The following is a 144,179-nucleotide window of genomic DNA, read 5'->3' as shown; positions in this document are numbered from 1 at the left end:
ATGCTCAGATGCACAAAGCTGTAGACCTTCTCTTGGTACAGCCCAGATTCTTCTTTAAAGATCTCTGTACACAATGCTGAGTACTCTGATGCCTCTGTGACATCAAGGCCACACTCTCTCAGGTCCTCCTCATAGAAGATCAGGTTGCCCTTCTGCAGTTGTTGGAAAGCCAGCTTTGCCAGTTTCAGGATCATCTCTTTGTCTGACTGAGACAGTTCCTTTGAGTTTGTCTCTGTGGCTTTGTTGTACTTCCTGTTCTTCACAATGATTTGGATGAGTATGAAGTGTGAGTACATCTGGGTCAGAGTTTTGGGGACTTCATCCTTCTCTGCCTCTTTCAGGATCATCTCAAGGACAGTGGCTGATATCCAACAGAAGACTGGCATGTGGCACATGATGTGGAGGCTCCTTGATGTCTTCATGTGTTTGATGATTTCATTGGCCATATTCTGATCTGTGATTTTCTTCCTGAAGTACTCCTCCTTCTGTGGATCATTGAACCCTCGTACCTCTGTCACCTGGTCAACACACTCAGGAGGGATCTGATTGGCTGCTGCAGGCTGTGAGGTTATCCAGAGGAGAGCAGAGGGAAGCAGATTCCCCTCGATGAGGTTTGTCAGCAGCACGTCCACTGAGGTTGGCTTCGTGACATCACAGCACTTCTCATTGTTTTTGAAGTCTAGAGGAAGTCGAGACTCATCTAGACCATCAAAAATGAAAACAGTTTTGGTTTCACCATCTTCAATGCTGTCAATCTCTTTCAGCTCTGGGAAGTAGTGGGAAAGAAGTTGCATCGGACTGTATTGGTCCTTTTTCAGGTTCAGTTCACGGAAAGGAAGAGGAAACATGAAATGAACGTCCTGATTTGCTTTTCCCTCTGCCCAGTCAAGGATGACCTTCTGCACAGAGACTGTTTTTCCAATGCCAGCGATTCCTTTTGTCAGCACAGTTCTGATAGGTTTGTCTTGTCCAGGTAAAGGCTTGAAGCTGTCATTGCATTTGATTGATGTCTCTTGTGTGGTTTGTTTCTTGGATGCCATCTCTATCTGTCTAACCTCATGTTCATTATTGAGCCCTCCACTTCCACCCTCTGTGATGTAGAGCTCTGTGTAGATGTCCTTGAACAGACTTTTGTTTCCATGGTGTCCAATTCCTTCAGATATGTGTTGATACTTGTGTTTCAGTTTAGCCTTAATGTCTTGTTGGACTGTCAGCAGAGTTTGACCTGTAGGAAAACAATGAGAGTTGGGACTCATAAGTTTGTTTGTGTGTTTTATAAGGTCCTTTGTACCGTTCTTTGTAATATTGAATGAAACACAGTCTTACTTCTTCTGTCCAGAAGGTTGTGTGTGATCTTTAATGCATCCTCACTGCCCAAACTCTCCACTTCCTTATTGTCATCTGGTAATGGTTCCTGGCTGAAAGCAGGTGGCTGATCACTCTTCATTGATAGCAGGCTGGTTGTAGGTAACTCTGCTCTGGGCTTCTGGACACTGAACAAAACAGGGAGACAAATCACCTCATCAATATCACATCAATACCTCATCTACTTCATTTTAACAAATGTATAGTGGAACTTCTAGAAATCCTGATGTTGCTTTATAAAGCTACAGTCTGCAATTGGTAAATTCATTTTTGGCCTTTTAAATGAATGATATAGACCTACAGTTTAGGTAATGTGGGAACACTTTTCTCTTTAGTTTATATCTTTAAGATAACTGTATATTTTACATTTAATCTCTTACCTCTTAGAACTGGTGTCTTGAGTCATTTTAGAGGCAGTGGGCTCCTCTCTCTCCCCAGAGAGACTAATTTTAGAGGCAGTGGTCCCCTACTCTCTCTCCCCAGAGAGACTCATTTTAGAGGCAGTGGTCCCCTCCTCTCTCTCCCCAGAGAGAATCGTTTTAGAGGCAGTGGTCTCCTCCTCTCTCTCCCCAGAGAGACTCATTTTAGATGTAAGTCATAGCTCACTCAGCTACAATAAGAAGAAACAGAACAGTCAATATTTCTGAACATTGTTGAAGAACCATAAACAATGACAACACATTTACTATCTTTGGTCAAAGAGTACAATCAGCGACTTCATATTCTATTCAAACATACACAGTCCAATATGTTATTAAACATAAACAGTCCAATATGTTATTAAACATAAACAGTCCAATATGTTATTAAACATACACAATCCAATATGTTATTCATTAATTTGACTTGGATCCCCACTAGCTGACTCCATAACAACAGCTAGTCTACCTGGTTGGATCCCCTGACTCCATAACAACAGCTAGTCTACCTGGTTGGATCCCCTGACTCCATAACAACAGCTAGTCTACCTGGTTGGATCCCCTGACTCCATAACAACAGCTAGTCTACCTGGTTGGATCCCCTGACTCCATAACAACAGCTAGTCTACCTGGTTGGATCCCCTGACTCCATAACAACAGCTAGTCTACCTGGTTGGATCCCCTGACTCCATAACAACAGCTAGTCTACCTGGTTGGATCCCCTGACTCCATATCAACAGCTAGTCTACCTGGTTGGATCCCCTCACTCCATAATAACAGCTAGTCTACCTGGTTGTATCCCCTCACTCCATAACAACAGCTAGTCTACCTGGTTGGATCCCCTGACTCCATAACAACAACTAGTCTACCTGGATGGATCCCCTGACTCCATAACAACAGCTAGTCTACCTGGTTGGATCCCCTGACTCCATAACAACAGCTACTCTACCTGGTTGGATCCCCTGACTCCATAACAACAGCTACTCTACCTGGTTGGATCCCCTGACTCCATAACAACTGCTAGTCCACCTGGTTGGATCCCCTGACTCCATAACAACAGCTAGTCTACCTGGTTGGATCCCCTGACTCCATAACAACAGCTAGTCTACATGGGCTCCACACACAACTAAAATACATTATAGACATCTACTTTACATTGAAAGACGGTAGTAGACATTATAATGTGCAATCAATCGCCTATAACAACAACTCTATACCTCATAGCCTATAACATGACATATTAATTAGGATAATCAATATAAATCAACATAAAATCCTAAAATGAATATTCTTGAAAGTTGAAATCAGTATTGTAATAACTTCACAATTCTGCGGATGTTTTACCCCCTAAATCACCTCTCTGTACAATAGTCTAAGTTCTCAAACACTTTTCTTTATTAAATTGTAAAAAGCTACAAACCTCATAACATGTTTCTTCGACCGTTATTTCTCTACTTCCTTATAAAATGTTGACTACTTCCCATTTCAACACAGTGGGCGGGTTCAACACGTATAGGTTTATATTATATGTTCATATTTATGTAACATTAAGTCCCTAACCCGGACGACGCTGGGCCAAATTGTGCGCCGCCCTATGGGTCTCCAGATCACGGACGGTTACAGCCCGCGATCGAACCCGGGTTTGTAGTGATGCAGTGTTTTAGACCGCTGCGCCACTCGGGAGCTTAAGTTAAAATAGCTGACAGATATTTCTTCCTAACCCTTTAAGAGAATACAGCCGACACACCATCGTTTCTTGTTCTGGTTTAATAGTTGCCTACAAGGTGATACGCATTGCTTTGTTATGCAAGAAAATGTCAAAAATTTCGAAACATTGGTTTGTCTGGCAAGTATGTTTGATTGTTGAGCTGGGGTGTACTACTTAGAGCACACCGTACCAAACCGTTGCAAAACGTTTTGGAACGACAACGAGTTTCAAATTCAGGTAATTCCGAGCCGGACCGACTTTTGGGAACCCTGATTTAGTCAACATTTACATCGTTTATGTGCCAATTTGTTGCATGTCACTTTTACTTGACCGGCTTGACGAGACGGACTAGTTTCTTTAGCGACAGATTTACACATTTCCGATGCACGTCTTCTTTCGGGAATTGAAACAACGCAAAGTGTCGACTGTTGGGGCTCACGCGGATAGCAAATCACGATAATGTGCTATCAATCGCCTATAACAACCACTCTATACCTCATAGCCTATAACATCACATCATATTAATTAGGATAATCAATATGAATCAACATATAAACCTACAATTATTATTCTTGAAAGTTGAAATCAGTATTGTAATAACTTCACATTTCTGCGGATATTTTACCCCCCAAATCACCTCTCAGTACAATAGTCTAAGTTCTCAAACACTTTTCTATATTAAATTGTAAAAAGCTACAAACCTCATAACATGTTTCTTCGACCGTTATTTCTCTACTTCCTTATAAAATGTTGGCTACTTCCCATTTCAACACAGTCGACGCGTTCAACACGTATAGGTTTATATTACATGTTCATATTTATGTCATATAAAGTCTCGATACACTTCATGCAGGTGTTCAGCCCATAAATTCATATTCTATCTGGTAAAAGTGTATTTTGTATTATTTTATTTCAGGATTTGATTGAGTGATGTTTTGCAGTGCTACCAGCAGAGGGCAGTGTGACAACAACCAGGTTCGGCAGAAGGACGCTAGACGGTCATATCTGTGTTGTTATGGTAGGGCTAGGGTCACATGACAGGATGGGTAACCAATGATAGACAATGAATCTTCAGAACCCAAAACAGACTGATTACAATGTATAGTAGATGACGTTACATTGAACTAATCACATTTATTAAAGACCACAGAGACACATAAATACATTTAATTCCTTTTCATTTTATTTATTGAAAATGTATTTGACAGAGATTCTGCACATCAATCAACATGTCTGTAAATGTGACAGATTTAGCCAGCGAGCTAGTTTTCAACTGTAGTCCCTGGGCAGGTAGATAAACATTTGAATAAAAACGAAATAAATGTTTTTGTCCTAACACAACTGATTCTACTAATCAAAGGCTTGATGATAATGAGTTAATTAGTTTAAGGTGTTCGTTCTCGGGTAAAAACTAAAACATGCAGCCCATTGGGGGTCCCAGAGGAGAGGTTTGGAATAAACTGACCTAGAATAATGTGATACAAATCAACTAATTATTTATTCAATATCTCACCAATTCACACACACAGAAATAGACACAGACACACAGAGAGATTAAAACACTACAGGATAACACAGTATTTAACTTTTACTAAAAATATCATTTAGGTCTATATTTTCATAGTGACTATGTACATGATGGGGGTCACTTCCATTTTAATTCCAGTCAATTCAGAAAGTAAACCAAATTCCAGAATTGGAATTAGAATTTCAGTCTACTTCCTGAATTGACTGGAATTTAAATGGAATTGACCCCAACCCTGACTATGTATTGGTTTACCAACCTTTCTCAATATATTTTTCAATTATGAATTCTCACACCCAGGGGCCATTTATTAAATCAAATGTTATTGGTCACATACACATATTTAACAGACGTTATTGTGGCTGTAGCGAAATTATTGTGTCCCTAGCTCCAACAGTGCAGTAGTATCTAACAATACACAATAATACACAATAATACACAATAATACACAATAATACACAATAATACACAATAATACACAACAATACACAATAATATACAACAATACACAACAATACACAATAATACACCATAGTACACAATAATAGACAATAATACACACATCTAAAGTAGAAGAATATAGAAATATGTGAAGACACACACACACACAAAGCACACGCGCAGACAGACAAAGACTCACACACACTCTCCTTCCCGCTAACTTTAGACCAGGCGTATGCACCGTTTCTAGTGGTTGAAGTATTGCATTTCAAGCAGGCAGGTAGATTAGTATTTAGTGTAAATGTGGGATATGATGGACACGCTTATTCATAACAATAACAAGGTTGATAACAAGATGCAATCATTTACCGTTAGTGAGAATAGAGAACATCCGTTCAGTTTATCTTTGCATTTATCTTTGCTATTATTTATTTCGTTTCCATGATCGTTGCATAATAAATCCCTCACCTTTTCTGTGATGGTTTCATTCTCACGAGGTAGCATACAGGCCTACAACGAGGTTACCATTCGTCCCATCTCTCGTTTAATTGGACCCACTTCACAGCAGTAAATAGATCAGCTATTTCAAGTATTTTGTTCTATGTAACAAACAAAATGTGCCACAAAACATGCATGTGCCAGTTTTCACGCAAATGTAGTCATTTATAAAAAAGTGAATTTGACATGAGAATGTGCTAATCCTCCCGCTAACTTTAGACCAGGCGTCCTTACACTTTCTAGTGGTGGCAGTCTTGCATTGCAAGAAGACAAAATTAGACTAGTAGTAGCCTGGTGCAGATGGGGAATATATGACGAGACTGTTATGTGACATTTCTTGCTTAGACAATATTTAATTTATAAACATAATACATCATAATAAATTCCTCACCTTTTCTGGCCATGACGAGTCCCACTCAGCACGTGACGTCCACGTACAGCAAATTTTCGGCTGTATCAGGTCTATATCAGGACTATATCAGGACTATAGCAGGTCTATATCAGGACTATATCAGGTCTATATCAGGACTATATAAGGACTATATAAGGACTATATCAGGACTATATCAGGTCTATATCAGGACTATATCAGGTCCGTTAGTCATGGACTTTATTTCCCACAAAATTGTCTTCCCGAAAACTGGGCTGTATTTAGTTCGTCTATATCAGGACTATATCAGGTCCGTTGGTCATGGACTTTATTTCCCACTAAATTGTCTTCCCGAAAACTGGGCTGTATTTAGTCCGTCCGTTTTGGTCCAAATATAGCCGAAGGTCAGGCTGATCAGCTTGTACTCATTGAAATGCATGAGATACACCAATACAATTATACAATATTGAATATAGCATAAGTTTGATTTTTATTTTGATATTCACAATATAATAAAATATATTGATTTAAAAATTTAAAAAATCGAATAGCTTGTTAGATGTTCTGATATAGACAGAATGACTGAAAATTACCTGTAATTTCAAATCATTAGTTTACAATTTCACAACGGAATTTATTACAATTTATAACCTTCGTGCCTCAAAACTGGGAGGCAGAACGACGCGGTGTTGCCAACTTAGCGACGTAGTCGCTATATTTAGCGAGTATTCAGACCCCTCTAGCGACACATTTTCAAAAAAGCGACTAGCGACAAATCTAGCGACTTTTTCTGGTGTTATTTGAGACTTTTGGAGACTCTGACGTGAAGGCACATATCGTTCTTACTCTTCTCAACGAGCAGCGGGTGCTGCCGTGGGCCCCACCCCCGTCCCAAAGCACTCACAGGCGGCCCAGTCGTCGCGCTGCAGTCAGAGCAGGAGATGTTCACCCCTCCGCGTCCAGACTGCAAATGAATCGCGTATGCAGGAAGTCGCCGCTGGCTGATCCCGCCCTGATTTACTTTTAAAAAACTATTAACCTGAAGTAGGGCCAGACTAGTTACCATTATTTTCTCACTTTGCCATTGACAGTTTATTCTATTGTCTCTTTTCGGTCCATTTAGATTGTTTTTGTATACAATGTAAAAAATGTAATGATTAAAAACGTTCATGTTTTACTGTGACTTGTTATAGGCTCCTAAGTGGACCATAAGGTTAAAAACCAAACCAAATTAAGAAAAACGAAAAAAAACTAAGTAGCTCGGCCACAGCGTCTCTTTAAGGTCCCAAGCCCGGATAAAAGAGGAGGGTTGGAATTGAGACATTAAAAAAAACAAGAATCGACAGAAGAAAGTTCATTTGTAGTTCTAAACATGTTTAGGGTGTTTTTACTCACTATTTGTCTCTCCACCTTGGCAGTGCCCTTAATTACCACAGCTATAAAGGCCACAAAGTCCACCTTCTCTCCACCTTGGCAGTGCCCTTAATTACCACAGCTATAAAGGCCACAAAGTCCACCTTCTCTCCACCTTGGCAGTGCCCTTAATTACCACAGCTATAAAGGCCACAAAGTCCACCTTCTCTCCACCTTGGCAGTGCCCTTAATTACCACAGCTATAAAGGCCACAAAGTCCACCTTCTCTCCACCTTGGCAGTGCCCTTAATTACCACAGCTATAAAGGCCACAAAGTCCACCTTCTCTCCACCTTGGCAGTGCCCTTAATTACCACAGCTATAAAGGCCACAAAGTCCACCTTCTCTCCACCTTGGCAGTGCCCTTAATTACCACAGCTATAAAGGCCACAAAGTCCACCTTCTCTCCACCTTGGCAGTGCCCTTAATTACCACAGCTATAAAGGCCACAAAGTCCACCTTCTCTCCACCTTGGCAGTGCCCTTAATTACCACAGCTATAAAGGCCACAAAGTCCACCTTCTCTCCACCTTGGCAGTGCCCTTAATTACCACAGCTATAAAGGCCACAAAGTCCACCTTCTCTCCACCTTGGCAGTGCCCTTAATTACCACAGCTATAAAGGCCACAAAGTCCACCTTCTCTCCACCTTGGCAGTGCCCTTAATTACCACAGCTATAAAGGCCACAAAGTCCACCTTCTCTCCACCTTGGCAGTGCCCTTAATTACCACAGCTATAAAGGCCACAAAGTCCACCTTCTCTCCACCTTGGCAGTGCCCTTAATTACCACAGCTATAAAGGCCACAAAGTCCACCTTCTCTCCACCTTGGCAGTGCCCTTAATTACCACAGCTATAAAGGCCACAAAGTCCACCTTCTCTCCACCTTGGCAGTGCCCTTAATTACCACAGCTATAAAGGCCACAAAGTCCACCTTCTCTCCACCTTGGCAGTGCCCTTAATTACCACAGCTATAAAGGCCACAAAGTCCACCTTCTCTCCACCTTGGCAGTGCCAGTAATTATCACAGCTATAAAGGCTACAAAGTCCACCTTCTCTCCACCTTGGCAGTGCCCTTAATTACCACAGCTATAAAGGCCACAAAGTCCACCTTCTCTCCACCTTGGCAGTGCCCTTAATTACCACAGCTATAAAGGCCACAAAGTCCACCTTCTCTCCACCTTTGCAGTGCCCTTAATTACCACAAATATATTGGCCACAAAGTCCACCTTCTCTCCACCTTGGCAGTGCCCTTAATTACCACAGCTATAAAGGCCACAAAGTCCACCCTCTTGACCTTTAAAATGTCAGGATCCTGCTGGTGAAAGGAAACCCCTGCATCCTGCAGTGTAGGCCAATCCACCACCATGGACTCTTCTGATGCACCATTCAAACCCTCAACCCTTTTCACAGCTGCTAAACTAAATACTTGTGTTCCTAGCTCCAACAGTGCAGTAGTATCTAACAATACACAACAATACCGACAAATCTAAAATAATTAAGAAATATAGATATATGTGAAGACAAACAGACAGACAGACAGACAGACAGACAGACAGACAGACAGACAGACAGACAGACAGACAGACAGACACACACTTTCCTGCCAACTTTAGACCATTTTCACTACACCCACAATAACATCTGTTAAATATGGACCAATAACATCTGTTAAATATGTGTATGGACCAATAACGTCTGTTAAATATGTGTATGGACCAATAACATCTGTTAAATATGTGTATGGACCAATAACATCTGTTAAATATGGACCAATAACATCTGTTAAATATGTGTATGGACCAATAACATCTGTTAAATATGTGTATGGACCAATAACATCTGTTAAATATGTGTATGGACCAATAACATCTGTTAAATATGTGTATGGACCAATAACATCTGTTAAATATGGACCAATAACATCTGTTAAATATGTGTATGGACCAATAACATCTGTTAAATATGTGTATGGACCAATAACATCTGTTAAATATGTGTATGGACCAATAACATCTGTTAAATATGTGTATGGACCAATAACATCTGTTAAATATGGACCAATAACATCTGTTAAATATGTGTATGGACCAATAACATCTGTTAAATATGTGTATGGACCATTAACATCTGTTAAATATGTGTATGGACCAATAACGTCTGTTAAAAATGTGTATGGACCAATAACGTCTGTTAAATATGTGTATGGACCAATAACATCTGTTGAATATGTGTATGGACCAATAACATCTGTTAAATATGTGTATGGACCAATAACATCTGTTAAATATGTGTATGGACCAATAACATCTGTTAAATATGTGTATGGACCAATAACATCTGTTAAATATGTGTATGGACCAATAACATTTGATTTAAATGGCCCCTGGGTATGAGAATTCATCGGTGAAAAATATATTGAGAAATGTTGGTTAACCAATACATTGTCATGGTTGGGGTCAATTCCATTTAAATTCCAGTCAATTCAGGAAGTAGACTGAAATTCTAATTCCAATTCTCCTCAATGCTTTTCAATTAAGACAATTTGGATTATAATTTTGTTTATTTTCGGGAATTGACTGGAATTAAAATGGAAGTGACACCAAACATGTACATAGTCACTACGAACATTTTGACCTCAATGATATCTCCCTTTCTCTCTCCCTGTGTGTCTGTGTGTAACCGATGTGAAATGGCTAGCTAGTTAGCGGTGGTGCGCGCTAATAGCGTTTCAATCGGTGACGTCACTTGCTCTGAGACCTTGAAGTAGTGGTTCCCCTTGCTCCGCAAGGGCCGTGGCTTTTGTGGAGTGATGGGTAACAATGCTTCGTGGGTGACTGTTGTCTGTGTGCAGAGGGTCCCTGGTTCGCGCCCGGGTCGGGGCGAGGGGACGGACTAAAGCTATACTGTTACATGTGTACCTCCCTCTCCCTCTCTCTCTCTCCCTGTGTGTGTCTGTGTACCTCTCTCTCTCTCTCTCTCCCTGTGTGTGTCTGTGTACCTCTCTCTCTCTCTCTCCCTGTGTGTGTCTGTGTACCCCTCTCTCTCTCTCTCTCTCTCTCTCTCTCTCCCTGTGTGTGTCTGTGTACCTCTCTCTCTCTCTCTCTCTCCCTGTGTGTGTCTGTGTACCTCTCTCTCTCTCTCTCTCTCTCTCTCTCTCTCCCTGTGTGTGTCTGTGTTCCCCCCTCTCTCTCTCTCTCTCCCTGTGTGTGTCTGTGTACCTCTCTCTCTCTCTCTCTCTCCCTGTGTGTGTCTGTGTACCTCTCTCTCTCTCTCTCTCTCTCTCTCTCCCTGTGTGTGTCTGTGTTCCCCCCTCTCTCTCTCTCTCTCCCTGTGTGTGTCTGTGTACCCCTCTCTCTCTCTCCCTGTGTGTCTGTGTACCTCCCTCTCTCTCTCTCTCTCTCCCTGTGTGTGTCTGTGTTCCCCCCCTCTCTCTCTCTCTCCCCCTGTGTGTGTCTGTGTACCTCTCTCTCTCTCTCTCTCTCTCTCTCTCTCTCTCTCTCTCTCTCTCTCTCTCTCTCTCTCTCTCCCTGTGTGTGTAGAACTCTGTCCAGACACCACTGGACCACTGCCAAGCTAGGAATAATGATACAGGGACCTGTTGGTCTTCATGGAGATACAGCATCTTGACTTTAAACACATTTTGATTCGTTACAGCCTTATTAAAAAAAACTACTTTTTATTCCCCTCAACAATACTCCATAATGACAAAGCAAAAACAGTTCTGTTTTTGTTTTTTAAAAATATTTTACTTTTAAAGAACCCAGAAATATCACATTTACATGTGTATTCAGACACTTTACTCAGTACTTTGTTGAAGAACCTTTGGCAGCGATTACAGCCTTGGGTGTTCTTGGATATGAAGCTACAAGCTTGGCACACCTATATTTGGGGAGTTTCTCCAATTCTTCTCTGCGTATCCTGACAAGTTGGATGAGGACTGTTGCCGCGCAGCTATTTTCAGGTCACGTCAGAGATGGTTGATATGGTTCAAGTCCTGGCTAGTTGGGTAACTGAGAATGTGTCTGTGGAAACTGGCTCTGAGAATGGTTGTGTTGATATTCAGTCTCTCTCATGAACCTCTATCAGTGCCTTCGGAAAGTATTCAGACCCCTTGACTTTTTCCAAATTTTGTTCCATTACAGCTTTATTCAGCATATCTTTACTGTAATATATTCTAAATATATACCACAGCATATCTTTACTGTAATATATTCTAAATATATACCACAGCATATCTTTACTGTAATATATTCTAAATATATACCACAGCATATCTTTACTGTAATATATTCTAAATATATACCACAGCATATCTTTACTGTAATATATTCTAAATATATACCACAGCATATCATTACTGTAACATATCTAGGGTAGTCAGTCTGTTAAGGTGAGGTGTGTGTGTTAGTGAGACAGATCCTATGTCAATAATCTATAAGGTCCTATGTTACTCCACAGTGTATAGAGTGCGTACCCTTAAATGACACCCTTTTCCCTTTATAGTGCACTACTTTTACAGTATATCACTGATACCTCTCTACCTTCCTCTCTCCTCCATTCCCCTCCCCCTCTCTCCCTCCCTCCTTCCCTCTCTCCTCCCTCCACCTCTCCATGTCTTCTCCCTCCCCCTCTCTCCTCCTTCCACTTCTCTCCTCCCCTCCCCCTCTCTCCCTCACTCTTTCCTCCCTCCACCTCATGTCCCAACACAGGTAGTCCATGTTTAAGGACCAAGAGGAAGAAATGGACTTTACGGGTAGAAGACTAAAACAGCAGAGGTTTGTAGCGTCTTTTATAATTTAATGTAGAAAAGTATTGTGGAGAAGTTAGGCTTTCATAGAGAGACAGATTATTTGAAGGAAATACGTCTGAATAATTGTTAGATTAGTACAATACTGATTTCAACTTTACAAAATGATAAGTCACATCTTATTTACATTGGTGTTGATTAGTGTTGATTAGCCTAATCAATATGATCCAATGTGATGTTATAGACTACAGGGCTATGAGGTATGGTATTATTGTTATAGACTACAGGGCTATGAGTTATGGTATTATTATTATAGACTACAGGGCTATGAGGTATGGTATTATTGTTATAGACTACAGGGCTATGAGGTATGGTATTATTGTTATAGGTGTTATATATTGTATATTGTTATAAAATGATAAGTCACATCTTATTTACATTGGTGTTGATTCGTATTGATTAGCCTAATCAATATGATCCAATGTGATGTTATGGGCTACAGGGATATGAGGTATGGTATTATTATTATAGACTACAGGGATATGAGGTAGGGTATTATTGGTAAAGGCGACGGACAGCGCCTTATCGTGATTATTATCCGCATGATGAAACCACGTTAGAAGACGTGAATCGGAATTATGTAAAGCTGTCACTAAAGAAAACACTCTGTTTCGACAAGTCAGTCAAGTAAAAGTGACGTGCAACAATGGGCATAGAAACTATGTGAATGTAGGGCTAAATCAACGTTGAAAATGCTTTCTGGCGACACGGATCAGGAAAGGGGTGGTCCGTTTTGCTCACTGCTGTGCGCTCGATATAACTTGGCCGGTGCACCGTTGCACAATGTTACTCACTGGTTCAGTCGTTGTTGGCACACCTTTCTTCTGAATACAAGCCCCGGTACAACGGGCGAGGTAAACTGATCGCACCTCATGTGATCTCAAGCAGTGCTGAATGTATTTACAGCTGTCGTGTAGTTTCTTTTAATCTTTTGTTGTTGTATTGATAGAATTGTTGTCCTCAAGACACCATTACAAATGAGACACTGGTCTCAACTGGGCTCCCCTGATTCATTTCAATTAAATATAGAAATAAACAATAAACCATATTTAATTAATTTACATAATTGACATATGAAGCAGCAGCCGCGGAGATGAACAGCGCATGTGTGCTGAAAGTAGGCTAATTCGAGGCTTAATTCACATAAACAGCGTTTATTTTAATTTGACTTTAGGTTACTAACAACAAGAGGGATTTGTGTTGCATATAGAATATCATTGGTTTGTCTCTATGACATTCAGAGACTGTGCTGCAACCTTCTATAGCCGAGGAAACAAAAACATGGACTTTGCTGAGAAATAATGTCGGATTCTGTCACTATCAATTGACTTTCGTCATTTCAACTGTCTACTAAACAACATACTAACTGTGAATCAGTCAGGAACAACGACTTTCATCATTTCAACTGGCTACTAAACAACATACTAACTCTGAACCAGTCAGGAACAACGACTTTCATCATTTCAACTGTCTACTAAACAACATACTAACTCTGAATCAGTCAGGAACAATGACTTTCATCATTTCAACTGGTTACTAAACAACATACTAACTCTGAATCAGTCAGGAACAACAACTTTCATCATTTCAACTGTCTACTAAACAACATACTAACTCTGAATCAGTCAGGAACAACGACTTTCATCATTTCAACTGGCTACTAAACAACATACTAACTCTGAATCAGTCAGGAACAAGACGTTTAGCCTATATTGTTATTGTTATTATTATTATTATTTATTTTATTATTATTTTAAGGCCAGATCAGAAATAAATTGTGAAGTATGTGTGACATGCTAGAGGCTGGCAGGAGCGCTCAGCATTTCAACAACTCATCAACAACAGCACTTCAACATCATGCCAATACATTTCGCCTTTAGGCTGAATAAAAGAAATATATTACTTCAATGCATTATTAGGATATACAGTCATTCTACACCGCCTTTGAATTCACTTTTACAAACACATTATTGTGAGTGTTTATCCAGGCATATTTAGGTCTCAAGCTGACAGTATTTTCTGTTTGTTCTGTCGTTAAAGGAGCAGGCTATCCCGATACAGACGTTCAGACACAGACATCACCTTTTTTTCTATAAATGATTGTTTTATGTTTATTAGTTGACTGTCTCCTGCATTCTCTCTCCTCATGAATGAAGTTAAAATGTCACTTGTGCATTATTTAGGTAGAGTTACTTCCTTCTTGGGACATTGCATTTGGGAGTTTTTGCATCTCGGGTCTGAGATTATTATTATACATTTTTTATTTAAAGAATATTCATAATTAATTCATAAGTAATTAATCAGCCTAGAAAACATGAATCAATGTTATATTATAGTCTACAGGGCTATGAGGTAGGGTATGGGAGATTGACTGCACATGACCGTGATTATTTTCTTTGCGCTCTTTCACTTCCCGGAGAAAGACGTGTATCACCTAAACTAGTTTCTTTGAAAAATAAAAGTCCTTCGCTTCAATTCGGCCAAGTAAAAGTGACGTGCAGCAAATGGGCATTGAAACTAAATGAAGGTCTAATGTGGAAAGTTTATGCCGCGTTCACAACAACTGGGAACTCGGAAGAATACGGTGTCAACGCTCGAGAAAGAGGACCGTTCAAATCGATGTTTCCCAGTCGGATTTAGTTTTTACCGAGTTCCCTGTTGTTTTGAACGCGACATTAGGTTGAGAAACTCAGGAAGGTGGTGATCTGTTTTGCTCACTAGTTACCACAGCCACAAAGTCAGAAGGTCCGCCTACCCGACCAATCAGATGAGGGAGTGTGATGACGCATTAGCTTACCCGACCAGTCATATGGTTGCGGGAAACGCTGCGTTCTCCAAATGGTAAATCTCGAGTTCAAGTTTTGAGGACCAAAAAACGAAATACATTCGTGGAACAAGAATTGGCAACGTCACTAAAATCCATAACATTAGCAAAATACAAAAGTTTTGGCCAAAAAATTAATTTGGCGTTTTTCTTTTTTTCGATAACTAGTATTTCAATTATTAGATCACCTGTTGTTTTTTACTCACTACAAAGCCTTGACAAGAATGACGCGCTCTCCCCACTAGGTATTGTTTCTGCAGTAAGGATTCACCCTCTTTAGAGAATTATTATTGTGTAACTTATCTGCAGGTAATCGTTGTTTTGAGCTAAAAAAAAAAAGCGCCTCGTAGCTGTATGGAAACCAGGGAGCTAAATGAACGGCTCTTTCACCGATGCAATTCGGTTACCGACGTTCACCAAAAAGATCGTTCAAAAACAACCGTTATCGTTATCGAACGACCCATCACTAGTTGAAACAGGAAATACTAGTATAAGGAAGTAGAGGAATTAACGGGCGTTATCGTCGAGGAAACACGTTTCAGAGGTTTGTAGCGTTCTTTTACAATGTCATGTAGAAAAGTACTTTTGAGAAGTTAGATTATCATAAAGAGAGAGATGATTTAGGGGGTAAAACATCCGCCAAGCTAATACAATATTGATTTAAACTTTCTAGAATGATTATTTTAGGTTTATTTACATTGTTGTTGATTCATAGTGATTAGCCTAATCAATAAGATGTGATGTGATATAGGCTACAGGGCTATGGGGTATGGTATTATTGTTATAGGCTACAGGGCTATGAGGTAGGGTATTATTGTTATAGGAGATTGACAGCACATGAAGGTGATTATTATCTGTGGAAACTGGCTCACTTTCACTTCCTGAAAGAAGACGTGCATCGCAATTTATAGCTTTCATTAAATAAAATAGTCTGTCTCGTCAAGTAAATGTGACGTTAAACAATGTGCATAGAAACTATTTAAATGTAGGGCTAAATCACATTTTAAGTTTAAAACTTTCTGGTGACAGATCAGGAAGGCGGTGGTCCGTTTGGCTCACTGCAGTTGCGCTCGATATAACTTCACCGGCTCGTCTATGCGCGTTGTGAACCACGGGTTGAATCGTCAGCACGCCTTTTCTCAGAATGAAAACCCCGGGGCGCCGGGCGAGATAAACGGATCGCACCTCAAGTGAACTCAAGCAGTGCATGGGGTCTATTCACTAAACCAGGGATGGGCAACTGGCGTTCTGGGACCAATAATAAAAACATTGTTTTGGGACTCAGTCTGGATCTCAACTTCCTGTTGACCGTTAGAATAATAGAAAACACATGGTGCAGTGTGTAAATGTGGTTGAGCATCAGCAGTCAGTCTATTGGCCCATGTTAGCTACATGTTTTTAGATTGGTCAATTAGTCTAGCGGTTATACTTGTAGTAAGCATGGTTGAATTACCAACCAGGGTGGGTCCCGTTGATCATCAGTTATCATATTAAAAATTGTTAACATTTACCTCCACCCCATGGCAACATGTCCCCATGGCAACATGAGTAGAATTATCCCCGACCCATGGGGGTGTATGGATGTGTGTACGCAGACCCATGAGACACTGCGGTCCCTCATGATGTGTTGCGTTTTTTTTGTGGCCCCCACCCCATCAATGTTCTCCATTCTCCATAAACACGGAACAACAGATAGTCATTACTGCTATTAGCCAATAGAAACACATTGAATAACAGATTCACTACATGGAACAACAGATAGTCCTTACTGCTATTAGCCAATAGAAACACATTGAATAACAGATTGTCATTACTGCTATTAGCCAATAGAAACACACTGAATAACAGATTCACTACATGGAACAACAGATAGTCCTTACTGCTATTAGCCAATAGAAACACATTGAATAACAGATTGTCATTACTGCTATTAGCCAATAGAAACACACTGAATAACAGATAGTCATTACTGCTATTAGCCAATAGAAACACATTGAACAACAGATTGTCATTACGGCTATTAGCCAATAGAAACACATTGAATAACAGATAGTCAGTACTGCTTATTTTAGTGCCTAAACTATCTCCATATATACTTCCATTCATTTTTTAAACTGGTACCGGAGACCTTCAGATGAGTCTTGAGGCTTGATGGCGTCCTAGAGGAAAACAGAGAACACCATCATGTTCTCCCAGAGACTCCCATCTTTCAATAGAGTGGTCATAATAGTTTGTAGGACAAACCGTTCAGACGCTACATAAGATTTTGCGAGAAGACCGATTTTCGGGATGTCTCATGGTCTGACCAACACCGCTCTAACTCTGCCACCTTTCACCGCAGATGCGGAAGGGCTATTTCGGCAGATGCAGCGATTGAGACGCAGCCCATGCAACAACAACAAAAAAACCATTTTTTTTGATGGGGATTGTTTTATGTTAATTTGATTTCCGCGGGGGCGCGACCATTGTAGGGTTTTTAAATTCATAGACGGAGCTATGGATTCAAGGACTGACCATACATGATATCAACATTAAATTACAGGTTTAACCATGTTTTAATGCTATGGTGTTTGTTTCCAAACATTGGAGTAAAACAAGCTTATATTTTGGGTTCTGATGGAGTACGACAGTTGAACTGAACTCATGAGACATTTATAAGTTATATTCTTCAAGAATGAATCAGTATACAGTATATCATTCATTCATAAGTCCAAAAATGGATGTAGCAACTAAGGATTCTAGTTTTAAAGACCCAATGCAGGCATGTTTATATCAATATCAAATCATTAACAATTAATGAAGTATTTTGCTGTAATAGATTTCCCCCAAAAAATGGGTTGTTATTATGGAGTCAGGGGATCCAACCACGTAGACTAGCTGTTGTTGTGGAGTCAGGGGATCCAACCAGGTAGACTAGCTGTTGTTATGGAGTCAGGGGATCCAATCAGGTAGACTAGCTGTTGTTATGGAGTCAGGGGATCCAATCAGGTAGACTAGCTGTTGTTATGGAGTCAGGGGATCCAACCAGGTAGACTAGCTGTTGTTATGGAGTCAGGGGATCCAACCAGGTAGACTAGCTGTTGTTATGGAGTCAGGGGATCCAACCAGGTAGACTAGCTGTTGTTATGGAGTCAGGGGATCCAACCAGGTAGACTAGCTGTTGTTATGGAGTCAGGGGATCCAACCAGGTAGACTAGCTGTTGTTATGGAGTCAGCTAATTGGGATCCAAGTCAAATCAAAAGAATAACAATATGAAGTCGCTGATTGAACTCTTTAACACAGATAGAAAAAGTGTTGTCATTGTTATTAATGGTTCTTCAACAATGTTCAGAAATATTGACTGTTCTGTTATCTCTTATTGTAGCTGAGTGAGCTGTGACTTACATCTAATATGAGTCTCTCTGGGGAGAGAGAGGAGGAGACCACTGACTCTAAAATGTGTCTCTCTGGGGAGAGAGAGGAGGGGACCAGTGCCTCTAAAATGAGTGTCTCTGGGGAGAGAGAGGAGGGGACTACTGCTTCTAAAAGGAGTCTCTCTGGGGAGAGAGAGGAGGGGACCACCGCCTCTAAAATTAGCCTCTCTGGGGAGAGAGGGGAGGAGACCACTGCCTCTAAAATGAGTCTCTCTGGGGAGAGAGAGGAGGGGACCACTGCCTCTAAAATGACTCAAGACACCAGTTCTAAGAGGTAAGAGATTAAATGTAAAATATACAGTTCTCATAAAGATATGAAGGAAAATGTTCCCAAATTACATCAAATGTAGGTCTACAGTCGTGTCCAAAAGTTTTGAGAATGACACAAATATTAGTTTTCACAAAGTCTGCTGCCTCAGTGTCTTTAGATATTTTTGTCAGATGTTACTATGGAACACTGAAGTATAATTACAAGCATTTCATAAGTGTCAAAGGCTTTTATTGACAATTATATGAAGTTGATGCAAAGTGTCAATTTTTGAAGTGTTGACTCTTCTTTTTCAAGACCTCTGCAATCCGCCCTGGCATGCTGTCAATTAACTTCTGGGCCACATCCTGACTGATGGCAGCCCATTCTTGCATAATCAATGCTTGGAGTTTGTCAGAATTTGTGGGGTTTTTGTTTGTCCACCCACCTCTTGAGGATTGACCAGAAGTTCTCAATGGGATTAAGGTCTGGGGAGTTTCCTGGCCATGGACCCAAAATATAGATCTTTTTTTCTTCCCCGAGCCACTTAGTTATCACTTTTGCCTTATGGCAAGGTGCTCCATCATGCTGGAAAAGGCATTGTTCGTCACCAAACTGTTTCTGGATGGTTGGTAGAAGTTGCTCTCAGATAATGTGTTGGTACCATTATTTATTCATGGCTGTGTTCTTAGGCAAAATCGTGAGTGAGCCCACACCCTTGGCTGAGAAGCAACCCCACACATGAATGGTCTCAGGATGCTTTACTGTTGGCATGACAGGACTGATGGTAGCGTTCACCTTGTCTTCTCCGGACAAGCTTTTTTCTGGATGCCCCAAACAATCGGAAAGGGGATTCATCAGAGAAAATGACTTTACCCCAGTCCTCAGCAGTCCAATCCCTGTACCTTTTGCAGAATATCAGTCTGTCCCTGACTTTTTTCCTGGATAGAAGTGGCTTCTTTGCTGCCCTTCTTGACACCAGGCCATCCTCCAAAATTCTTCACCTCACTGTGCGTGCAGATGCACTCACACCTGCCTGCTGCCATTCCTGAGCAAGCTCTGTACTGGTGGTGCCCCGATCCCGCAGCTGAATCAACTTTAGGAGATGGTCCTGGCGCTTGCTGGACTTTGGGAGCCCTGAAGCCTTCATTCACAACAATTGAACCGCTCTCTTTGAAGCTCTTGATGATCCGATAAATGGCTGATTTAGGTGCGATCTTACTGGCAGCAATATCCTTGCCAATGAATCCCTTTTTGTGCAAAGCAATGATGACGGCACGTGTTTCGTTGCAGGTAACCATGGTTGACAGAGGAAGAACAATGATTCCAAGCACAACCCTCCTTTTGAAGCTTCCAGTCTGTTATTTTAACTCAATCAGCATGACAGAGTGACAGCCTTATCCTCATTAACACTCACACCTGTGTTAACAAGAGAATCACTGACATGATGTTAGCTGGTCCTTTTGTGGCAGGGTTGAAATGCAGTGGAAATGTTTTTTGGGGATTCAGTTCATTTGCATGGCAGAGAGGGGCTTTGCAATTCATCTGATCACCCTTCATAACATTCTGGAGTATATGCAAATTGCCAACATACAAACTGAGGCAGTAGACTTTCTGAAAATTAATATTTGTGTCATTCTCAAAACTTTTGGCCATGACTGTACTTTTTTTTTTTTTTATTATTTTTTTAAAGTCATTTAGCTTATCCAGAGCGACTTACAATTACATACATTCATACTTTTTTTGTACTGGCCCCCCGTGGGAATCGAACCCACAACCCTGGCGTTGCAAGCGCCATGCTCTACCAACTGAGCTACACGGGGCCATCATTCATTTAAAGGGCCAAAAATGGATTTACCAATTGCAGACTGTAGCTTTAAAAGAAACAGCAGGACTTCTAGAAGTTCAACTATACAGTTGTTAAAATGAAGTAGATGAGGTATTGATGTGATATTGATGAGGTGATCTGTCTCCCTGCTTTGTTCAGTGTCCAGAAGCCCAGAGCAGAGTCACCTACAACCAGCCTGCTATCAATGAAGAGTGATCAGCCACCTGATTTCAGCCAGGAACCATTACCAGATGACAATAAGGAAGTGGACAGTTTGGACAGTGAGGATGCATTAAAGATCACACACAACCTTCTGGACAGAATAAGTAAGACTGTGTTTCATACAATATTACAAAGAACGGTACAAAGGCCCTTATAAAACACACACACAAACTTATGAGTCCCAACTCTCATTGTTTTCCTACAGGTCAAACTCTGCTGACAGTCCAACAAGACATTAAGGCTAAACTGAAACACAAGTATCAACACATATCTGAAGGAATTGGACACAATGGAAACCAAAGTCTGTTCAAGGACATCTACACAGAGCTCTACATCACAGAGGGTGGAAGTGGAGGGCTCAATAATGAACATGAGGTTAGACAGATAGAGATGGCATCCAAGAAACAAACCACACAAGAGACATCAATCAAATGCAACGACATCTTCAAGCCTTTACCTGGACAAGAAAAACCTATCAGAACTGTGCTGACCAAAGGAATCGCTGGCATTGGAAAAACAGTCTCTGTGCAGAAGGTCATCCTTGACTGGGCCGAGGGAAAAGCAAATCAGGACGTTCATTTCATGTTTCCTCTTCCTTTCCGTGATCTGAACCTGAAAAAGGACCAATGCAGTCTGATGCAACTTCTTTCCCACTACTTCCCAGAGCTGAAAGAGATTGACAGCATTGAAGATGGTGAAACCAAAACTGTTTTCATTTTTGATGGTCTGGATGAGTGTCGACTTCCTCTAGACTTCAAAAACAATGAGAAGTGCTGTGATGTCACGAAGCCAACCTCAGTGGACGTGCTGCTGACAAACCTCATCGAGGGGAATCTGCTTCCCTCTGCTCTCATCTGGATAACCTCAAGGCCTGCAGCAGCCAATCAGATCCCTCCTGAGTGTGTTGACCAGGTGACAGAGGTACGAGGGTTCAATGATCCACAGAAGGAGGAGTATTTCAGGAAGAAGATCACAGATCAGAATCTGGCCAGTGAAATCATCAAACACATGAAGACATCAAGGAGCCTCCACATCATGTGCCACATGCCAGTCTTCTGTTGGATATCAGCCACGGTCCTTGAGATGATCCTGAAAGAGACAGAGAAGGATGAAATTCCCAAAACTCTGACCCAGATGTACTCACACTTCATGCTCATCCAAATCATTGTGAAGAACAGGAAGTACAACAAAGCCACAGAGACAAACCCAAGGGAACTGTCTCAGTCAGACAAAGAGATGATCCTGAAACTGGCAAAGCTGGCTTTCCAACAGCTGCAGAAGGGCAACTTGATCTTCTATGAGGAGGACCTGAGAGAGTGTGGCCTTGATGTCACAGAGGCATCAGAGTACTCAGCATTGTGTACAGAGATCTTTAAAGAGGATTCTGGGCTGTACCAAGAAAAGGTCTACAGCTTTGTGCATCTGAGCATTCAGGAGTTTCTAGCAGCAGTGCATGCTTTAGAATCATGTCTGGACAAGAAGGAAAATGTTTTCTCCCCCACTAGTGATGATGAAGAGAAGGAGTCAATCCAGTTGTCTGACTTACACAGGAGCGCAGTGGACCAGGCCTTGAAGAGTGAGAATGGACACCTGGACCTGTTCCTCCGCTTCCTTCTGGGTCTCTCACTGGAGTCCAATCAGAATCTGTTAAGAGGCCTTCTGACACAGACAGGAAGTACAACACAGAGCAATGAGGAAACAGTCAGGTACCTTTCATACAAGATCAAGGAGGAATCCTCACCAGAAAGGATCATCAACTTGTTCCACTGTCTGAATGAACTTGGTGCCAACTCTCTAGTTGAAGACATGCAGACCTCCCTGCATTCAGGAACTCTTTCAGAAACAGAGCTTAAACCTGACCAATGTTCAGCCCTGGCCTACCTGTTACTGATGTCAGAGGAGGTGCTGGAGGAGTTTGACCTGAAGACATACAGCACAATAGAGGAAGGTTATCAGAGGTTAATGCCGGTAGTGAAATTCTGCAAGAGAGCACTGTAAGTTCTGTGATTGAGTTGATGTTTACAGTATCATTATAATGAAGGATTTGTATATCTAACAGATTATCTCCTCTCTCCAGACTGGTTGACTGTGAACTCACATATAAATCCTGTGAGACTCTGGCCTCAGCTCTGCAGACACCAAACTCTCCCCTGAGAGAACTGGACCTCAGCTACAATGACCTGGAAGACAGAGGAGTGGAGCTGCTCTGTGATGGACTAACCAGTCCACTCTGCAACATACAGACACTAGTGTGAGTTAAATATCTTCGGTATCCACTGTCTTTATAGTGTTTATATATTTGTAGTAATTATGTGTTATTATGTTTTTAACATTATTTTAACATCTTGGTAAATATGCAGAAACATTCATAAAACGTGATAAATATATCAAACTAAGGTTAAATATATTGAGTGAGTGTCAGAAGGTGAGTGAAGCTGAATAATAAAGTCATATTTGTCAGGAGAGCAAAATGAGTGAGCAACGTACTTTACTCAAAAGTTAAGGTAACAAGGTAAACAAATACAATTGACCAAAAAACCAACGGTAAATAAACACAGCACCCGTCAAAAAAAACATCATGACCATAGAAATAATCACAACAGAGGGTTAAATACATGAACATGTCATTGGATAATGAAAGCCAGGTGTGTGGAAAAGAAAGACAAAAACAATGGAAAATGAAAGATGGATCAGCGATGGCTAGAAGACCGGTGACGCCGAACGCCGCCCGTACAAGGAGAAGGACCTCGGCGGTTGTCGTAACAGTGAGTTAGTATGTGTTTTTAGTAAAAAATCTAAACTATTGAAACCAAAACTTTAAAATAACTGATATTGGCACAAGATGGAGGGAATGTTGGAACATAACTAACAAAATTAAAGTTAGTGTAACCGATGTGAAATGGCTAGCTTGTTTTGCGATGGTGCGCGCTAATAGCGTTTCAATAGGTGACGTCACTTTTGCTGAGACCTTGAAGTAGTGGTTCCCCTTCATCTGCAAGGGCCGTGGCTTTTGTGGAGCGATGGGTAACGATTCTTTGTGGGTGTCAGTTGTTGATGTGTGCAGAGGGTCCCTGGTTCGAGCCCGGGTAGGGGCAAGGGGGCAGACTAAAGTTAAACTGTTACATTAGCAAAAATGTATAGTTAATCCAGTATAAACTAATGTATAGAATTTATTACACGAGACAAAATGAACAAATTCTAAAGCACAACGGCAGAATCATGTCTGAAGTGTAAAACTAACAATGAGTCAATAATTCATGCTTTCTGGGAATGCTATAATTCCTAAAGTTATGGGCGAAGTTAGAAGTTGTCTGTCAGAAGTATTACAATGTAAACATACTTTTAATCCGCCTGTCTGCATATTTCATGACATGGCATATGGGGGGTGTAGAGAGAGACCCAATGAGCTGGTTGATTCTCTTCTCATCACTCATCTTGTAAAAACGTATGCAAAAAATATATGAATAAATCAATATATATAAAAAAATTAAAAGGGCCGTAAAAAGTATGTTTTTCACATTGGTTAATCACGTCCTTCTGTTATTGTCTTAATGCATCTCATTATTGTTAAAGCTTTGCATATTTAACAGTGTATCGACATATCTCCTCTCTACAGGCTAGCTGAATGTGAACTCACACATGAATCCTGTGAGACTCTGACCTCAGCTCTGCAGACACCAAACTCCCCCCTGAGAGAACTGGACCTCAGCAACAATGACCTGGGAGACAGAGGAGTGGAGCTGCTCTGTGTTGGACTAACCAGGCCACTCCGCAACATACAGACACTAGTGTGAGTTAAATATCTTCAGTATGAGTTATTATGTGGATGTTTTAAACATGTGTTAATCATGTGTTCTTCTGTCCTCTAGTCTGGGTCAGTGTGGTCTGACAGAGGGTTGCTGTTCAGATCTGGCCTCTGTCCTGAGTTCACCCAACTCACAACTGAAACAACTGGAGCTGAGAGACAATGACCTGCAGGACTCAGGAGTTACACTGCTGTCTGCTGGACTGGAGGATCCAGACTGTAAACTACACACACTGGGGTAAGTACAGCTGTTTCAGTCAGGTCAGTACTGAGCTGAGTTACACTGCTGTCTGCTGGACTGGAGGATCCAGACTGTAAACTACACACACTGGGGTAAGTACAGCTGTTTCAGTCAGGTCGGTACTGAGCTTAGTAAAATTAAAAAATACTCTAGAAATCTGTTGTTTTATCACAATGTTTATGTCATGGACAAATGTATGGGTGTCCTCAAATACGATTGACACCAGTACACCAACCTAGACAGCTGTTGTGTGTCTCTCTGTAGGCTGTCTGGCTGTCTGGTCACAGAGGAGGGCTGTGCTGCTCTGTCTTCAGCTCTGAGGTCAAACCCCTCCCACCTGAAAGAGCTGGACCTGAGCTACAATCACCCAGGAGACACTGCAGGGGGACTGCTGTCAGCTGCTCTGGTGGATCCCACATATAAACTGATGAAGCTGAAGTAAGTCAGAATAGATGTCCTAATAGTGTAAGCAGCGGTTGTGTCATATGTAGTGTAGTAGGGTCAGTAACATGAGGACATGATGGTAGAATTAAGGGGAAGTTTACCCAGCAGGCTGAGCACTCCAACACAGCATACATCATCACCACATGAATACTCTTCTTCTGCATCTCTGATATCCTGTTGGAATTGTACTCCATTCTGTATGCAGTAGGTAGGATAGAATACCTGTATGTCTCTAGTAATGAGTTGTACTCTTTTCTCTATGCAGTAGGTAGGATAGAATACCTGTATGTCTCTAGTAATGAATTGTACTCCGTTCTGTATGCAGTAGGTAGGATAGAATACCTGTATGTCTCTAGTAATGAATTGTACTCCGTTCTGTATGCAGTAGGTAGGATAGAATACCTGTATGTCTCTAGTAATGAACTTGGATAGTGCACCAGAACATAACAATATGGTTTAAATGTTGACTGCTTTATTAGGTCTTTGTCAGTCAATAACCTGTTTCTCCTACAGTGTGGATCATGGTGGAGAGTGCAGGCTGAAATCAGGGCCGAGGAAATGTAAGTCTCTTCAATCCTAATTAACTGCATATTCAGGACTATAGTAACATAGTAACTAATCAATACTTGTGCTGTTCCTCCAAAACAATATTTTGTATGAAGACGTGGTTTGATTAAACTCTCCTTTTGTCTACAGATGTCTGTCATCTAACCCTGGACCCAAATACAGCACACCCAAACCTGATACTGTCTGAGGGGAACAGGAAGGTGACATTGGTGGAAGAGAATCAGCATTATGAAGACCATCCAGACAGATTTGACTGTAGTCCCGAAGTTCAATACCCTTCAATACCCTTTAAATGTCGTTACCAAGTTCTCTGCAGAGAAGGCTTATCTGGGTGTCATTATTACTGGGAGGTGGAGAGGGATGGTGACGAGGCTGTCATTGGTGTGGCGTCCAAAGGAATGAAGAGGAAGGAATGGTCCTGCTGGTTACTCTGCTCTAAAGATGGTTATGTCTTTAACCATGCTGGATGCAGCACATATATCTCTGATCCTGGTTCTAACAGAGTTGGAGTGTATCTGGACTGGCCAGCTGGTATTTTGTCCTTCTATAGTGTGTCCTCCTCTGGTACACTGACACACCTTGATTCAGAACACGCCAGATTCACTGAACCCCTCTATCCTGTGTTTGGGGTTTACTCCTCCTCCTCAGTGACCCTGTGTCAGATAGATGACCAACACATTCAGAGGTGAGTCATAGCAATGTTTTATCATTTGTTTTCCTCTGGAATCATTCCTACAGTTAGATTAGTAGTAGTAGTGTGTTTTAATGTGTTCTGTTGGACCTACAGACAGTTAGATTAGTAGTAGTAGTGGTGTGTTTTAATGTGTTCTGTTGGACCTACATACAGTTAGATTAGTAGTAGTGGTGTGTTTTAATGTGTTCTGTTGGACCTACAGACAGTTAGATTAGTAGTAGTAGTGTGTTTTAATGTGTTCTGTTGGACCTACAGACAGTTAGATTAGTAGTAGTGGTGTGTTTTAATTTGTTCTGTTGGACCTACAGACAGTTAGATTAGTAGTTGTAGTGGTGTGTTTTAATATGTTCTGTTGGACCTACAGACAGTTAGATTAGTAGTAGTGGTGATGCGTTTTAATGTGTTCTTTTGGACCTACAGACAGTTAGACTGTGCCTAGTTAAATGTGACCTTCAGTATTGACTTTATGGAAGGTGAGATAGTGGGTTATGTCACATTTAGGCAATGCACCCTACATAGGGAGCTGTTCTGTCACCCTTTATACACCCTTTGTACTGCTTATGAAGACTGGTATGTTATTTAAATCCTTTATAAGTTGTATTTAGTTTATTCACAGTCTATCCTTCTGCTTTACCAACAGCAGAGACCATGGTGGAGAGAGTTGGATCAAGCCTGGACCTGAGAAATGTGAGCGTTATTTTATTTCATTGTTTTTAAATCAAAATAGTTTTAAAGAATTCAATATAGTTGATTCCCAGGCAAGGAACACAATCACGATCTTTTTGGTCAAAACAAACTTAAATGTAGAGTCAGTGATATGACGTAGAAGCACAAAGTAAGCAGCGTAGTGGGTCAATTTCTACAACAACTAAGACAGAGGCTAAACTTCTCTGCCGTTTTGGTTCCGTGACTAATACTCTGTAAGAGAGTCAAGAGAACCCTTGCACATGGGCAGATACTGTGTGTGACTGTGAGAGAGAAGTCAGGCATCTTGCTCATCACAATATCTGTGGTGCTGCTCGTACATCATTTAGCTGACTCTCCCTACAAGCTCTCATCCTAGGATCTACCAGAAATCAGGCCCCCAACATCTACAAAACATGGACCAGAACGATGTTGTTTCCTGCTTCCACAAACATTAATTAATATAACACTAATGTCAGATTATGGTATGCTAATGAGTGTACATTCAGAAACTGTTGCTCATTTATATTCATTTTTATTGGAAGTCTATTTAATAATTATTAATTCGTTATTCCATGAGATTGTCCATTTTAAATAACAACTACTTTTGACTTCAGGGATTCCTCAGAGCTGTAAGACTTGTGACCATGTTGAGGTAAGTCATAATGTCAATTCTTTATTTTACATACCTGCAGGAGTCAGGCACAGTCTCAAAGCCAGGTGTGAAATGACCAACCATTCATACTGGGATATAGACAGTCCTGTGTTCTGCTTTAGTAATATAAACACAGTCTCAAAGCCAGGTGTGTACTGACCAACCATTCATACTGGGATATAGACATTCCTGTGTTCTGCTTGTAGGCATGCAGGATTTTAGCTGTTGTCATATTTTGTCATTAGACAGTTTAACTGATAAATCACCAGCATTCCATGTAACATTGAATACATATATTTGATGAGCTACTTTGGTTTATGGGCCAGTTTCCCAGACACAGATTAAGTCTTGTCCTGGACCTTAAAGAACTTTCTATATAAACTTCCATTGAGCATGCTTTTTTGTCCAGCACTAGACTCAATCGGTGTCCAGGAAACAGGCCCCATATGTATTACTGACATGCTTGTCCTTTTTCAGGACTCCACCCACTGGCTTCAGATTGAACCCTTGACTTCCACTGTCCAGGGAGTGACAATGTTCGGGTAAAATAACTACTTTTAACATTTCATTCCACCTGCTAGTGTATTTCCCGATCACCTTTGGGAGTAGTCTTCTAATCCAACCTCTCCATTTGACCATTGACCCTCTCTACCATATCTTGTTGTTGCCCTCAGGCACAGGACACCCAAAGGCAGTTATGAGTGCACAGTGTCTGGGATCCGCTGGCTGTGTGAGAGAGATGTCATTCTGAAGTATCACTTCAGGAACTGGGAAGCGTACAGTCACCTTCTGAAAGACATGCAGTACACACAAGGTGGTCCATTGCTGGACATCACTATGGAGTTAGGTGAACTGGAGGAAGTTCATCTGCCACACTGTGTCTGTTTAGGTAAAACCATATAGAAATAGTATTCAGAAAGACATTTCCATGTAACTGAGTTTCACTTCCTGAATTAACCTGTTGGGGATGGGGGCGCTGTTTAGACTATTTATGCTAATTTGGCTAATTTTTTAAACGGCTTCCCACAAAATCCTTGATCGTACAATATGCATATTATTATTATTATTGGATAGAAAACAGTCTATAGTTTCTATAGGAGTTGAAATTTTGTCTCTAAGTGGAACAGAGCCCATTCTACAGCAATTTCCCTGACATGGAGTCAGATTTGAGAAATGTTGGCCACTCTTCTGAAGTCAGTTAAAAGGGCACTGTCATTGCTATGACTACACGGACACTTCTTACGTCTTCCCCTGGATGCCTTTACGTGATGACGATTCCAATGGGGTCGATTGCGCGTTCACAGGCCCCACAAATGAAAAAACCCTGAAGCTAGTCATTCTTTTGGAGCTGCGTCATGAGCCTAGAGGACACCGGCGCGCACCTGTTCCAAGCGTTAGTTTAGCCTGTTATATTTCTCCGGTCATCTTTTCACTCGTTATAGGAGTTAAAAACATCATAAGGTAGTTAATTTAAAGCGTTTTATAGCAATTTATATCCGTTTAGTGCGATTTTGGGACATTTATTTTTGCAACGATGTGAAAAGTTGGGCACGCTTTTCAGTTCATCCCGAACGCAGTTGACATTTCCACATGGCAAGAGGACAGCTTTCCACCAAAAGACGATTTCTCCCAAGAAAGGATCCTTTGCCCAAGATACTGATGGAAGAACAGCTCAAGGTAGGACATTTTTATTATGATAAATCGTGTTTCTGTTGAAACATTTTAGTGGCTTAGGACGCCATGTTTTTTGACGTAGCTTCGCTTGGCGCAAACTGTATTGAAAAGTAAGGATAAATTAAAAAATGTAATAACGCAATTGTATTAAGAATTAAATTGTCTATCAATCCCTGTCCACCCTATATTTTTTAGTCACGTTTATGAGTATTTATGTATAAGAGTAGATCACTGTCTAAGTGGCGCAAGGACTTTTTATTTACCAGCTTGTCTACATTTCACATTGTCTAACCATGATTTTGGTGGCTAAATATAAACATTTTCGATCAAACTGTATATGCATGTTGTAATGTGATGTTACAGGAGTGTCATCGGAAGAATTCTGAGAAGGTTAGTGAAAAAATTAATATCTTTTGGCGATGTTGACTTTTATCGCTCACTTTGGCTAGAATCAATGCTGGGCTGCTAATTGCTATGTGCTAAGCTAATATAACGATTTATTGTGTTTTCGCTGTAAGACACTTAGAAAATCTGAAATATTGTCTGTATTCACAGGATCTGTGTCTTTCGATTCGTGTATGCTGTGTATTTTTACGAAATGTTTGATGATTAGTAGTTAGGTAAACACGTTGCTCATTGTAATTATTCTAGTCCATTTGTGACGGTGGGTGCAATTGTAAACTATGCCATCTACCTGAAATATGCACTTTTTTCTAACAAAACCTATCCCATACCATAAATATGTTATCAGACTGTCATCTAATGAGTTTTTTTGTTGGTTAGGGGCTATAAATATCTTAGTTTAGCCGAATTGGTGATGGCTACTGGTGTTGGTGGACAAATAAAAGATGGTGGATTATGCTAATGTGTTTTTAGGTAATAGATGTACATCTTTACATATTGTGTCTTCCCTGTAAAACATTTTAAAAATCGGAAATGTTGACTGGATTCACAAGATCTGTGTCTTTCATTAGCTGTATTGGACTTTAATGTGTGAAAGTTAAATATTTAAAAAAATTTTTTTTTTTTAATTTCGCGGCACTGGTTTTTCAGTGGGGGGGGGGGGTGTGCCGCTAGCGCCACGCTGATCCTAGACAGGTTAATGAACTATTCTGGGAGTTTGAGTTTACTGTGATCTGATACTGCATATTCTTTGTGTTTTAGTTGGATAAATAATGCAATATTTGTCTTTCTCTCCTTTGTATTGTGTTGTTCAGGGACCAACCCTTCCCTGAGGAATGAGATGAAGATTCTTCATGTAGAGGAACATGGAGTGTCTTTAGAGGAAGTGCATGAGGTCACCAGATTCCATGCTAAGATTCTCCATCCCAAGTTCTCAGCTATCTCTGTTATACTGAGCTATATCCTTTCTTGGAACGTAGATGTCCACTGTGAGCTGATGCTCTATCTGACAGTGATGAAGGAAACACTAATTCCACGCCTATACCTGTTCCCCAGTAACCCCGGCCAAATACAGGTGAGGGACCATTATTATAGAGATGAGCTTAACAAAACAGTGGTGCAGTTGTTGACACTCATTAAATTAAGAGAAGCGTGTTGCTAGTTTTCTGAATAATGTCTGAACAAGACTATACATTGACTGGCTGGGTATTTCATGCCTCGTTTCGCAGGCTGTAGAACAACAGGAATCCAAGTTTCAAGGGTCTAAAAGGTTTCCCAACACAAGACCAGAGCAGTCCTTCAAACTGAATAGTTCCTTCAGACTGAACATTCCCTGTTCTACCTCCATCAATCCACCGGTACAGTTTCAGTAGACTAAGAACATGAATCTGACATTTCAGTCACAGTTCTATGCATTGATCTCTCTCTCTCGCTCGCTCTCAATTCAATTCAAATGGCTTTATTGGCATGGGAAACATGTTTACATTGCTAAAGCAGTCTCTCCATCTCCCTTCAGAGGATTGATCTCATACATAGAGACACCACACCAAGCTTTTTCAAGGCAGTTGTGAAAATGACAGGGAATGACATTGAGATGGAGTTATTCAGTGATGATGAGAGGACAGTATGGACAGAAATAGTATCACGAGGTAGGAGCACATGTCAATCATCACTTTGTACTTTTGTACCAGATGCTATTTAGAGTGATATAACCTCATGTTGTTTATCTTTCAGATGAATACTACCAGAACCAAGGTAAGACCCAGATGCAGACTGTCCAAGTAACAGTGTTTATTGTAACAGGGACAGGCAAAGACAGGTCAAGGCAGGCAGGGGTCAGTAAACCAGAGGTGGGTTAAAGGTACAGGTCGGCAGGCAGGCTCAGGGACAGGGGCAGCCAGAGTGGTCAGGCAGGCGGGCTCAGAGTCAGGACAGGCAAGGGTCAATACCGGGAAGACAGGAAATGAGAGACTGGGGAAAAAACAGGAGCTGAGACACAACACTGGTTGCCTCGAACAAACAAGACAAACTGTCAACAGACAAACAGAGAACACAGGAATAAGTACACAGGGGGTAATGGGGAGATGGGTGATACCTGGAGGGGGGTGGAGACAATCACAAAGACAGGTGAAACAGATCAGGGTGTGACAGAATACATCACTGACACCCATTCAACAAGTAAGTAAACATGAGAGTTACAATGCATTCGGAAAGTATTCAGACCCCTTGACATTTCCACATTTTCTGACGTTACAGCCTTGTTCTAAAATGGATACAATTGTTTTTCCCCTCATCAATCTACACACAATACCCCATAATGATAAACAAAAATAGGTTTAGACATTTTTGCAAATGTATTAAAAAGAAAAACGATCACATTTACATACATGAAGGGAACATTTTGACATTTGCTGAATGGTTAGTGAGAAACACCATATGGCAAATGTACGGTCCCTTACTAGATGTCCGCCAACGTTTGTAAAATTCGTGGACGGCGGTGTGCTGTGCACGGGGGCCAGATCTTTCAGGAAGTCATCGAATGAAGTCTCTCGGACATTCGGTTTCCGTTTGATAACATTTTCAAATTTTGGTCCTTTTTTTCGCTGTCCCGGTATATACCACCAGAGGGTGAATGGAATCATATTGCAAATGTACCAAACATCATCAATCTTGACATGGCCTTTTCTCCTAAACGGAAAATATTTTGAAGACGAAACTTGGTGAGCATAGGTTTAGCATAATGGGCAGTTGGCCCCGAACAAGATGGCGTCGAGGCCTCAACGCTTTTTGAGTTATGGCCATTTTTCTGGGATTAAAGGTCAAAAATTAAAAAAGAGCGCTAATTTGACCGCTTTACGTCAAAGTACATAAACCTACGGTGTCAGGGAAAAAAGAACCAGCCATTTATCTATCGTAATTTAAGAGAAATCGTACATTGTACAATTGGTGATGTTCAAAAAAATTAGTTATTTTCCCAAAAAATATACAGATCCATTTGCAGCGTGTTCAGACAAACATTTTTTTAAGTGGGTTTTGGAGCTCTGCGAGAATTCTGTGATTTTCTGTGATTTTCTGAAATAACACACACTCATTTAACCCTCTGTAAATAATTCTTAACATAAAGACTTAAAACTCAGGATTCTATAAAAGCCTACAATAAGGAGGATATGTCTTTACTTTTAGCTTCCTGTGCCAACCGGGAAGTGCCATAATTGGTGTCAAATGTGCTGTTTAGAAGGGTTAAAAAAGTAAAATCTTTCCAAAACTTCATATGTGTGATTAGGCAACCCTCATGAACTCTAAATCAGTCATTCATCCCATGAGATTTCCAAGAAATACTCACACACCCACACAGAAAGGATGGAGTGACACACTGTGGGGCTTAGAGACAGACAGTGCCTGCAATTGTTACTTTTGTTCGAACTATTAAAGAACCGTTAGACTTAGAGCTCTGAAACTTTAGAAACCTGTTATTGAGCTCAGGTCGATAGTGTACGGTGAGTTATGTTGCTCTAGAAGGTTCTCAGACCGAGAAACAGCCTCGTACATTTGCAATAACTTCAATTAATTTGGACCATTACGAAAATGACGACATTTATAAAAGTCCCAGAGTTGCAAGACTAGGTGCATTGCCCATAGAGACGGACCCCAACATTTTTGTCCGATAGCTCATTCAAGGACCCCATAGGAAGGCATGGAAAAAATTGGTGCTGAAAATCCACCTAAGGTCTTGCTTGGGCACCAAATAACCTATCGAGCCGAAACTTGGGATTCAAGGTCGCCTCACATAGGCCTACACATAATGTCAGAACTGGACCCGCAGCTAGAACGTAACAATGTGTTATATGTTTTTATTATGATTTAAATGGAAGGCCCTGTGAATTTTGGGCCTGCTCTGAAATATGTGATAATTGGTTTCTAAATGAGTTGGAGAATGTGGGTGTGGTGTCAGTTTGTATCAGTTTGGTGGCTGAAAATATCTAATTGACTGATGGACACTGACTTGCTAGTTGACTTTTGTACATTTTGCAATATGTTTAAACAGTGAGGTACCATCACTAAAATTACATTCTGAAATCAACACCAACGAGCGATGGAGAGGAACCAGAATCACTGCCCGGCCATCCCGAGTTCATCGGCCCAGTCAATTTCGCATTGCTGCAGGAGTTTTGAGCATGTCAAATTCGTGATGGTATATGCCCATTGAAACATATTGCAAACGCACAGTACATTTGCAATATGATTCAACAGTGAAAAAACATCACCAAATGGACATGATGAAATCAACACAACGAGCAATGGAGAGGAACCACTATCACTGCCCGGCCATCCCGAGTTCATCGGGTCATTCACTTTTGCATTTCTGCAGTATTTTTGAGCATGTCAAATTCGTGATGGTAAATGCCCATTGAAACATATTGAAAATGGACAGCCGTGCACCTGGTGATTACAATTTCTTTAGGTTGGGAGCAAGAAGTCAATGGTTGGGTAGGGAGCACCCCCCACCCGTGCCCATCCAATAGGGGGCGCCCCTTGTCATTTTGGATGTTTAAAAAAATATATATATATATTTTCGACTTTTGACTTCCTATGAAATCATATTGCAAATGTACAAAACATGTGCCTTATGGACCAGTAAAAAAAGAATAATAATGATGATAATAAAATTTGACAAAAGTATGTTCATACAGTTCTTATACATGTGTAATTGACATAAAAATCAAAAGAATTTTGAAAAACGTTCCAGAAAGCACTTTTTTAAGGGGGTCTTGACTTGTTACATTTGCAATATGAAAAATTACGGTAAAGCGCACTCGCCATCTATTGGATTTTCCAGTGTAACACTTGGCATTTGCCATATGGCATTTGCAATCAGTTTTGAATGAAACAACGCCGAATTGAGTGGTATTGTACATCGTGTATATGTTTTGTATGGTGCCAATAACTTCCCATTCATTTTTGTCCATTTCAGGGGGGTGTTTCCTTACATAAGTATTCCGACCCTTTACTCAGTACTTTGTTGAAGCACCTTTGGCAGCGATTACAGCCTAGAATCTTCTTGGGTATGACGCTACAAGCTTGGCACACCTGTATTTGGGAAGTTTTTTCCATTCTTCTCTGCAGATCCGTTCAAGCTCTGTCAGGTTGGATGGGGAGCATTGCTGCACAGCTATTTTAAGGTCTCTCCAGAGATGTTGGATTGGGTTCAAGTCCGAGCCCTGGCTGGGCCTCTTATGGACATTCAGAGAATTGTCCCGAAGCCACTCCTGCGTTGTCTTGTCTGTGTGCTTTGGGTTGTTGTCCTGTTGGAAGGTGAACCTTCGCCCCAGTCTGAGGTCCTGAGCACTCTGGAGCAGGATTTCATCAAGGATCTCTTTGAACGTTCATCTTTCCCTCGATCCTGACTAGTCTCCCAGTCCCTGCCGCTGAAAAACATCCCCACAGCATGACGCTGCCACCACCATGCTTCACTGTAGGGATGGTGCCAGGTTTCTTCCAGACGTGACACTTGGCAGTCAGGCCAAAGAGTTCAATCTTGGTTTCATCAGACCAGAGAATCTTGTTTCTCATGATCTGAGAGTCTTTAGGTGCCTTTTGGCAAACTCCAAGCAGGCTGTCATCTGCCGTTTACTGAGGAGTGGCTTCAGTCTGCCCACTCTACTATAAAGGCCTGATTGGTGGAGTCCTGCTGAGATGGCTGTCCTTTTGGAAGGTTCCCCCATCTCCACAGAGGAACTCTGGAGCTCTGTCAGAGTGACCATCAGGTTCTTGGTCACATCCCCGACCAAGGCTCTTCTCCCCCAATTGCTCAGTTCGGCCGGGGTCGGCCAGCTCTAAGAAGAGTCTTGGTGGTTCCAAACTCCTTCCATTTAAGAATGATGGAGGCCACTGTGTTCTTAGGGACCTTCAATGCTGCAGACATTTTTTTATACCCTTCCCCAGATCTGTGCCTCAACACAATCCTATATCAGAGCTCTATGGACAATTCCTGAGACCTCATGGCTTGGTTTTTTCTCTGACATGCACTGTCAACTGTGAGACCTTATTTAGACAGGTGTGTGCCTTTCCAAATCATGTCCAATCAATTGAATTTACCACAGGTGGACTCCAATCAAGTTGTAGAAACGTTTTAAGGATGATTAATGGAAACAGGATGCAACTGAGCTGAATTTCGAGTCTCATAGCAAACGGTCTGAATACTTATGTAAATAAGGAATTTCTGTTTCTTATTTTTTATACATTTGCAAAAAATGTCTACACCTGTTTTCGCTTTGTCGTTATTGGGTATTGTGATGTCATTAAGAAGAAATTCTTATTTACAATGACGGCCTAACCCGGACAACAATGGGCCAATTGCGCGCCACCCTATGGGACTCCCAATCACGGCGGGTTGTATACAGCAAGGAATCGAACCAGGGTCTGCGCCACTAGATTGCTGAGGATTTTTTTTTTCATCTATTTTAGAATAAGGCTGTAACGTTACAACATGTGGAAAAAGTCAAGGGGTCTGAATACTTTTCGAAGGCGGTGAATATGAGGCTTTCAGAAACATCCTTGGTCTTTGTATATCATTGAATCTGTGCTTGAAATGCGCTACTTGACTGAGGGACCTTCCAGATGTTGTATCTATGGGGGACAGGTCCACTTTGACATTACAGAGTATTTTCAGTAGATTGTTGACAAAACATTACAATTAAATCCATTTTAATCCCACTATGTAACACAACAGAGAAATCCAAGGGGTATGTACACTTTTGCAAGGCTCTGTATGTTATGTAGAATAGACAATTGTGTCAGCCAGGGTAGGCGTCAATTCCAAATAAGTCAGTCAATTCAGGAAGTAAACTGAAATTCCAATTCAATAACTGGAAAAGGGCATATATTTTCAATGACTGATTGAAAAAAAAAAACTGGTTTAATATTGACTGACTTGAATATGAATTGACTACAACCCTGGAGTCAGCTCTATACAATAAATGACTTTCAGAGGAATGATAACTAGAGAGACTGTTAGATGCAGAAACAGCTGCTGTTCACCCTAAAGCCATATTCATTTAATTCACCCCCCTTCAGCATTAACAGTCCCTGGGATTCCTGCTGAGGAGTTTCTGAAGAAACACAGGGCTAAACTCATTCAGGGAGTCAAAAACCCAATGCCAATAGCAGATGATCTGTCATCAAAGGGCATGATTGGTGATGAAGAGTACTCCAGAATAACAGCTGAAACAACTGAACAGGAGCGAATGAGAGAACTACTGAATGCAGTCCTCCCTAAAGGACCAGAAGTGATGGGAGCTTGTCTCAAAGCTCTCAGTGAACATGAACACCATCTTGTTAAGTACTTGAGTGAATCTAGGTAAGACCCTTTTCTTTTCTCCCTACCTTGAATATGTGGAATGATTAAATATAGGTCAAATAAAAACATAGCTACCCAGATCAAAGAGAAAGTATTTTTCAGAATGGAAGCATGTTTTTGTGTTGCTGCCTGTAATAAATGTATCTTATTATAGTTCTATCATAGGACCATCATCACATCATTATCTCAGGTGTATCATAGGACCATCATCACATCATTATCTCAGGTGTATCATAGGACCATCATCACATCATTATCTCAGGTGTATCTTAGGACCATCATCACATCATTATCTCAGGTGTATCTTAGGACCATCATCACATCATTATCTCAGGTGTATCATAGGACCATCATCACATCATTATCTCAGGTGTATCATAGGACCATCATCACATCATTATCTCAGGTGTATCTTAGGACCATCATCACATCATTATCTCAGGTGTATCATAGGACCATCATCACATCATTATCTCAGGTGTATCATAGGACCATCATCACATCATTATCTCAGGTGTATCATAGGACCATCATCACATCATTATCTCAGGTGTATCATAGGACCATCATCACATCATTATCTCAGGTGTATCTTAGGACCATCATCACATCATTATCTCAGGTGTATCATAGGACCATCATCACATCATTATCTCAGGTGTATCATAGGACCATCATAACATCATTATCTCAGGTGTATCATAGGACCATCATCACATCATTATCTCAGGTGTATCATAGGACCATCATCACATCATTATCTCAGGTGTATCATAGGACCATCATCACATCATTATCTCAGGTGTATCATAGGACCATTATCACATCATTATCTCAGGTGTATCATAGGACCATCATCACATCATTATCTCAGGTGTATCATAGGACCATCATCACATCATTATCTCAGGTGTATCATAGGACCATCATCACATCATTATCTCAGGTGTATCATAGGACCATCATCACATCATTATCTCAGGTGTATCATAGGACCATCATCACATCATTATCTCAGGTGTATCATAGGACCATCATCACATCATTATCTCAGGTGTATCATAGGACCATCATCACATCATTATCTCAGGTGTATCTCACTCCTCATTCTTCTCCATATTTTCTGATCTCTCTCTTCCCTTCTCCTCCATCCTCTGTCTTGTAGCGCCTAATCTGAAGATGCTGAGGCCTGTCTCCTAGTCTGTGGACAAAGACACTTCTTCACCTAATCTGAAGATGCTGAGGCCTGTCTCCTAGTCTGTGGACAAAGACACTTCTCCACCTAATCTGAAGATGCTGAGGCCAGTCTCCTAGTCTGTGGACAAAGACACTTCTCCACCTAATCTGAAGATGCTGAGGCCTGTCTCCTAGTCTGTGGACAAAGACACTTAAATTATTGTTAGTGAAATTATGTTTGCTTTTCTTTTACAAATGTCTGTATTTTATTCATGTGCTGTTCTATAAACCAATTTGTGTGTTCATCAAGTGTCTGACTGTACAAATCCTCACTATCAGTAGCTGTAATTTGGCAGCAAGCCCAGATGATGTTTTGAGAACGAGATATCTCAGTTTCGAGGTCTCATCTTAGAGAGAAGAAGACTGGTGAGGTGTTGGTCTGTCAAATGCTATGAACCAGTATTGCGGCTAGCTAGTTTCGAGGATCCAGATGAAAATGTTCAGAGTTTGCGGTAGGAATCCGGGGATATGGAGAGAAAAATAGGTACTTTATGCTCTGGTTTGAGTCACGTTCTACGAACTGGAGAGAGCTTTCCGAGCTAAAGGTTAGCTGATGACCGCTAGCAGTGGTTTGCTGACTGATAGCTGGTAGCTGGCTAGCTTCAGTTGAGGGATTCCAGATCCGAAGTAAGTAGAAATACTTTAGAAAAAAAAACAGATCCACGCCACATTGGGTGAGGCTGGTTGCAGGAGAGTATTTAGAAGTTGAGGTTTAAGAAAATATTTTTTAAAGAATTTGAACAAAAATATATATAGAAGGGACACGACAGGACAAAGACGTCTGACTGCTACGCCATCTTGGATTTATGTTGGATCATTCTGTTGGATATCTTGGATAATGTTTGGTTATTTGTATTACTGCTGTTACCATGGCAATTATCTAGTAATAATTACTTTTAATGCTGTTAACAAAGGTCAATGCTATATTATTATTTGTGCTATAAAGAATATTGACTTCATTGCGTTTTTCATATTGTTAAGCAACATTCTAAGTCTGCTAACATTTCCTCATAAAATGTTACACATTTCAACCATTTGTATTATTTTTCATCATCATCACTGCGGGACTTTTATTTTGAAGGAAAATCACAGAGATCACAACCTTATTCTTGCTAGGTCTTCTTACTGGCAGAACGGAGGTGAAGCGAAGCAGCGGCACCATTGAGCTATAATAAGAGACCCTTTCCTCTACTTCCTTATTAATGGACTTCCTGTTTCAACACAGTGGGCGGATTCAACACCTATAGGTTTATTGGTTGATATTTATGTCATGTAAAGTCTTCATACACTTAATACCAGTATTCACCCTATAAATTAAGATTCTAACTAATAAAAGTGCAGTTACATTTTTTATTTCCTGATTTTGATTTATTTAGGTGATGTTTTGCATTGCTACCAGGAGAGGGCAGTGTGACACAACAACCAGGTTTGGCAGAAGGACTCTAGACCAGTGGTTGCCAACCTGTGCTCCATGGGGGTGGTGCAGCTGGTCTGCAATTATTTAGAGATTGTAGTATTTTATTATTCAATAATATTAACAGGAGTATTACATGTATTATAAGCAATTTTACATTCCTTTTCATGATATAAATAGTTTATGAGATTATTATAATAGACTTTTACAGGACTTGTTACATTCACATGTACTGACAGAATTTAACCATCAATATATTTGATGTGGAAAAATATCAGCGACTCTGTGAATGGTGAATGGTGGACCTCAAGAGCTTTTGATGGTGATTTGATGGTCTCCAGAATGGGAAAGGTTGGGAACTGCTGAGACAGTCAGTCACATCTGTGTGGTAACATGACAGGATGGGTAACCAATGACATACAATGATTCTGCAAACCCCAAACAGACTGATTACAATGTATAGTATATGATGTTACATGGAACTAATCACAGTAATCAGACACCAACTCACATACACAGATAGACACACACAGACACACACTCAATCAAAATACATTTCTTTTAATTTAAATCTACTACATGTATGTGACAGGGATTGTGCACATCAATCAACATTTCTGTAAATGTGCCAGATTTAGCCAGCTAGCTAGTTTTCAACTGTAGTCCCTGGGCATGTAGATAAACATAACAAAATACATTAAAAAACATTTGGTAAAACATTGTGTATAGATGGGGGCTGATTGTCCTTCAGCCATTTTCAAGTCATTGGTACCTAGTGTAGGACTGACGGACCCTCCTGCTAGATAGGGGCCCAGCTAGGTACCTAGTGGAGGACTGACTGACCCTCCTGCTAGATAGGGGTCCAGCTAGGTACCTAGTGGAGGACTGACTGACCCTCCTGCTAGATAGGGGTCCAGCTAGGTACCTAGTGGAGGACTGACTGACCCTCCTGCTAGATAGAGGTCCAGCTAGGTACCTAGTGGAGGACTAACTGACCCTCCTGCTAGATAGAGGTCCAGCTAGGTACCTAGTGGAGGACTGACTAACCCTCCTGCTAGATAGAGGTCCAGCTAGGTACCTAGTGGAGGACTGACTGACCCTCCTGCTAGATAGGGGTCCAGCTAGGTACCTAGTGGAGGACTGACTGACCCTCCTGCTAGATAGGGGTCCAGCTAGGTACCTAGTGGAGGACTAACTGACTCTCCTGCTAGATAGGGGTCCAGCTAGGTACCTAGTGGAGGACTGACTGAACCTCCTGCTAGAAGATCCACACTTCCAGGAGGCTGCAGAAGGAGAGAGTCTGTGTGGTTGGACCTTTCGCACGTTTATTGTTATTAATGTGGTCATGTTTGGTTGACATTTTCTGTACGTTTTTGTGACCCTGAATTAAAGCAACAGACAGCAAGACCATGTTGAACCATCCTTTCTGTCTATTCTGCCTGGTCTCCTCACACCCAGGGGTTGACTACAACTGTTGATCTGAAGCTCTGTCCAAAGATAAGGGTCCAGCTCCACAAGAAGGTTGATCATCCCGGAACATGACTCAGTTCCTTTTCTCAACACCATGTCGATGATGACTCGTGCCTTCTCTGCCCTCTCAGCTATCCCCTTAAGTGAGTCCATTTCCTCCCTTCCTTCAGACAGAGTGAGTTGTAATCCCATAAAGTATCTAAGGAAGGTCTTTGGTCAAGATGTCAACGTGGTGGTGTGTATCTTTGACTAGCCTGACTATCAGCTGCCCCATCTGTATAGGACAAGAGATCATTCCAGTTCATTCCCTTAATAGGATTGGTGTTCCGCTAGCGGAACACCTCCCACATTCCACTGAAAAGGCAGAGCGCGAAATTCAAAAAATATTTTTTTGAAATATTTAACTTTCACACATTAACAAGTCCAATACAGCAAATGAAAGATACACATCTTGTGAATTCAGTCAACATGTCCGATTTTTTAAATGTATTACAGCAAAAACACCACGTATATTTATGTTAGCTCACCACCAAATACAAAAGAGGACAGACATTTTTCACAGCACCGGTAGCATGCAGGTAGCATGCACAAAGCCAACCTAACTAACCTAGAACCAACCTAACTAACCTAGAAACAACTCCCTCAGATGACAGTCCTATAACATGTTACACAATAAATCTATGTTTTGTTCAAAAAATGTGCATATTTGAGCTATAAATCAGTTTTACATTACTGCTACCATCATAGCTACAGTCAGAAATAGCACGGGAGTAGCCAGAGTAAATACAGACACCAACGTCAACTACCTAATTACACATCATAGAACAGTCAGAAAAATATATGGTGGATAGCAAATGAAAGACAAAGATCTTGTGAATATAGCCAATATTTCCGATTTTTGAAGTGTTTTACAGCGAAAACACCACGTATATTTATGTTAGCTCACCACCAAATACAAAAGACAGACAGACATTTTTCACAGCACCGGTAGCATGCAGGTAGCATGCACAAAGCCAACCTAACTAACCTAGAACCAACCTAACTAACCTAGAAACAACTCCCTCAGATGACAGTCCTATAACATGTTACACAATAAATCTATGTTTTGTTCAAAAAATTTGCATATTTGAGCTATAAATCAGTTTTACATTACTGCTACCATCATAGCTACCATCATAGCTACAGTCAGAAATAGCACGGGAGTAGCCAGAGTAAATACAGACACCAACGTCAACTACCTAATTACACATCATAAAACATTTCAGAAAAATATATGGTGGATAGCAAATGAAAGACAAAGATCTTGTGAATATAGCCAATATTTCCGATTTTTGAAGTGTTTTACAGCGAAAACACAATATATCGTTATATTAGCTTACTACAATAGCTATCACAAAACAGCATTGATTCAAGGCAAACGTAGCGATAGCACAGTTCGACAGATATATGAAATAGCATCCCAAATTGGGTCCTTATCTTTGTTGATCTTCCATCAGAATGTTGTACAAGGGGTCCTTTGTTCAGAACCGTCTTTGTTTGGATCCAGAACAAACTATTTCCCTCTTGAAATAGCATGCGCACTGGCCATGCGGCGCTAACCTCTCCTTCATGAACAAATTCCTCCAACGCATCACGTCTAAAGTCCCGAATAAATTTCAATAATATAATTAAACTATATTGAAAAAACATACTTTAGGATGATATTGTGACATGTATCAAAAAAAATCGAAGCCGGAGATCATATTCACCTATAACGACGGTTTTCCAGGAGGCGATTCCAGGTCCAACTTCGCGCCTTCCAAAAAAAAATAATGGCGGAGCGCTCACTCCAAGAGGTTGTATTCAATCCCAGAACGAGATAATCAAGTCATTTCTGCTCTCACTTCCGCATGACACCCAGGGGAAGGTGTATGACGTGTTTCTACAGTTATAAGTGACATGCCCTTTTATAGACAAGCTCTTGAAGAGAGACCACGCTTTTGGAAATCTCACTTCCGGATAGGAAATGGGCTTTAAAAAGAGTTCTGTTTCACTTAGAGAAATAATTAGAACGGTTTCAGAAACTAGAGAGTGTTTTCTATCCAATATTAATAATAATATGCATATTGTACGAGCAAGAATTGAGTACGAGGCCGTTTAAATTTTGAACGATTTTCCCCAAAAGTGACAACAGCACCCCCTGTCCTTTGAGTTTTCAAAATCATGTTGTGGAAATTCTTCCACACAGAGACACTCGAAGTCAATCTTAAATAAATCTGTGTTTATTGTCAGCGAGCTGGAGAGGTTCCAACCAATCAGGAGCTCTCCCTGGTCAGACCCAACTCAATGTACCATAGTACACATGTCAATCAGGAGCTCTCCCTGGTCAGACCCAGCAGTTGTCTTGTATATGGCGATACACATACAAGTTATATTTGCATGATTTAGCATAATTAATTAATCATTACCGTTTTGTTCCATTCATGTGACCGACCAATACTGGTTCATAGCATTTGACAGACCAACACCTCACCAGTCTTCTTCTCTCTAAGCTGAGACCTTGAAACTGAGATATCTCGTTCTCAAAACATCATCTGGGCTTACTGCCAAATTACAGCTACTGATAGTGAGCGTTTGTACAGTCGGCCACTTGATGAACACACACATTAGTTTATAGAACAGCACATGAATAAAATACAGAATTTGTTAAAAGAATATCAAACATAATTTCCCTTCCATACCTGAAGGGCACTTTTTGGCATTTTCTGTATGATTGATGAGAAACTCTATATTGCAAATGTACGGTCCCCTACTAGACGTCCGCGAATGTTTCTAAACTTCACCAACGGCGGTGGGCCGTGCACCGGTGCCAGATCTTCCGGGAAGTCATCGAATGAAGTCTCTCGGACATCCGGTTTCCCTTTTAATAAATTGTCAAATTTTGGTCATTTTTCCGCTGTCCCGGTAAATATCACCAGATGGCAAATGAAATCATATTGCAAATGTACAAAACATCACCAATCACAACATGGCCATTTCTCCTAAACGGAAAAGACTTTGAAGACGAAACTTGGTGAGCATAGGTTTGGTATAATGGGCAGTTAGCCCCGAACAAGATGGAGCCGAGGCCTCAACGCTTTTTGAGTTAAGGCCATTTTTCTGGGATAAAGGTCAAAAACCAAAATAGAGCACTAATTTGACCGCTTCACGTCAAAGTACATGAACCTACGGTGTCAGGAAAAAAATAACCAGACATTTATCTATCGTAATTTAACCTGTTGGGGATGAGGGCGCTGTTGTGGCTATTTATGCTAATCGTGTAATTTTTTGAAACGGCTTCCCACAAAGTTCTTGATCGTACAATATGCATATTATTATTATTATTGGATAGAAAACAGTCTATAGTTTCTATAGGAGTTGAAATTTTGTCTCTAAGTGGAACAGAGCCCATTCTACAGCAATTTCCCTGACATGGAGTCAGATTCCAGAAATTTTGGCCACTGTTCTGGAGTCAGTTTAAAAGGGCACTGTTATTGATATGACTATACGGACACTGCTTACGTCTTCCCCTGGATGTCTTTACGTGATGACGATTTGAATTGGGTCGATTGCGCGTTCACAGGCACTATAAATTAAAAAACCCTGAGCCTAGTCACTCTTTTGGAGCTGCGTCATGCGCATAGAGGGCACCGACCCGCACCTGTTCCAAGCATTAGTGGAGGGAGTAATATTACTCGGGTCATGTTTCTACTCGTTATGGGAGTTAAAAACATCATAAGGTAGTTAATTTAAAGTTTTATAGCAATTTATATCCGTTTAGTGCGATTTTGGGACATTTATTTCTGAAAAGCTGTGAATTGCTGGGCACGCTTCCAGTTCATCCCGAACGCAGTTGGCATTTCCACATGGCAAGAGGACAGCTTTCCACCAAAAGACGATTGGACCCAAGAAAGGATCCTTTGCCCAAGATACCGATGGAAGAACAGCTCAAAGTAGGACATTTTTATTATGATAAATCGTGTTTTTGTCGAAAAGTGTTAGTGGCTTCGGACGCCATGTTTTTTGACGTAGCTTTGCTTGGCGCAAGCTGTATTGAAAAGTAAGGATAATTTAAAAAATGTAATTCCGCGATTGTATTAAGAATTAAATTGTCTATCAATCCCTGTCCACCCTATATTTTTTAGTCACGTTTATGAGTATTTATGTATAAGAGTAGATCACTGTCTAAGTGGCGCACAGACTTTTTCTGACCAGCTGAGATACATTTCACATTGTCTAACCATGATTTTGGTGGCTAAATATAAACATTTTCGATCAAACTCTATATGGATTGTGTAATATGATGTTACAGGAGTGTCATCTGAAGAATTCTGAGAAGGTTAGTGAAAAAATTAATATATTTTGGCGATGTTTACTTTTATCGCTCACTTTGGCTAGAATCAATGCTGGGCTGCTATGTGCTATGTGCTATGCTAATATAACGATTTATTGTGTTTTCGCTGTAAGACACTTAGAAAATCTGAAATATTGTCTGTATTCACAGGATCTGTGTCTTTCGATTCGTGTATGCTGTGTATTTTTACGAAATGTTTGATGATTAGTAAGTAGGTAAACACGTTGCTCTAAGTAGTTTTTCTATTCCATTTGTGACGGTGGGTGCAATTGTAACCTATGCCATCTACCTGAAATATGCACTTTTTTCTAACAAAACCTATCCCATACCATAAATATGTTATCAGACTGTCATCTGATGAGTTTTTTTATTGGTTAGGGGCTATAAATATCTTAGTTTAGCCGAATTGGTGATAGCTACTGGTGTTGGTGGACAAATAAAAGATGGTGGATTATGCTAATGTGTTTTTAGGTAATAGATGTACATCTTTACATATTGTGTCTTCCCTGTAAAACATTTTAAAAATCGGACATGTTGACTGGATTCACAAGATCTGTGTCTTTCATTAGCTGTATTGGACTTTAATGTGTGAAAGTTAAATATTTAAAAAAAATATTTTTTTTGAATTTCGCGGCACTGGTTTTTCAGTGGGGGTGGGGGGGGAGTGCCGCTAGCGCCACTCTCATCCTAGAGAGGTTAAGAGAAATCGTACAATTGGGGATGCTCAACGAAATGTGTTTTTTTTCTCCCAAATAAGTTACAGATCTAGTTGCGGCATGTTCAGACGAATCCGTGAAGGTGGGTTTCGGAACTCTACGTGATTTCTGTGATTTTCTGAAATAACACTCAATCATTCAACCCTCTGTAAATAAGTCAGTTCTTAACGTAAAGACTTACAACTCAACATTCTGTAAGAGCCTACCCCAAAGAGGATATAAGTTCACTTTCAGCTTCCTGTGTCAACCGGAAGTGCCTGGGGCTGTTTAGAAGGGTTAAAAAGGTCAGATCATTTCAAAACTTCATATGTGTGACTAGGTAACCCTCATGGACTGTAAATCAATCATTTCTCCCATCAGATTTCCAAGAAAAGCTCACACACACACACACAGCTAGGACAGAGTGACACAGTGTGCGGCTTAGAGACATACAGAGCCTGCAATAGTTACCTTCATTCGAACTATCAAAGAACCGTCAGACCTAGAGCTCTGGAACTTTAGAAACATGTTCTAGAGTTCAAGATGGTAGTGCACGGTGAGTTATGTGGCTCTAGAAGGTTCTCAGACCGAGAAACAGCCTCGTACATTTTCAATAACTTCAATTCATTTTGACCATTACGAAAATTACGACATTTAGAAAAGTCCCAGAGTCGCAAGACTAGGTGCATTGAAACCGCCTCGGCTCATAGAGACGGACCCCAACGTTTCCGTCCGATAGCTCATTCAAGGACCCCGTAGCAACGCCCGGAAAATGTGGATTTTCAGCACCAATTAAGATTGCTGCTCGGGCTTCAAATGACCTATTGAGCTGAAACTTGGGATTCAGCTAAGCCTACACATAATGTCAGAACTGGACCCGCAACTAGAACGTAACTACGTGATTTATGTTTTTATTATGCTTTAAACAAAAGGAGCTGTGAATTTTGTGCCTGCTCTAAAATATGTGATAGTTGGCTTCTAAACAAGTTGGAAAAAGTGGGTGTGGTGTCAGTTTGTTTCAGTTTGGTTTCAGAATGATATCTAATTGACTGATGGACGGTGATTATCTGGCTGACTTGTGTCCATTTGCAATACGTTTAAACCGTGATAGACCATCACCAAATTGACATTCTGAAATCAAGACCAACGAGCGATGGAGAGGAACCACTATCACTACCCGGCAATCCCGAGTTCATCGGGACAGTCAATTTAGCATTTCTGCAGTATTTTTGAGCATGTCATATTCGTGATGGTAAATGCCCATTGAAAATTATTGCAAATGGACAGCCGTGCGCCTGGTGATTGGAACGAGTTACCAAGAGCACATTTTTAAAATTGTTTTTAATGCCTTTATAAGGGGTGCAAGGGGTCCACGGTGGGTAGGGAGCACCCCTCACCCGTGCCCATCCAACAGGGGTCGTGCCTGGTCATTTTGGACGTTTTCAAGAAATCGTAAAAAAATGACAGTGTCCCACTTCTCTCATGTCACCATCGAGCGATGGAGAGGAACCACTATCACTGCCCGGCAATCCCGAGTTCATCGGGACAGTCAATTTAGCATTTCTGCAGGAGCTTTGAGCATGTCAAATTTGTGATGGTAAAAGCCCATTGAAACATATTGCAAATGGACAGCCGTGCACCTGGTGTATGGAATGGGTTACCAGGAGCATATTTTTAAAATGCTTTTTAATGCTTTTAGGGGGGAGCAAGGGGTCTATGGTTGGGTTGGGAGCACCCCCCACCCGTGCCCATCCAAAAGGGTCATTTTGGACGCTTTTTAAAAAATCGTTAAAAAACAACAGAGTCCCAGTTCTCCCTCATCATACATGACAAATAGACCATCTAGGTTGATTCATGGCTTAACATAGTGCTATATATCGTTTGGGCAGTATAAATGCCATTTGGACATGGTTCACTGACTTTTGGGTTTGGAAACTGACTTCCTATGATCGTACATGGCAAATGGACATAACATCCTGATTTGGCACTTTCAATACTTTCATATTGCATTTGGACATTTCTTATGGCATTTGGCAATGGTTCACTGACTTTTGACTACAACTTTTGACTTCCTATGAAATCATATTGCAAATGGACAAAACATCCTGATTTGGCACATTCAATACTTTCATATTGAATTTGGACATTTCTTATGGCATTTGGCAATGGTTCACTGACTTCTGACTTCGACTTTTGACTTCCTATGAAATCATATTGCAAATGGACAAAACATAGGACTTATGGACAAGTAAAAAAAAAAATATATATATATGACAATAAAATATGACGAAAGTATGTTCATACAGATCTTATACATGTATAATTGACAAGAAAAAAAATATCGAAAGAATTTTGAAAAACGGTCCATTAAGCTTTTTTTTAGGGGGGTGATAAGTTTTTGAAAAAAAATTCTAATTTTCAAAATTTGACTCTTGGGTCTTGACTTGATGTGCATTTGCAATATGAAAATCTACGGTGGAGAGCGCTCGCCACCTTTTGGATTTTTGCTGTATGACACTTGGCATTTGCCTTATGACATTTGCCATAAGCTTTGAATGAAATGCCGTACATTTGAGTGGTATTGGACACCGTGCATATGTTTCGTACAGTGCCAATATGTTCCCATTAATTTGTGTCCATTTCAGGGGGGTCTTCCTTTACAATCATGTAAGTGTCTTTGTCCACAGACTAAGAGACAGGCCTCAGCATCTTCAGATTAGGTGCTACAAGAAAGAGGGTGGAGGAGAAGGGAAGAGAGAGATCAGAAAGTATGGAGAAGAAGGAGGAGTGAGATACACCTGAGATAATGATGTGATGATGGTCCTATGATACACCTGAGATAATGATGTGATGATGGTCCTATGATACACCTGAGATAATGATGTGATGATGGTCCTATGATACACCTGAGATAATGATGTGATGATGGTCCTATGATACACCTAAGATAATGATGTGATGATGGTCCTATGATACACCTGAGATAATGATGTGATGATGGTCCTATGATACACCTGAGATAATGATGTGATGATGGTCCTATGATACACCTGAGATAATGATGTGATGATGGTCCTATGATACACCTGAGATAATGATGTGATGATGGTCCTATGATACACCTAAGATAATGATGTGATGATGGTCCTATGATACACCTGAGATAATGATGTGATGATGGTCCTATGATACACCTGAGATAATGATGTGATGATGGTCCTATGATACACCAGAGATAATGATGTGATGATGGTCCTATGATACACCTGAGATAATGATGTGATGATGGTCCTATGATAGAACTATAATAAGATACATTTATTACAGGCAGCAACACAAAAACATGCTTCCATTCTGAAAAATACTTTCTCTTTGATCTGGGTAGCTATGTTTTTATTTGACCTATATTTAATCATTCCACATATTCAAGGGAGGGAGAAAAGAAAACGGTCTTACCTAGATTCACTCAAGTACTTAACAAGATGGTGTTCATGTTCACTGAGAGCTTTGAGACAAGCTCCCATCACTTCTGGTCCTTTAGGGAGGACTGCATTCAGTAGTTCTCTCATTCGCTCCTGTTCAGTTGTTTCAGCTGTTATTCTGGAGTACTCTTCATAACCAATCATGCCCTTTGACCGCAGAACATCTGCTATTTGCTTTGGGTTTTTGGCTCGCTGAATGAGTTCAGGCCTGTGTTTCTTCAGAAACTCCTCAGCAGGAATCCCAAGGAGTATTAATGCTGAATGTGGGTCAATTAAATGAATATGTCTTTAGGGTGAACGGCAGACGTTTCTACATCTAACAGTCTCTCCAGTTATAATTTCTCTGATAGTCATGTCTTGTATAGAGCTGACTCCAGGGTTGTCGTCAATTCATATTCAAGTCGGTCAATAAAAAATAAATAAAATTACTATTCTGTTCATTGTGAAGTCATTGAAAGTAGATGCCCTTTTCCGGTTATTGAATTGGAATTTCAGTTTACTTCCTGAATTGACTGACTTATTTGGAATTGACGCCTACCCTGGCTGACACGATTGTCTATTCTACATAACATACAGAGCCTTGCAAAAGTGTTCATACCCCTTGGATTTCTCTATTGTGTTACATGCTGGGATTAAAATAGATTTAATTGTAATGTTTTGTCAACAATCTTCTGAAAATACTCTGTAATGTCAAAGTGGACCTGTCCCCCATAGATACAACATCTGTAAGGTCATCTGTAAGGTCCCTCAGTCAAATATTGCATTTCAAGCACAGATTCAACTTTACACAAAGACCAGGGATCTTTTTGAAAGCCTCATAAAGAAGGGCAGTGGTTGGTAGATGGGTAACAATAATAAAATATGACACTTAATATCTAAACCACCAGACACATCAAAGATACAGTCGTCCTTCTGAACTGAGCTGCAAGACAGGAATGAAACTGTCAGGGATGTTACCATCAGGACATTGGTGAATTGAAAACAGTTAGAGTTCAATGTCTGTGATGGGAGAAAACTGAGGATGGATCAACAACATTGTAGTGACTCCATAATAACGACTTAAATGACAGAGTGAAAATAATACAAATATACAGAATAAATATTCCAACTATTCTAAAACATGTATATTATATGCAACAAGTTACTAAAGTAATACTGTAAAAAACATCTACAAAGGAAGACACTTTCTGGCCTAAATGCAAAGCCTCATGTTTGGGGAAAATCCAACACAACACTGAGTAACTGCCTCCTTATTTTCCAGCATGGTGGTGGCTGCATCATGGTATGGGTATGCTTGTCATCAGCAAATACTGGGGAGTTTTTCAGGATGAAAAGAAACAGGATGGAGCTAAGAACAGACAAAATCCTAGAGGAAATCCTTGTTCAGTCTGCTTTACACCAGAAACTGGGAGAGGAATTCACCTTTCAACAGAACAATAACCTAATCTACAACACAAGGCCAAATCTACACTGGAGTTGCTCACCAAGAAGACATTGAATGTTCCTGAGTGGCCAAGTTACAGTTTAGACTTAAATCTGCTTGTAAATCTATGGCAAGACTTAAATGGCTGTCTAGTCATGATCTCCAACATCTTGACAGAGCTTGAAGAATTATGAAAATAATAGTGGGCTAATATTGTACAATCCAGGTGTGTAAAGCTCTTAGAGACTTACCCAAGAAGACTCCCAGCTGTAATCGCTGCCAAAGGTGTTTCTAAGTATTGACTCGGGGGGGCTGAATACTTATGGAACAACTATTTTAGCTATTGAATTTCTATCAACCTAAATATATATATTATTTGACATTACAGAGTATTTTGTGTAGATTGTTGACTAGAAATGACAATGAAATCCCTTTAAATCCCACCTTGTAACACAATAACATGTGATGCAGATACTTTTGAAAGGCTCTATATTTCTGTCTGAATGTTCTGTATCATTACACTACACTGAACATGTTTCATGAAGACCTTCATCACCCCACTGAACACGACTCATAAAGACCTTCATCACTCCACTGAACACGACTCATGAAGACCTTCATCACCCCACTGAACACGACTCATGAAGACCTTCATCACCCCACAGAACACGACTCATGAAGACCTTCATCACCCCACTGAACACGACTCATGAAGACCTTCAACACCCCACTGAACATGACTCATGAAGACCTTCATCACCCCACTGAACATGACTCATGAAGACCTTCATCACCCCACTGAACACGACTCATGAAGACCTTCAACACCCCACTGAACATGACTCATGAAGACCTTCATCACCCCACTGAACACGACTCATGAAGACCTTCATCACCCCACTGAACATGACTCATGAAGACCTTCATCACCCCACTGAACACGACTCATGAAGACCTTCATCACCCCACTGAACACGACTCATGAAGACCTTCATCACCCCACTGAACACGACTCATGAAGACCTTCATCACCCCACTGAACACGACTCATGAAGACCTTCATCACCCCACTGAACACGACTCATGAAGACCTTCATCACAACATGAAGAGATGTTAGCTCTGTAACCCGTTTTATAAACCTCAACAAACAAACTTACATATTGGATGAGAATTGTTGCTATATACGTATGAAAAACAAACAAGAGAAAATATCATAAAACATTTTAATAGCATCTGTTAGAAAAGGACATTGATGATTGACATACTGTTCATGTATAGTATTTCTTACCTTTTGATACCACTGATTTCCATACTGTCCTCTCATCATCCCCGATTAACTCCATCTCAATGTCAACCCCTGTGTTTCCCATAATCATCTGACAACAGCTTGGTGTGGTGTCTGCAGGTAACAGCTGAATCCTCTGTAGGACGCCATAAGGTGCAACGATTGAGACAACAGACAGAGAGAAATAGTGAAATAGAATGATATACAGTTCTTCATATACAATATGACAGATTCATGTCTTCAGCCTGATAAAACTGCACCTCTGGATCGATGGAAGTGGAGCGGGGATTCTTGAACGCAAACGAACTGTTCAGCTTTAAGGGCCCGTTTGGACTTGGCAGGAGAAATTCTTTATATCCTTGGGACATCTGATCTTTCTCCCGTTCCCGAACAGCCTACAAAATGATCAATGTAGTAGTCAGTCAGAACAATGTAGTCTCATAATTCACACAACATGCAGCTCACTGAGCAATCCATTTTTGTCAACAACAACAAATGTGTACACTACTGTTTTACTATCCCTATTTTACCAGGAGATTATGTTAAAGGTGTACCAGGTAAGTTGACTGAGAAGAGATTCTCTTTTACAGCAACGACCTGGGGAAGAGTTACAGGGGAGAGGAGAGGGGGAAAATGAGCCAATTGGAAGCTGGGGATGATTAGGTAGCCATGATGGTATGAGGGCCAGATTGGGAATTTAGCCAGGACACCGGGGTTAACATCCCTACTCTTACGATAAGGGCCATGGGATCTTCAGTGACCATGGAGAGGACACCCGTTTAACGTTCCATCTGAAGGACAGCACCCTACACAGGGAAATGTCCCCTTCACTGCCCCGGGGCATTGGGTTCTCCTCCGACCAGAGGGAAGAGTGCCGTCTACTGGCTCTTCAAATGAATGAGACAGAAATAGATTTCTCACAGAGCTGCATGTTGTCTTTGTAATCTAGAGATTTTCAACAAACTATCAGCTTTCCTTTAGTAAGTTTCAACATACTGTTGTCACTTCAATGATAGTGCCTCACCTCTTTCTGACTGGAGTTTCTGAGGAGCAGGTACAGCCTTGAAATTACTGTTGACCTTTTTACTGCCAAATAGAGGACCACGTCACAGTGGACATCTCTTTTCCAAGACAGTAATCTCAGTATCAGAGAGATAGGTGAGAACTTGGGATGGAGAATCTTAGCATGGAATCTGGTGACCTCGTGCACTTCCTCTAAACACACTCCATGTTCCTCTACATGAAGAATCTTCATCTCATTCCTCAGGGAAGGGTTGGTCCCTGAACAACACAATAAAAAGGAGACAGAAAGACAAATATTGTATTATTCATCCAACTAAAACACAAAGAATATGCAGTACCAGATCACAGGAAACTCAAACTCCCAGAATAGTTAATTCATTCATTCAGGAAGTGAAACTCAGTTACATGGAAATGTCTTTCTGAATAGTATTTCTATATGGTTTTACCTAAACAGACAAAGTGTGGCAGATGAACTTCCTCCAGTTCACCTAACTCCATAGTGATGTCCAGCAATGGACCACCTTGTGTGTACTGCATGTCTTTCAGAAGTTGACTGTAGGGTTCCCAGTTCCTGAAGTGATACTTCAGAATGACATCTCTCTCACACAGCCAGCGGAGACCAGACACTGTGCACTCATAACTCCCTTTGGGTGTCCTGTGTCTGAGGGCAACAACAAGATATGGTAGAGAGGGTCAATGGTCAAATGGAGAGGTTGGATTAGAAGACTATTCCCAAAGGTATTGGGGAAATACACTAGCAAGTGGAATGAAAGGTTAAAAGTAGTTATTTTACCTGAACATTGTCACTCCCTGGATAGTGGAAGTCAAGGGTTCAATCTGAAGCCAGTGTGTGGAGTCCTGAACAAGGACAAGCATGTCAGTTATACATATGGGGCCTGTTTCCTGGACACAGATTGAGTCTAGTGCTGGACTAAAAAGCATGCTCAATGGAAGTTTCAATAGAAAGTTCTTTAAGGTCCAGGACTAGACTTAATCTGTGTCTGGGAAACTGGCCCATTAACCAAAGTAACTAATCTAATGTATTTATTCAATGTTACATGGAATCCTGGTGATTTATCAAAAAAACTGTCTAATGACAAAATATGACAACAGCTAAAATCCTGCATGCCTACAAGCAGAACACAGGACTGTCTATATCCCAGTATGAATGGTTGGTCAGTACACACCTGGCTTTGAGACTGTGTTTATATTACTAAAGCAGAACACAGGACTGTCTATATCCCAGTATGAACGGTTGATCAGTACACACCTGGCTTTGAGACTGTGTTTATATTACTAAAGCAGAACACAGGACTGTCTATATCCCAGTATGAATGGTTGGTCAGTACACACCTGGCTTTGAGACTGTGTTTATATTACTAAAGCAGAACACAGGACTGTCTATATCCCAGTATGAATGGTTGGTCAGTACACACCTGGCTTTGAGACTGTGTTTATATTACTAAAGTAGAACACAGGACTGTCTATATCCCAGTATGAACGGTTGATCAGTACACACCTGGCTTTGAGACTGTGTTTATATTACTAAAGCAGAACACAGGACTGTCTATATCCCAGTATGAATGGTTGGTCAGTACACACCTGGCTTTGAGACTGTGTTTATATTACTAAAGCAGAACACAGGACTGTCTATATCCCAGTATGAATGGTTGGTCAGTACACACCTGGCTTTGAGACTGTGCCTGACTCCTGCAGGTATGTAAAAGTAAGAATTGACATTATGACTTACCTCAACATGGTCACAAGTCTTACAGCTCTGAGGAATCCCTGAAGTCAAAAGTAGTTGTTATTTAAAATGGACAATCTCATGGAATAATGAATTAATAACTATTAAATAGACCTCTAATAAAAATGAATATAAGTGAGGAACAGTCTCAGAATGTACACTCATTAGCATACCATAATCTGACATTAGTGTTATATTAATTAATGTTTGTGGAAGCAGGAAACATCGTTCTGGTCCATGTTTTGTAGATGTTGGGGTCTGATTTCTGGTAGATCCTAGGATGAGAGCTTAAAGGTAGAGTCAGCTAAATGATGATGTACGAGCAGCACCACAGATATTGCGATGAGCAAGATGCCTGACTTCTCTCTCACACAGTCACACACAGTATCTGCCCATGTGCCAGGGTTCTCTTCACTCTCTTACAGCGTGTTAGTCACGGGATCAAAACAGCAGAGAAGTTTAGCCTTGCGCTCCAACACTCTTAGTTGTTGTAGAAATTGACCCACTATGCTGTTTACTTTGTGCATCTACGTCATATCGCTGACTCGACCTTTAAGTTTGTTTTGACCAAATAGATTGTGATTGTGTTCCTTGCCTGGGAATCAACTATAATGAACGCTTTAAAACTATTTTGATTTAAAAACAATTAAATCAAATAACGCTCACATTTCTCAGGTCCAGACTTGATACAACTCTCTCCACCATGGTTTCTGGTGTTGGTAAAGCAGAAGGATAGACTGTGATTAAACTAAATACAACTTATTAAGGCTTTATATAGCATACATACAGTCTTCATAAGCAGTACAAAGGATGTATTAAGGGTGACAGAACAGCTCCCTATGTAGGGTGCATTGCCTAAATGTGACATAACCCACTATGTCAACTTCCATAAAGTCAATACTGATGGTGACATTTAACTAGGCACAGTCTAACTGTCTGTAGGTCCAACAGAACACATTAAAACACACCACTAATACTAATCTAATTGTAGGAATGTTTCCAGAGGGAAACAAATTATGAAACACTCACCTCTGAATGTGTTGGTCATCTATCTGACACAGGGTCAATGAGGAGGAGGAGTAAACACCAAACACAGGATAGAGGGGTTCAGTGAATCTGGTGTGTTCTGTGTGAAGGTGTTTCAGTGTACCAGAGGAGGACACACTATAGAAGGACAAAGTACAAGCTGGCCAGTCCAGATACACTCCAACTCTTTTAGAACCAGGACCAGAGATGGATCTGCTGACTCCAGCATGGTAAGAGATATAACCTCTTTTAGAGCAGAGTAAAGAGCAGGACCATCCCTTCCTCTTCATTCCTTTGGACACCACACCAATGACAGCCTCGTCACCATCCCTCTCCACCTCCCAGTAATAATGACACCCAGATAAGCCTTGTCTGCAGAGAACTTGGTAACGACAATTAAAAAAGAATGGAGGAACTTCGGGACTATAGTCAAATCTGTCTGGATGGTTTTCATAATGCTGCTTCTCTTCCACCAATGTCACCTTCCTGTTCCCCTCAGAGAGTATCAGGTATGGGTGTGCTGTATTTGGGTCCAGGGTGAGATGACAGGCATCTGTAGACAAAAGGAGAGTTTAATCAAACCACATCTTCATATAAAATGTTGTTTTGTAGGAACAGAACAAGTATTGATTAGTTACTATTTTACTATAGTTCTGAATATGCAGTTAATTAGGATTGAAGAGACTTACATTTCCTCAGCCCTGATTTCAGCCTGCACTCTCCACCATGATCCACACTGTAGGAGAAACAGGTTATTGACTGACAAAGACCTAATAAAGCAGTCAACATTTAAACAATATTGTTGTGTTCTGGTGCACTATCCAAGTTCATTACTAGAGACATACAGGTATTCTATCCTATCTACTGCATACAGAACAGAGTACAATTCATTATTAGAGACATACAGGTATTCTATCCTACCTACTGCATACAGATCGGAGTACAATTCATTACTAGAGACATACAGGTATTCTATCCTACCTACTGCATACAGAACAGAGTACAATTCCAACAGGATATCAGCGATGCAGAAGAAGAGTATTCATGTGGTGATGATGTATGCTGTGATGGAGTGCTCAGCCTGCTGAGTTAACTTCCTCTTAATTCTCCCACCATGCCCTCATGTTACTGACCCTACTACACTACATATGACACAACCGCTGCTCACACTATTAGGACATCTATTCTGACTTACTTCAGCTTCATCAGTTTATATGTGGGATCCACCAGAGCAGCTGAAAGCAGTTCCCCTGCAGAGTCTCCTGGGTGATTGTAGCTCAGGTCCAGCTCTTTCAGGTGGGAGGGGTTTGACCTCAGAGCTGAAGACAGAGCAGCACAGCCCTCCTCTGTGACCAGACAGCCAGACAGCCTACAGAGACACACAACAGCTGTCTAGGTTGGTGTACTGGTGTCAATCATCTTGTAGGACACCAATACATTTGTCCATGACACAAACAATGTGATAAATAAGATTTTCTGAGAATTTGTTTTACTAAGCTCAGTACTGACCTGACAAACAGCTGTACTTACCCCAGTGTGTGTAGTTTACAGTCTGGATCCTCCAGTCCAGCAGACAACAGTGTAACTCCTGAGTCCTGCAGGTCATTGTCTCTCAGCTCCAGTTGTTTCAGTTGTGAGTTGGGTGAACTCAGGACTGAGGCCAGATCTGAACAGCAACCCTCTGTCAGACCACACTGACCTAGACTAGAGGGCAGAAGAGCACATGATTAACACATGTTTAAAACATCCACATAATAACTCATACTGAAGATATTTAACTCACACTAGTGTCTGTATGTTGCAGAGTGGACTGGTTAGTCCAACACAGAGCAGCTCCACTCCTCTGTCTCCCAGGTCATTGTAGCTGAGGTCCAGTTCTCTCAGGGGGGAGTTTGGTGTCTGCAGAGCTGAGGTCAGAGTCTCACAGAATGTATATGTGAGCTTACAGTGATCCAGTCTGGAGAGAGGAGATAATCTGTTAGATATTCAAATCCTTCATTATAATAATACTGTAAACATCAACACAATAACAGAACGTACAGTGCTCTCTTGCAGGTTTTCACTACCGGCAGCAACCTCTGACAACCTTCCTCTGATGTGTTGTATGTCTTCAGGTCAAACTCCTCCAGCACCTCCTCTGACATCAGTAACAGGTAGGCCAGGGCTGAACATTGGTCAGGTTTTAGTCTTGTTTCTGAAAGAGTTCCTGATCGCAGGGAGGTCTGCATGTCTTCAACTAGAGAGTTGGCAAGTTGATGATCCTTTCTGGTGAGGATTCCTCCTCGATGTTGTCTGAAAGGTACCTGACTGTTCTCTCAACTTTTTACTCATTGCTCTGTGTTGTACATCCTGTCTGTGTAGCAAGGCCTCGTAACAGATTCTGATTGGCTACAATAAGAATTTCAGAACAGTCAATATTTCTGAACATTGTTGAAGAACCAATAACAACGACAACACTTTCATTGTCTGTGGTCAAATAGTTAGTTCTTCAATATATCCACATAATTTACCGTCCTCATGATGCCATCTATTTTGTTAAGTGCACCAGTCCCTCCTGCAGCAAAGCACCCCCACAACATGATGCTGCCACCCCCGTGCCTCACGATTGGGATGGTGTTCTCCGGCTTGCAAGCCTCCCCCTTTTTCCTCCAAAAATAACGCTGGTCATTATGGCCAAACAGTTCTATTTTTGTTTCATCAGACCTGAGGACATTTCTCCAAAAAGTACGATCTTTGTCACCATGTGCCGTTGCAAACCATAGTCTGGCTTTTTTATGGCTGTTTTGGAGCAGTGGCTTCTTCCTTGCTTAGCGGCCTTTCAGGTTATGTCGATATAGGACTCGTTTAACTGTGGATATAGATACTTTTGTACCCGTTTCCTCCAGCATCTTCACAAGGTCCTTTGCTGTTGTTCTGGGATTGATTTGCACTTCTCGCACCAAAGTACGTTCATCTCTAGGAGACAGAACGCGTCTCCTTCCTGAGTGGTATCACGGCTGTGTGGTCCCATGGTGTTTATACTTGCGTACTATTGTTTGTACAGATGAACATTTGTACCTTCAGGCGTTTGAAAATTGCTCCCAAGGATGAACCAGAATATTGGAGGTCTACAATTTTTTTCTGAGGTCTTGGCTGATTTCTTTTGATTTTCCCATGATGTCAAGCAAAGAGGCACTGAGTTTGAAGGTAGGCCTTGAAATACATCCACAGGTACACCTCCAATTGACTCAAATGATGTCAATTAGCCTATCAAAAGCTTCTAAACCCATGACATAATTTTCTGGAATTTTTTTCACGCTGTTTAAAGTCACAGTCAACTTAGTGTATGTAAACTTCTGACACACTGGAATTGTGATACAGCGAATTATAAGTGAAATAATCTGTCTGTAAGCAATTGCTGGAAAAATAACTTGTGTCATGCACAAAGTAGATGTCCTAACCGCCTTGCCAAAACTATAGTTCGTTAACAAGAAATTTGTGGACTGGTTGAAATAACGAGAATTAATGATTCCAACCAAAGTGTTTGTCCGAGCAAGGGTTGCCTTCCAGAGAGACATCAGAGACTAACGTTATTTGCTTCACGGAAACATGGCTCACTCTGGACATGCTATCGGAGTCGGTACAGCCAGCTGGTTTCTTCACGCATTGTGCAGACAGAAACAAGCATCTTTCTGGTAAGAAGAGGGGCGGGGGGGTATACCTTATAACGAGACGTGGTGTGATCATAACAACATACAGGAACTCAAGTCCTTCTGTTCACCTGACTTAGAATTCCTCACAATCAAATGTCGACCGCATTATCTACCAAGAGAATTCTCTTCGATCATAATCACAGCCGCATATATTCCCCCCAAGCAGAAACATCGATGGCCTTGAACGAACTTCATTTGACTCTATGTAAACTGGAAACCACATATCGTGAGGCTGCATTCATTGTAGCTGGGGATTTTAATTAACTTCTTATGGATAGGGAGTAAACGGCCAGCTACTCAGTCCCAGTTGCTAATATATGCATATCATTAGTAGATTTGGATAGAAAACACGCTAAAGTTTCTAAAACTGTTTGAATGATGTCTGTGAGTATAAGAGAACTCATATGGCAGGCAAAAACCTTAGAGAAAATCCAACCAGGAAGTGGGAAATCTGAGGTTGGTCGTTTTTCAACTCATTCCCTATTGAAGATACAGTAGGATATGGGTCATGTTGCACTTCCTAAGGCTTCCACTAGATGTCAACAGTCTTTAGAACCTTGTCTGATGCTTCTACTGTGAAGTGGGACCGAATGAGAGGGGATTGAGTCAGAGGTCTGGCAGAATGCTTTGAGCTCGTGACTAGAGCGAGCTCTGTTCCATTTGCTTTTCTGAAGACAAAGGAATTCTCCGGTTGGAACATTTTTGAAGATTTATGTTAAAAACATCCTTAAGATTGATTCTATACTTCGTTTGACATGTTTCTACGACCTGTAATATAACTTTTTGGACTTTTCGTCCGTACTTTCCGCTGGATTTGCACGTGAGTTTGGATTTGTTTACCAAATGCGCTAACAAAAGGAGGTATTTGGACATAAATGATGAACTTTATGGAACAAATCAAACATTTATTGTGGAACTGGGATTCCTGGGAGTGCATTCTGACGAAGATCATCAAAGGTAAGTGAACATTTATAATGCTATTTCTGACTTATGTTGACTCCAACATGGCGGATATCTTCTTGGGTTGTGTTGGTCTCTGAGCACCGTACTCAGAAGCATGGTTTGCTTTTTCCGTAAAGTTTTTTAAAAAATCTGACACAGCAGCTGCATTAAGGAGAAGCATATCTTTAAATCTGTGAATAACACTTGTATCTTTTATCAATGTTTATTATGAGTATTTCTGTGATTTGATGTGGCTCTGTGCAAATTCACGGGATGTTTTGGAGACAAAGCCAAATGTAAACTGAGGTTTTTGGATATAAATATGAACTTGATCGAACAAAACATACATGTATTGTGTAACATGTTGTCCCGGGAGTGTCATCTGATGAAGAATATCAAAGTTTAGTGATTCATTTTATCAATGTTTCAGCTTTTTGTGACTCCTCTCTTTGGTTGGAAAATTGCTGTATGCTTTCTGTGACTAGTTGCTGACCTGACATAATGATATGTTCTGCTTTCGCCGAAAAGCTTTATTGAAATCGGGTTCTGTGGTTGGATTAATGAGAATTTTAATGTTAAAATGGTGTCTAATACTTGTATGTTTGATAAAATTGAATTATGAGATTTCTGTTGATTGAATTTGGCGCCCTGCAATTTCATTGGCTGTTGGCGAGGGGTTCTGATAGCGGAACGGGGTTCCGGAACCCCAGTCCTAGACAGGTTAACCTGTTGAGGACAGAGGGCGCTGTTTTCACTTTGGGTGAAAATCGTGCCCAATTTAAACGGCCTCGTACTCAATTCTTGCTCATACAATATGCATATTATTATTACTATTGGATAGAAAACACTCTATAGTTTCTAAAACCGTTTGAATGATGTCTGTGAGTATAAGAGAACTCATATGGCAGGCAAAAACCTTAGAAAAAATCCAACCAGGAAGTGGGAAATCTGAGGCTGGTCGTTTTTCAACTCATTCCCTATTGAAGATACAGTAGGATATGGGTCATGTTGCACTTCCTAAGGCTTCCACTAGATGTCAACAGTCTTTAGAACCTTGTCTGATGCTTCTACTGTGAAGTGGGGCCGAATGAGAGGGGAATGAGTCAGAGGTCTGGCAGAATGCTTTGAGCTCGTGACTCGAGCGAGCTCTGTTCCATTTGCTTTTCTGAAGACAAAGGAATTCTCCGGTTGGAACATTTTTGAAGATTTATGTTAAAAACATCCTTAAGATTGATTCTATACTTCGTTTGACATGTTTCTACGACCTGTAATAAACTTTTTGGACTTTTCGTCCGTACTTTCCGCTGGATTTGCACGTGAGTTTGGATTTGTTTACCAAATGCGCTAACAAAAGGAGGTATTTGGACATAAATGATGAACTTTATGGAACAAATCAAACATTTATTGTGGAACTGGGATTCCTGGGAGTGCATTCTGATGAAGATCATCAAAGGTAAGTGAACATTTATAATGCTATTTCTGACTTATGTTGACTCCAACGTGGCGGATATCTTCTTGGGTTGTGTTGGTCTCTGAGCACCGTACTCAGAAGCATGGTTTGCTTTTTCCGTAAAGTTTTTAAAAAAATCTGACACGGCAGCTGCATTAAGGAGAAGCATATCTTTAAATCTGTGAATAACACTTGTATCTTTTATCAATGTTTATTATGAGTATTTCTGTGATTTGATGTGGCTCTGTGCAAATTCACGGGATGTTTTGGAGACAAAGCCAAATGTAAACTGAGGTTTTTGGATATAAATATGAACTTGATCGAACAAAACATACATGTATTGTGTAACATGTTGTCCCGGGAGTGTCATCTGATGAAGAATATCAAAGTTTAGTGATTCATTTTATCAATGTTTCAGCTTTTTGTGACTCCTCTCTTTGGTTGGAAAATTGCTGTATGCTTTCTGTGACTAGTTGCTGACCTGACATAATGATATGTTCTGCTTTCGCCGAAAAGCTTTATTGAAATCGGGTTCTGTGGTTGGATTAATGAGAATTTTATTGTTAAAATGATGTCTAATACTTGTATGTTTGATAAAATTGAATTATGAGATTTCTGTTGATTGAATTTGGCGCCCTGCAATTTCATTGGCTGTTGGCGAGGGGTTCTGCTAGCGGAACGGGGTTCCGGAACCCCAGTCCTAGACAGGTTAACCTGTTGAGGACAGAGGGCGCTGTTTTCACTTTGGGTGAAAATCGTGCCCAATTTAAACGGCCTCGTACTCAATTCTTGCTCGTACAATATGCATATTATTATTACTATTGGATAGAAAACACTCTATAGTTTCTAAAACCGTTTGAATTATATATGTGAGTAAAACAGAACTCATTTGGCAGCAAACTTCCTGATCAGGAAGTGGAAAATCTAAAAACGATGCTCTGTTCTAGGGCCTGCCTATAAACGGGCTTGAGATTTATGACGATACATGCACGTCATACACCTTCCACTAGATGTCAATAGGCTGTGAGAGAAGAAATGTAGTGTTTATCTTGGTCTGAGGTGGAATAAAACCTCTTGGCATGACGTGTCACCCATTTCCTGTTTTCTGGAAAGCGCGAGGAGGGACTTGGTATTGCCTTCTGAAAAGCTGTCGTTAGAGACGACTAATATCTCCGTCTTTGATTTTATTTGATAAATGTGACAATATCATCGTAAAGTATGTTTTTTCAATATAGTTTTATTAGATTATTGAAATTTATTCGGGACGTTAGGCGTGTTGCGTTGTGTGCCTTTGTTCAGGAAGGAGAGCTTCGCGCCACTTGGCCAGTGTGCTTGCTAATTCAAGAGGGAAAAAGGACGTTCTAAAACCAAACAACGATTGTTCTGGACAAAGGACCCCTTGTACAACATTCTGATGGAAGCTCATCAAAAGTAGGACCCATTTTATGATGCTATTTCATATATCTATCGAACTTGTGAACTATTAGTTTTGCGCCCAGGTTTTGGGCACTCTCTCGCCATAACGTAAGCCTTATGTCGTAATGAAGTTATTTTTAGAATTCTAACACGGCGATTGCATTAATAAGAACTAGTGTATCTATCATTTCCTATACAACATGTATTTTTTAGTAAAGGTTACGAATAGTTATTTGGTCAGAATAGGTGAGAGTCTAATAGAAATATCCGCACATTCTGGGAAAAATATGCTACGTTAGCACAATGTATAACCACTGATTTCAGCTCTAAATATGCACATTTTCGAACAAAACATAAGTGTATGTATAACTTGATGTTATAGGACTGTCATCTGATGAAGGTTAGTGAAAATTAATATATTTTGCTGGTTTATTCGCTAACGCTAACGTGCCTATTGCTATCGCTAACGTGCCTTGATGAATGAATGCGGTAGGCTATTGTAGTAAGCTAATATAATGATATATTGTGTTTTCGCTGTAAAACACTTAAAAAATCGGAAATATTGGCTGGATTCACAAGATGTTTGTCTTTAATTTGCTGTACACCATCGATTTTTCAGAAAAGTTTTATGATGAGTATTTAGGTATTTCACGTTGGTCTCTATAATTACTCTGGCTGCTTCGGTGCTATTTTTGACGGTAGCTGTGATGGTAGCTGCAATGTAAATCTGATTTATACCTCAAATATGCACATTTTTCGAACAAAACATAGATTTATTGTGTAACATGTTATAGGACTGTCATCTGATGAAGTTGTTTCTTGGTTAGTTTGGTTGGATCTTGGTTAGTTATGTTGGTTTTGTGCATGCTACCTGTGCTGTGAAAAATGTCTGTCCTTTTTTGTATTTGGTGGTGAGCTAACATAAATATACGTGGTGTTTTCGCTGTAAAACATTTTAAAAATCGGACATGTTGGCTGGATTCACAAGATGTGTATCTTTCATTTGCCCTATTGGACTTGTTAATGTGTGAAAGTTAAATATTTCTAAAAAATATCTTTTGAATTTCGCGCTCTGGCTTTTCAGTGGAATGTGGGAGGAGTTCCGCTAGCGGAACCCCAGAGTCAGACAGGTTAACTTGTTATGGCTGCAGGGGGCGTATTGAATAACTGGAAATATGTGCCCATTTTCAAACGGCCTCTTACTCAATTTTTGCTCGTACAATATGCATATTATTATTACTATTGGATAGAAAACAGTCTCTAGTTTCTAAAAACGTTTGAATTATTTCTCTAAGTGGAACAGAACTCTTTTTACAGCCAATTTCCTATCCGGAAGTGAGATTTCCAAAATCGATGTCTCTCTTTAAGAGCTTGTCCATAAAAGGGCATGTCACTTAGGACTGTAGAAACACGTCATACGCCTTCCCCTGGGTGTCATGCGGAAGTGAGAGAAGAAATCACTTGATTATCTCGTCCTGGGATTGAACACAACCTCTTGGAGTGAGTGTTGCGCAGTTTATTTTTCTTTCTGGGCACGAAGTAGGACCTGGACTCGGCTCCTGGAAAACGCTCGTTAAAGGTGAATATGATCTCCGGCTTCGATTTTATTTGATACATGTCACAATATCATCCTAAAGTATGTTTTTTCAATATAGTTTAATTATATTATTGAAATTTATTCTGGACTTTAGACGTGATGCGACGCAAGAATTTTGTCAACATGGAGAGGTTAGCACCGCACTGCCAGTGTGCTTGCTAATTCAAGAGGGAAATCGTTCGTTCTGGATCGAAATAAAGACGTTTCTGAACAAAGGACCCCTTGGAGAACATTCTGATGGAAGATCAACAAAGATAAGGACCCAATTTGGGATGCTTTTTCATATATCTGTCGAACTGTGCTATCGCTACCGTTTGACTAGAATCAATGCTGCTGTGTGCTAGCTATTGTAGTAAGCTAATATAATGATATATTGTGTTTTCGCTGTAAAACACTTAAAAAATCGGAAATATTGGCTCTATTCACAAGATCTTTCTCTTTCATTAGCTATCCACCATATATTGTTCTGAAATGTTTTATGATGTGTAATTAGTAGTTGACGTTGGTGTCTGTATTTTCTCTGGCTACTCCCGTGCGATTTCTGACTGTAGCTATGATGGTAGCAGTAATGTAAAACTGATTTATAGCTAAAATATGCACATTTTTTGAACAAAACATAGATTTATTGTGTAACATGTTGTAGGACTGTCATCTGAGGTAGTTTTTTCTAGGTTATTTAGGTTGGTTCTAGGTTAGTTAGGTTGGCTTGTGCATGCTACTTGGATCCTACTTGTGCTGTGAAAAATGTCTGTCCTCTTTTTTATTTGGTGGTGAGCTAACATAAATATATGTGGTGTTTTCTCTGTAAAACATTTAAAAAATCGGACATGTTGGCTGGATTGACAAGATGTTTATCTTTCAAATGCTGTATTGGACTTGTTAATGTGTGAAAGTTAAATATTAAAAAAAAATAGATTTTGAGTTTCGCGCCCTGCACTTGAGCTGGATGTTGTCATAGGTGTACCGGCGTCGGGCTGCAGCCATAACAGGTTAACAAGGCTAATCTGAAAACAAGACTCCCCAAATTCTATCAGCATATCGATTGTGCAACCAGGGCTGGTAAAACCCTGGATCATTGTTATTCTAACTTCCGCAACGCATATAAGGCCCTCCCCCGCCCTCCTTTCGGAAAAGCTGACCACGACTCCATTTTGTTGGTTCCAGCCTATAGACAGAGACTAAAACAGGAAGCTCCAGCGCTCATGTCTGTTCAGCGCTGGTCCGACCAATCTGATTCCACGCTTCAAGATTGCTTCGATCACGTGGACTGGGACATGTTCCGCATTGCGTCAAACAACAACATTGACGAATGCGCTGATTCGGTGAGCGAGTTCATTAGAAAGTGCATCGGCGACGTAATACCCACAGCAACGATTAAAACATTCCCAAACCAGAAACCGTGGATTGATGGCAGCATTCGCGCGAAACTGAAAGTGCGAACCACTGCTTTTAATCAGGGCAAGGTGACCGGACACATGACCGAACACAAACAGTGTAGCTATTCCCTCCGCAAGGCAATCAAACAAGCTAAGCGTCAGTATAGAGACAAAATAGAGTCGCAATTCAGCGGCCCAGACACAAGAGGTATGTGGCAGGTCTACAGTCAATCACGGATTACAAAAAGAAAACCAGCCCCATCGCGGAAAAGGATGTCTTGCTCCCAGACAGACTAAACAACTTTTTTGCTCGCTTTGAGGACAATACAGTGCCACTGACACGGCCCGCTACCAAAACCTGCAGACTCTCCTTCACTGCAGACGACGTGAGTAAAACATTTAAACGTGTTAACCCTCGCAAGGCTGCAGGCCCAGACGGCATCCCCAGCCGCGTCCTCAGAGCATGCGCAGACCAGCGGGCTGGTGTGTTTACGGACATATTCAATCAATCCTTATCCCAGGCTGCTGTTCCCACATGCTTCAAGAGGGCCACCATTGTTCCTGTTCCCAAGAAAGCTAAGGTAACTGAGCTAAACAACTACCGCCCCGTAGCACTCACTTCCGTCATCATGAAGTGCTTTGAGAGACTAGTCAAGGACCATATCACCTCCACCCAACCCGACACCCTAGACCCACTCCAATTTGCTTACCGCCCCAATAGGTCCACAGACGACGCAATCGCAACCACACTGCCCTAACCCATCTGGACAAGAGGAATACCTATGTGAGAATGCTGTTCATCGACTACAGCTCAAGATTTAACACCATAGTACCCTCCAAGCTCGTCATCAAGCTCGAGACCCTGGGTCTCGACCCCGCCCTGTGCAACTGGGTACTGGACTTCCTGACAGACCGCCCCCAGGTGGTGAGGGTAGGTAACAACATCTCAACCCCGCTGATCCTCAACACTGGGGCCCCACAAGGGTGTGTTCTGAGCCCTCCCCTGTACTCCCTGTTCACCCACGACTGCGTGGCCATGCACGCCTTCAACTCAATCATCAAGTTTGCAGACGACACTATAGTGGTAGGCTTGATTACCAACAACGACGAGACGGCCTACAGGGAGAAGGTGAGGGCCCTCGGAGTGTGGTGTCAGGAAAATAACCTCACACTCAACGTCAACGAAACAAAGGAGATGATCGTGGACTTCAGGAAACAGCAGAGGGAGCACCCCCCTATCCACATCGACGGGACAGTAGTGGAGAGGGTAGTAAGTTAAGTTCCTCGGCGTACACATCACGGACAAACTGAATTGGTCCACCCACACAGACACCGTGGTGAAGAACCTCAGGAGACTGAATAAATACGGCTTGTCACCAAAAGCACTCAAACTTTTACAGATGCACAATCGAGAGCATACTGTCGGGCTGTATCACCGCCTGGTACGGCAAATGCTCCACCCAGAACCATAAGGCTCTAAAGAGGGTAGTGAGGTCTGCACAACGAATCACCGGGGGCAAACTACCTGCCCTCCAGGACACCTACACCACCCGATGTCACAGGAAGGCCATAAAGATCATCAAGGACAACAACCACCCGAGCCACTGCCTGTTCACCCCGTTATCATCCAGAAGGCGAGGTCTGTACAGGTGCATCAAAGCAGGGACCGAGAGACTGAAAAACAGCTTCTATCTCAAGACCATCAGACTGTTAACCTCTCTGGGGCAGGTGGGACGCAATCGTCCCACCGGCCAATAGCCAAGGAAAATACAGCGCGCCATATTCAAATAAAATGATATAAAAATCAAACTTTCATTAAATCACACATGTAAGATACCAAATTAAAGCTACACTCGTTGTGAATCCAGCCAACATGTCAGATTTCAAAAAGGCTTTTCGGCGAAAGCATAAGATGCTGTTATCTGATGATAGCACAACAGTAAACAAAGAGAGAAGCATATTTCAACACTGAAAGCACGACACAAAACGCAGAAATAAAATATAAATCATGCCTTACCTTTGACGAAATTCTTTTGTTGGCACTCCAATATGTCCCATAAACATCACAAGTGGTCCTTTTGTTCGATTAATTCCGTCGATATATATCCAAAATGTCAATTTATTTGGACCGTTTCATCCAGAAAAACACAGCTTCCAACTTTCGCCACTTCACTACAAAATGTATCAAAAGTTACAAGTAAACTTCACCAAAACATTTCAAACTACTTTTGAAATACAACGTTAGGTATTTTTAAACAGCCACCACTAACATTGAGTGGCTGCTGCCAACATACTAACTCAACTCCAGCCACTTTAACTTCTTGGAACTATAGGGGGTGCTGTTCTGCATTAGCATATTTGTGTCTCCAAATTAAACTGCCTCGTGCTAAATTCTTGATCGTACAATATGCATATTATTGTTATTATTGGATAGAAAACACCTTCTAGTTTCTATAGAAGTTGGAATTTTGTCTCTGAGTGGTACAGAACAATTTCTACAGCACTTTTCATGACAGGGTTCAGATTTCAGAAATTTTTACCTCTGATCTGGAGTCTGTTTTTAAGGCGACAGTGAATGCTATGAAGAAACCGACACTGCCTACGTCTTCCTCTGGGTGTCTGTACGTCATCACGTTTTCAATGGAATCGATGGGACATTCACAGCCATTATAAAAGACCAAAATGTATAGAGACCGTCCTTTCTCGTCGTGCGCCTGAAGCGTGAAGGCCATCGGACTTGCCTCGTTCCAAATCGTTGTCTAACCAGCAATATTTCTCCGGTCATGTTTTCAGTCGTTATAGTTGTTAAAAACATCATAATGTAGTTAATTTGAACCGTTTTATAGCAATTTATATCCGTTTAGTGCGATTTTGAGGAATTTCTTTGTTGTGCACTCTGAAAGTTTGGACACGTTTTGGGGTGTCGGTCGTTGGTGGTGGACATTTCGAAGGACAGAGGACATCTATCGACCAAAAGACGTTTATAACATAGAAAGGATACATTGCCCAAGAATCTGATGGAAGAACAGCTCAAAGTAAGCAATATTTAATATGATAAATCGTGTTTCTGTCGAAATATTTTAAACGCATATTTCGCCATTTTGTTTGGTATAGCTTCACTTGGCCAACCCTGTATTGAAAAGTAAGGATAATTTTAAAAATGTAAATCAGCGGTTGCATTAAGAACTAATTTGTCTTTCGATTGCTGTCAACCCTGTATTTTTTAGTCAAGTATATGATTAGCTTTCAATTAAACTAGATCACTCTGATAGATGACGTCAGACATATTGAGGCTTGATTTCCTAGTATTTTTATTGTGTAACCACGGTTTTGTATGGCTAAATATGCACCTTTTCGAACAAACTGTATATGTATATTGTAAAATGATGTTACAGGAGTGTCATCGGAAGAATTCTGAGAAGGTTAGTGAAAAAATTAATATATTTTGGCGGTGATTACGTTATAGCGCTCTTTGGCTGGAATCGATGCTCTGGTAACGTTTGCACATGTGGTATGCTAACTTATTGATTTATTGTGTTTTCGCTGAAAAACGCTTAGAAAATCTGAAATATGGTCTGAAATCACAAGAACTGGGTCTTTCCATTGCTATGCTTTGTCTATTTTTATGAAATGTTTTATGATGAGTAAATTGGTCATACACGTTGCTCTATCTAGTAATTCTAGTCGATTTGTGATGGTGGGTGCAATTGTAAACTGTGATTTCTACCTGAAATATGCACTTTTTTCTAACAAAAACTATCCTATACCATGAATATGTTATCAGACTGTCATCTGAAGAGGTTTTTTCTTGGTTAGTGGATATCAATATCTTAGTTGAGCCGAATTGGTGATAGCACCTGAAGGAGTAAGAAACTGATGGAGTTAGAATAGTGGTGTATTTTGCTAACGTGTTTAGCTAATAGATTTACATATTTTGTCTTCCCTGTAAAACATTTTAAAAATCTGAAATGGTGGCTTTATTCACAAGATCTGTATCTTTCATCTGGTGTCTTGGACTTGTGATTTAATGATATTTAGATGCTACTATCTACTTGTGAAGCTATGCTAGCTATGCTAATCAGTGTGTGGGGGGATGGGGGGTGCTCCCGGACCCGGGGTAGAGGCTCGTTAGAGGTTAATAATGGAAAAATTGATCAAATGTAACACTAGCCACTATAAACAATGCCACTAAATATAATGTTTACATACCCTACATTACTCATCTCATATGAACAGTGGGGAGAACAAGTATTTGAAACTCTGCCGATTTTGCAGGTTTTCCTACTTACAAAGCATGTAGAGGTCTGTAATTTTTATCATAGGTACACTTCAACTGTGAGAGACGGAATCTAAAACAAAAATCCAGAAAATCACATTGTATGATTAAGTAATTAATTAGCATTTTATTAAATGACATAAGTATTTGATCACCTACCAACCAGTAAGAATTTCGGCTCTCACAGACCTGTTAGTTTTTCTTTAAGAAGCCCTCCTGTTCTCCACTCATTACCTGTATTAACTGTACCTGTTTGAACTCGTTACCTGTATAAAATACACCTGTCCACACACTCAATCAAACAGACTCTAACCTCTCCACAATGGCCAAGACCAGAGAGCTGTGTAAGGGAATCAGGGATAAAATTGTAGACCTGCACAAGGCTGGGATGGGCTACAGGACAATAGGCAAGCAGCTTGGTGGGAAGGCAACAACTGTTGGCGCAATTATTAGAAATTGGAAGAAGCTCAAGATGACGGTCAATCACCCTCGGTTTGGGGCTCCATGCAAGATCTCACCTCGTGGGGCATCAATGATCATGATGAAGGTGAGGGATCAGCCCAGAACTACACGGCAGGACCTGGTCAATGACCTGAAGAGAGCTGGGAACACAGTCTCAAAGAAAACCATTAGTAACGCGCTCTACGCCGTCATGGATTAAAATCCTGCAGCGCACGCAAGGTCCCCCTGCTCAAGCCAGCGCATGTCCAGGCCCGTCTGAAGTTTGCCAATGACCATCTGGATGATCCAGAGGAGGAATGGGAGAAGGTCATGTGGTCTGATGAGATAAAAATAGAGCTTTTTGGTCTAAACTCCACTCGCCGTGTTTGGAGGAAGAAGAAGGATGAGTACAACCCCAAGAACACCATCCCAACCGTGAAGCATGGAGGTGGAAACATCGTTCTTTGGGGATGCTTTTCTGCAAAGGGGACAGGACGACTGCACCGTATTGAGGGGTGGATGGATGGGGCCATGTATCGCGAGATCTTGGCCAACAACCTCCTTCCCTCAGTAAGAGCATTGAAGATGGGTCATGGCTGGGTCTTCCAGTATGACAACGACCCGAAACACACAGCCAGGGCAACTAAGGAGTGGCTCCGTAAGAAGCATCTCAAGGTCCTGGAGTGGCCTAGCCAGTCTCCAGACCTGAACCCAATAGAAAATCTATGGAGGGAGCTGAAAGTCAGTATTGCCCAGCGACAGCCCCGAAACCTGAAGGATCTGGAGAAGGTCTGTATGGAGGAGTGGGCCAAAATCCCTGTGGCAGTGTGTGCTAAACTGGTCAAGAACTACAGGAAACGTATGATCTCTGTAATTGCAAACCAAAGTTTCTGTACCAAATATTAAGTTCTGCTTTTTTGATGTATCAAATACTTATGTCATGCAATAAAATGCAAATTAATTACTTAAAAATCATACAATGTGATGTTCTGGATTTTTGCTTCAGATTCCGTCTCTCACAGTTGAAGTGTACTACCTATGATAAAAATGACAGACCTCTACATGCGTTGTAAGTAGGAAGACCTGCAAAATCGGCAGTGTATCAAATACTTCTTCTTCCCACTGTATATACTGTACTCTATACCATCTACTGCATCTTGCCATCTTGATGTAATTGTAACGGATGTGAAATGGCTAGCTAGTTAGCGGGTACGCGCTACTAGCATTTCAATCAGTTACGTCACTTGCTCTGAGACTTAAGTAGGGTTTCCCCTTGCTCTGCAAGGGCCGCGGCTTTTGTGGAGCGATGGGTAACGACGCTTCGTGGGTGTCAGTTGTTGATGTGTGCAGAGGGTCCCTGGTTCGCGCAGAGGTCGGGGCGAGGGGACGGTCTAAAGTTATACTGTTACATAATACATGTATCACTAGCCACTTTAAACAATGCACTCTTATATGTTTACATACCCTACATTACTCATCTCATATGTATATACTGTACTCGATACCATCTACTGCATCGTGCCTATGCCGTTCTGTACCATCACTCATTCAGATATCTTTATGTACATATTCTTCATTCCTTTACACTTGTGTGGATAAGGTAGCTGTTGTGAAATTGTTAGGTTAGATTACTCGTGGGTTATTACTGCATTGTCGGAACTAGAAGCACAAGCATTTCGCTACACTCGCATTAACATCTGCTAACCATGTGTATGTGACAAATACAATTGGATTTGACATCCGACTTCAAGTGTATTTTTAGTCAATGTTTTTACAAGATGAGTGATGAGAAGAGAATCGTCCAGCTCATTGGGTCTCTTTCTACACCACCCATTTGCCATGTCATGAAATATGCAGACAGACGGATTAAAAGTATGTTTACATTGTAATACTTCTGACAGACAACTTCTAACTCCGCCCATAACTTTAGGAATTATAGCATTCCCAGAAAGCATGAATTATTTACTCATTAGATTTACACTTAAGACACGACTCTGTCGTTGTGCTGTAGAATTTGTTAATTTTTCTCGTGTAATAAATTCTATACATTAGTTTATCCTGGATTAATAGTACATTTTTGCTAACTTTAATTTCATTAGTTATGTTCCAACATTCCCTCCATCTTGTGACCAATATCAGTTATTTTAAAGTCTTGGTTCCAATAGTTTATATATTTTTATATATTTTTTTTTCTAAAAACACATACTAACTCACTCAAGAGATTTATCCTTAGTTTGATAGATTTATCACATTTGATGAATGTTTCTACATATTTACCAAGATGTTCAAATAATGTTAACATAACTACAAATATATAAACACTATAAAGACAGTGGATACTGAAGAACGTTAACTCACACTAGTGTCTGTATGTTGCAGAGTGGACTGGTTAGTCCAACACAGAGCAGCTCCACTCCTCTGTCTCCCAGGTCATTAAAGCTGAGGTTCAGTTCTCTCAGGGGGGAGTTTGGTGCCTGCAGAGCTGAGGCCAGAGTCTCACAGGATTCATATGTGAGTTTACAGTCAGCTAGTCTGGAGAGAGGAGATATGTTGACATACTGTTAAATATGCAAAGCTTTAAGAATAATGAGATGCATTAAGACAATAACAGAAGGACATGATTAGACTATGTTAAAAACATACTAACTCAGTCAAGATATTTAACTTTAGTTTCATATATTTATCACATCTATGTATGTTTCTGCATATTTAACAAGATGTTCAAATAATGTTAAAAACATAACAACACATAATTACTACAAATATGTCAACTCTATAGACAGAGGATACTGAAGATATTTAACTCACACTAGTGTCTGTATGTTGCAGAGTGGACTGGTTAGTCCAACACAGAGCAGCTCCACTCCTCTGTCTCCCAGGTCATTGTAGCTGAGGTCCAGTTCTCCCAGGGGGGAGTTTGGTGTCTGCAGAGCTGAGGCCAGAGTCTCACAGGATTTATATGTGAGTTTACAGCCATCCAGTCTGGAGAGAGGAGATATGTTGATACACTGTTAAATATGCAAAGCTTTAAGAATAATGAGATGCTGTCACGACTTCTACTCCTCTCCTTGTTACTAGCCACCACCGATTCCTTTTTCCTTTTCTGTTTGTTTTGTCTGATTATTTTCACACCTGGTTTCAATTGCGTTTATTTCTGTGTGTACCTGTTGCCTGCCTTAGTTCGTGCGGGATTAGACTTGTGTGTATTGCCCTCGATTGTATTTGATGTTTGTTGTGTTCACGATTTACACACGTGTATGTAAAGTGTCGGAACTGTGTTTGTTCCTCGGTGCGTTTGCACGAGTTGATTAGTATCGTGAGCGTAGTTTTTGGATTTTCTTCTGTGCCATTTTTGTATTGGTGGACTGTATGATTAAACACGCTTCTCAGACATCCCTGCTCTCCTGCGCCTGACTCCTACACCTCTCACCGAGACGCACGTTATCACAGATGCATTAAGACAATAACAGAAGGACATGATTAGACTATGTTAAAGACATACTAACTCACTCAATATATTCAACCTTAGTTTCTTATATTTATCACATTGTATGTATGTTTCTGCATATTTACCAAGATGGTAAAATAATATTAAAAACATACACATACTAACTAAATACAAAATATATAAAACACACAGTAGACACAAGATATTTTACTCACACCAGTGTCTGTATGTTGCAGAGTGGACTGGTTAGTCCAACACAGAGCAGCTCCACTCCTCTGTCTCTCAGGTCATTGTTGCTGAGGTTCAGTTCTCTCAGGGGGGAGTTTGGTGTCTGCAGAGCTGTGGCCAGAGTCTCACAGGATTTATATGTGAGTTCACAGCCATCCAGTCTGGAGAGAGGAGATAATCTGTTAGATATACAAATCCTTCATTATACTGATACTGTAAACATCAACTCAATAACAGAACTTACAGTGCTCTCTTGCAGGTTTTCACGACCGGCAGCAACCTCTGATAACCTTCCTCTATTGTTTTGTATGTCTTCAGGTCAAACTCCTCCAGCACCTCCTCTGACATCAGTAACAGGTAGGCCAGGGCTGAACATTGGTCAGGTTCTAGTCTTGTTTCTGAAAGAGTTCCTGAATGCAGGGAGGTCTGCATGTCTTCAACTAGAGAGTTGGCACCAAGTTCATTCAGACAGTGGAACAAGTTGATGATCCTTTCTGGTGAGGATTCCTCCTTGATCTTGTATGAAAGGTACCTGACTGTTCTCTCAACTGTTTTCTTATTGCTCTGTGTTGTTCTTCCTGTCGGTGTCAGAAGGCCTCGTAACAGATGCTGATTGGACTCCAGTGAGAGACCCAGAAGGAAGCGGAGGAACAGGTCCAAGTGTCCATTCTTACTCTTCAAGGCCTGGACCACTGCTTTCCTGTGTAAGTCAGACAACTGGATTGACTCCTCTTCATCAGCATCGTAATCATCATCGTAATAATCGTAATCACGATCATCATTATAATTAAAAGGGACTGCTTTGGGGGAGAAAACATTTTCCTCCTTGCCCAGACATGATTCTAAAGCATGCACTGCTGCTAGAAACTCCTGAATGCTCAGATGCACAAAGCTGTAGACCTTGTCTTGGTACAGCCCAGATTCTTCTTTAAAGATCTCTGTACACAATGCTGAGTACACCGATGCCTCTGTGACATCAAGGCCACACTCTCTCAGGTCCTCCTCATAGAAGATCAGGTTGCCCTTCTGCAGCTGTTGGAAAGCCAGCTTTGCCAGTTTCAGGATCATCTCTTTGTCTGACAGACAGTTCCTTTGGGTTTGTCTCTGTGGCTTTGTTGTACTTCTTGTTCTTCACAATGATTTGGATGAGCATGAAGTGTGAGTACATCTGGGTCAGAGTTTTGGGGACTTCATCCTTCTCTGCCTCTTTCAGCATCATCTCAAGGACAGTGGCTGACATCCAACAGAAGACTGGCATGTGGCACATGATGTGGAGGCTCCTTGATGTCTTCATGTGGGTGATGATTTCATTGGCCATTTCCTGATCTGTGACTTTCTTCCTGAAGTACTCCTCCTTCTGTGGATCATTGAACCCTCGTACCTCTGTCACCTGGTCAATACACTCAGGAGGGATCTGATTGGCTGCTGCAGGCCGTGAGGTTACCCAGAGGAGAGCAGAGGGAAGAAGATTCCCCTCGATGAGGTTTGTCAGCAGCACGTCCACTGAGGTTGGCTTCGTGACATCACAGCACTTCTCATTGTTTTTGAAGTCTAGAGGAAGTCGACACTCATCCAGACCATCAAAAATGAAAACAGTTTTGGTTTCACCATCTTCAATGCTGTCAATCTCTTTCAGATCTGGGAAGTAGTGGGAAAGAAGTTGCATCAGACTGTATTGGTCCTTTTTCAGGTTCAGATCACGGAAAGGAAGAGGAAACATGAAATGAACGTCCTGATTTGCTTTTCCCTCTGCCCAGTCAAGGATGACCTTCTGTACAGAGACTGTTTTTCCAATGCCAGCGATTCCTTTTGTCAGCACAGTTCTGATAGGTTTGCCTTGTCCAGGTAAAGTCTTGAAGATTTCGTTGCATTTGATTGATGTCGCTTGTGTGGTTTGTTTCTTGGATGCCATCTCTATCTGTCTAACCTCATGTTCATTACTGAGCCCTCCACTTCCACCCTCTGTGATGTAGAGCTCTGTGTAGATGTCCTTGAACAGACTTTGGTTTCCATGGTGTCCAATTCCTTCAGATATGTGTTGATACTTGTGTTTCAGATTAGCCTTAATGTCTTGTTGGACTGTCAGCAGAGTTTCACCTGTAGGAAAACAATGAGATTGATATTAATAACATAATACTAGAAGATTAACTTTTGAAAGTTAAAACTGATCAACATGATCAAATATTAAAGAAGTAATTTGATCAATAGAGATTTAAGGTGTGGACTGGGGAGAGACAGGGAGGACTGTTGTAACTCCGTCTTACCACTCCTACCCAGAGGGCTGTGGGTGAACCTCACAGCACCCTCGCTGTCAATCCTCTCCATCATCTCAACCGACTCCTGAACATTTTCATAGTTCAACTGGTAGTCAGAGCTTTTCCTTTGTTGTTCAGACATTTTGACATGTCTCAGAGGTTCCTGGCTGGATGAAGGTGACTCTGCTCTTTTCTTCTGGACACTTTCAACAAAACAGGGAGACATATCACTTCATTAATAATAGAGAATCAATTTCAACAACTGCATAGCTGAACTCAAGTCCTGGTGTTTCTTTAAACTAAGTGGCTGCAGTTCCCAATTCTCTGGAAGCCTTTTCCAGATAGCAAAAAAACAGAAGCTCCTGCGTATGTATGGGATTCTCTACTTTACATAGTCTCTGTTGTACTCATTCACTGTATGGTATTCTCTACTTTACATAGTCTCTGTTGTACTCATTCACTGTATGGTATTCTCTACTTTACATAGTCTCTGTTGTACTCATTCACTGTATGGGATTCTCTACTTTACATAGTCTCTGTTGTACTCATTCACTGTATGGGATTCTCTACTTTACATAGTCTCTGTTGTACTCATTCACTGTATGGGATTCTCTACTTTACATAGTCTCTGCTCTACTCATTCACTGGCCATTTCAGTGATGAATGGAGAAAGGTGCTTGTTTAATAAAGTTAGATCAGAATCAATATCTGCAAGATAACATAATTATGGTATTCTACAGAAGCCAATATAACAGCATAGTATAATGTTACTGGAGGACAAAACCCCAATATAACAGCATAGTATAACGTTACTGGAGGACAAAACCCCAATATAACAGCATAGTATAACGTTACTGGAGGACAAATCCCCAATATAACAGCATAGTATAACGTTACTGGAGGACAAAACCCCAATATAACAGCATAGTATAACGTTACTGGAGGACAAATCCCCAATATAACAGCATAGTATAACGTTACTGGAGGACAAAACCCCAATATAACAGCATAGTATAACGTTACTGGAGGACAAAACCCCAATATAACAGCATAGTATAATGTTACTGGAAGAAAAACACCACATTTCTTATGAGATTTTAGGATGGGTGTGAAAATTGTCAAATTTCTCTATGATTCAGCCAAAACTCAACAGCGTGTCACTGGTCAACATACAGTATATCACAAAAGTGAGTACACCCCTCACATTTTTGTAAATATTTGAGTATATATCTTTTCATGTGACAACACTGAAGAAATGACACTTTGCTACAATGTAAAGTAGTGAGTGTACAGCTTGTATAACAGTGTACATTTGCTGTCCCCTCAAAATAACCCACACAGCCATTAATGTCTAAACCGCTGGCAACAAAAGTGAGTACACCCCTAAGTGAAAATGTCCAAATTGGGCCCAAAGTGTTAATATTTTGTGTGGCCACCATCATTTTTCAGCACTGCCTTAACCCTCTTGGGCATGGAGTTCACCAGCGCTTCACAGGTTGCCACTGGAGTCCTCTTCCACTCCTCCATGATGACATCACGGAGGTGGTGGATATTAGAGACCTTGCACTCCTTCACCTTCCGTTTGAGGATGCCCCACAGATGCTCAATAGGGTTTAGGTCTGGAGACATGCTTGGCCAGTCCATCACCTTTACCCTCAGCTTCTTTAGCAAGGCAGTGGTCATCTTGGAGGTGTGTTTGGGGTCGTTATCATGTTGGAATACTGCCCTGCGGCCCAGTCTCCGAGGGGAGGGGATCATGCTCTGCTTCAGTATGTCACAGTACATGTTGGCATTCATGGTTCCCTCAATTAACTGTAGCTCCCCAGTGCCGGCAGCACTCATGCAGCCCCAGAGCATGACACTCCCACCACCATGCTTGACTGTAGGCAAGACACACTTGTCTTTGTACACCTCACCTGGTTGCCGCCACACGCTTGACACCATCTGAACCAAATAAGTTTATCTTGGTCTCATCAGACCACAGGACATTGTTCCAGTAATCCATGTCCTTAGTCTGCTTGTCTTCAGCAAACTGTTTGCGAGCTTTCTTGTGCATCATCTTTAGAAGAGGCTTCCTTCTGGGACGACAGCCATGCAGACCAATTTGACGCAGTGTATGGCGTATGGTCTGAGCACTGACAGGCTGACCCCCCCACCCCTTCAACCTGTGCCGCAATGCTGGCAGCACTCATACGTCTATTTCCCAAAGACAACCTTTGGATATGACGCTGAGCACGTGCACTCAACATCTTTCGTCGACCATGGCGAGGCCTGTTCTGAGTGGAACCTGTCCAGTTAAACCGCTGTATGGTCTTGGCCACCATGCTGCAGCTCAGTTTCAGGGTCTTGGCAATCTTCTTATAGGCCAGGCCATCTTTATGTAGAGCAACAATTATTTTTTTCAGATCCTCAGAGAGTTCTTTGCCATGAGGTGCCATGTTGAACTTCCAGTGACCAGTCAGTATGAGGGAGTGTGAGAGCGATGACACCAAATTTAACACACCTGCTCCCCATTCACACCTGAGACCTTGTAACACTAACGAGTCACATGACACCGGGGAGGGAAAATGGCTAATTGGGCCCAATTTGGACATTTTCACTTGGGGGTGTACTCACTTTTGTTGCCAGCGGTTTAAATATTAATGGCTGTGTGTTGAGTTATTTTGGGGGAACAGCAAATTTACACTGTTATACACTCACTACTTTACATTGTAGCAGAGTGTCATTTCTTCAGTGTTGTCACATGAAAAGATACACTTAAATATTTACAAAAATGTGAGGGGTGTACTCACTTTTGTGATATACTGTATGTGCTGTGGATGTGGGACAAAATGGCGCCGTAGAGAGAACACTGTGTTTCAGCGAGCTCCCGTGGCGTTCGTAAATTTATATTTTTACATTAATCTCCTAGCTTGAAAAAGTGGTAGAATTGGCTAAATAAGTTATCCTACACTGAGTTTTGACGGCTATTTCTCAAAAATCTCCGACAACATGCCCAACAGAACTACTAAGAACTCGACCAAAACCACCATCCCTGTAGATGTGCAGGAGGAGCTAGCTAACGTTAGCGAAGCTAACACCACTGCGGATCCAGGCACAATGGACATGGTGATTCAAAAGATGACGGATGACATTACTAAAGTGATCGACGTTAAGATATAAACGGTCTTGGAAGCAACAGCAGGCCATTCAGCTGAACTACAGAGGGTTATCAAGCGTGTGGATGAGGCGGGAGGAAGAATTGCTACAGTGGAAACTTCAACTACATCTATGGGCACTAAGATAAAAGCACCTGAGAAACAGGTGCGGGAAATGGCAGAGCACATTGACGACTTGGATAATCGAGGACGCAGATGCAATATTCGTGTTGTGGGACTCCCGGAAAATTCTGAAGGGACACGTTCAGTAAAATCTTTTGATGAATGGATCCCTGGCTACCTACAAATGGACACTAAGGCTGGTCGTGTGAAGCTGGACAGAGCACATCGCTCTCAAGCACCGATACCCGGTCCCAACCAGCGCCCACTGCCAGTGGTTATAAAGTTCCACAACTTCACCAACAAGCAGCGCGTCATGGATGCGGCTAGAAGCATCGGTTCTGACGGTAGTCAACGTAAAGGTCCAAAGGTCTCATTCTTCAATGATTATTCCACAGCGGATGTACGAAGATGCAAAGCATTTGATGAGGCGAAGGCTCGACTCAAGAGAATGAAGATGGACTACGCACTGCTGTACCCGGCCACATTGAAGATTATGGTCAACCGATCGCCTAAAAAAACTCTACACACCTGAAGAGTCTGCTGCGTTTATTGACTCTCTCGGGTAAATAACTTTAAGCTGCACCTCGGCAGCATTGGATAACTTTTTTTTTATTTGAATCTGATCATGAAACAGTGGTATGAGTTCTCACGTGCTCCGGTTCAGTAATATTCGTATCTTTATTATTTTTCTTGCTAAAGTAACTGCCGCTATATCTCAGACTGCGATGTGTGAGAATCTATATTGGTGCCCAGGCTTGGTTTTAGGTGGAAGAGCCTCAATCTTCTTCTATTGATTTTAATTTCCATATATATAAAGGATGAGGCTTTTGACTGGCAATGCGGACTTAAGAGTCTACATTGGAAAGTTGAAATCCCCTGCATGTTAGCTAGTGGGAAAACCCCCTTTTGGATCTTTACATGTTTAATTTTTGGGTTTAGTATAGTTCGAGTTCAGGGTTCATATCGTTTGTTTATGCTCGGTGAGATAGAAGAGAGTTCAACACATGGAAAAAGGTACCACCCCACTTTTACAGTAGGATTCAGTCTGGATATTGAACGGTCAAAGTGCAATGGCAGGTAACAGACCTGCCATTATGTACATTACCTTACATACATTACCTGTATGTACATGGAACATTATAGGGAGCCATAACCCCATTAAAAGGAAGAAGGTACTGTCTTTTTTTGAAAAAAGAAAATATTGATATTGCAAGAAACTCATTTGGATGATAAGGAGCATCTGAAATTACAACAAGGGGGGTTTGGTCAAGTGTTTTTCTCATCATTTACATCCAGAAGTAGAGGTGTAGCAATTCTTGTGAAAAAGAACTTACCACTTAAGGTCTTGAATTGTGTGAAAGATAAATTTGGTCGCTTTGTTATAATTAAATGGTACTTTACAAGGGCAGAACATTTCCATAGTGAATATTTACTTCCCCCCTGCCCACCCCCCTGATTTCCTCACTAAGGTATTTCTAGACTTTTCAGAATTAAACTCAGACACTGCAGTGGTTGGAGGAGATATTAATTGTTTGTTGAACCCCCTTATTGATAAGATTCCCAACAGTATAGCTTCACTCTCTCCTCAAGCTAAGTCACTTAAAGCTATTTGTGATGATCTGGGGTATGCTGATGTTTGGAGAAATTTTCACCCCTCCAACAGAGAGTTCACTTTTTTTTCTGCAACTCATGGATGTCAGACTAGAATAGATTACTTTTTTATGCCCAGGACGTCTTTGCAGTCTGTTTTATCCGCTAGGATAGGAAGCATAGTCATATCTGATCACTCGGAGATGATCCTGGACATAAAACTCAAAGGGGCATTCAATCTGACATTGGAGGTTGAATACAACCATTCTTAAAGACCATACATTCACACAGCTACTAAGAGGCGGAAAAAGCGGGAAAAGCAAAAAACGTTAGAGGGTGAATTAGGAACTAAGGAGAAGGACTACATTAAAACTCCCACTCCTGCCCTAATAAAGGAAATATCAGTCCTTAGATGAACGTTGGACTCTCTCCTAACACAGGACGCTGAAAAGAAAATTAGATTTGTCAGGCAAAAGCTATATGAACATGGCGATAAGCCAGGAAAGTACTTGGTGTACCTAGCTAAAAAGAGAGCGGACTCACAGTCAATTGCTACTATTACTGATTCTGATGGCAATCATTTATATGAAAACACATTTATAAATGACTAATTTAAGAAATTTTATGCAAATCTTTATGCCTCAGAACTGCCAAATAATGCACCCAAATTAATGGAGAATTTATTTTCTAAGATTGAGCTCCCTACTATTTCCGAAGAACAGAAGTCTCTCCTTAATGCCCCTATTACCGAGGAAGAGATAATGTTCGCAATTAAGAATCTGCAAAATGGTAAGGCCCCAGGACCAGACGGGTTTTGTAGTGAGTTCTATGAAGAGTTCCATGGCCTGATCCTTGAGCCATTGCGTGATATGTTTAACCACTCATTTTCAAATGACCAGCTCCCTCAAACGCTGAGAGAAGCCAACATATCACTTATTCTCAAAAAGGGAATATGTCCAGAGTCTTGTTCCTCGTACAGACCAATTTCCCTTCTGAATGTGGATAGAAAATTGTTTTATAAAATTCTAGCCACAAGATTAGAGGACTCACTGCCACTAATTGTGAAAGGAGACCAAACTGGCTTCATTAAGGGCCATAAGTCATGCTACAATGTCAGGCGGCTTCTTAATGTAATTCAAGCCTACCAACAAAGTGCTATCAATGGTCTTGTGCTCTCCCTAGATGCTGAGAAAGCATTTGATCGTGTGGAGTGGTCTTACCTATTCTTTGCTCTAAATAAATTTGGTCTAGGGGACAACTTTATAAAATGGGTGAAAGTTTTATATGATGATCTGCAGGCTGCTGTCCTTACTAATAGGCTAAGGTCAAATAGCTTCTCTATATACAGCGGTACCAGACAGGGCTGTCCTTTGTCCCCTCTCCTATTTGCACTCGTTATGGAACCACTGGCCGAGGCCATCAGGGTAACGCCTGCTATACAGAGGCTGCTCATTGGTGATGTTCACCATAAAATAAGCTTGTATGCTGATGATGTCCTGATATTCATCTCTAGTCTCGAGACTTCAATTACATCTCTTGTTAATATTATTGAATTATCCAGGAAATTCTCAGGCTACAAGATTAACTTAACTAAATCAGAGGCTATGCCACTTGGTAACCTTCACTCTGTACCTAATACTTCTCCCCCCTTCCCTTTTAAATGGTCTCCCTCAGGTTTTACGCATCTGGGTATATTTGTAACTCCTAAATTCCAGCAAATATACAAAGCCAATTTTGTTCCCTTGTTTGATACAATAAGACAGGATCTGGAGCGCTGGAACTCTCTCCCGATTTCTTGGTTGGGTAGAATATCCCTGTTGAAAATGAACATTTTACCTAGACTACTTTACCCAATCCAAATGATCCCAGTATTACTCTCCAATAAGGTAGTAAAGGATGTAAATGGATGGCTAAGTTCCTTTATATGGAGTAAACGCAAGCCAAGACTAAAGATGGCAATATTGCAGCTGCCAAGTTCTATGGGGGGCTTGGATCTGCCCAATATTAGGTTCTATCAGTGGTGTGCCCAACTATGTTATATTTCTGACTGGATCACAAACGATGACTCCTCTATTTGGTTAGACATTGAGACTTCTCTTTCAAAATACCCCTTAGAGGATCTTTTATTTAAAACAGAAGTTTCAAGTCTGTAAAAGATCACTGCAATAATCCCATTACACTTAACACACTCAAAGTATGGAGATCAGTTCAACACTTCCTGGGAAGGTTCAAACTAACCTCTGCTCTTACCCCAATTCTTAACAACCCAGATTTTGGTCCAGGATTGCTGGATGCTGGCTTTAACTTTTGGCTTAATAAGGGCATACGCAGACTAAATGACTTATTTGATGATAAGATTTTATTGTCATTTGAGTAGATGGTCGAGAAATAGACTCCCAAAGCAGGACTTTTTCCGCTTCCTACAAGTAAGACATATTCTGAAGAGCACCACCTTAATTGGTAACCCTGATATGTCTGTCATTGAATGCTTTTTTTCCCACGAAGGAAAATGTCTGTAAGTCTGTTTTATGATGCTTTAAGGTCCTTTTCTGCTGTCGACACACAGAGGGTGAAACAAGTGTGGGAGAAAGAATTGTCTGTTACTATTGACGAAGAGATGTGGGAGGACATTTGGAGATATGCAAAAACAATATCTATATGTAACCGTACTAGAGCAATCCAATTAAGAATAATACACAGATTGCATATATCCCCAAATCGCAGACATGCCTTTAGCCCCTCTTCCTCTTCTCCTCAGTGTCTTAAATGCAAAACTGATACAGGCACCCTAACACATTGTTTATGGTCATGTACCAAAATACAACGATACTGGTCTGGTGTTCTGCAAGAAATTGAAAAGATCCTAGGGGTTGATCTAGAATTGGACCCAGTTTCGTTACTGTTAGGTCTCCCTAGTAGGCATGTTACTTCTGTGGGTAAGAGGAGGCTTTACAACATCCTTACCTTCGCAGTGAGGAAAAACATCCTTTTACGGTGGATTAGTGATAAGGTTCCTTCTATTAAAGATTGGCATAAGATACTATTTGAATGGGTGCCTCTGGAATATCTGACATGTACATTGCATTCTAAAACAGATCAGTTCTACAAAGTTTGGGAACCCTATCTAAATTACCTAGAACCTGAGGTAGCAGCTATTATGCTGCAAGGATTCTCTTAGAATGGTGGTGATCTATGTATTTAAGAATTACACTGTACATTCCATGTGTGGAACCTAACTTCTTGGTTTAAACTGAGCTTTTTGTTTAATTTCTGTTGGTAAGTTTGTTTAAAATGTATGTATTGAGAGACGCAATGATGGGGATGGGGTGAGAGAAGCGCCGAGCGGGGAGAGGAAAATGGTGTATGTATGTATGTGTGTATGTATATGTGTATGTATGCGTATGTATGTATATGTATATATATACGCAGGTAAGTAAGTGAGTGCTGTTTTTTTGCTTTGTCTCTGTTGTTGTATCTCTTAATATGGGTGAAAATTGTGAAATTCCAATAAAAATATTGTTACAAAAAAAACATATATGTGCTGTGATTGAAACAAAACACAGGTGTGATGCAGTTTGTTAACTATGGAACGTCGTTTGGGTCTTTGCGTGTCAAAAAAAGATGTCAAATAAGCTTGTTGTCCAATCAGGACCTGAATATGACTGTACGTCATGTAAAAAACTGTATGAACGTGTTAAATTATTATGTAGTTATTACACGTTGATTACACTATCACTCGTATTTCATTTGTCACAACCATTCATTGATACGTATACTATGATGCTGGTAAAGTTGTCTTGCGCACCTACAGTGCTGGTCATAAAAAAAGCTAGCTAGCTCATGGATACAAACAATGTTCTTCCCCAAAAACATAGCAAAACGACAATCTGTTTCAGTAGCTGTAGTTAGCCAGCTAATTTATAAGACATTTCTAATTTGATTAATGGTGGTTGGACCCATCTATGTGAAGCTAGCCACAATAAGGATTAGCCACAATGAGGTTAGCCTTCAAAATAAAAGTATGTCATCGACAGTGATGCAAATAAATACAAATAGTAGAATTATGCCATAAATGAATAGATGAATAGTTGGAATGTTGTTATATAAAATCAAAAAAAGACCATTTGTTAATTTGACAAAAATCTGTTGAAATCACACTGATGTACGGGCTCCAGAGTGGCGCAGCGTTCTAAGGCACTGCATCTCAGTGCAAGAAGCGTCACTGTAGTACCTAGTTCTAATCCAGTCTTTATCACATCCGGCCATGAATGCGAGTCCCATAGGACATACTTATTTCACTGTACAGCCTTACCTATGGATTGTGGATCAATGACATGTGGTATCAGTCTACTCAGTGACAACCAGAGGACATTAGTATCATAGCTCTTATTGCGGATCTCTGAAACAACTGAATTGAGCAACATTTATTGTCAACCTATGTATATTGAACAGAGGAAAACCAATACTGTGTGGATGTTTTGGAGTCTGATAACTTTGAGGAGGACGTTGGGAAAAAATATCTTGGGTGTTGAGTAGACTGATTCCCCAAACCTCAGGTAAAGCTGTACAGTGCAATATGTATGTCAATACACACAATAGGCTGACTGGGGAGGTGATTTAGCAGTCACAGTCCCACGATAATTTTGCATTGTGTTCTGTGGGTGTCACCGAGGAGACTGATACCCCATTTCATTGGTTCACATTCTAACCTTGTTTAACATTATCTAGTCTAAATATGGCATGATTCCACCAATTGTAACCTTCTGCATCACTTTCAAAGAGGTCCTTTTATTTTGAAGGCAACAGCAAATTCAACTATTGTGCCTAATCCTTATTGTGGCTAGCGTCACAACACATAACCCCGGTCCGGTCGAGCCTCACTAGCCAGATGAAGCTAGCATGCTGCTTATAACGTTAGCTTTGGGTAACAGGGTTAAGTAGCTGGCTAGCTATTTATTTTCTTGAACTGAAGTTCATTATCAATAGGCGAACAACAAGTGGCAACCTAGCTAATATTTACTCACAGGGATTCCTAAATCATTGCTAAGAATAATGAAAATGACTGCAGTTTCTACTGGTCATTGTTTTCAGGCTGGTTGTATTGGTGCTAGCTAGGTACCAAGCTAAAGCTAGCTACCCCAGAAGTTGCGGTCGAAGAAATAATGCCTTATTACCAATGCTGTATTGTAACATCGTTCTTGGACGGCTTATTTGCAGACTGTTTTGCAGACTTTTTGTACAGCTTTGACAGTGCTACTGATAGTAGTGGTGGTGCTTGGCTTGCAAGTGCAAATTCAGCACACACAACATTCTATAATAGAATTGGTGTTATTTGACGTGTCAAATTAAAAGCTTATTTGACACGTCAAATAGTGTTCTTTGACATATCTTTTTTTGACACGCAAAGACCCAAACGGCGTTCCATAGTTAACACCATCTGCTCTAAAATTCACTTACTGTACATCATTCAAAACACCACTGTACAAAACTCAATAGCTGATTGAGATCAAATGGTTGGCTTGCAGAGATTCTGCAGGGAAGTTTCACAGGTAAAACTTGAAAAATTTTAATTCACGTTTGAGAGTGAAAATAGTGAATAGAGGGTGACCAAACATTTGTGTGTAAAGTAGAGGTAAAAAAACACATGGATGTAACCAGGCTTCCATCCAACCTTTTATGACAGTAAAGTACATCTCGGATACAATTTTTAAAGACAGGCCTGCCTTTACCAACAAACAGACAATTTGTTGGTAAACTTTCCAGAAGTCGACAAAACAAAATACGCAGTGGGATCTTGAGCGTTTGTAAAATAAATTATGTGAGAAAAGGTGGTGGAAATGCCTATACACAAATATATATATCAATTATAAATTGTATATAAATATATATTACCTAAGTAAAGTTTGAGTCACGTGATGATATGGTTTGTGGTCCTTTCAATACAACTGCAGTTTATTAGGCAACAGATGAAATAAGTAATGATGGGTGATGCACAGCGATGAGCTTGATGATTCTCCTTTCAATAAATATGGAGGGTCTTATTCTGGTGACATGTGGGTTCTGTCATCATTATAAACCAGATGATGATCTATGGGGTTATAATAATGACAGAACCCCGTGAGTTTGTATTATGAATTTCATGGTCACACAGTAAGATTCGTGGTTGCAAATACGATTCCTCTTCAAGCTACTTCCTGAGATTTGATTGATGGCACAATCTAGCTAATGGTGGCAACAATAGGCAGCTGATTGGTCTGATTGGTCAGGAGTAAAAGGTCCTGCCCCCACAGCTGTTTAAACAATTTTTTTTGCGAATCTCTTTCTACAAACTTTCGGTAGAATGGCGCCGAGGGAGATGGCTGCCGTGTCACGATCCCGTAACCAATGGTGCTATTGTGTATGTTTTTTTCGCATTATTTGTAACTTATTTTGTACATAATGTTTCTGCCACTGTGTCTTATGACAGAAAAGAGCTTCTAGATAGCAGGACAGTGATTACTCACCCCGTACTGGAGGAAGACTTTTTCTTCAACGAGTCGGACAGGAAGGATTTACTTCAGACGCCCTACAAGGCCCTCATCCCAGTCATTCACAGGAGAAAGAGCCAGAAGTATCGTGGACGACTGTCCAGGTGCCTTGTAACGATCCGTCGCCAAGAGAGTAATCTACCTTTACCATCGGTCCTATTAGCCAACGTACAATCAATTGATAATAAAATAGACGAAATACGATCAAGACTATCCTATCAACAGGACATTATTAAAAATGGTAATATCTTATGTTTCACAGAGTCGTGGCTGAACGACGACATGAATAACATACAGCTGGCGGGTTTTAAGCTTTTAATTCAGGATAGAACAGCGGCCTTTGGAGGTCTATGTATATTTGTAAACAACAGCTGGTGCACGAAATCTAAGGAAGTCTCGAGGTTTTGCTCACCTGAGGTAGAGTATCTCATAAGCTGTAGACCAAACTACTTACCAAGAGAGTTTTCATCTGTATTTTTTGTAGCTGTCTATATACCACCACAAACCGATGCTGGCACTAAGACCACACTCAATGAGCTGTATACGACCATCATGTTAAATATGCAACCAGAGGGGGAAAAAACTCTAGACCACCTTTACTCCACACAAAGAGACGTGTACAAAGCTGTCCCTCGCCCTCCAATTGGAAAATCGGACCATAATTCTATCCTCCCGATTCCTGCTTACAAGCAAAAACTAAAGCAGGAAGCACCAGTGACTCGGTCAATAAGAAAGTGGTCAGATGAAGCAAATGCTAAGCTACAGGACTGTTTTGCTAGCACAGACTGGAATATGTTCGGGGATTCTTCCACTGGTATTGAGGAGTACACCACATCAGTCACTGGCTTCCTCAATAAGTGCATTGATGACGTTGTCCCCGCAGTGACCCTACGTCGTACATACCCCAACCAGAAGCCATAGATTACAGGCAACATCCGCACTGAGCTAAAGGCTCGAGCGGCCGCTTTCAAGGACCGGGACACTAACCCGGAAGCTTATCAGAAATCCCGCTATGCCCTCCGACGAACCATCAAACAGGCAAAGCATCAATACAGGACTAAGATCAAATCGTACTACAACGGCTCTGACGCTCGTCGGACGTGGCAGGGCTTGCAAACCATTACAGACCACAAAAGGGAAGCACAGCCGAGAGCTCCCCACGAGCTAAACTACTTCTATGCTCGCTTCGAGGCAAATAACACTGAAACATGTATGAGAGCATCAGCTGTTCCGGAAGACTGTGTGAACATGCTCTCCGAAACCAATGTGAGTAAGACCTTTAAACAGGTCAACATTCACAAGGCCGCAGGGCCAGACGGATTACCAGGACGTGTACTGCGTGCATGCGCTGACCAACTGGCAAGTGTCTTCACTGACATTTTCAACCTCTCTGTCACGCCCTGGCCTTAGTATTCTTTGTTTTCTTTATTATTTTAGTTAGGTCAGGGTGTGACATGGGGAATGTATGTGTTTTTTGTAGTGTCTAGGGTGGTTGTAAGGTTTAGGGGGTTTATTAGAGTAGTTGGGTTTATGTTTAGTATAGAGATCTAGCTGTGTCTATGGTTGTGTGTAGTTGTCTAGGAAAGTCTATGGTTGCCTGAATGGGTTCTCAATTAGAGACAGCTGGTTACTGTTGTCTCTGATTGGGAACCATATTTAAGGTAACCATAGGCTTTAGTTGTTTGTGGGGAATTGTCTATGTGGAACGTTTGTAGCCTGTGTGTGTGCACTACGTTTATTAGCTTCACGGTCGTTTGTTGTTTTGTTAGTTTGTAAGTGTTTTGTTTCGTTTTTCCTTCTTCAAAATAAAAAGAAGATGGCTTATTTTCCTCATGCTGCGTTTTGGTCCGTCTCTCCTCTACACGATCGTGACAGAATTCCCCACCAACATTGGATCAAGCAGCATGAGCGGAACCAACAACAGCGGCAAAGTAACCAGGACTCATGGACATGGGAGGATGTTTTGGACGGTAAAGGTTGCTACACATGGGAGGAGATCCTGGCTGGAAGGGATCGCCTCCCATGGGAACAGCTGGAGGCACTAAGGAGAGCAGAGGCAACCGGAGAAGGGAACCGGCGTTATGAGGGGACGCGTCTAGCACGGAAGCCCGAAAAGCCCGTGAGTACTACCCAAAAATTTCTTGGGGGGGGGCTAAGAGGTAGTGGGCCAAGGGCAGGTAGGAGACCTGCGCCCACTTCCCAGGCTAACCGTGGAGAGCGGGAGTACGGGCAGACACCGTGTTACGCAGTAGAGCGCACGGTGTCTCCTGTACGTGTGCATAGCCCAGTGCGGGTTATTCCACCTCCCCGCACTGGTAGGGCTAGATGGAGCATTGAGCCAAGCGCCATGAAGCCGGCTCTACATATCTGGCCACCAGTACGTCTCCTTGGGCCGGCTTACATGGCACCAGCCTTACGCATGGTGTCCCCGGTTCGCCTACATAGCCCGGTGCGGGTTATTCCACCTCCCCGCACTGGTCGGGCGACGGGGAGCATTCAGCCAGGTAAGGTTGGGCAGGCTCAGTGTTCAAGGGAGCCAATACGCCTGCACGGTCCGGTATTTCCGGCGCTACCTCCCCGCCCCAGCCCAGTACCACCAGTGCCTACACCACGCACCAGGCTTCCAGTGCGTTTCCAGAGCCCTGTTCCTCCTCCACGCACTCTCTCTATGGTGCGTGTCTCCAGTCCGGTGCCTCCAGTTCCGGCACCACGCACTAAGCCACCTGTGCGTCTCCAGAGCCCTGTACGCACTGATCCTTCTCTCCGCACTCGTCCTGAGGTGCGTGCCCTCAGCCCGGTACCACCAGTTCCGGTACCACGCACCAGTCCTATAGTGCGCCTTGAGAACTCAGTGTGCCCTGTCCCTGCTCCCCGCACTAGCCTTGAGGTGCGTGTCTCCAGTCCGGTGCCTCCAGTTCCGGTACCACGCACTAAGCCTCATGTGCGTCTCCAGAGCCCTGTACGCACTGTTCCTTCTCCCCGTACTCGCCCTGTTGTGCGTGCCCTCAGCCCGGTACTACCAGTGCCGGTACCACACATCAGGCCTATAGTACGCCTTGAGAGTCCAGTGTGCCCTGTTGTTGTTCCCCGCACTAGCCTGAAGGTGCGTGTCCTTAGCCTGGTACCTCCAGTTCCGGCACCACGCACCAGGCCTACAGTGCGTCTCAGCCGGCCATAGTCTGCCGTCTGCCCAACGGCGCCTGAACTGCCCGTCTGCCAAGCGGCGCCTGAACTGCCCGTCTGCCAAGCGGCGCCTGAACTGTCCGTCTGCCCAACGGCGCCTGAACTGCCCGTCTGCCCAACGCCGTCTGAACTGTCCGTCTGCCAAGCGCCGCATGAACTGCCCGTCTGTATTGAGCCTTCAAAGCCGCCCGTCTGCCATGAGCCTGCAAAGCCGCCCGTCTGCCATGAGCCTACAGAGCCGTCCGCCAGACAGGAGCCGCTAGAGCCTTCCGCCAGACAGGAGCCGCCAGAGCCTTCCGCCAGACAGGAGCCGCCAGAGCCTTCCGCCAGACAGGATCAGCCAGAGCCTTCCGCCAGACCGGATCAGCCAGAGCCTTCCGCCAGACCGGATCAGCCAGAGCCTTCCGCGAGCCATGACCAGCCAGAGCCGTCAGCGAGCCATGACCAGCCAGAGCCGTCAGCGAGCCATGACCAGCCAGAGCCGTCAGCGAGCCATGACCAGCCAGAGCCGTCAGCGAGCCATGACCAGCCAGAGCCGTCAGCGAGCCATGACCAGCCAGAGCCGTCAGCCAGCCATGAGCAGCCAGATCCGTCAGCCAGCCATGAGCAGCCAGATCCGTCAGCCAGCCATGAGCGTCCAGAGCCGTCAGCCAGCCATGTGCGTCCAGAGCCGTCAGCCAGTCATGAGCTGCCCCTCAGCCCAGAGCGGCCATTAATCCAGAACTGCCCCTCAGTCCAGAGCTGTCTCTCTGTCCGGAGCTGCCCTTCAGTCCGGAGTTGCCCCTCTATCCTGAGCTACCTCTCTATCCTGACCTACCTCTCTGTCCTGTGCTGTATCTCTGCCCTGAGCTACCTTATCCCGGTGCTGCCCCTTGTCCCGGTGCTGCCCCTTATATTAAGGTTATCATTAAAATTAAGTGGGTGTAAGATGAGGGTGGTCATTCTAAGGGGGAGACGTAAGCTGGGATTGACTATGGTGGGGTGGGGACCTCGCCCAGAGCCTGAGCCACCACCGTGGTCAGATGCCCACCCAGACCCTCCCCTAAACTTTGTGCTGGTGCGCCCGGAGTTCGCACCTTAAGGGGGGGGTTATGTCACGCCCTGGCCTTAGTATTCTTTGTTTTCTTTATTATTTTAGTTAGGTCAGGGTGTGACATGGGGAATGTATGTGTTTTTTGTAGTGTCTAGGGTGGTTGTAAGGTTTAGGGGGTTTATTAGAGTAGTTGGGTTTATGTTTAGTATAGAGATCTAGCTGTGTCTATGGTTGTGTGTAGTTGTCTAGGAAAGTCTATGGTTGCCTGAATGGGTTCTCAATTAGAGACAGCTGGTTACTGTTGTCTCTGATTGGGAACCATATTTAAGGTAACCATAGGCTTTAGTTGTTTGTGTGGAATTGTCTATGTGGAACGTTTGTAGCCTGTGTGTGTGCACTACGTTTATTAGCTTCACGGTCGTTTGTTGTTTTGTTAGTTTGTAAGTGTTTTGTTTCGTTTTTCCTTCTTCAAAATAAAAAGAAGATGGCTTATTTTCCTCATGCTGCGTTTTGGTCCGTCTCTCCTCTACACGATCGTGACACTCTCCCTGTTTTAAGTAGACCACCACAGTACCTGTGCCCAAGAACACTAAGGTAACAGGCCTAAATGACTACCGACCCAAAGCACTCACGTCTGTAGCCATGAATTGATTTGAAAGGTGTGGGAGCTAAGCGTTAAGGAGAGCTAAGCATTAAATATAAATAGGTCTAGTTGCCAGGCTGAAGAAGCAAGGACATGCACATTAACTTCTTATGGCTGCAGGGGCAGTATTGAGTAGCTTGGATGAAAGGTGCCCAGAGGTGCCCAGAGTAAACTACCTGCTCCTCAGTCCCAGTTGCTAATATATGCATATTATTAGTATATTTCGATAGAAAACACTCTGAAGTTTCTAAAACTGTTTGAATGATGTCTGTGAGTATAACAGAACTCATATGGCAGACAAAAACCTGAGAAGAAATCCAAACAGGAAGTGAGAAATCTGAGGTTGGTGGATTTTCAACCCAGGCCCTATTGAATTAACAGTGAGATATGGATGAGGTTGCACTTCCTATGGCTTCCACTATATGTCAACAGTCTTTAGAAACTTGAATGAGGCTTCTACTGTGTGTGGGACTGAATATGTCACGCTCTGACCTTAGTTATCTTTTGTTTTCTATATTACTTTGGTTAGGTCAGGGTGTGACGAGGGTGGATGTTTAGTTTTTGTATTTTCTAGGGTTTTTTGTATGTCTCGGGTTTTGGTAGTCTAGGTGTTTATATGTCTATGGTTGCCTAGATTGGTTCTCAATCAGAGGCAGCTGTTTATTGTTGTGGACCATATTTAGGTAGCCATATTCCTTGGGTAGTTTGTGGGTTCTTATTCTATGTTTAGTTGCCTGTTCTGCACTAGCCATATTAGCTTCACGGTTTGTTTTGTTGTTTTGTATAGTTTGTTCATCAAATCAAATCAAGTTTATTTTATATAGCCCTTCATACATCAGCTAATATCTCGAAGTGCTGTACAGAAACCCAGCCTAAAACCCCAAACAGCAAGCAATGCAGGTGTAGAAGCACGGTGGCTAGGAAAAACTCCCTAGAAAGGCCAGAACCTAGGAAGAAACCTAGAGAGGAACCAGGCTATGAGGGGTGGCCAGTCCTCTTCTGGCTGTGCCGGGTGGAGATTATAACAGAACATGGCCAAGATGTTAAAATGTTCATAAATGACCAGCATGGTCAAATAATAATCAGGAGTAAATGTCAGTTGGCTTTTCATAGCCGATCATTAAGAGTATCTCTACCGCTCATGCGGTCTCTAGAGAGTTGAAAACAGCAGGTCTGGGACAGGTAGCACGTCCGGTGGACAGGTCAGGGTTCCATAGCCGCAGGCAGATAAGTTGAAACTGGAACAGCAGCAAGGCCAGGTGGACTGGGGACAGCAAGGAGTCATCATGCCCGGTAGTCCTGACGCATGGTCCTAGGGCTCAGGTCCTCCGAGAGAGAGAAAGAAAGAGAGAAGGAGAGAATTAGAGAGAGCATACTTAAATTCACACAGGACACCGGATAAGAGAGGAGACGTACTCCAGATATAACCAACTGACCCTAGACCCCCGGCACATAAACTACTGCAGCATAAATACTGGAGGCTGAGACAAGAGGGGTCAGGAGACACTGTGGCCCCATCCGATGATACCCCCGGACAGGGCCAAACAGGAAGGATATAACCCCACCCACTTTGCCAAAGCACAGCCCCCACACCACTAGAGGGATATCTTCAACCACCAACTTACCATCCTGAGACAAGGCCGAGTATAGCCCACAAAGATCTCCACCACAGCACAAACCAAGGGGGGCGCCAACACAGACAGTAAGATCACGTCAGTAACTCAACCCACTCAAGTGACGCACCCCTCCTAGGGACGGCATGAAAGAGCACCAGTAAGCCAGTGACTCAGCCCCTGTAATAGGGTTAGAGGCAGAGAATCCCAGTGGAGAGAGGGGAACCGGCCAGGCAGAGACAGCAAGGGCGGTTCGTTGCTTCAGAGCCTTTCCGTTCACCTTCACATTCCTGGGCCAGACTACACTCAATCATATGACCTACTGAAGAGATAAGTCTTCAGTAAAGACTTGAAGGTTGAGACCGAGTCTGCGTCTCTCACATGGGTAGGCAGACTATTCCATAAAAATGGAGATCTATAGGAGAAAGCCCTGCCTCCAGCTGTTTGCTTAGAAATTCTAGGGACAATTAGGAGGCCTGCGTCTTGTGACCGTAGCGCACGTGTAGGTATGTACGGCAGGACCAACTCGGAAAGATAGGTAGGAGCAAGCCCATGTAACGCTTTATAGGTTAACAGTAAAACCTTGAAATCAGCCCTTGCCTTAACAGGAAGCCAGTGTAGGGAAGCTAGCACTGGAGTAATATGATCAAATTTCTTGGTTCTAGTCAGGATTCTAGCAGCCGTATTTAGCACTAACTGAAGTTTATTTAGTGCTTTATCCGGGTAGCCGGAAAGTAGAGCATTGCAGTAGTCTAACCTAGAAGTAACAAAAGCATGGATTAATTTTTCTGCATCATTTTTGGACAGAAAATTTCTGATTTTTGCAATGTTACGTAGATGGAAAAAAGCTGTCCTTGAAACAGTCTTGATATGTTCGTCAAACGAGAGATCAGGGTCCAGAGTAACGCCGAGGTCCTTCAGTTTTATTTGAGACGACTTTACAACCATCAAGATTAATTGTCAGATTTAACAGAATATCTCTTTGTTTCTTGGGACCTAGAACAAGCATCTCTGTTTTGTCCGAGTTTAAAAGTAGAAAGTTTTCAGCCATCCACTTCCTTATGTCTGAAACACAGGCTTCTAGCGAGGGCAATTTTCGGGCTTCACCATGTTTCATTGAAATGTACAGCTGTGTGTCATCCGCATAGCAGTGAAAGTTAACATTATGTTTTCGAATGACATCCCCAAGAGGTAAAATATATAGTGAAAACAATAGTGGTCCTAAAACGGAACCTTGAGGAACACCGAAATGTACAGTTGATTTGTCAGAGGACAAACCATTCACAGAGACAAACTGATATCTTTCCGACAGATAAGATCTAAACCAGGCCAAAACTTGTCCGTGTAGACCAATTTGGGTTTCCAGTCTCTCCAAAAGAATGTGGTGATCGATGGTGTCAAAGGCAGCACTAAGGTCTAGTAGCACGAGGACAGATGCAGAGCCTCGGTCTGATGCCATTAAAAGGTAATTTACCACCTTCACAAGTGCAGTCTCAGTGCTATAATGGGGTCTAAAACCAGACTGAAGCATTTCGTATACATTGTTTGTCTTCAGGAAGGCAGTGAGTTGCTGCGCAACAGCTTTTTCTAAAATTCTTTGAGAGGAATGGAAGATTCGATATAGGCCGATAGTTTTTTATATTTTCTGGGTCAAGGTTTGGCTTTTTCAAGAGAGGCTTTATTACTGCCACTTTTAGTGAGTTTGGTACACATCCGGTGGATAGAGAGCCGTTTATTATGTTCAACATAGGAGGGCCAAGCACATGAAGCAGCTCTTTCAGTAGTTTAGTTGGAATAGGATCCAGTATGCAGCTTGAAGGTTTAGAGGCCATGATTATTTTCATCATTGTGTCAAGAGATATAGTACTAAAACACTTAAGTGTCTCTCTTGATCCTAGATCCTGACAGAGTTGTGCAGACTCAGGACAGCTAAGCTTTGGAGGAATACGCAGATTTAAAGAGGAGTCCGTAATTTGCTTTCTAATGGTCATGATCTTTTCCTCAAAGAAGTTCATGAATTTATTACTGCTGAAGTGAAAGCCATCCTCACTTGGGGAATGCTGCTTTTTAGTTAGCTTTGCAACAGTATCAAAAATAAATTTTGGATTGTTCTTATTTTCCTCAATTAAGTTGGAAAAGTAGGATGATCGAGCAGCAGTGAGGGCTCTTCGATACTGCACGGTACTGTCTTTCCAAGCTAGTCGGAAGACTTCCAGTTTGGTCTGGCGCCATTTCCGTTCCAATTTTCTGGAAGCTTGCTTCAGAGCTCGGGTATTTTCTGTATACCAGGGAGCTAGTTTCTTATGACAAATGTTTTTAGTTTTTAGGGGTGCAACTGCATCTAGGGTATTGCGCAAGGTTAAATTGAGTTCCTCAGTTAGGTGGTTAACTGATTTTTGTCCTCTGACGTCCTTGGTTAGGCAGAAGGAGTCTGGAAGGTCATCAAGGAATCTTTGTGTTGTTTGAGAATTTATAGCACGACTTTTGATGCTTCTTGGTTGGGGTCTGAGCAGATTATTTGTTGCGATTGCAAACGTAATAAAATGGTGGTCCAGGATTATGAGGAAAAACATTAAGATCCACAACATTTATTCCATGGGACAAGACTAGGTCCAGAGTATGACTGTGGCAGTGAGTAGGTCCAAATCAAATCAAATCAAGTTTATTTTATATAGCCCTTCGTACATCAGCTAATATCTCGAAGTGCTGTACAGAAACCCAGCCTAAAACCCCAAACAGCAAGCAATGCAGGTGTAGAAGCACGGTGGCTAGGAAAAACTCCCTAGAAAGGCCAAAACCTAGGAAGAAACCTAGAGAGGAACCAGGCTATGAGGGGTGGCCAGTCCTCTTCTGGCTGTGCCGGGTGGAGATTATAACAGAACTATGCCAAGATGTTCAAAATGTTCATAAGTGACAAGCATGGTCAAATAATAATCATGAATAATTTTTAGTTGGCTTTTCATAGTCGATCATTAAGAGTTGAAAATAGCAGGTCTGGGACAGGTGGCGGTTCCATAACCGCAGGCAGAACAGTTGAAACTGGAACAGCAGCAAGGCCAGGTGGACTGGGGACAGCAAGGAGTCATCATGCCCGGTAGTCCTGACGTATGGTCCTAGGGCTCAGGTCCTCCGAGGGAGAGAAAGAAAGAGAGAAGGAGAGAATTAGAGAGAGCATACTTAAATTCACACAGGACACTAGATAAGATAGGAGAAGTACTCCAGGTATAACCAACTGACCCTAGCCCCCCGACACATAAACTACTGCAGCATAAATACTGGAGGCTGAGACAGGAGGGGTCAGGAGACACTGTGGCCCCATCAGAAGAAACCCCCGGACAGGGCCAAACAGGAAGGATATAACCCCACCCACTTTGCCAAAGCACAGCCCCCACACCACTAGAGGGATATCTTCAACCACCAACTTACAATCCTGAGACAAGGCCGAGTATAGCCCACAAAGATCTCCACCACAGCACAAACCAAGGGGGGGCGCCAACCCAGACAGGAAGATCACGTCAGTAACTCAACCCACTCAAGTGACGCACCCCTCCCAGGGACGGCATGAAAGAGCACCAGTAAGCCAGTGACTCAGCCCCTGTAATAGGGTTAGAGGCAGAGAATCCCAGTGGAGAGAGGGGAACCGGCCAGGCAGAGACAGCAAGGGCGGTTCGTTGCTCCAGAGCTTTTTCCGTTCACCTTCACACTCCTGGGCCAGACTACACTCAATCATATGACCTACTGAAGAGATAAGTCTTCAGTAAAGACTTAAAGGTTGAGACCGAGTCTGCGTCTCTCACATGGGTAGGCAGACCGTTCCATAAAAATGGAGATCTATAGGAGAAAGCCCTGCCTCCCGCTGTTTGCTTAGAAATTCTAGGGACAATTAGGAGGCCTGCGTCTTGTGACCGTAGCGTACGTATAGGTATGTACGGCAGGACCAACTCGGAAAGATAGGTAGGAGCAAGCCCATGTAACGCTTTATAGGTTAACAGTAAAACCTTGAAATCAGCCCTTGCCTTAACAGGAAGCCAGTGTAGGGAAGCTAGCACTGGAGTAATATAATCAAATTTCTTGGTTCTAGTCAGGATTCTAGCAGCCGTATTTAGCACTAACTGAAGTTTATTTAGTGCTTTATCCGGGTAGCCGGAAAGTAGAGCATTGCAGTAGTCTAACCTAGAAGTAACAAATGCATGGATTAATTTTTCTGCATCATTTTTGGACAGAAAATTTCTGATTTTTGCAATGTTACGTAGATGGAAAAAAGCTTTCCTTGAAACAGTCTTGATATGTTCGTCAAAAGAGAGATCAGGGTCAAGAGTAACGCCGAGGTCCTTCACAGTTTTATTTGAGATGACTTTACAACCATCAAGATTAATTGTCAGATTTAACAGAAGATCTCTTTGTTTCTTGGGACCTAGAACAAGCATCTCTGTTTTGTCCGAGTTTAAAAGTAGAACGTTTTCAGCCATCCACTTCCTTATGTCTGAAACACAGGCTTCTAGCGAGGGCATTTTTGGGGCTTCACCATGTTTCATTGAAATGTACAGCTGTGTGTCATCCGCATAGCAGTGAAAGTTAACATTATGTTTTCGAATAACATCCCCAAGAGGTAAAATATATAGTGAAAACAATAGTGGTCCTAAAACGGAACCTTGTGGAACACCGAAATGTACAGTTGATTTGTCAGAGGACAAACCATTCACAGAGACAAACTGATATCTTTCCGACAGGTAAGATCTAAACCAGGCCAGAATTTGTCCGTGTAGACCAATTTGGGTTTCCAGTCTCTCCAAAAGAATGTGGTGATCGATGGTGTCAAAGGCAGCACTAAGGTCTAGTAGCACGAGGACAGATGCAGAGCCTCGGTCTGACGCCATTAAAAGGTCATTTACCACCTTCACAAGTGCAGTCTCAGTGCTATGATGGGGTCTAAAACCAGACTGAAGCATTTTGTATACATTGTTTGTCTTCAGGAAGGCAGTGAGTTGCTGCGCAACAGCTTTTTCTAAAATTTTTGAGAGGAATGGAAGATTCGATATAGGCCGATAGTTTTTTTATATTTTCCGGGTCAAGGTTTGGCTTTTTCAAGAGAGGCTTTATTACTGCCACTTTTAGTGAGTTTGGTACACATCCGGTGGATAGAGAACCGTTTATTATGTTCAACATAGGAGGGCCAAGCACAGGAAGCAGCTCTTTCAGTAGTTTAGTAGGAATAGGATCCAGTATGCAGCTTGAAGGTTTAGAGGCCATGATTATTTTCATCATTGTGTCAAGAGATATAGTACTAAAACACTTAAGTGTCTCTCCCGATCCCAGGCCCTGGCAGAGCTGTGCAGATCCAGGACAGCTAAGCCCTGGAGGAATATGCAGATTTAAAGAGGAGTCCGTAATTTGCTTTCTAATGATCATGATTTTTTCCTCAAAGAAGTTCATGAATTTATTACTGCTGAAGTGAAAGCCATCCTCTCTTGGGGAATGCTGCTTTTTAGTTAGCTTTGCAACAGTATCAAAAATAAATTTGGGATTGTTCTTATTTTCCTCAATTAAGTTGGAAAAGTAGGATGATCGAGCAGCAGTGAGGGCTCTTCGGTACTGCACGGTACTGTCTTTCCAAGTCTGCCTGTGTAGTCAGCTCAGCTATCCCCCATTGAGACTGTGTCTGTGCCTCGACCTAGGTTGGGCAAAACTAAACATGGCGGTGTTCGCCTTAACAATCTCAGGTCCAGAGACATGTTGGACAAAACCCACTTAGTCGATGATGGCTCCAAAAGCCTTTTGGAGTGGGTCTGTGGACTTTTACATATGAATATTAAAATCACCAAAAATTTGAATATTATCTGCTATGACTACAAGGTCCGATAGGAATTCAGGGAACTCAGTGAGGAACGCTGTATATGGCCCAGGAGGCCTGTAAACAGCAGCTATAAAAAGTGATTGAGTAGGCTGCATAGATTTCATGACTAGAAGCTCAAAAGACGGAAACGTCATTTTTTTTTTTGTAAATTGAAATTTGCTATCGTAAATGTTAGCAACACCTCCGCCTTTGCGGGACGCACGGGGGATATGGTCACTAGTTTAACCAGGAGGTGAGGCCTCATTTAACACAGTAAATTCATCAGGCTTAAGCCATGTTTCAGTCAGGCCAATCACATCAAGATTATGATCAGTGATTAGTTCATTGACTATAACTGCCTTTGAAGTGAGGGATCTAACATTAAGTAGCCCTATTTTGAGATGTGAGGTATCACGATCTCTTTCTATAATGGCAGGAATGGAGGAGGTCTTTATCCTAGTGAGATTGTTAAGGCGAACACCGCCATGTTTAGTTTTGCCCAACCTAGGTCGAGGCACAGACACAGTCTCAATGGGGATGGCTGAGCTGACTACACTGACTGTGCTAGTGGCAGACTCCACTAAGCTGGCAGGCTGGCTAAGAGCCTGCTGCCTGGCCTGCACCCTATTTCATTGTGGAGCTAGAGGAGTTAGAGCCCTGTCTATGTTGGTAGATAAGATGAGAGCACCCCTCCAGCTAGGATGGAGTCCGTCACTCCTCAACAGGCCAGGCTTGGTCCTGTTTGTGGGTGAGTCCCAGAAAGAGGGCCAATTATCTACAAATTCTATCTTTTGGGAGGGGCAGAAAACAGTTTTCAACCAGTGATTGAGTAGTGAGACTCTGCTGTAGAGCTCATCACTCCCCCTAACTGGGAGGGGGCCAGAGACAATTACTCGATGCCGACACATCTTTCTAGCTGATTTACACGCTGAAGCTATGTTGCGCTTGGTGACCTCTGACTGTTTCATCCTAACATCGTTGGTGCCGACGTGGATAACAATATCTCTATACTCTCTACACTCGCCAGTTTTAGCTTTAGCCAGCACCATCTTCAGATTAGCCTTAATGTCGGTAGCCCTGCCCCCTGGTAAACAGTGTATGATCGCTGGGTGATTCGTTTTAAGTCTAATACTGCGGGTAATGGAGTCGCCAATGACTAGGGTTTTCAATTTGTCAGAGCTAATAGTGGGAAGCTTCGGCGTCTCTAACCCCGTAACGGGAGGAGTAGAGACAAGAGAAGACTCGGCCTCAGACTCCGACTCGCTACTTAATGGGGAAAACCGGTTGAAAATTTCTGTCGGCTGAATGAGCGACACCAGTTGAGCATTCCTACAGCATTTCCCTCCAGAAACCATGAGAAAGTTGTCCGGCTGCGGGGACTGTGTGGGGGGATTTATACTACTATCTGTATTTACTGGTGGCACAGACGCTGTTTCATCCTTTCCTACACTGAAATTACCCTTGCTTAACGATTGCGTCTGAAGCTGGGCTAGCAGCACAGCTATCCTCGCCGTAAGGCGATCGTTCTCCTGTATATTATGAATACAGTGACTGCAATTAGAAGGCATCATGTTAATGTTACTACTTAGCTTCGGCTGTTGAAGGTGCTGACGAACCATGTCCAGATAAAGCGTCAGGAGTGAAAAAGTTGAATCAGTGTTGTTCAGTGTTTTTTCTTTAAATAAAGAAGTATGTACGCCTTGGTCTCCTCCATATGACGACCGTGACAGAATAAGAGCTGAATGAGTCAAGTTACTGGCAGAGAGCCATTTCCTGGTCATGCGCATTCCACATGATATCGAGCTGCGTTCCATTGCTCCTCTAGACACAAAGGAATTCTCCGGTTGGTACTTTATTGAAGATTTATGATAAAAACATCCTAATTATTTATTCTATACTTAGTTTGAAATGTTTCTTTGACCTGTAATATAACTTTTTGAAGTTTTTGTCCAAAGCTCGACCTTCACGAGCGTTTGGATATGTATACCTAACTCCCTAACAAAAGTAGCTACTTGGACATAAATAACGGACATTATCGAACAAATCAAGCATTTATTGTGGAACTAGGATTCCTGGGAGTGCATTCTGATGAAGATCATCAAAGGTAAGGGAATATTTATCGTGTAATTTCTGGTTTCTGTTGACTCCAACATGACGGATAATTTGTTTATTTTCCTGAGCGCCGTCTCAGATTATTGCATGGTTTGCTTTTTCCGTAAAGTTTTTTTGAAATCTGACACAGCGGTTGCATTAAGGAGAGGTATACCCATAATTCCATGTGTATAACTTATATTATCATCTACATTTAGTATTTCTGTTGTATCGATGTGGCTATGCAAAATCACTGGATGTTTTTGGAACTAGTGAATCTAACGCGCCAATGTAAACTCAGATTTTTTTATATAAGTATGAACTTTATCAAACAAAACATACATATATTGTGTAACATGAAGTCCTATGAGTGTCATCTGATGATGATCAAAGGTTAGTGATAAATGTTATCTCTATTTGTGCTTTTTGTGACTCCTATCTTTGGCTGGAAAAATGGCTGTGTTTATTCTGTGGCTTGGTGGTGACCTAAAATAATCATTTGTGGTGCTTTCGCTGTAAAGCATATTTGAAATTGGACACTGTGGTGGGATTAACAACAAGATTACCTTTAAAACGGTATAAGATACATATATGTTTGAGGAATTTTAATTATGAGATTTCTGTTGTTTTGAATTTGGCGCCCTGCACTTTCACTGGCTTTTGTCATATCGATCCCGTTAACGGGATTGCAGTCATAAGAAGTTTTAAGAGAAGATGACACTCAGGCCATATGACACCCAGGCTATACTCTTTTTTTGAAAGAGTACATTAACCAAGACCACACGTACATTTATGACAGCTGGACATACTATGGTCAGCAGGATAACTGATGACTAACACGTAAAACATAAGCATGCATTATTTTTAGGACGTGAACAGGGTTCTGCCATCATTATAACCTAACCAAAAGCAGATATGAGCGCTAGTGGGTGTGAACATGCAAGCTCTGAGATGAAAAGAAAATAACGGAGAAAGGTCAAGGGAAGCTATTTTCATATAGAGGGAGGGGACTCTATACGTTATGCAAAGACAGAATCCTATAAAGGCAGGACTCTGTAATATGAGAATGTAGTCTCTTTCCATGGCGGGGCTTGGCGCTGTTATAGGGTCCTTCCATGGAAGGGCTCATTTTTGCTACTTTGTATTAAAGTCTATATTGAATTCACAAGTTCTTGTAAAAGTGTTATATTTCGGAGACAATTCTCCACGACAAAGGCTGGTCATGCCTCACATCAACACCATTATCCCAGAAACCCTAGACCCACTCCAATTTGCATACCCGCCCTAACAGATCCACAGATGATGCAATCTCTATTGCACTCCACACAGCCCTTTGCCACCTAGACAAAAGGAACACCTATGTGAGAATGCTATTCATTGACTACAGCTCAGCGTTCAACACCATAGTGCCCTCAAAGCTCATCAATAAGCTAAGGACCCTGGGACTAAACACCTCCCTCTGCAACTGGATCCTGGACTTCCTGACGAGCCGCCCCCAGGTGGTAAGGATAGGTAACAACACATCCGCCACGCTGATACTCAACACAGGGTCCCCTCGGGTGCATTCTCAGTCCCCTCCTGTACTCCCTGTACACTCATGACTGCACGGCCAGGCATGACTCCAACACCATCATTAAGTTTGGCGATGACACAACAGTAGGCCTGATCACTGACAACGGCGAGACAGCCTATAGGGAGGTCAGAGACCTGGCCGTGTGGTGCCACGACAACAACGTCTCCCTCAACGTGATCAAAACAAAGGAGATGATTGTAGGCTACAGGAAAAAGAGGACCGAGCACCATCGAGAACATCCTCACTGGTTGCATCACTGGACATTCAAGTAAGCATTTCACTACAAGGTCTACACCCATTGTATTCGGCGCATGTGACAAATACAACTTGATTTGAGCTTAGAAATCTCTTGGTAACATGACAGCAGTGACAGAACTCCGAGCGTGCGCAGATAAAATCTGTAAGTGTGTTTTTGATTCACAGCAGAATATTCATAGTACTAAATGGCCGTGTAATAATTCTGAAAATAAATGTTATTGAATGTATTCAAATTATTTTTAATGTGCACGGTCATCACAACATTTTAGAATATTCACATGAATATCTGTCACCAGTTGGATAGAAACCTAGCTTGTCACCAGTTGGATAGAAACCTAGCTTGTCACCAGTTGGATGGTAACCTAGCTTGTTACCAGTTGGATGGTAACCTAGCTTGTCGCCAGTTGGATAGAAACCTAGCTTGTCACCAGTTGGATGGTAACCTAGCTTGTTACCAGTTGGATGGTAACCTAGCTTGTCGCCAGTTGGATAGTAACCTAGCTTGTCACCAGTTGGATGGTAACCTAGCTTGTCGCCAGTTGGATAGTAACCTAGCTTGTCACCAGTTGGATGGTAACCTAGCTTGTCGCCAGTTGGATAGAAACCTAGCTTGTCGCCAGTTGGATGGTAACCTAGCTTGTCGCCAGTTGGATGGTAACCTAGCTTGTCGCCAGTTGGATAGAAACCTAGCTTGTCGCCAGTTGGATAGAAACCTAGCTTGTCGCCAGTTGGATAGAAACCTAGCTTGCCGCCAGTTGGATAGTAAACTAGCTTGTTACCAGTTGGATAGAAACCTAGCTTGTCACCAGTTGGATGGAAACCTAGCTTGTCACCAGTTGGATAGAAACCTAGCTTGTCACCAGCTGGATGGTAACCTAGCTTGTCACCAGTTGGATGGTAACCTAGCTTGTCGCCAGTTGGATAGAAACCTAGCTTGTCGCCAGTTGGATGGTAACCTAGCTTGTGTAAGAAATTGTATTAGATATTGGTAACTTGTTTTAACAACTTCTCAACATTAGCTATAGTTGACACAATATGCCCACACCCCCTCTTTCTCTTGGACATATGCTGGACTCATTAGACATATACACGACACCCACAACTCCCCTCCCCCATGACAATCACACAGACACACACAACTCAGGGTTGGAGCTCAAGACAAAGAACTATCTCAGGAACCAATGGAACGTGGACACCAGGCCTGTTCAGGACTACCCAAGACCCAGATCGACCAATCGGAAGGCCAGACTTCCAGATCAACCTACTTTGCTTGTTGTCTATATAAAACTGTACAACTGTTGAAACTACTCTCTTTTCCGGACGATTTCATACAAATCAGACAGAAAGAGCCGTGCCGCACGCTTTGCCTAATATTTTTACACTTGAATAAATCTGCCTTATTATACAATTATACACCTTGTCATATGTCTCCTCTTGTTCTCCTGTCTCAAGTAAAACGAATTATCAACACTTGTCGCCAGTTGGATAGAAACCTAGCTTGTCACCAGTTGGATAGAAACCTAGCTTGTCACCAGTTGGATAGTAACCTAGCTTGTCCCCAGTTGGATGGTAACCTAGCTTGTCACCAGTTGGATAGAAACCTAGCTTGTCACCAGTTGGATGCTAACCTAGCTTGTCGCCAGTTGGATAGAAACCTAGCTTGTCACCAGTTGGATGGTAACCTAGCTTGTCACCAGTTGGATAGAAACCTAGCTTGTCACCAGTTGGATGGTAACCTAGCTTGTCGCCAGTTGGATAGAAACCTAGCTTGTCACCAGTTGGATAGAAACCTAGCTTGTCACCAGTTGGATGGTAAACTAGCTTGTCACCAGTTGGATAGTAAACTAGCTTGTCACCAGTTGGATAGAAACCTAGCTTGTCACCAGTTGGATGGTAACCTAGCTTGTCGCCAGTTGGATGGAATCCTAGCTTGTCGCCAGTTGGATAGAAACCTAGCTTGTCACCAGTTGGATAGAAACCTAGCTTGTCACCAGTTGGATGGTAACCTAGCTTGTTACCAGTTGGATGGTAAACTAGCTTGTCACCAGTTGGATGGTAACCTAGCTTGTCACCAGTTGGATAAAAACCTAGCTTGTCACCAGTTGGATAGAAACCTAGCTTGTCACCAGTTGGATAGAAACCTAGCTTGTCACCAGTTGGATGGTAACCTAGCTTGTCACCAGTGTTATGGTAACCTAGCTTGTCGCCAGTTGGATGGTAACCTAGCTTGTCGCCAGTTGGATAGAAACCTAGCTTGTCACCAGTTGGATGGTAACCTAGCTTGTCACCAGTTGGATAGAAACCCAGCTTGTCACCAGTTGGATGGTAACCTAGCTTGTCACCAGTTGGATGGTAACCTAGCTTGTCACCAGTTGGATGGTAACCTAGCTTGTCACCAATTTGATGGTAACCTAGCTTGTCACCAGTTGGATAGAAACCTAGCTTGTCACCAGTTGGATAGTAACCTAGCTTGTCCCCAGTTGGATGGTAACCTAGCTTGTCACCAGTTGGATAGAAACCTAGCTTGTCACCAGTTGGATGCTAACCTAGCTTGTCACCAGTTGGATAGAAACCTAGCTTGTCACCAGTTGGATGGTAAACTAGCTTGTCACCAGTTGGATAGAAACCTAGCTTGTCACCAGTTGGATGGTAACCTAGCTTGTCGCCAGTTGGATAGAAACCTAGCTTGTCACCAGTTGGATGGTAACCTAGCTTGTCACCAGTTGGATGGTAAACTAGCTTGTCACCAGTTGGATAGTAAACTAGCTTGTCACCAGTTGGATAGAAACCTAGCTTGTCACCAGTTGGATGGTAACCTAGCTTGTCGCCAGTTGGATGGTAACCTAGCTTGTCGCCAGTTGGATAGAAACCTAGCTTGTCACCAGTTGGATAGAAACCTAGCTTGTCACCAGTTGGATGGTAACCTAGCTTGTCACCAGTTGGATGGTAACCTAGCTTGTTACCAGTTGGATAGTAAACTAGCTTGTCACCAGTTGGATAAAAACCTAGCTTGTCACCAGTTGGATGGTAACCTAGCTTGTCACCAGTTGGATGGTAAACTAGCTTGTCACCAGTTGGATAGAAACCTAGCTTGTCACCAGTTGGATGGAAACCTAGCTTGTCGCTAGTTGGATAGAAACCTAGCTTGTCACCAGTTGGATAGAAACCTAGCTTGTCACCAGTTGGATAGAAACCTAGCTTGTCACCAGTTGGATGGTAACCTAGCTTGTCACCAATTTGATGGTAACCTAGCTTGTCGCCAGTTGGATGGTAAACTAGCTTGTCGCCAGTTGGATAGAAACCTAGCTTTTCACCTGTTGGATGGTAACCTAGCTTGTCGCCAGTTGGATGGTAACCTAGCTTGTCACCAGTTGGATAGAAACCTAGCTTGTCACCAGTTGGATGGAAACCTAGCTTGTCGCTAGTTGGATAGAAACCTAGCTTGTCACCAGTTGGATAGAAACCTAGCTTGTCACCAGTTGGATAGAAACCTAGCTTGTCACCAGTTGGATGGTAACCTAGCTTGTCACCAGTGTTATGGTAACCTAGCTTGTCGCCAGTTGGATGGTAACCTAGCTTGTCGCCAGTTGGATAGAAACCTAGCTTGTCACCAGTTGGATGGTAACCTAGCTTGTCACCAGTTGGATAGAAACCTAGCTTGTCACCAGTTGGATGGTAACCTAGCTTGTCACCAGTTGGATGGTAACCTAGCTTGTCCCCAATTGGATGGTAACCTAGCTTGTCGCCAGTTGGATGGTAAACTAGCTTGTTGCCAGTTAGATAGAAACCTAGCTTGTCGCCAGTTGGATAGAAACCTAGCTTGTCACCAGTTGGATGGTAAACTAGCTTGTCACCAGTTGGATAGTAAACTAGCTTGTCACTAGTTGGATAGAAACCTAGCATGTCACCAGTTGGATGGTAACCTAGCTTGTCACCAGTTGGATGGTTAACTAGCTTGTCACCAGTTGGATAGTAAACTAGCTTGTCACCAGTTGGATAGAAACCTAGCTTGTCACCAGTTGGATGGTAACCTAGCTTGTAACCAGTTGGATGGTAACCTAGCTTGTCGCCAGTTGGATGGTAACCTAGCTTGTCGCCAGTTGGATAGAAACCTAGCTTGTCACCAGTTGGATAGAAACCTAGCTTGTCGCCAGTTGGATAGAAACCTAGCTTGTCGCCAGTTGGATAGAAACCTAGCTTGTCGCCAGTTGGATGGTAACCTAGCTTGTCACCAGTTGGATAGAAACCTAGCTTGTCACCAGTTGGATGGTAACCTAGCTTGTCACCAGTTGGATGGTAACCTAGCTTGTCACCAGTTGGATGGTAAACTAGCTTGTCACCAGTGGATAGAAACCTAGCTTGTCACCAGTTGGATAGAAACCTAGCTTGTCACCAGTTGGATAGTAACCTAGCTTGTCACCAGTTGGATGGTAACCTAGCTTGTCACCAGTTGGATAGAAACCTAGCTTGTCACCAGTTGGATGTTAACCTAGCTTGTCACCAGTTGGATGGTAAACTAGCTTGTCACCAGTTGGACGGTAAACTAGCTTGTCACCAGTTGGATAGAAACCTAGCTTGTCACCAGTTGGATGGTAACCTAGCTTGTCACCAGTTGGATGGTAACCTAGCTTGTCACCAGTTGGATGGTAACCTAGCTTGTCACCAGTTGGATGGTAACCTAGCTTGTCACCAGTTGGATGGTAACCTAGCTTGTCACCAGTTGGATAGAAACCTAGCTTGTCACCAGTTGGATGGTAACCTAGCTTGTCACCAGTTGGATGGTAACCTAGCTTGTCACCAGTTGGATGGTAACCTAGCTTGTCACCAGTTGGATGCTAACCTAGCTTGTCGCCAGTTGGATAGAAACCTAGCTTGTTGCCAGTTGGATAGAAACCTAGCTTGTCGCCAGTTGAATAGAAACCTAGCTTGTCGCCAGTTGGATAGAAACCTAGCTTGTCACCAGTTGGATGGTAACCTAGCTTGTCACCAGTTGGATGCTAACCTAGCTTGTCGCCAGTTGGATAGAAACCTAGCTTGTTGCCAGTTGGATAGAAACCTAGCTTGTCACCAGTTGGATAGAAACCTAGCTTGTCGCCAGTTGGATGGTAACCTAGCTTGTCGCCAGTTTGATGGTAACCTAGCTTGTCACCAGTGTGATGGTAATCTAGCTTGTCACCAGTTGGACGGTTACTTTCTTTGAAAGCTACAGTCTGCAATTGGTCAAAGGATTTTTTGACTTTTGAATTAATTGCGTGTTACGTAATGTGGAAACACTTCTCTTAACTTAGTTGTATATATTTAAAATAACTGTATATAATTACAATTGATCTCTTACCTCTTAGAACTGGTGTCTTGAGGCAGACTCTTTTTAGAGGCAGTGGCACCCTCCTCTCTCTCAGAATACCTCCTCTTAGAGGCATTGCCTCTCTTTTCACTCTCTCCAGAGAGACTCATTTTAGATGCAGTGGTCTCCTCCTCTCTCTCCCCAGAGAGACTCATTTTAGAGGCAGCGGTCCCCCCCTCTCTCTCCAGAGAGACTTCTTTTAGAGGCAGTGGTCCCCTCCTCTCTCTCCCCAGACTCATTTTAGAGTCACAGCTCACTCAGCTACAATAAGAAATAACAGAACAGTCAATATTTCTGAACATTGTTGGAAGTACCATTAACAATGACAAGACTTTTACTGTCCATGGTCACATAGTTCACACAACGACGTCACCTACTAAAAGGAAATGACCTCGATAACAGCCTTTGTCAGTTAAATGTAACAACCAGGGGTTGGAACAGAAATTATTTTCCAATCGTTTAGTTCTGAACAGAATCATATTTTTTTCCATTCCGTTCCACTGTTTAGACAAGTAGAATGTAGTCCTGAACCGGTTCAAACTCAAAAAAAGTAACTGTTTATATTGTTCCTTTTATAAACCTCTGAAATCAATATTTGTTTTATTTAGCTCGACATTAAATTACTTCACCAATCAGTGCAGAGAGAGCAGCTTGCTATGAAGCGGGCAAGATATTTAAATGCATTGGACTGTGTAGGTGTCATGGCTGTTGAATGAAGTGGACCAAGCTGCAGCGTGGTTAGCGTACATATTCTTTATTTAAGATGACAAAAACATTAAACACTACAAACAAACCGTGAAGCTAAAGGCTATGTGCCCTAAACAAATGTCAACTTCCCACAAAGACAGGTGGGAAAAAGGGATACCTAAGTATGGTTCCCAATCAGAGACAACGATAGACAGCTGTCCCTGATTGAGAACCATACCCGGCCAAAACATAGAAATACAAAATCATAGATAACAAAACATAGAATACCCACCCCAAATCACACCCTGACCAAACCAAATAGAGACATTAAAAGGCTCTCTAAGGTCAGGGCGTGACAGTAGGGCGCAAGATGAGACTGACATTTAGTGTGAGGGGAAAGAGTGAAAGAGGTTGGAGGCTTGGTATCTTGTTGTTACGACATTAATTATCTGAATTACGTCAACAGAATTATACCTACATTGGACCGGCGTCTACCGGCGTCTATGAAGGACCTTTGAACTTCAGAGAGTTGACTTAACTAGTGTTAGACCAGCGCCAGCTAGTTAGTTAGTTAGTTAGTTAGTTAGTTAGTTAGTTAACTAACAAGCTTGTGTGCAGAGCGACACCAGAATTAAAATAAAAACACATCTGACCTTTTAGTAGATAAATCCAATGTGAAACTTAATAACCATAGTATCCTTAACTAGCATTGGAAAAGTTAATCCATTCTCCTCTAATGAATCCTCTCCCTAATTTCTGAATCACGCTACAGTAGACAATCCACACTGGCAAAGATTTTCAACTTGCAGGCAGACACTGGAATACGTCTCTGAGTGACAGAGTGAGGGCTTTGTATAGGCGCTGTGTTGCGTTTTTTGTGTGACTGGGAAAAAAATGCCCAGAATGCAAAATAACGTTATTAACTGGTTCCAATGCTTTTAAAATGATGGCTCTAGATTTAGTTCTGATTCTGTTCCTCAAAAATGTTGTTATCCAACCAGGGGTTGGAACCAAAATACTATTCATGAAAAGCTTTATTTTAATATGTTTTTTGAAAATGTAATTTGTTTACAAAACACAACTGGTAATCACCACCTTCCCACTTGGTTATGAACACAGCATGATGCCCAACTTCCACCAGATGCAAATGAGGTTTTGTTTTGCTGGATGTCTAGCCAGGTTATGAACACAGCATAATACCCGATGTCCACCAGATGTATATAAGGTTTTGTTTTGCTAGATGTCTAGCCTCATTTTCCATACTTGACACGCGTGCTTCGCCTTCCAACTTGCTAAAAGCTAGCTAGTTGAAGTCTGTGTGTAAGGTCGTGGCCAATGGTTTTGAGAATGATACAAATATTAATTTCCACAAAGTTTGCTGCTTCAGTGTCTTTAGATATTTTTGTCAGATGTTACTATGGAATAATGAAGTATAATTACAAGCATGTCATAAGTGTCAAAGGCTTTTATTGACAATTACATGAAGTTGATGCAAAGAGTCAATATTTGCAGTGTTGACCCTTCTTTTTCAAGACCTCTGCAATTCGCCCTGGCATGCTGTCAATTCACTTCTGGGCCACATCCTGACTGATGGCAGCCCATTCTTGCATAATCAATGCTTGGAGTTTGTCAGAATTTGTGGGCTCTTGTTTGTCCACCCGCCTCTTGAGGATTGACCACAAGTTCTCAATGGGATTAAGGTCTGGGGAGTTTCCTGGCCATGGCCCCAAAATATTGATGTTTTGTTCCCCAAGCCACTTAGTTATCACTTTTGCCTTATGGCAAGGTGCTCCATCATGCTGGAAAAGGCATTGTTCATCACCAAACTTTTCCTGGATGGTTGGGAGGAGTTGCTCTCAGAGGATGTGTTGGTACCATTCTTTATTCATGGCTGTGTTCTTAGGCAAAATTGTGAGTGAGCCCACTCCCATGGCTGAGAAGCAACCCCACACATGAATGGTCTCAGGATGCTTTACTGTTGGCATGACACAGGACTGATGGTAACGCTCACCTTGTCTTCTCTGGACAAGCTTTTTCCGGATGCCCCAAACAATCGGAAAGGGGATTCATCAGAGAAAATGACTTTACCCCAGTCCTCAGCAGCCCAATCCCTTTACCTTTTTCAGAATATCAGTCTGTCCCTGATGCTTTTCCTGGAGAGAAGTGGCTTCTTTGCTGCCCTTCTTGACACCAGGCCATCCTCCAAAAGTCTTCGCCTCACTGTGCGTGCAGATGCACTCACACCTGCCTGCTGCCATTCCTGAGCAAGCTCTGTACTGGTGGTGCCCCGATCCCGCAGCTGAATCAACTTTAGGAGACGGTCCTGGCGCTTGCTGGACTTTCTTGGGCATCCTGAAGCCTTCTTCACAACAATTTAACCGCTCTCCTTGAAGTTCTTGATGATCCGATAAATGGTTGATTTAGGTGCAATCTGACTGGCAGCAATATCCTTGCCTGTGAAGTCATTTTTGTGTAAAGCAATGATGACGGCACGTGTTTCCTTGCAGGTAAACATGGTTGACAGAGGAAGAACAATGATTTCAAGCACCAACCTCCTTTTGAAGCTTCCAGTCTGTTATTCAAACTCAATCAGCATGACAGAGTGATCTCCAGCCTTGTCCTTGTCAACACTCACACCTGTGTTAACGAGAGAATCACTGACATGATGTCAGCTGGTCCTTTTGTGGCAGGGCTGAAAAGCAGTGGAAATGTTTTTTGGGGATTCAATTCATTTGCATGGCAAAGAGGGACTTTGCAATTAATTGCAATTCATCTGATCACTCTTCATAACATTCTGGAGTATATTCAAATTGCCATCATACAAACTGAGGCAGCAGACTTTGTGAAAATGTATATTTGTGTCATTCTCAAAACTTTTGTCCACGACTGTACTTCCATTTGTACCACCGCACGGTAAAGCAACGCACATGTTTAAAATATTGAATTCATGCAGTACACAGAACACACCACAGACTAGTGCGGCATCCCCAACGTAGCGTTGACTTTGACTTTGATGGTGGACGTGAGGCGTAAGGCGTATGTTTCATTGAGCCGGGGTGTTTTCATTAGCGCACACTGTAGCAAAACGTTTGGAAAGAAAACAAATTTATATTTGACAAATTCAGATAAGTTGGCTGCATCCCGCTACAGGGATCGATATGACAGCAGCCAGATAAAGTGCAGGGCGCCAAATTCAAAAAAGCAGAAATCTCATAATTAAAATTCCTCAAACATAGATTTGTATCATTTTAAAGGTAATCTGTTGTTAATCCCACCAAAGTGTCCGATTTCAAATAGGCTTTTCAGTGAAAGCACTACAAACGATTATCACCACAAAACCACAATAAGCACAGCCATTTTCCCAGCGAAAGATAGCTTTCACAAAAACCAGAAATAGAGATAAAATGAATCACTAACCTTTGATTATTTTCATCAGATGACACTCATAGGACTTCATGTTACACAATACATGCATGTTTTGTTTGATTAAGTTCATATTTATATAAAAAAATCTGAGTTTACATTGACGCGTTAGATTCACTAGTTGCAAAAACATCAAGTGACTTTGCATAGCCACATCATTTCAACAGAAATACTCATCATAAATTTTGGACAGTCACGTAATCTAACCAAAAAACTCATCATAAACTTTACTAAAAAATACATGTATAGCAAATGAAAGATACACTGGTTCTTGATGCAACCGCTGTGTTAGATTTTTTTAAATAACTTTGGTACAAAGTACAGCATGCAATATTCTGAGACAGCGCCCAGCAATTCTCCGCCATGTTGGAGCCAACATATACCACAAAAATACGAAATAACATCATAAATATTCTCTTACCTTTGATGATCTTCCATCAGAATGTAGTGCAAGGAGTCTTATTTCCACAATAAATCGTTGTTTTGTTTTAGAATGTCCATTTCTTCTGTCGAATTAGCAACTTTGGCTAGCATTGTGGAGCTCACGTGTCCATCAACTCTTGGCGCTTGGAACGAAAAATTCCAAAAGTCACAATAAACGTCGAATAAACTGGTCAAACTCAGTTGAAAATCCATCTTTATGATCTTTTTCTCATATGTATCCAATAACGTCGAAGACGGCGCATTTCGTCGTGTATACCTAACGGATTGCAGAAAACAATGTCGTGTTCCCTGGTGTGCAGCTGAGTAATGCCAATAGGGCGGACCTGTCACTCCAAAAGCTCTCATTCGGTCTCACATCAAGCTAGACACCCCATTCAACATTCTACTGCCTGTTGACATCTAGTGGAAGGCGTATGAAGTGCATACAGATCCATAAATAAAAGGCAATTGAATAGGCAAGGCCTTACACAGAGCTCCATTTTCAGAATTTTCACTTCCTATTTGGAAGTTTGCTGCCAAATGAGTTCTGTTTTACTCACATATATAATTCAAACCGTTTTAGAAACTTCAGAGTGTGTTCTAATCTATAGTAATAATAATATGCATATCGTATGATCTAGAACAGAGTACGAGGCCGTTTAATTTGGGCACGATTTTTTCCCAAAGTGAAAACAGCGCCCCCTATTCACTAAGAGGTTTTAAGTCATTATAATGGAGTCACTACAATGTTGTTGATCCATCCTCAGTTTTCTCCCATCACAGACATTGAACTCTGTAACTGTTTTAAAATCACCAATGTCCTGGTAACATCACTGAGCAGTTTAATTCCTGTCCTGCAGCTCAGTTCAGAAGGACGACTGTATCTTTTGATGTGTCTGTGTGGTTTAATATGTAATCCACAGCATAATTATTATCTTTATTATTATTAATATTATTATTACTATTGGATAGAAAACACTCTCTAGTTTCTAAAACCGTTTGAATTATTTCTCTGAGTGAAACAGAACTCATTCTGCAGCAAACTTCCTGTGAGGAAGTGAGATTTCTGAAATCGAGGTCTCTGTTCCAGGGTCAGTTTATAAATTCGCATGTAACCTAGGGGTCAACATGCACTGCACACGCCTTCCCCTAGATGTCAGTAAGCGGTGAGAATTTGAATGAGGTGAATATCTCTATCTGGGGCATTATAATAGCTCTTGGAATGGAAGGTCCGACCTTTTCAAAGGGGTGCCTGACGCAGCAGGGACATCAGCATGGCGTCTTGAAAAGCTTTCGTTTTAGAAGTTCTATATCTCCGGCTCTGATTTAATTAGATTTTTGTGTTAGAAACTTCATAAGGTAGTTAATTTAAACCGACTTATAGCAGTTTATATCAGTTGATTGCGATTTTCTGGAATTTCTTTGTCACCGTTATCGCGAGTTGGACACCTCTCCGGCACATGGCTAGCGTTAGCTGCTAATTCTACAGAAGAGGACATCTTTCAACCAAAAGACGATTGTTCTGGACAAAGGACCCCTTGTACAAGATTCTGATGGAAGATCAGCAAAAAGTAGGAAACATTTATGATGTAATTACATATATCTGTCGAACATGTGTGCTATTAGTTAGCGCCCAGATTCTGGGCGCGGTCTCGCCATAACTAAGCTGGATGTCGTACTGAAGTTATTTTTAGAAATCTAACACGACGATTGCATTAAGAACTAATGTATCTATCATTTCCTATACAACATGTATTTTTTAGTAACGTGTATGAATAGTTATTTGGTCAGAATAGGTGAGTGTCAGAAATATATCCTGACATTCTGGGAAATAGATGCTAAGTTTGTACAATGTATAACCACGGATTTCAGCTCTAAATATGCACATTTTCGACCAAACCATATATGTATTGTGTAATATGATGTTATAGGACTGTCATCTGATGAAGTTTTGAGAAGGTTAGTGAAAAAATTAATATCTTTTGCTGGTTTATTAGCTATCGCTAACGTGCCTGGTTTCAATGCTGTTGTATGGCTGGCTACTGTAGTAAGCTAATATAATGCTATTTTGTGTTTTCGCCGTAAAACACTTAAAAAATCTGAAATATTGGCTGGATTCACAAGATGTTTGTCTTTCATTTGCTGTACACCGTGTATTTTTCATAAATGTTTTATGATGAGTATTTATGTAATTCACGTTGGTCTCTGTAGTTATTCTAGCTGTTTTTTTTGAGAGCTGTGATGGTGGCTGTAATGTAAAACTAGGATTTATACCTGAAATCTGCACATTTTTCTAACAAAACATATGCTATACAATAAATATGTTATCAGACTGTCATCTGATGAAGTTGTTTCTTGGTTAGTGGCTATTTATATCTTTATTTGGTCGCATTTGTGATAGCTACCAATGCAGTAAAAAAATGGTGGATCTTTTGCTATCGTGGTTAGATAATAGAAATACATATTGTGTTTTCCCTGTAAAACATTTTTAAAAATCGGAAATGATGGCTGGATTCACAAGATGTGTATCTTTCATTTGTTGTATTGGACTTGTTTATGTGTGAAAGTTAAATATTTCTAAAAAATATCTTTTGAATTTGGCGCCCCTGCACTTGGCCTGGCTGTTGTCATAGGTGTACCGACCTCGGGCTTGCAGTCATAAGAAGCTAAGAAGAAGCTATGGACATCACATGCCCTGCACCAAAGTCAAGGGCAGGACAGAAACAGGATCTCCGAATATAGATTCCCTTGTTCATGCGTGGTTCAGACGGACCAGTTCATCACTGGGGGAGAGTTCCCAGTCATCAGCACTATCTGCAGTGCTTCTAGTCACATGACTCTCTCCTAACACACACCATACGTTGCTACTACTATAAAACAAATGTATCCTGCTGCTCAGCCACTTTACCCTTGATTGTATACATATAACTACCTCATCTATCACCAGTATCACTGATATGGTTATTGATATTGTTCTTCTACATTCTCTATGTCTACATATAACTACCTCATCTATCACCAGTATCACTGATATGGTTATTGATATTGTTCTTCTACATACTGTATATCTACATATAACTACCTCATCTATCACCAGTATCACTGATATGGTTATTGATATTGTTCTTCTACATTCTCTATATCTACATATAACTACCTCGTCTATCACCAGTATCACTGATAAGGTTATTGATATTGTTCTTCTACATACTGTATATCTACATATAAATACCTCATCTATCACCAGTATCACTGATATGGTTATTGATATTGTTCTTCTACATACTGTATATCTACATATAACTACCTCATCTATCACCAGTATCACTGATATGGTTATTGATATTGTTCTTCTACATACTGTATATCTACATATAACTACCTCATCTATCAGCAGTATCACTGATATGGTTATTGATATTGTTATTGTTATTGTGCATACTGTATATTATGTAGTTCTTTCTCTACATTGACACTTGATATTTTTTTATTTATATTATATATATTGACACTATCTATTTCTGATATTGCTACTATGTAAGTAACCAGTTGTCTGTACAGTTTCCGCCTTCTGTAGAGACCCATCCACTTAGCTAGATGTGGCTGGGGGATATAGCATTTCTATCACATGACCCATCAGTATTGTGTCTGGATTAGCGTCATCTAACATTTATACAATATTTTTATCTGGACACTTTCTGTTTTCCTGGAATTGTTCCTTATTGTAGGCTACTACATTTAGTCTTAATCTTTACTACACTACTCACTGTTTATCACATGACATCACATGTGAATCCTTACACAGTTGGGTGGGGCTAAGGCTTAAGAGGGTGTGAACAATGCTGAATGGGTGGAGACAAAGGAGAGCTCTCCAGTAGGTGCACCAAAATATAGGAGCCATTTTCTCAAAGGTGGGGTTTCAACTTTCAAAGCAGAATTACTTTCCCATTGTTCCTCAAATGCAGTGTATGACATACCATTTTATATCTCTGAGTCTCTGCTTTTATCAAATGAAGAAAAAGTGAAAACAATTTCAAATGTTGCTACATAAGACCGAATCAAGTCAGTCGGTCACATTTAGTTTCAATGCCCATTGCTGCAAGTTACTTTTACTTGGCCGAATTGACGAGAAGGACTTTTATTTTTCTAAGAAACTAGTTTACGTGATAAAAGTCTTTCTTCGGGAAGTGAAAGATCGCAAAGACAATAATCCCGATCATGTGAAGTCAATCGCCCATACCGTACCTCATAACCCTGTAGCCTATAATATAACATTGATTCATATTGACTAGGCTGATCAATATAAATCAGCATCAATGTAAGGAAGCCTAAAATAATCATTATTGAAAGTTAAAATCAGTATTGTAATAACTTAACAATTCTGTGGATGTCTTACCCCCTTAAATTTAATCACCTCTCTCTGTGATGGCCTAACTTCTACAAAACACTTTTCTACAAAAAATAGTAAAAGAACACTACAGTTCAAACCTCAGAAACATTTTTCTTTGACCGATAGTGTCCATTTCCTCCTCTACTTCCTTATAAATGTACTTCCTATTTCAAGTCACCAGGTATCATGAGTTACATACCTCCCTAGAGATGTGAAGTCACCAGGTATCATGAGTTACATACCCCCCTAGAGATGAAGTCACCAGGTATCATGAGTTACATACCCCCCTAGAGATGTGAAGTCACCAGGTATCATGAGTTACATACCCCCCTAGACATGAAGTCACCAGGTATCATGAGTTACATACCCCCCTAGACATGAAGTCACCAGGCATCATGAGTTACATACCCCCCTAGAGATGTGAAGTCACCAGGTATCATGAGTTACATACCCCCCTAGAGATGTGAAGTCACCAGGCATCCTGAGATACATACCCCCCTAGAGATGTGAAGTCACCAGGTATCATGAGTTACATTCCCCCCTAGAGATGAAGTCACCAGGTATCATGAGTTACATACCCCCCTAGAGATGTGAAGTCACCAGGTATCATGAGTTACATACCCCCCTAGAGATGAAGTCACCAGGTATCATGAGTTACATACCCCCCCTAGAGATGTGAAGTCACCAGGTATCATGAGTTACATACCCCCCTAGAGATGTGAAGTCACCAGGTATCATGAGTTATATACCCCCCCTAGAGATGAAGTCACCAGGTATCATGAGTTACATACCCCCCCTAGAGATGTGAAGTCACCAGGCATCCTGAGATACATACCCCCCTAGAGATGTGAAGTCACCGGGTATCATGAGTTACATACCCCCCTAGAGATGTGAAGTCACCAGGTATCATGAGTTACATTCCCCCTAGAGATGAAGTCACCAGGTATCATGAGTTACATACCCCCCTAGAGATGTGAAGTCACCAGGTATCATGAGTTACATACCCCCCTAGAGATGTGAAGTCACCAGGTATCATGAGTTACATACCCCCCCTAGAGATGAAGTCACCAGGTATCATGAGTTACATACCCCCCTAGAGATGTGAAGTATCCAGGTATCATGAGTTACATACCCCCCTAGAGATGTGAAGTCACCAGGTATCATGAGTTACATACCCCCTAGAGATGTGATGTCACCAGGTATCATGACTTACATACCCCCCTAGAGATGAAGTCACCAGGTATCATGAGTTACACCCCCCCTAGACATGAAGTCACCAGGTATCATGAGTTACACCCCCCCTAGAGATGAAGTCACCAGGTATCATGAGTTACATACCCCCCTAGAGATGAAGTCACCAGGTATCATGAGTTACATTCCCCCTAGAGATGTGAAGTCACCAGGTATCATGAGTTACATTCCCCCCTAGAGATGTGAAGTCACCAGGTATCATGAGTTACATTCCCCCTAGAGATGTGAAGTCACCAGGTATCATGAGTTACATACCCCCCTACAGATGTGAAGTCACCAGGTATCATGAGATACATACCCCCCTAGAGATGTGAAGTCACCAGGTATCATGAGTTACATTCCCCCCTAGACATGAAGTCACCAGGTATCATGAGTTACATTCCCTCCTAGAGATGTGAAGTCACCAGGTATCATGAGTTACATACCCCCCTAGAGATGAAGTCACCAGGTATCATGAGTTACATTCCCCCCTAGAGATGTGAAGTCACCAGGTATCATCACCACACACCCCCCCCCCCATACACCACACACACCCCACCCCTCATTAAACACTGTGCTTGTGACACACACAATTGATTTTTACAATAGCGAGTGAGTGAGACTGACACTACAGTGAGGATGTCCTATTTAACAGGTTCTGATGCCCTCTAGTTGTTAGAGTGAGAGAGATTCATTTTTGAGGCAGTGGTCCCCTCCTCTCTCTCCCCATAGAGACTCATTTTAGATGTAAGTCACAGCTCACTCAGCTACAATAAGAAATAACAGAACAGTCAATACTGTTAATGTTGAAGAACCATAAACAATGACAACACCTTTACTGTCATTGGTCACAGAGTTCAATCAGCGACTTCATATTGCATTTAATCATACACAGTTCAATATGTTATTAATTTGACTTGGATCCCCATTAGCTGACTCCATAACAACAGCTAGTCTACCTGGTTGGATCCCCTGACTCCATAACAACAGCTAGTCTACCTGGTTGGATCCACTGACTCCATAACAACAGCTAGTCTACCTGGTTGGATCCCCTGACTCCATAACAACAGCTAGTCTACCTGGTTGGATCCCCTGACTCCATAACAACAGCTAGTCCACCTGGTTGGATCCCCTGACTCCATAACAACAGCTAGTCCACCTGGTTGGATCCCCTGACTCCATAACAACAGCTAGTCTACCTGGTTGGATCCCCTGACTCCATAACAACAGCTAGTCCACCTGGTTGGATCCCCTGACTCCATAACAACAGCTAGTCCACCTGGTTGGATCCCATAACCAGGCTTCTCCAAAAAATGTACCAATAAAATAAAAAATATAATATTTTTTCGTCTCTCTGTGCTTCATAATTGTCCTTCAATTAGCAAGAGGCTGAATGTATCTCACAGGAGAAATCATCTGAGTGAAACAGCGCCCCTCTGTCTCTCTACATGTAGACCATGTATCTGATGCTGTCTGGTCAGTGAAACAGCTCCCCTCTGTCTCTCTACATGTAGACCATGTATCTGATGCTGTCTGGACAGTGAAACAGCTCCCCTCTGTCTCTCTACATGTAGACCATGTATCTGATGCTGTCTGGACAGTGAAACAGCTCCCCTCTGTCTCTCTACATGTAGACCATGTATCTGATGCTGTCTGGTCAGTGAAACAGCACCCCTCTGTCTCAGTATGTGTAGACCATGTATCTGATGCTGTCTGGTCAGTGAAACAGCACCCCTCTGTCTCAGTATGTGTAGACCATGTATCTGATGCTGTCTGGACAGTGAAACAGCACCTCTCTGTGACAGTATGTGTAGACCATGTATCTGATGCTGTCTGGTCAGTGAAACAGCACCCCTCTCTCTCTCTACATGTAGACCATGTATCTGATGCTGTCTGGTCCAAACCAGTATGACATTGTTGTCCGTAGCATTGAAAGAAAGGGCAGCCAGCGAGAATTGGGCCCATGATTAAAAAAAATATTAGAAATTAGCCCATCGGCGTTGAGCTAAACTGAGCGAGCTCAACTGTGAATGGTCCTGGCGCACCAAAAAAAAGTGTCGAGGTAAAACAGCTTGGATTTTGGCGTCAGTCCTATCAGATCGCTTTCAGAGCATAGTGTACATCATTGACAGAATCAAATCATATCAAATTGTATTGGTCACATATACAGTGGGGAGAACAAGTATTGTATCACTGCCGATTTTGCAGGTTTTCCTACTTACATAGCATGTAGAGGTCTGTAATTTTGTAATTTTGTATCTTCAACTGTGAGACGGAATCTAAAACAAAAATCCAGAAGAAAAAAAATCCAGAAAATCACATTGTATGATTTTTAAGTAATTAATTTGGATTTTATTGCAAAACATAAATATTTGATCACCTACCAACCAGTAAGAATTCCTGCTCTCACAGACCTGTTAGTTTTTCTTTACGAAGCCCTCCTGTTCTCCACTCATTACCAGTATTAACTGCACCTGTTTGAACTCGTTACCTGTATAAAAGACACCTGTCCACACACTCAATCATACAGACTCCAACCTCTCCACAATGGCCAAGACCAGAGAGCTGTGTAAGGACATCAGGGATAAAATTTTAGACCTGCACAAGGCTGGGATGGGCTACAGGACAATAGGCAAGCAGCTTGGTGAGAAGGCAATAACTGTTGGCGCAATTATTCGAAAATGGAAGAAGTTCAAGATGACGGTCAATCACCCTCGGTCTGGGGCTCCATGCAACAGCTCACCTCGTGGGTCATCAATGATCATGAGGAAGGTGAGGGATCAGCCCAGAACTACATGGCAGGACCTGGTCAATGACCTGAAGAGAGCTGGGACCACAGTCTGAAAGAAAACCATTAGTAACACACTACGCCGTCATGGATTAAAATCCTGCAGCGCACGCAAGGTCCCCCTGATCAAGCCAGCGCATGTCCAGGCCCGTCTGAAGTTTGCCAATGACCATCTGGATGATCCAGAGGAGGAATGGGAGAAGGTCATGTGGTCTGATGAAACAAAAATATAGCTTTTTGGTCTAAACTCCACTCGCCGTGTTTGAAGGAAAAAGAAGGATGAGTACAACCCCAAGAACACCATCCCAACCGTGAAGCATGGAGGTGGAAACATCATTCTTTGGGGATGCTTTTCTGCAAAGGGGACAGGACGACTGCACCGTATTGAGGGGAGGATGGATGGGGCCATGTATCGCGAGATCTTGGCCAACAACCTCCTTCCCTCGGTAAGAGCTTTGAAGATGGGTCATGGCTGGGTCTTCCAGCATGACAACGACCTGAAACACACAGCCAGGGCAAGTAAGGAGTGGCTCCGTAAGAAGCATCTCAAGGTCCTGGAGTGGCCTAGCCAGTCTCCAGACCTGAACCCAATAGAACATCTTTGGGGGGAGCTGAAAGTCCGTATTGCCCAGCGACAGCCCCGAAAACTGAAGGATCTGGAGAAGGTCTGCATGGAGGAGTGGGCCAAAATCCCTGCTGCAGTGTGTGCAAACCTGGTCAAGAACTACAGGAAACGTATGATCTCTGTAATTGCAAATAAAGGTTTCTGTACCAAATATTAAGTTCTGCTTTTCTGATGTATCAAATACTTATGTCATGCAATAAAATGCAAATTAATTACTTAACCTGTTGATGATAGAGGGCGCTATTTACACTTTGGGGGAAAATCGTGCCCAATTTAAACGGCCTCGTACTCAATTCTTGCTCGTACAATATGCATATTATTATTACTATTGGATAGAAAACACTCTCTAGTTTCTAAAACCGTTTGAATTTTGTCTGTGAGTAAAACAGAACTCATTTGGCAGCACACTTTCTGACCAGGAAGTGGAAAGTCTGAAAATTATGCTCTGTTCAAGGGCCTGCCTATAAATGGGCATGATACGTATGAGTATACACGCACGTCATACACCTTCCCCTAGATGTCAAGAGGAAGTGAGAGAAGAAATGATGTGATTATCTTGGTCTGAGGTGGAATAAATCCTCTTGGAATGACGTGTCCGCCATTTCCTGTTTTCTGGAAAGCGCGAAGATGGACCTGGAATTGCCTTCTGAAAAGCTGTCGTTATAGGCGACTACTATCTCCGGCTTTGATTTTATTTGATACATGTCACAATATCATCGTAAAGTATGTTTTTTCAATATAGTTTTATTAGATTATTGAAAATTTTTCGGGACGTTAGGCGTGTTGCGTTGTCTGTGTTTGTTGACGTTGGAGAGCTTCGCGCCACTTGGCCAGTGTGCTTGCTAATTCAAGAGGGAAAAACGATGTTCTAAATCCAAACAACGACTGTTCTGGACAAAGGACCCCTTGTACAACATTCTGAAGGAAGATCACCAAAAGTAGGACCCATTTTGTGATGCTATTTCATATATCTGTCGAACTGTGTACTAGTAGTTTTGCGCCCAGGTTTTGGCCACTCTCTCGCTATAACGTAAGCCTTATATCGTAATGAAGATATTTTTAGAATTCTAACACTGCGATTGCATTAAGAACTAGTGTATCTATCATTTCCTATACAACATGTATTTTTTTGTAATGTTTATGAATAGCTATTTGGTCAGAATAGGTGAGAGTCTAATAGAAATGTCCGCACATTCTGGGAAAAATAAGCTACGTTAGCATAATGGATAACCACTGATTTCAGCTCTAAATATGCACATTTTCGAACAAAACATAAGTGTATGTATAACCTGATGTTATAGGACTGTCATCTGAGGAAGGTTTATGAAGGTTAGTGAAAATTAATATCTTTTGCTGGTTTATTCGCTAACGCTAACGTGCCTATTGCTATCGCTAACGTGCCTTGATGAATGAATGCGGTTGTGTGGTAGGCTATTGTAGTAAGCTAATATAATGCTATATTGTGTTTTCGCTGTAAAACACTTAAAAAATCGGAAATATTGGCTGGATTCACAAGATGTTTGTCTTTAATTTGCTGTACACCATCGATTTTTCAGAAATGTTTTATGATGAGTATTTAGGTATTTCACGTTGGTCTCTATAATTACTCTGGCTGCTTCGGTGCTATTTCTGACGGTAGCTGTGATGGTAGCAGCAATGTAAAACTGATTTATACCTCAAACATGCACATTTTTCGAACAAAATATAGATTTATTGTGTAACATGTTATAGGACTGTCATCTGATGACGTTGTTTCTTGGTTAGTTTGGTTGGTTCTTGGTTAGTTTGGTTGGTTTCGTGCATGCTACCTGTGCTGTGAAAAATGTCTGTCCTTTTTTGTATTTGGTGGTGAGCTAACATAAATATATGTGGTGTTTTCGCTGTAAAACATTTTAAAAATCGGACATGTTGACTGGATTCACAAGATGTGTATCTTTCATTTGCTGTATTGGACTTGTTAATGTGTGAAATTTAAATATTTCTAAAAAATATTTTCAGTGGAATGTGGGAGGAGTTCCGCTAGCGGAACGCCGGGGCTGTAAAGGTTAATAATCATACAAGGTGATTTTCTGGATTTTTGTTTTAGATTCCATCTCTCACAGTTGAAGTGTACCTATGATACAAATTACAGACCTCTACATGCTTTGTAAGTAGGAAAACCTGCAAAATTGGCAGTGTATCAAATACTTGTTCTCCCCACTGTACGTGATTAGCAGATGTTATTGCAGGTGTAGCGAAGGAAATCATTGTGGACTACAGGAAAAAGAGGACTGAGCACGCCCCCATTCTCATCGACGGTGCTGCAGTGGAGCAGGTTGAGAGCTACAAGTTCCTTGGTGTCCACATCACCAACTAACTAACATGGTCCAAGCACACCAAGACATTCGTGAAGAGGGCACAATAAAACCTATTCTCCCTCAAGAGACTGAAAACATTTGGCATGGGTCCTCAGATCCTCAAAAGTTTATACAGCTGCACCATCGAGAGCATCCTGACTGGTTGCATCACTGCCTGGTACGGTAACTGCTCGGCCTCCGACCACAATGCACTACAGAGGGTAGTGCGAATGGCCCAGTATATCACTGGGTCCAAGCTTCCCGCCATCCAGGACCTATACCAGGCGGTGTCAGAGGAAGGCCCTAAACATTGTCAAGGACTCCAGCCACCTTAGTCATAGACTGTTCTCTCTGCTACCGCACGGCAAGCGGTACCGGAGCGACAAGTCTAGGTCCAAGAGGCTTCTAAACAGCTTCTACCCCCAAGCCATAAGAATCCTGAACAGCTAGTCAAATGGCTACCCGGACTATTTGCATTTCCCCCTCCCTCCCCTCTCCACATCACTGCCGCTCTCTATTGTCATCTAAGCATAGTCACTTTAACTCTACCTACATGTACATACTACCTCAACTAACCTGTGCCCCCGCACATTGACTCTGTACCCCCCTGTATATATTGTTATTTTTTACTGCTGCTCTTTAAACATTATTAAGTGACTAAGATCCAGTACAATATATAGAATACAGTATATACACAAGAGAAGAGTAATGCCAGATATGTAAACATTATTAAGTGACTAGTGTTCCATTCCTTAAAGTGTCCAGTGATTCCTAGTCTATGCCTATAGGCAGCAGCCTCTAATGTGCTAGTGATGGCTGTTTAACAGTCTGATGACCTTGAGATAGAAGCTGTTTTTCAGTCTCTACCTCGCCTTCTGGATGACAGCGGGGTGAACAGGCAGTGGCTCGGGTGGTTGATAGCGGGGTGAACAGGCAGTGGCTTGGGTGGTTGATGTCCTTCATGATCTTTTTGGCCTTCCTGTGACATCGGGTGCTGTAGGTGTCCTGGAGGGCGGGTAGTTTGTCCCCGGTAATGCATTGGGCAGACATCACCATCCTCTGGAAAGCCTTGCGGTTGCGGGCGGTGCAGTTGCAGTTGCCGTACCAGGTGGTGATACAGCCAGACAGGATGCTTTCAATTGTGCATCTATAAAAATGTGTGAGGGTTTTAGGTGATAAGCCAAATTTCTTTAGCCTCCTGAGGTTGGAGAGGCTATTTTGCGCCTTCTTCGCCACACTGTCTGTGTGGGTGGTCCATTTCAGTTTGTCAGTGATGATGTACGCCAAGGAACTTGAAGCTTTCCACCTTCTCCACTGCAGCTTGTCATCATTGGTAATCAAACCTACTACTGTTGTGTCGTCTGCGAACTTGATGATTGAGTTAGAGGCGTGCTTGGCCACGCAGTCACAGTGTTGAGGATCAGCGGAGTGGAGGTGATGTTTCCTACCTTCACCACCAGGGGGTGGCCCGTCAGGAAGTCCAGGACCCAGGGCCTTGAGCTTAATGATGAGCTTGGAGGGTACTATGGTGTTAAATGCTGAGCAATAAACAGCATTCGTACATAGGTATTCCTCTTGTCCAGATGGGATAGGGCAGTGTGCAGAGTGATGGCAATTGAATCGTCTGTGGAGCTATTGGGGCGGTAAGCAAATTGAAGTGGGTCTAGGGTGTCAGGTAGGGTGGACGTGATATGATCCTTGACTAGTATCTCAAAGCACTTCATGAGTTACCTTTGCCATCTTGGGTACAGGAACTATGGTGGCCAATTTTAAGCATGTGGGGACAGCGGACTGGGATAGGGAGAGATTGAATTTGTCCGCAAACACACCAACCAGCTGGTCAGCGCATGCTCCGAGGACGCGGCTAGGGATGCCGTCTGGGCCGGCAGCCATGCGAGGGTTATCACATTTAAATGTTTTACTCACGTCAGCCACGGAGAAGGAGAGCCCACAGTCCTCGGTAACAGGCTGCGTCGGTGACACTGTGTTATCCTCAAAGCGTGCAAAGAATGTATTTAGCCTGTCTGGAAGCGTGACGTCAGTCTCGGTGACGTGACTGGTTTTCCCTTTTGTAGTCTGTGATTATCTGTAATCCCTGCCACATACGTCTCGTGTCTGAGCCGTTGAATTGCAAAACAACTTCAATTGTTTTATCACGTTGTGTTGTTGTCTTCTGGTGGCTAGCTAGTTAAAATTGTCCCTTTCCCCAGATTAGCCATGTGTAACAGTACTCTTCTTACGTTGTGTCCAATCAATCATCGACACGAACTCCAACTTGTAGCACCAGTCATGGAGATTTTTTCTGATAGGAACAGCACAAAATTACACATCATGCAATGCACGTCATGCAACTCTGCACTCAAATATGCGACCCCCCCCCATCTGACACAGTAAACTTGCTAGCTAGTATTAGCTGTAATTCTGTACAACAAGATGCACAAAAAACGCTACATCTTATATGTGATGTTTTAATAATATTTACAAACAAATTGATTTAAATTGTACATTCAAATCATCATTTGGGAGAATAAAAATCACTTTTGACGTACTGTGCTTTGCGACCAATGCCTGAGGGAATTCATTGCCTGGTCCTGTGACTAGCTTTAAGGCATGTGATTGTCTGTGCCATTACATGCTTGTGGAGAGCCATTGTGTAGTCCTATGAGTATCATTGCTATGGATACGCCACCAATAGAATCTGTAAACAAGCAATAATTCAGACAGAAAGATAATGGTGGCAAGAGGCCAAGGGGTGTTAACCTTTTTGGGCTTGGTGACAGTATTCGGAATTTCGGACGACTGATGTGCCCAAAGCAAACTGCCTGTTACTTAGGCCCAGAAGCTATGATATGCATGTAATTGGTAGCATTGGATAGAAAACATTGGATAGAAAACACTCTGAAGTTTCTAAAACTGTTAAAATGTCTGTGAGTTTAACAGAACTGATATGGCACCCGAGGAGAATCCATCCGGAATTTTCTTTTTTTGAGGTCACAGGCCATTCTAATGCTTGCCTATGGGAAATTCATAAGAAATCCTCCCAGATTGCAGTTCTTATGGCTTCCACTAGATGTCAACAGTCTTTAGAAAAGGTTCCAGGCTTGTTTTTTGAAAAATGAAGAAGTAGTTGTAGTTTTTCTAACTGTCCCTCAGTCACTCTAGTCTTGTGGCGCGCATGAATGAGGGCGCGCACTTCGTTATTTATCTCCGGTATTAAACATTCTACATTCCGTCTTAAATTCTATCGTTTATTTACATATTAGGGATTGATTAGATCGATTAGAAACGTTGTTTGACTTGTTTGGACAAAGTTTACCGGTAGCTTTTGGGATTCCTTTGTCTGCATGTTGAACGAGTGGAACGGGTGGATAACTGAACAAAGTACGCCAACTAAACTGACTTTTTTGACATATAGGATTTTATCGAACAAAATGACCATTCATTGTGTAGCTGGAACCCTTGGGATTAAACAGAGGAAGATCTTCAAAGGTAAGTGAATCATTTTATCGCTATTTCTGTTTTTTTTTACGCCTCTACTGGTTTGAAAAATGTTTTTAATGGTGGTGTATGCGGGGCGCTGTCCAGATAATCGCATGGAATGCTTTCTCCATAAAGCCTTTTTGAAATCTAACAACGCGGTTGGATTAACAAGAAGATAAGCTTTTAAACGATGTAAGACACTTGTATTTTCATGAATGTTTAATATTACGATTTTTGCATTTTGAATTTCGCGCTCTCCGGATGCTGTCGAGGTGGAAGAGGTTAATCATCTACATAGAGGGGAGAGACCATGTGTGTTATCTGAAAGTGGAAACCTATAAAGCCTGAGGTCTGTAACAAGAGAAGGCAGTTGTTCCATGGAATTTTCACGGCTTTGTTACTTTTTGTAATAAAGTCTATTTGAATTCACAATTCACAAGCTCCGGTATCTGAGAAATATTTGATTCAATATTTCCGCGACACCAACAACCTACCTCTGGTTTGGTGCTTGTTCACTGGGACAATTCTAACTGAAACACCCTCCCTCGTAAGCAAGTCCCGCAAACCAGCCAATAAGATGCCATGTTGAGTAGGTGAAGGCAAGACAAAATTAAAACCCAAAACCCATTGGCTTAACAATAAAGTGGCAAGGGGAATCACCAATATAACCCTGTTACACATGGATTGGGATAAGTATTCTGACTTATTGTTTTATTTAATTCTCCATACTGGCCAATGATAATAGCGTGATTCTGATCCAACCATTAATTCATACATTGTTTTGCCCCTGGCCTGAGAGGATAGAAGTTAAATATGTTGCTAGATGTAGAAGGCTAATGTTAACTAGCTAACGTTGCCCATGAATGGAAGTTGGGCTAGCGAGCAAGCATTTTAGCCATGTAGCATAGGACAACAAACAAGAAAAGCGTGTACTGTATGACAGAGTGATAGACCGTTTTGTCAACATGACAGAGAGGAGGATGTCATTGGTGTTTCTCTACAATTAGGGTGAGTCAACATGGTTTTTCTACTTGTACAAACACGCACACACAGACATCAGTACCATGAACCGTTCTTTGCAACGTGCAGTAACTCTCTGTGGTTCTAAATTAATAGTTGTTTAGTGGTCCAGAAATGTCGGAAACATTAACTTGCTTGACCATACTGTAGGTCATGTAACTGTCTGTTAAACACAATACGTTTTCCGGACTTAACCGGACAGATGTTGCTCTCCGGTTTTGTGATAAAACAAAGGTGTGGTTGAATTTATTCTGCCACTGTGTCTTCTTATTGTCTCGGACTTAGTAATTATATATTAATAACAGTGATTTTACCCTCGCACCGATACTGGTGTGACCTCATAATTGGCGTGGATGTAATGTGGACACCCCCGCTTTAGGCTTCTGTGGGACTGAACCTGTTGATGTTAGAGCTACGGAATGTTTTAATTATAGGTTATGTCCAGGCGTTCTCCGTTCTATTTTACAATCTGTATCATGTCATTAAATATCAGCCACTACCGAGAACCACGGTCAGTAAAACCCACATACATTTATAACTGTCACTTTAGTGTTCGTTCTCCTCAAATTGTAGCTTACATTGTTGCATCATTCCATTCTATCGTATAGGACCCCACCTATTCAACCTCTATTGTACACTTTTGTACACCTTCCAATGTTTCATGGATTCATCTTGAATAAGACAACTTACAGGATGAATCAAACCGCTGTATTTATTATTTATCAATATATTTTGTGTGAAAACGCTGTTGAATGGAAACTCCACCAGTAAATCTGTTGGCCAGCAAGTGGGTGTTTTCAGTGATTAAATTACAATTATTCAGCGCACACGAGGGAACCACACCTGCAAAAGCCCGTTATGCAACTTAACAAGGTAAATCTGAATATAAACTGATGACAAGTACGTAGGAAAGGCGTGCATGAAAAAGGCGTAATTTCATAAGTTGGAATAGTGCCCTTAGTGAATACACACATGCACTGCTTGAGTTCACATGAGGCGCGATCAGTTTCTCGTCCGTTGTACCGGGGCTTGTATTCAGAAGAAAGGTGTGCCACAGCGACTGAACCAGTGGGTAAAATAATGTAACAGTGCACCGGCCAAGTTATATCGAGCGCACAGCAGTGAGCAAAACGGACCACCACTTTCCTGATCCGTGTTGCCAGAAAGCATTTTCAACGTTGATTTAGCCCTACATTCAAATAGTTTCTATGCCCATTGTTGCTCGTCACTTTTACTTGACTGACTTGACGAAACAGAGTGTTTTCTTTAGTGACAGCTTTACATAATTCCGATTCATGTCTTCTAACGTAGTTTCATCATGCAGATAATAATCACGATAAGGCGCTGTCCGTCGCCTTTACCAATAATACCCTACCTCATAGCCCTGTAGCCTATAACATCACATTGGATCATATTGATTAGGCTAATCAACACCAATGTAAATAAGATGTGACTTATCATTTTGTAAAGTTGACATCAGTATTGTATTAACGTTACAGTTCTTCAGGTGTCTTTCCCTTAAATCATCTGACTTCTGACTCTCTATGAAAGCCTAACTTCTCCACAACACTTTTCTACATTAAATTATAAAAGACGCTACAAACCTCTGATGTTTTAGTCTTCTACCCGTAAAGTCCATTTCTTCCTCTTGTTCCTTAAACATGGACTTCCTGAGTTGGGACATGAGGTGGAGGGAGGAAAGAGTGCAGGAGGGAGAGAGGGGGGGGGGTAAAGAAGTGGAAGAAGGAGAGAGGGGGAGGGAGAAGACATGGAAAGGTGGAGGGAGGAAAGAGTGAGGGAGGGAGAGAGGGGGAGGGAGAGGGAGAAGACATGGAGAGGTGGAGAGAGGAGACAGGGAGAGGGGAATGGAGGAGAGAGGAAGGTAGAGAGGTATCAGTGATATACTGTAAAAGTAGTGCACTATATAGGGAAAAGGGTGTCATTTGAGGGTACGCACTCTATACACTGTGTAGTAGCATAGGACCTTATAGATTATTGACAAAGGATCTGTCTCACTAACACACACACACACCTCACCTTAACAGACTGACTACACTAGATATGTTACAGTAAAGATATGCTGTGGTATATATTTAGAATATATTACAATAATGATATGTTGTGGTATATATTTAGAATATATTACAGTAAAGATATGCTGTGGTATATATTTAGAATATATTACAATAAAGATATGCTGTGGTATATATTTAGAATATATTACAATAAAAATATGTTGTGGTATATATTTAGAATATATTACAATAAAGATATGCTGTGGTATATATTTAGAATATATTACAATAAAGATATGTTGTGGTATATATTTAGAATATATTACAATAAAGATATGCTGTGGTATATATTTAGAATATATTACAGTAAAGATATGCTGAATAAAGCTGTAATGGAACAAAATTTGGAAAAAGTCAAGGGGTCTGAATGCTTTCCGAAGGCACTGATAGAGATTCATGAGAGAGACTGAATATCAACACAACCATTCTCAGAGCCAGTTTCCACAGACACATTCTCAGTTACCCAACTAGCCAGGACTTGAACCATACCAACCATCTCTGGCGTGACCTGAATATAGCTGCCCAGCAACAGTCCTCATCCAACCTGACAGAACTTGTCAGGATCTACAGAGAAGAATTGGAGAAACTCCCCAAATATAGGTGTGCCAAGCTTGTAGCATCATATCCAAGAATACCCAAGGTTTTAATCGCTGCCAAAGGTTCTTCAACAAAGTACTGAGTAAAGGGTCTGAATACTTATGTAAATGTCATATTTATGGGTTCTTTAAAAATAAAAAAAATTGCTAAAATTTCTAAAAACCTGTTTTTTGCTTTTTCGTTATGGAGTATTGTTGACGGGAATAAAACAATTTTTTTTTTAGAATAAGGCTGTAACGAATCAAAATGTGTTAAAATTCAAGGTGCTGTATCTCCATGAAGACCAACGAGGTGTGGGGGGGGGGGGGGGGGGGGAGAGGTACACAGATACACACAGGGAGAGAGAAAGAGAGAGAGAGAAAGGTACACAGACAGACACAGGGAGAGAGAGAGAGGTACACAGACAGACACAGGGAGAGAGAGAGAGGTACACAGACAGACACAGGGAGAGAGAGAGAGGTACACAGACAGACACAGGGAGAGAGAGAGGGAGATATCATTAAGGTCTATATTTTCATAGTGACTATGTACATGGTTGCGGTCACTTCCATTTTAATTCCAGTCAATTCAGAAATTTAACAAAATTCCAAATCAAATTGTCTTCATTGAAAATCATTGAGGAGTGGAATTGACCCCAACCCAGACTATGTATTGGTTTGCCAACCTTTCTCAATATATTTTTCAGTGACGAATTCTCGCACCCAGGGTCATTTAAATCAGATCAAAGTTGGAGTCCGCAGTATAAATATATATATATATAACGATGTAGTTTAGTATGCCAAAAGTTCCCGGATGTCGTACTATATTCGCCAAAATATTAAGTTTACATGCAGAGGACAGGCTTTGGGGATTTTTTTTTTAAGGCTATTAAGATTCTCTATGCAAATGGTAACAGCTCTATCAAATTGAAATATGGCCCCTCACCTAGATTTGAGTTAAAGAGAGGAATTAGGTTGTCCTATCTCTCTGTACCTGTTTTTATTAATCACCCAACTTCTTACAAATTCTTTAAATAATAGTCCTGTACAAGGTATTTCCAAAGCTGGTAAAGAAGTTATTATAAGCCAGCTGGCTGATGATACTACACTTTTTCTCAAAGACGCTAACCAAATTCCCATATCGATCAATGTGATACAATCCTTTTCCAAAGCGTCTGGTCTATATCTTAACGCTAATAAATGTGAACTCATTGCTGTCAAAGATTGTGTGACACCTTCATATTATGGTATTCCAGTAAAAGAATAACTTACATATTTAGGCATAACCATTACAAAGGATCAGAAGTCTAGAGGCTTACTACATTTGAACCCTCTTATTAAAAAATACCCAGAAGAAGCTAAATCAATGGCTACAGAGGGACTTATCTTTAAAAGGAAGAGTCCTAATAACCAAGGCTGAAGGTTTCTCTAGACTAACATATGGTGCTCTATCTTTATGTCTTCACAGTAAAATAAGCAAGGAGATAGACCAGATGCTTTTCACCTTTCTGTGGAGAAACCGTACCCATTACATTAGGAAAACTGTTGTAATGAACACTTATGAGAATGCTGGACTGAAGTTTCTGGACTTTACTACTTTAAATAATCCTTTTAAGATCAATTGGATAAAATAATTCCTAAGAAGACCCACTTCTATCTGGAATTTTATTCCTCATCATGTCTTCTCTACTTTTGGTGGCCTTAACTTCATGTTGTTTTGCAATTATAATATTGACAAAGTTCCAGTGAAACTTTCTGCTTTTCATCGGCAGGTTTTCTTGTCATGGTCCTTAATTTATAAACACAATTTTTCTCCACACAGATATTATATATGGAATAATCGGGAAATATTGTATAAAAATACTTCTTTGTTTTTAGAATATTTGTTCCGAAATAATATCCTATTGGTGAGACAACTGTGAAATGCAGAGGGTCTTTACTCAGTTATAAGGAATTCTTATCACTTTACAAGGTCCCTGTAACACCTAAAGATTTTGCAATTGTTTTAGATGCCATTCCCTCAGGTGTTGCTCTGTTATTCAGGAACGTGTCAAGACCTGACCCTCAGAGCCTACCTTCTATTGACCCTGTTGACTCATCAGTAGGAAAGATTTGTTTCTCTTTTGGGCCATTCAACAACAGAGCGATACGAACCTTGTTTCAGCAGGATGTTGTATCTATACCTTAGGTCATGCCTTATTGGAATGGATTTAATGATAATATCTGTTGGAAAAAAGTTTGGTTGTTGCCACACACATACCTACTTGTTAACAAAATTAAGGAAGTTTCCTTTAAAATTATTCATAAATATTATCCTGCCAACCACTATATGAAGTTTAATAAGGAAAACATCAACTCAAATTGCTCCTTTTGTAATGACCACCCAGAAACAGTGTTGCATCTTTTTTGGCATTGTATACATGTAAGAAAACTGTGGCAAGACACCAGTAGATTTATAATTGAAAACATTTATGAAGATTTTACACTATTGTGGAGAGATGTGCTGCTTGGATTCTTTACATACGATAGAAATAAGCTGAAACATTTTTATGTAATTAATTTCATTATTCTTTTGGTCAAATTTCATATACACAAATGTAAATTTACAAACAGAAAACCACATTTTCTTACCCTACAAAAAGAAATTGAACTGTATTTTAAGACAGTTAAATACTCTACTAACAAAAAAGCTGTTAGAATTGTAAGTGTAGGTATGTCCCTTAAAAACCTGTTGGGGATGGGGGCGCTGTTTAGACTATTTATGCTAATGTGGCTAATTTTTTAAACGGCTTCCCACAAAATCCTTGATCGTACAATATGCATATTATTATTATTATTGGATAGAAAACAGTCTATAGTTTCTATAGGAGTTGAAATTTTGTCTCTAAGTGGAACAGAGCCCATTCTACAGCAATTTCCCTGACATGGAGTCAGATTTGAGAAATGTTGGCCACTTTTCTGAAGTCATTTAAAAGGGCACTGTCGTTGCTATGACTATACGGACACTTCTTACGTCTTCCCCTGGATGCCTTTACGTGATGACGATTCCAACGGGCTCGATTGCTCGTTCACAGGCCCTACAAATGAAAAAAACCTTTAGCTAGCAAGTCTTTTCTTGCTGCGTAACGCGCGTGGAAGACACCGACCCTCTCCTGTTCCAAGCGTTAGTTTAGCCTGTTATATTTCTCCGGTCATCTTTTCACTCGTTATAGGAGTTAAAAACATCATAAGGTAGTTAATTTAAAGCGTTTTATAGCAATTTATATCCGTTTAGTGCGATTTTGGGACATTTATTTTTGCAACGATGTGAAAAGTTGGGCATGCTTTTCAGTTCATCCCGAACTCAGTTGACATTTCCACATGGCAAGAGGACAGCTTTCCACCAAAAGACGATTTCTCCCAAGAAAGGATCCTTTGCCCAAGATACTGATGGAAGAACAGCTCAAGGTAGGACATTTTTATTATGATAAATCGTGTTTCTGTCGAAACATTTTAGTGGCTTAGGACGCCATGTTTTTTGACGTAGCTTCGCTTGGCGCAAACTGTATTGAAAAGTAAGGATAAATTAAAAAATGTAATAACGCAATTGTATTAAGAATTAAATTGTCTATCAATCCCTGTCCACCCTATATTTTTTAGTCACGTTTATGAGTATTTATGTATAAGAGTAGATCACTGTCTAAGTGGCGCAAGGACGTTTTCTTTACCAGCTTGTCTACATTTCACATTGTCTAACCATGATTTTGGTGGCTAAATATAAACATTTTCGATCAAACTGTATATGCATGTTGTAATGTGATGTTACAGGAGTGTCATCGGAAGAATTCTGAGAAGGTTAGTGAAAAAATTAATATCTTTTGGCGATGTTGACTTTTATCGCTCACTTTGGCTAGAATCAATGCTGGGCTGCTAATTGCTATGTGCTAAGCTAATATAACGATTTATTGTGTTTTCGCTGTAAGACACTTAGAAAATCTGAAATATTGTCTGTATTCACAGGATCTGTGTCTTTCGATTCGTGTATGCTGTGTATTTTTACGAAATGTTTGATGATTAGTAGTTAGGTAAACACGTTGCTCATTGTAATTATTCTAGTCCATTTGTGATGGTGGGTGCAATTGTAAACTATGCCATATACCTGAAATATGCACTTTTTTCTAACAAAACCTATCCCATACCATAAATATGTTATCAGACTGTCATCTAATGAGTTTTTTTGTTGGTTAGGGGCTATAAATATCTTAGTTTAGCCGAATTGGTGATGGCTACTGGTGTTGGTGGACAAATAAAAGATGGTGGATTATGCTAATGTGTTTTTAGGTAATAGATGTACATCTTTACATATTGTGTCTTCCCTGTAAAACATTTTAAAAATCGGAAATGTTGACTGGATTCATAAGATCTGTGTCTTTCATTAGCTGTATTGGACTTTAATGTGTGAAAGTTAAATATTTTAAAAAAATATTTTTTTTGAATTTCGCGGCACTGGTTTTTCAGTGGGGGGGGGGGGGTGTGCCGCTAGCGCCACGCTGATCCTAGACAGGTTAGGTCCTTGTGTAATTGTAATGTGATATTGTACCCCCTAGCTCGATTGTCCATTGTTTGCAATCTATGTATGCTTGTGTTCCCTCATATGCTTTATGTATTGATTTGTATAATAATAATGCAATTATTCAGGAAATGTGCGGGGCTTCACATCGTTTTCAGATTTTAGGAAAATGGCGGAAAATATGTTACTGAAGTCCAACGAGAGCGGAGACAAATTCATTACTTTAACTAATTATGACAAAGGTTAAGAAACTGTTGAGCAACGTAATAAAGTAATGACTTTTCAAATAAGTTACCTTACACGTTATGTTGGCTGACAATTTGTTAGCTACGCTGTCCTTGTGAACCACATAGCATATCATTACAGCAGTATGTACCGGTATGTTAGCTACCTACCTAACGTTACAGTAGTTGGCTACTTATACATCAAACGTGTCAGTATATTAACTACAGGCTAACTAACTACTCAACGTTTATTGACTTGATTATTCCCGTCATTCTTAGCTAAATGGTATAGTCGTTGTGCTTTCGTAAATTCTGTTTCTCTACTCCGATTTCAGAGCATCTCGCCTGAGACCAGAGCGCAGAATAATGAATTTACGAGCCGCTCAACACCCGTTGAATATGGCCAGTGTCAGTAAACGTCGGGGGGAAAAAAGCGTAATTAAATTGTTTCCAGCAGCACCAGAAAGCTCAAATCAACCCTACTCCTCGACCAGAGCATCCAGCACTCCAGATTTAATTTAATAACACACCCAAAGTCGAACAATGTCTAACTAGTCATTTGTTTCGCTAACTAGCTAGCTAGAGGTTGCATAGCAACAGCATCAACTTCCGGTAGAGAAGGCAAAGAGCTCGTTGGTTACAGTATACTAAAATGAATTAATAGTATGTAGTATATACTCATTAAGTATGTAGTATACAGTATACTAAAATGAACTAATAGTATGTAGATATACTCATTAAGTATGTAGTATACAGTATACTAAAATGAACTAATAGTATGTAGTATATACTCATTAATTATGTAGTATACAGTATACTAAAATTAACTAGTAGTATATACTCATTAAGTATGTAGTATACTAAAATGAACTAATAGTATGTAGTATATACTCATTACGTACATAGTATACAGTATACTGAAATGAACTAATAGTATGTAGTATATACTAATTAAGTATGTAGTATACAGTATACTAAAATGAACTAATAGTATGTAGTATATACTCATTAAGTATGTAGTATACAGTATTTTAGTATGGGTATTCGAACACAGCTCTAGACTCCCCTCTCCCACTCATCTCTGCGCACTAGACTGTCACCTCTAAACTAGAGACAATCACACAAACTCTGACTGTAGTCTTTGGTCACACCCTCAAATTGCACCCTCCTCCTTATATAATGTACTGCTTCCCCCACAGCTCTGGTCTAAAGTAGTGCACTTCATAGGGAACAGGGTGCCAGTTGAGATTAGAGCCTATTTGTATGGACCCGTATGCTACACCTGGACACGGGCCGGTTTCCTGTATCCATGGCGCTGGGTTGTAGTGTCAGCCTAGTGACCGTTGCTTAGCGACAGGCGGAGGACTGATCAGCGATGCAGAACGAACGGAACTGAACCGTTTGTTTTTCTTCACCCTGTTGTTTTGTTTACCTGATCTGGTTTTTGTTTGGCACCCTATTCCCTATGTAGTGCACTACTTTAGACCAGGGCCCTATTCCCTATGTAGTGCACTACTTTAGACCAGGGCCCATAGAGCTCTGTATAGGGAACAGGATGCCATTTGGGACAGCTTAAGCTGATCAGTAAAGGTCAAGGGTCATGCTCAGGGGGTTACCATGGAGATAGAGGAATATGTAGAATTCAAACGGGACGGCCAAGCCTACTCCTGGAATGATACTACTGGCCGTGCAGGCTTTTGCTCCGACCTTGCTCTAACACACCTGATTCTACTAATCAGTCGAATCAGAACCTTGACTGGCAGAATGAGGTGTGTTAGAGCAGGGCTGAAGCAAAAGCCTGCAGACCCAGTAGATTTCCTGTGTGTGTAGTTATGTTTCCATCTGTAATCTCAGTCCATGATTGGATCTTGGTCACCTCTTTTATATTCTTTGTATGGTATTTCTGAACAGGTGTGTTATGATCCTAGCAGACGTGTGTAGGAATGGTCACGTAACAGGTGTGTATGTAACAGGTGTGTATGAATGATCACGTAACAGGTGTGTATGTAACATGTGTGTATGAATGATCACGTAACAGGTGTGTATGTAACAGGTGTGTATTAATGATCACGTAACAGGTGTGTATGTAACATGTGTGTATGAATGATCACGTAACAGGTGTGTATGAATGCTCATGTAACAGGTGTGTATGTAACAGGTGTGAATGTAACAGCTGTGTATGAATGATCTCGTAACAGGTGTGTATGTAACAGGTGTATATGTAACAGGTGTGTGTACAGTAAACTACCCAGAAACAGAATACATTATCTTTATCATGTTAAAACTCCAACAAGAGCACTATGGAACCATTTTAGGAACCAAAAACTATATTTAATTGCTTAGAAAAATGTATTGAATTTTATTTGGAATGCTAAGCCAGACAAAATTAAACGTGCCTATTTATATAATGAATATGAGTTTGGGGGGATAAAATTAAATATTAAAGCTTTCAACCTCTCACTTAAAGCTCCACTCATACATCAATTATACTTAATTAAACCCAAAATGGTTCTCCAGTAGATTATTAAGAAAAACTCATCCTTTGTTCAAAAATTTCTTTTTTTCTTTCATACAGATTACAACTTCTCATTTCTGACTAATTGAAAATGACATTTTGTTTAAAGTATCGCCCTTTCTTCAACAAGCCATACAAAGCTGGTTTCAATCTCAGTTTTATACTCCGTAAAAGGTAGAGAAAAATATTACAACAAATGTAATGGTTAAACTCAAATATATTGATTAATAAAAAAAACATTATTTATGGGAGAAAAAAAAATTGTATTATATTTATTATGATATTATGAACATAAAGGAAGTTGTCACATATGCAGTTATTGAAAATATGTGGGAATGTTTGTTCAATCCACATTCACAACCAACTGACTGCAGCACTAACACAAAAAAATGGAGGCAGCAAGTGGAAAAGGGAGAAGGTAGGGAACTTGTTTTGCCTGCCATATATTAAAGATACAAATTGGCTGAAAGGAACTGGCATGAAAGGAAAAATATACCAGTTTCATCTGAGGACAAACATGTTGACAGCTGCGCCATACAGGTTGCAAAATAAATGGGAGGAGATTTTGCGATGTACCAATTCCATGACACATGGTTTATGAACTTGTACAAAAAACTACACTTGACTCAACACTTGGAGTTTTTCAATTTAAATAATTATATAAAATTCTTGCCACCAACAGAATGCTATATATATGGGGCAACAATACAACAATCTCAGCTTTGTAGATTTTGTTGCGAAGAGACAGAATCAATAGACCATTTATTCTGGCATTGCCCCGATGTAGCTAGTTTCTGGTCACAGGTTCAGGAACGGTTAGAAATACACATGCACTTAAACATGCACATGCACTTTTTTTTTTTTTAGCAGTGTTGGGTGATTTGGAAAACCATAGTCAATAAATAATATAATAATATACATAATAACACAATAAAACTCAGAGGGAAGGTTTACGTCATTTAGCTCTCAGTCTGTAGATAAAATACGATTAGAAATATTCAAACATTTTGCAAAACATCACATCCCAATATAAAAATACAGTGGGGAGAACAAGTATTTGATACACTGCCGATTTTGCAGGTTTTCCTACTTACAAAGCATGTAGAGGTCTGTAATTTTTTATTATAGGTACACTTCAACTGTGAGAGACGGAATCTAAAAAATCACATTGTATGATTTTTAAGTAATTAATTTGCATCTAGGATCAGGTCTGTTTCCTAGTGAATACACCCCATGGTGTTGAATAGGAGTGTTGATCTAGGATCAGGTCTGTTTCCTTTCATTTATCGCCCTCCAGGTTCCCTTGGAGAGTTCATCAATGAGCTTGACGCCCTGATAAGTTCCTTTCCTGAGGATGGCTCACCTCTCACAGTTCTGGGTGACTTTAACCTCCCCACGTCTACCTTTGACTCATTCCTCTCTGCCGCCTTCTTTCCACTCCTCTCCTCTTTTGACCTCACCCTCTCACCTTCCCCCCCTACTCACAAGGCAGGCAATACGCTTGACCTCATCTTTACTAGATGCTGTTCTTCCACTAATCTCATTGCAACTCCCCTCCAAGTCTCCGACCACTACCTTGTATCCTTTTCCCTCTCGCTCTCATCCAACACTTCCCACACTGCCCCTACTCGGATGGTATCGCGCCGTCCCAACCTTCGCTCTCTCTCCCCCGCTACTCTCTCCTCTTCCATCCTATCATCTCTTCCCTCTGCTCAAACCTTCTCCAACCTATCTCCTGATTCTGCCTCCTCAACCCTCCTCTCCTCCCTTTCTGCATCCTTTGACTCTCTATGTCCCCTATCCTCCAGGCCGGCTCGGTCCTCCCCTCCTGCTCCGTGGCTCGACGACTCATTGCGAGCTCACAGAACAGGGCTCCGGGCAGCCGAGCGGAAATGGAGGAAAACTCGCCTCCCTGCGGACCTGGCATCCTTTCACTCCCTCCTCTCTACATTTTCCTCTTCTGTCTCTGCTGCTAAAGCCAATTTCTACCACTCTAAATTCCAAGCATCTGCCTCTAACCCTAGGAAGCTCTTTGCCACCTTCTCCTCCCTCCTGAATCCTCCTCCCCCTCCTCCCCCCTCCTCCCTCTCTGCTGATGACTTCGTCAACCATTTTGAAAAGAAGGTCGACGACATCCGATCCTCGTTTGCTAAGTCAAACGACACCGCTGGTTCTGCTCACACTGCCCTACCCTGTGCTTTGACCTCTTTCTCCCCTCTCTCTCCAGATGAAATCTCGCGTCTTGTGACGGCCGGCCGCCCAACAACCTGCCCGCTTGACCCTATCCCCTCCTCTCTTCTCCAGACCATTTCCGGAGACCTTCTCCCTTACCTCACCTCGCTCATCAACTCATCCTTGACCGCTGGCTACGTCCCTTCCGTCTTCAAGAGAGCGAGAGTTGCACCCCTTCTGAAAAAACCTACACTCGATCCCTCCGATGTCAACAACTACAGACCAGTATCCCTTCTTTCTTTTCTCTCCAAAACTCTTGAACGTGCCGTCCTTGGCCAGCTATCTCTCTCAGAATGACCTTCTTGATCCAAATCAGTCAGGTTTCAAGACTAGTCATTCAACTGAGACTGCTCTTCTCTGTGTCACGGAGGCGCTCCGCACTGCTAAAGCTAACTCTCTCTCCTCTGCTCTCATCCTTCTAGACCTATCGGCTGCCTTTGATACTGTGAACCATCAGATCCTCCTCTCCACCCTCTCCGAGCTGGGCATCTCCGGCGCGGCCCACGCTTGGATTGCGTCCTACCTGACAGGTCGCTCCTACCAGGTGGCGTGGCGAGAATCTGTCTCCGCACCACGTGCTCTCACCACTGGTGTCCCCCAGGGCTCTGTTCTAGGCCATCTCCTATTCTAGCTATACACCAAGTCACTTGGCTCTGTCATATCCTCACATGGTCTCTCCTATCATTGCTATGCAGACGACACACAATTAATCTTCTCCTTTCCCTCTGATAACCAGGTGGTGAATCGCATCTCTGCATGTC

The 144,179-nt window shown here is 41.6% G+C and overlaps 4 protein-coding genes and 1 non-coding gene across 5 annotated transcripts in view; 1 reads left to right on the top strand and 4 right to left on the bottom strand.

The window, feature by feature from the left end:
- Nucleotides 1-1,969, bottom strand: part of LOC129841996 (NACHT, LRR and PYD domains-containing protein 3-like) — a 152,994-nt gene extending 151,025 nt beyond the window's left edge. Inside the window, 3 exon segments of the mRNA XM_055910372.1 lie at nucleotides 1-1,225; nucleotides 1,327-1,493; nucleotides 1,746-1,969. The exon segment at nucleotides 1-1,225 is cut by the window's left edge and continues 576 nt beyond it. Of these exon segments, the coding sequence (XP_055766347.1) occupies nucleotides 1-1,225; nucleotides 1,327-1,493; nucleotides 1,746-1,771 (1,418 nt within the window). The 5' untranslated portion in view covers nucleotides 1,772-1,969.
- A 10,455-nt stretch (nucleotides 1,970-12,424) lies between these two features.
- Nucleotides 12,425-40,188, top strand: LOC129841979 (NACHT, LRR and PYD domains-containing protein 12-like). Its single transcript, XM_055910349.1, is given in 21 exon segments — nucleotides 12,425-12,513; nucleotides 18,735-19,057; nucleotides 21,018-21,184; nucleotides 21,286-23,074; nucleotides 23,158-23,331; nucleotides 24,697-24,870; nucleotides 24,950-25,122; nucleotides 25,125-25,218; nucleotides 25,391-25,564; nucleotides 26,084-26,130; nucleotides 26,267-26,822; nucleotides 27,472-27,518; nucleotides 28,133-28,170; nucleotides 28,648-28,712; nucleotides 28,845-29,059; nucleotides 31,062-31,321; nucleotides 31,476-31,604; nucleotides 31,763-31,895; nucleotides 31,981-32,001; nucleotides 37,321-37,603; nucleotides 38,769-40,188. Coding segments are annotated over 20 exon segments (4,842 nt in total). The 5' UTR covers nucleotides 12,425-12,513; nucleotides 18,735-18,761; the 3' UTR covers nucleotides 38,776-40,188.
- trnaa-ugc (transfer RNA alanine (anticodon UGC)) lies at nucleotides 20,780-20,855 on the bottom strand. The gene has a single exon. It is a non-coding gene; the product is annotated as a tRNA-Ala (tRNA).
- A 12,802-nt stretch (nucleotides 40,189-52,990) lies between the features above and the next one.
- LOC129841997 (NACHT, LRR and PYD domains-containing protein 3-like) lies at nucleotides 52,991-132,920 on the bottom strand. Its single transcript, XM_055910373.1, is given in 14 exon segments — nucleotides 52,991-53,117; nucleotides 56,781-57,330; nucleotides 57,467-57,513; nucleotides 57,973-58,146; nucleotides 58,308-58,481; nucleotides 58,561-58,734; nucleotides 74,326-74,499; nucleotides 74,776-74,949; nucleotides 75,631-75,804; nucleotides 75,888-76,724; nucleotides 76,726-77,740; nucleotides 77,908-78,101; nucleotides 110,838-111,107; nucleotides 132,853-132,920. Coding segments are annotated over 13 exon segments (3,984 nt in total). The 5' UTR covers nucleotides 111,086-111,107; nucleotides 132,853-132,920; the 3' UTR covers nucleotides 52,991-53,068.
- LOC129841990 (NACHT, LRR and PYD domains-containing protein 1 homolog) lies at nucleotides 53,513-55,463 on the bottom strand. Its single transcript, XM_055910369.1, has 3 exons — nucleotides 54,798-55,463; nucleotides 54,451-54,665; nucleotides 53,513-54,262 (listed from the first exon to the last, which is right to left on the bottom strand). The coding sequence occupies exons 1-3, from the start codon at nucleotides 54,944-54,946 to the stop codon at nucleotides 53,988-53,990; spliced, it is 639 nt and encodes a 212-aa protein (XP_055766344.1). The 5' UTR covers nucleotides 54,947-55,463; the 3' UTR covers nucleotides 53,513-53,987.
- Nucleotides 132,921-144,179: the final 11,259 nt, after the last annotated feature.

Source organism: Salvelinus fontinalis, unplaced genomic scaffold, assembly GCF_029448725.1.
Source record: "Salvelinus fontinalis isolate EN_2023a unplaced genomic scaffold, ASM2944872v1 scaffold_0005, whole genome shotgun sequence".
Lineage (NCBI taxonomy): Eukaryota > Metazoa > Chordata > Actinopteri > Salmoniformes > Salmonidae > Salvelinus > Salvelinus fontinalis.
Note: the sequence above shows the minus strand (reverse complement) of the source record. Positions and strands in the feature narration are given on the sequence as shown.

Coding starts and splice junctions, on each gene's coding strand:
- LOC129841990 (XM_055910369.1), bottom strand. CDS start 54,946: ATGCTTTTTAGTCCAGCACTAGACTCAATCTGTGTCCAGGAAACAGGC. Junction 54,666..54,797: donor CAGGGAGTGACAATGTTCAG/GTAAAATAACTA, acceptor TGTTGCCCTCAG/ACACAGGACACCCAAAGGGA. Junction 54,263..54,450: donor GCCACACTTTGTCTGTTTAG/GTAAAACCATAT, acceptor TGTGTTGTTCAG/GGACCAACCCTTCCCTGAGG.